Genomic DNA, 115986 nt, shown 5'->3' on the forward strand with positions numbered 1-115986 from the left:
CAAAAGAAAGTGTTAAACTTTTAAATACATATGAGAAAGCACTGGAAGGCAATGAAGAATGTGTGTATATTTTTATTATACCCGTTTGGCATAGTGCTGAAAGCGCTAATATATATTTTTTAAAAATTAACAGAATTTACTCACTGAATAAACACAAAGGTATGTTCTTTGTGTCTGTGTCAGTCAAAAGTCCGATGGAAGAAGTGTTCTTGAATTCTTCAAATGAAAGCTTCACAAAGCGAAATCAGATTCAAACCGCTTGATTCCACCGGATCCATCCACAGATCGGATGCAGAAGTTTCACTGAATCCATCTGGATGATTATCTCCATCCTGTCCAAAGGGTCCCATCTATGCTTGAATGTGCTCTGGATCTGAATTGAATGTACATCACAACAGCACATCTGATCCCAGTTCTATCTATCAGACTTGATCAAATCCATCAGATCGAATTTTTCAGAATGCTCAAATAAGTCTGTTTGAAAGGTGACATTCAATTTGAGTCATTCATTCAAAGCAACTAGAAACGCTAAAGTGGATTCTGGAAACAAAGGCAATGATATATAAACATAAATGAGCTATCTAAGCCAAAGAAATAAAATGAAGTCCCATTATCATAAAAAGGCAGCCTTTTTCTTTAGTTTACAAAGAAGTCTTCATGAAAATTTTTCATGGCAAACCATGACATTAACATAATGAGAGCTGAATTAACATCCATATTACACACTGAGTGAGAAATAACATAGTCAATCCGAACAAAGTTCTGTCCAAAACTCAGCCCTAAACTCAGCTGAAACTCCTGCTCTAAACCGTAATGTACCCAGAAGAAGCCCATTCAAAACCGTCTGGGGGGGGGGGGGGGGGGGGGGGGGAACCAAATCCTAAATTCTACGAGAAAACGCCCCAAAACATTCCGGGCAAAGTCGGCTGGTACCAGCATCACCAGCGCCATCGCAGTTCGTGTTACAGCAGTTCGACCAGCCGAGCTAACGGGAGAGAATCTATTCACCAGTTACAAAACCAACAAATAAGCTTGTTGGAAGAACAGAGGTAATATAAACCTCTGAATGATTCTAGTTCTAGTCACTGTTTCAATCAATCTACATTCAGCTCCTGAATAAATCACGATTTAATTTATTAGTTTTGACCATTTTTGCTGAGGATATCCCAAAATCCATTTTTGGTCAGTACCAGTTTTGATTTAAAATATAGCCCATGCTATAAATCTATAAATCAATTTAAATCATGTTTAATTTGGGTACATGGTTCCATTCTACTTGATTTACCAATTAGAATAATCAATTTCCAACCCATTCCATTTGATTGCATTTTTCACTGATTTCATCTGGTCCTGAATTTGATCTTGGGTCCTGGAACAGTTGAATTTTCCAATTCCGTTGAGTATCCACAAAGATAAATTCTAAACATTTTTCTGTGTCACATTTATCATAGAGATTTTGTTTTAAACCATGTATTGGTGGTCCTGTATCCCACACTGATTATTAAACGCTTTAAATAATAAATATTTTAAATTGCTATAACTATAAATCAGTTCAGTGTGTTCATGCCAGTTTCAATATAATAAATTGATTATCTTATTTGTTTGTCTGTTTACTGTCTGTCAAATGATGCAAATCATATTTTCTAATACCATATAACTGTGTCATTTTGTAGCACTGGCTGTTCTTCAGTCTGGCTTAAAATAGTCCTCATTGTATATATTTACCCTGCAAACCCATGTTATGCTTAAATAAAGCATGATGTTTTTACAAAATAGCCCATCAGTCAGCATTCCTTCCTTTCCTGCCTCCTTACCCTGACTTCAAATTCTGAATGTACTTAATACAACCCCACACATAAAAAAATAAATCACATTCTAATTGTCTGTGCCACAACGAACGTCCTTCATCCTCAATTAATCCAGAAATCTATCACATTTTCTGCCTTGGTAACCCCATGCACCAAAAACACAATTAGCAAAATTATTAAATGCACAGGTTCCTCCCAGTCCTCCCTACCCCACCCAGTAATAAGTCATTGCACCAAGCAAAATGAAAAAGAAATGAATAAACAAAAAAAAATAAATAAAAACCCTCTCATCTTTGTCACACTTTAAAAACCATCAAAAAAGTTTCAAAAGAATTCAATGAAACAAAAAAATAATAAAGACACAAAAAATAATTTAAAACTCCTCTCAATTTCCCTTAAATTTGCAGCTTTTCAACCAAAAATACTACAAAATGAAAAAAAATAAAATTAAAAAATAACAAAATCCTTCCCGGTCCTTCTCTTACCTCAATTTCAAAAGTCCGGCCATACTTTTCGTCCGGCAACTTACAAAATCAAAAAAAAAAAAAAATTTCTATTAAAAACAACTTGCCGTCCGGTTCTCCTTATCTGGCTACGACTCCATTTTAAAAAGTTCAGTCATAATTTTTGTCCGGAAACTTCAATAAAAAGAAAGAGATCATCAGACGATTGTACTACATCATAAGTCACGGGAAAATGTTTATTACATGACATTTTTTTGTGTATCATGCAGATATAATATTCATTATTTTAAATGAATATGTAATATTTAATATTAATGAAAGATCATCAATTTTAGATTTTTATCATGATGTGCAGCATTAAATAATGATAATTCAATATTTATCAAATTTATAATTTTTTTTATATTAGCGCACTAGTCATGATCTACGATTAGACATTGGTCAAATAGTGCACTAATTAAAACGTCACGCGTTACGCGTATTAAAGTTTAAAAAAGGATCATGATCATCTTTTTTTAAACTTTTCATTCTCTTTCATCCTTCCCCTATCGTCCTTCCTTTCCCCCTTCCATTCCTTATCTTCCTTTCCTTTCCTTTTGTCCCTCCCTCCCTTTCGTCCTTCCCTCCTTTTCTCACGCCTCTTTTTCTTGGAAGTAATGTAAGTTTCATTTCGAAACTTACATATTTTTTTTTAATTTATTTTTTTAATTTTCTTTTTTTTTTAATTTAAGAAACAACTTAACATTTCTTTTATTGTTATTTAAAAGTACACTATAGAGGACGCCGGCTTGAATACTACGAAACCAGACTTTAGGTAGTGAGAAATGGGAAAGGAGGGAGATTTTTGTTATTTTATTTTAAGAAACGAACTAACGTTTCTTTCATTATTTTTTTTTTGTAGAACGAGGACGCCGGCTTGAATACGAAACTGGACTTTGAGGTAAAAAACTGGGAAGGGGGGATTGGAGGATGGGGACTTGAACCAAGATCGTAAGAATCTTGGTTTTATTTATTTTTTTTTATTATTTTGAAACGGTTACTAATAACCGTTCTTTTCTTTTTAGATTTCGGGTGGACTTCTGATTTTCGGAAAAGGAGAAACCAAGATTCATAAGTACGTACGAATCTTGGTTTTTTATTTTTATTTTTTATTATTACGAACGGTTACTAATAACCGTTCTTTTTTTTTGTTTAGGTTCGGGTGGGCTTCTGAGTTCCGAAGAACGGAAGACCAAAGATTCGTAACGGTAAGTATAAATCTTTTTTTTTATTTTTTATTTTATGGAACGGTTTACTAACCGTTCCTTTCTTTTTTTTATAGGTTTGGTGAGCTTCTGATGAATGGAAACTAAGATTCGTAAGAATCTTGGTATTTTTTTATTTTATGGAACGGTTTACTAACCGTTCCTTTCTTTCTTTTATAGGTTTGGTGGGCTTCTGACGAACGGGGAACCAAGATTCGTAAGAATCTTGGTTTTTATTTATTTTTATTATTATTATGGAACGGTTTACTAACCATTCCTTTTTTATTTTTATAGGTTCAGTGTCTCGGAAGAATGGAAAAACCTAAAGATTCGTTGGTATTAGTACGAATCTTTTGGGGTTTTTTTTTATTTTTTTTAATATTACGAACGGTTACTAACCGTTCTTTTCTTTTATTTTTTTTTTATAGGATCGGGTGGTCTTCCAAGGAACGGAAAATAATAAACTGAGGTTAGTAAGTATTTTACTACAAACTTTAGGATTTTTTTAATATTACGAACAGTTTATTAACCGTTCTTTCTTTCTTTTTTTTAGAGGATCAGGTGGATTTCCGAAGATCAGAAAAAGGAGAACTAAGGTTCGTAAGTATTATATTACGAACCTTAGATTTATTTTTTTTTAATACTATGAACGGTTCTAACCGTTCTTTTTGTTTTATTTTTTAGGTTTCGGGTGGGCCTCCAATCTTCGGATAAAGTGGAACCAAGATTCGTGAGTACGAATCTTGGTTTGTTTATTATTTTTTTTTAAATATTATGGAACGGTTACTAACCGTTCTTTTTCTTTTTTTTAGGTCTCAGGTAAATTTCCGAAGAATGAAACAAGAAGATCAAGATTTGTAAGTATATACAAATCTTAACCGAACGGATTAGTAAGTTTCGAAGTTTTACTTCGAAACTTTTTTTAAAATTTTTTTTTAAATTAATTTTTTTATTAATACTTTTTTTATCTTTTTATTGTTAGGTTGTACTTCTTGGACAAGTTTCGAAGAATAACTGAACTTCAAACCTTTTTTTGTAGGTCCTGGAGTATTTAGTTAATTAATATAAAGATTGTAAGTTTCGTTGCGAAGCCTACTGTCTTTTTTTCATTTTCTTCATTTAACAGTTGTTACTTTTAATAATAGAAAAATTTAGCTAATATTATTGTTATAGTGTATTTAATAAAATAAATTCAATAATATTATAAATTTAATATGATGTTTATTATCTTTAAATAATGTACATCGTTAATAAACATTAAAATTAGGTGATGCACATCAAATATTGTGATATCGGTAGTACATTGCAGGGTCCGATGTTCAGCGTTTCTTTATAATGTACATCTGTGACCGATATACATTTGATGAACATTTTTCCCGTGACTTCCTGATGTACGCAATTCATCTGATAATCTGTGTCGGACTGGCGGACTATAATTGGCAAATCTGCAAATCCGCAAATGTTCTGCAATTTCGTAAAGTATCGCAATTGTACCACAATTGAATTGCGGTACTTCAGATTATTTGCAGAATTGCAGAATATTTGCGGAATTGCGAACAATTGCGAATTGCGGATTTGCGGATATTTAGACTTCAAAATCTGCAATGTTCCTCAATACCACAAATCGCAATTATTCCGCAATTATCTATTTGCGGCGTCATCCTTAGTTACAGGCTCGAGCTTTTTTGATTGCCTGACCCTTAATAACTGGCTTGAGTTTTCCTTGCCGCTGGCCGCAGCTACCCACCAAGCCAATTTAATCATGGCTTGGCTTAGCTCAGCTTGAAAAGCTTGAGCCAGCTCATGAGCCAGCTTGGCTCGTGTAGAGCACTACTTACAACACTTAATCAAGAAGCTTGTGATCCCTTTATCTTAAAATCCTCTGCATTATTGGACTATTCTCCAATTGAATATGAACAACATAATCTTCCTATTTCACATATTACATTTATGGATGATTCTACTTTGATTGCTTCATCTAAACGAGAAATTGAAGATCGTCTTTCCATTACTGCTGAATTTTATACTTTAAATAATACTCAAGCCAATTCAGCAAAATATATCCTTCTTTCTTCTGAACAATCTTCTCAAACTATAATGTTTGATCTTTTCCCATCTCCTTTAATCCCCATTTGTTCCCTTACTTTAAAGGCGTTAGCCTTATCCAAGTCTTTCCATTTTTTAGGTGTCTGGTTTTGCCTTTTGGCTTCCTCTCATTTTGTTCACGATCAATGTTCCTCCATGGTTAAAGACATGGCTATTTTACTTAGTCCTAAAAAACTTTTGGCACAACACGTGGCTTACCTTTATAATGTTGTTTTACTTCTGAGATTAGAATTTCGCCTACAAACCACATTATTTGTTGAATCTACCATTAATCGCATGGTTTCTCCAATGCTTTCTCTTATTCGACAGAAGGCTGGTTTTGCTTCAGTCACTCCTCTTTCTGCGCTCTTCACATTGTTATCATTCTCAATCCAACAAGCATTTGGTCGATTTTTATCATCCCATGTGGCTTCATGGCAAAGAATTTTTTCTCACCCTTTATATAAAACCTTTGCCAATTATATGATTACTTACCTCCAAGGTTTTCTGGATTGTGATGCCTGTCCTTCTACTATTGATTTAGAACCATGGTCTCATACCTTTTCCCTTCAAACACATTCTTTATTTAATTCTCTTCTCGATTAAATATCACGTGGTCTCTATTGTTCCGACCTCTGAGAAAAGATCTACATCCAGCGATTCCATTCCGGTTTATTTTACCAAAAGAATTATTTACTTCCATGAAAAATGTTTGGAAGAATTTCGGCACTTGTTTTCTTGTTCAATTGATTACTCCATGTGGCTCTCGACTCCTTTCATGGAAAGATTTACACTTTCTTAAACGAGTTTCGAACAAAGGATCTGTGCCTGCTTGGTTAACTTATTTATTTAATTTTGTTGTTATTTCTAATTCTTCTTCTTTTTTTGTTTTACCGCAATTTAGAATATCTAATTCCTATACTGTAGCTTCTATCCTTTCTATAGATATAAGTTGAAATTATTTGTTTAATCCACAATGGGCTATTTCTTTTAATCGCAATACTAACTCTTTTCTTGTTAGCCGTGTGATCATTACCTATCCTGCTCCGCAAAATGAAGCTCTTATTTCACATTGGATTGCGTCATCTGTTGATGACTTATTATCCGATTTTACTGCATGCCAAGGTTGTGCCTCTGCTATCCCGCGATCTTCTACTTCCAAGACATTGGTTAAACGATGTCCCTCTGAAAAGTGCTTTTCTTATGTGCCTTTATTCACTCTTATCCGTTACCCTACGAAACCTCGTACATATATACATGCGGACACTCGTTCAGTTTTACTTTCCGCCTCGTTAGGCTATGCCAAATCTCTATTGTTATTTCATCTTTTTGCTCCAGTTCGACCACTTCCTACGAGCAATCAAGTGTCTAGGATTTCCGATATCCAACTTCCTTCTTCAGTGTCTACACTCTATATCGATGGCTCTTTCCTTCCTCTTTCTAGTCCTTCGATATCTTCGATGGCTTATGCATGGACTGCTATCGATTCTGATGGATTTATTCTTGAATCTCATTATAACACCATTCCTTCTCTTTTTCCTTCTGCATTGCGTTCTGAAATTTTTGCTTTATTGCATGGATTGGACTCCTTCCCTCAAAATTCCAACGTTACTGTCGCCACTGACTGTGCTCAATTAATTTCCTTATGGTCTATGTATGTGGACGCTCCCTTCATTCCTAGAATGCTTAAAGAATCCAACCATCTTTTATGGTCTTCGGCATGAGCTATTATTTCACAAAAAAATCTGGAAGTTACTTTATTTAATTAAGGTTCCTGCTCATGCTAACGATTCTTTGAATAATCACGTTGATGTATTAGCAAAAGCTGCTCATACAGACTCGCGTCTTTCCTTTCAGTCGCCTGCACTTTTGGCTCCTTGCATTTTACAATTTAATTCTTTACCTGTGGATATGAATATTCAGAAATTCATTGGAGAAATTTTTAATGCCAAGAGCCTTTTGACTCTTGCTTTACTACCAAGATTCAATCTTAATTCCTCTACTTCAGACATCGATTGGGCTTGTACTAAATTTTGTTTTAATAATAAACAATTACAATTTTCCCATCGAAATGGCCGCTCTGAATTTTGTGCTTTCTGTATCAAGATTTTATTGGATATGCTTCTGACACTCACAACTCTTCAGAAACGAAAGCCTCATGATGTCTATGATTCAAGTTGGTTCTGTCCTCAGTGCAACTCTTCTCCTGAGACTTTAGACCACTTATGGACTTGTCTTTATATTTTACCTGAATTTAGTCCTTTTAATACCTTCAAAACCCTTTTACTGGACCTTCAAACTATTTATTTAGAAAATTTTCTTTCCGCGATTCCTTTGAAACCTTTACCGGACTCCTTTATTGCGGAATTTACAACTATTGATTGTTGGGAATGTAACCCTCCTTCAAATTCCTATTTACGTCTTGCACGTGAACTTATACCGATGTCCCTTACAAGTTTTCTTAGAACCTATTTTTCACTGCCAAATATTTGGTCTATCCTTGATACACCTTTATACAATTTTCATTTTGACCTTTATATCCAAATCTGGTTGTGCCGCTCTGTTTTCTTTCATCATTGGGAATCAGCTCAAGGCATTACTAATAAAATGAAATCGTCCGCTATTGGACCTTCTTCTATTTTTCATCCTTCCTCACAAATTTCTCTTGATTTTTTGACACCTTCCCTGGTGACAGTTTCCTTGGATTCCTGGGTTTCTTGGGTTTCCTCTTATGTAATCCGTGGGGGATCTTGGATTTCGCACTTGGATTTTTGGTGCCGCTTAACAGTTCAGCCTCTACTTAGAGTTTCTTTTTGGTAACGGATTGGATCTTAGGGCATGCTGGATAGTTGACTCACACTGGCTTTTGGGTAAAGTTGGGGTATGCGTTTCTGTAATAGTTTAGTTTTTCTTTACTTAATTTTATTTTGTTTAAATTTCTTTACTTGTATGAATCGTGAAGCTAGTTCATTTTATTTTTTATGTTTATTTTTATATATTTAAAATTTGTAATATTGTTCAATTTGTTTCTTGTACTTTTCGTTTAAAATTATAATAAAAGATAAAATCATAAGACTGTTTGCTCATAATCACCAAATATGGACTGTTCCAAATGTGTGACTATAAAGAGAGTTGACTGTACATGTCATGTATAGAGGCCTGTATAGTGATCAAAGTACAGTATGTATGGTCATTTTTACCATACTGTAGGGTGGATGATGTATACTGTAGGGTGATGTATACTGGACGTTGACCACTATACGTATATACATAGCATGACATGTTTTCTATATAATCTGATATCATGATGATTGATGATTATAAACCTGTCACTGATCATTACATGATCGTTATATAATATAACTTTTTTTTTTCATCTATTTATGGAAGAGAACAAGTACACCACAAAATTTTTACTTCAGTATTCACTTATTTGTGCAATATCTTCAAAATCTCAAACAGCCAGCCAGAATATTATTACCGGTAGTTTGAAAAATTAGAGGAGCTATGGATGAGAACGTTAATTGCAGATTTCATTTACCCTTTCAAGTATTTATTGATTTCTCTAGGTGTAAAAAAGTTATTTTGTTCTTTATTAAATGCAAAGTACATTATGTAGGTATCAAAAGATAGTAATTCCAAATGGCCCTACAGGGAAATTGGTGGACCTTCCAGGCTTTCGAACGACTTTAGTTATAACCGTCTGGAACGTCACATCGCTTCTCTGAACCTTTCACACTCAAAAAACTTTCGTGATATTAATAGACAAAGAGAAAATTACGTATCTTTCGAAAAGTCTGGAACAGCTAGCAAAGATCATAATGATGATAGAACCAATGGAAATGCACCACTCTCAAACTGTGAATCTAACATGAGAATGCTCTCAAGAAAGGGAAAAGATAATGAAATATATGTTCAGTGCTTTAATTTATTGCAGATTAGCACAAACACGGAAGAAAATGAAAACCAACAGTGTCTTGGCAATAAAATCAAGAAGGGAAAAGATGCAAATATTGCAGTGGGCTTCAGAAATTGTTCTAATTCTGGAAGAATTAATGAATTGCAGTCATCTTTTGGGGAATTGCGCAGAGTTGGTATCATGGGAAGTGTTACGTGGAGAAATGAACTTCCAAGAGAAGCCTGCCATCTTGTTCACGCATACCCTTGTCCTGTTAAAAATCAAGTATCTATGTGCCTGGCATCAGAAAGTGTTGAAAATGATGTCTTACAACAAGATTGCAAAAATATACTCATGGTAGTAGAGACATTTTCAAATAAACAAGTCTGCCGTCGAGTTGCATCTAGTTATGGCTATAAGCTTCCTGCTGATAGCTGCGATCCAAGAGAACTTGTTAGCTATATTAAGCAGGTTGCAGAATTTGGATTTAATCATATAATAATAATTGGAGAGCTTGATTATGGAATGGCTTTTATGGACTGTTTTGGACGCCTATTTCAATGGGATGATATGATGCTAATGCTATGGCCACTTTACAATTATTCTTCAAAGGAGGCGAACATCAAAAATAATAAGTTTGCATGGTTTGTAGAGAATGATAGAGTTGTATATGAAATGGCACCTCTAGGTACGTATAAAATCTTGTCAATATGTGCTGTATTGCTATTTTACTTAATTTTGTATCTATTTTATTTCAGATGTATGATTACAAAAAAAAAATGAATCTGAAGAATTCAGGGAATAATTATTAGTATGCATAAATTACTAGCTGTATTTATTCAGCATTAAAAAAACCAGCGAAATAACACTTAATATAATAAATAAGTAATATATAAAGCATTTTTGACTTTTAAAATTAAATTTTTACAATCTTGTGATATATTAATCTTGATCTTATGTTATTTTGATTAATTATTAGCAATATCTCCATCTTCTGAATCTTCATATTCAACATCATCATCAAATGCAGTATTTGGTTTAGTAAAATCTACAACCTTCACTTCATTAGAATTAGAATTACTTGGTTTTACATCTTTTATTATTACATTAATTGCAGGATATATAAAACTTATAGTTGTGTATTGGCTACCACCTAATAATTCAGTTGCATTAGAAAAGGTTCAAGAATTGGAATCAACTCACTTATTGCATTTCACTTATCTTCAGTAGATTGATATCTTTGAGCCATTTTCTATCTTTTTTTGTTTATTTATCTAAATCAATACAAAGTACTGTTATTATAATATTAATAAAATCCTTTATTACAATTAACTACTTTCAGGCAAGATATGACGAATTTCAACAAGTTTTCACATCAGTAATAACTCAAAAGTATTAATTATTTTCTTAAAGATTCTATTTAAATATAGATTTTTAATTAATTATAATAATTAAAAAAATTATCATTCAAATTAATTAATTAAATTATTTATTATTAATTACATTAGAAAATTTTTTAAGATGTAGAACTGCAGAGATCTGTAAAATTAGCAGATCTCCATATTTTTTATATAAATTTATGTGGAAGTCTGTGATTTTGCAGATTTTCACTTTTTATTTTTTACAAAATTATGCAATAATCTGCAATTTTGCATGTTTCTGATTTTTTATGTATGCATTTCTGCAGAAAGTCTGCAATTTTGCAGATTTTTGCTTTTTTTCATTAAAATATCAATTTGATCTGCAATTTCATCATTGATTTAATATTTAAACTTTGATTAACTTTAACTTGATTTAATACCTAAATGATTTTTTCTACAATACTCTTTAAAAAAAAAACTTTACAAGACTTTAAAAAAATTATTTTTTCTACAACACTTATTATTAAAAAAAAAAACTTTGTGAAATGATTTTTTCTACAACACCTTTTAGAAAATAATCTGTTAAAGATTCCAAAGAAAAAATATTTCTATTATTTTGTAAGCTTCGAAGCTTATCAGAGAAATTTTTTTTTTTAAAAAAAAATTTATTTGCAAAGTTCAGAATCTTTAAGGCAAATTCGTCCAATATTTGGCACATAATCTGCAATATGCAGGAGTTTTGGACTAAAAAGATGTCAGACTCTTTTATCTCCTTTCAAAAAATACATTTTACAGAATGTCAAATGTATTCTATTTCGAAGGTATTTATTACTTTGATATTAATATTATTTAATGAACATTAGAAAATGTTCGTTTTATTAGTTCAGAACATAAAAGGTACGTCCTGGACTCCATTTAAAAAAAAAAATTTAATGAAACATTAGCTAAAGTTCGTTTTATTTTTTTTTTGTAAGTCCAGAGCGCTGAAAGTACCAGTTCTGGACTCTATTTCAAAGGTAAAACTTCAAAACTAATATTTTTTATATACCAGACATTGTCCAATGTTCAGTTTTATTATTTTCTTATCCTGAATGCTAAAGAACGGATCTGGACTCTTATTTTGAAGGTAAAACCTTTACCTTTGAAATTTTTTTATATTTTTGTTTAACGAACGTCACTAATGTTCATTTTTCATGTTTTTAGGTTCTGGCATTAAAAAACAGCTCTGGACATTTATTTCGAAGATAAAGACATTTGAATAATTTTATTTATTTAACAAATTTATTTTTTATTTTTTTTTAAGTCCTAGACGCCAAAGTACAGCTCCAAACATTTATTTCAAAGGTAAAATTTACCTCCAAATTTTTTTTATTTTTATTTATACCTATGAACGTTAATTTATGTTCGTTTTTACATTTTATAAGTCCTGGATGCCAAAGAATGGCACCAGATTCTAATTTCAAAGGTAAAATTTACCTTCAAATTATTTTTTTTAATTTCATTTCAACAAACATTACTAAACGTTCATTTTTATATTTTGTAGATTCTGAACGTCAAAGAATGACTCTAGACGTTAATTTCAAAGATAAAACCTTTATCTTCAATTTTTTTTAATTATTATTTAACAAATGTTAATTAATGTTCGTTTTTATATTTTATAAGTCCTGGATGCCAAAAAATAGTTTCAGACATTAATTTTGAAGGTAAAATCTTTACCTTCAATTTTTTTTTATATTATTATCTAACGAACGTTAATTAATGTTCGGTTTTGTATTTTATAGGCTCTGGACATCAAAGAATGCTTTACTAAAAATGGCCAATTTTTTGAAATATTTTTATAGACCTAGATACAATAGCTTTCAAAACAATTGTGCAATTATTTTGTAAAATTTTTAAAATATATCAAGATATATTTGAGGTATTTTTGAGATTAAAATATTAAAATAATATCAAAGTTAAGGTATGATCTGCCTAAGAATGGCAGCAAACTACTATATAAATTCGGGGGAAAAATTTAAAACCAAAAAAAGGCATTATCTCATGATCCAGTGATTGGATTTTGATGATCCCTTTTCGAGTTTATAGCTTTCGATGCACTCTTCAAAACAAAAAAAAAAATTCGAAATTGGATTGGTATATCACAATATAATCACAAAAAATGATTTTTTCCAGGTAAATCTTCCGACGCCCCGATAAATCTTCTGTTGCCCAGAAAAAATTATATTTGCAATTATCTTGTGATATATTGGTCCAATTTTAAATATCTTTTTTTTATTTTAAAGAGTACATCAAAAGCTATAAACTCAAAAAGGGATTATCAAAATCCAATCACTGGATCACGAGATAATGCCTTTTTTTGGTTTTAATTTTTTCTCCTGAATTTATATAGTAGTTTGCTGCCGTTCTTAGGCGAATCATGCCTTAATTATATTATAATAATAAAATAATAAAAGTTTAGTTAATAAAACAAAAAAAAATTCTACAAAAAAAAAGTAACAGAAATATTTACCTGTGAAAAAAAAATATCAGTATTAACGTATATATCAGTTGCATTATCATGCCTTTCTTAATCTTCTATATTAAATATTAACACATTTGATATTTTTTGCAAGTTTGATATTTCTTGCAGCATTTCAATAAATATTTGGTTTTGTTTAAAGATTTTTTTTCATTTTCTCAGTTTGGTAGAAAAAAAAGAGAAGAGAAAAGTCATAAACAATAATATCAGAATCAAATGTTAATAATAAGCATGTAATGTAACCATACCTAATAGCAAAATTCATTTCCTTTTAAGGTAAGAAGTATAATTACACGTGATTTATGTATAGACATAAGTTGTATAATAAGAAATTTTCTATTAAATAATAAGTTATTTGTAAAAAACAATTTTTTATTTAAAATCCTATAGGTATATTTTATTATAATTATACTATTATTAGGTACTACAGAAAATTACTATATAAATTTAGAGAAAAAAATTAAAATCAAAAAAAAGCATTATTTCATAATCTAGTGATTGGATTTCAATTATTCTTTTTTTTTTACTGATTAGTAATTAGTGGTATTTTCTTCAAAATAAAAAAAAATATTTAAAATTGTACTAATATATCATAAAATAATTGTAACCTATAATTTTTTTTTTGGACAGTAAAAGATTTGTTTGGAATTTCAGAAAATTTAACTAAAAAAAAATCATTTTTTGTGATATACCAATGATCAGTCTAATTTTGAATATTTTTTTTTTGTTTTGAGAGTGTATTGAAAGCTATAAACTCAAAAAAGGATCATTAAAATTCAATCACCAGATTATAAGATACAGTACAGTAATGCCTTTTTTTGGTTTTAATTTTTTTCCTTAATATTTTAATTTGTTTTTTTTTTAATTGCAGTACGTTTATGAATTTATTAAAACAATTTTAAGTAATGTAAAATATAAAATGGAAATAACTATATAACTATTCTATAAATTATTTGTTATATTATTTAAATACTTCACATATATATATATGGTTAAATGATCCATTATACTTTATATATAAAATAAGTTTTTTTAGCCAGGAACTTTGTTTTTTGATTATATAATCTACAATATTTTAATTTAAATATATAATATTTAGAGAAAAAAATTAAAATCAAAAAAAAGCATTATTTCATAATCTAGTGATTGGATTTCAATTATTCTTTTTTTTTTACTAATTAGTAATTAGTGGTATTTTCTTCAAAATAAAAAAAAATATTTAAAATTGTACTAATATATCATAAAATAATTGTAACCTATAATTTTTTTTTTGGACAGTAAAAGATTTATTTGGAATTTCAGAAAATTTAACTAAAAAAAAATCATTTTTTGTGATATACCAATGATCAGTCTAATTTTGAATATTTTTTTTTTGTTTTGAGAGTGTATTGAAAGCTATAAACTCAAAAAAGGATCATTAAAATTCAATCACCAGATTATAAGATACAGTACAGTAATGCCTTTTTTTGGTTTTAATTTTTTTCCTTAATATTTTAATTTGTTTTTTTTTTAATTGCAGTACGTTTATGAATTTATTAAAACAATTTTAAGTAATGTAAAATATAAAATGTAAATAACTATATAACTATTCTATAAATTATTTGTTATATTATTTAAATACCTCACATATATATATATGGTTAAATGATCCATTATACTTTATATATAAAATAAGTTTTTTTAGCCAGGAACTCTGTTTTCTGATTATATGATCTACAATATTTTAATTTAAATAAAAATTAATATAAATATAAAATATTTAGGGTATTGTTAAATATTACCAGTAATGATAAAGTTAAAAAAACACATCGTAATTTTTTTTTATTTAAATAATAATAAAACACGGTTTTGGTTTTATTTTAAATTTATATAATAAAATTCCAATAATGAATAAAAGAATGATTTTTAAACATTTATTAAGTCTCTTGTGATTACTGTAATAAAATTACATAATCAATATACAATTAAAAATCTAGCATTAATTATAATAATATTTACATCAATCGTTATCTAAATAAAGCATATAATAATGAGTTAGTGTAATATGTTAATTTTTGTAATATATGTATTAAAATAATCCTATTTTTTAATTCGTTTTTGTACAATAGTATGTTGAGTAATATTTTTTTTTTTTAATGTAAAAAAAAAATAAAATAAAACGGGTAAATAAATAAAAACGAGAGCTAATCAACAATAATTTTTTTTTTAAGAATATGTAAAGATATAACCACAACAAACTAAATATTACAACTCATTTCCCAAAAAATAGTCCATTAGATGCCAATGCACCCTTTTTATTATTATTACTTTTTTTTAAAAAAAACTAACTCTCTTCATCTTCTTCCATAATCATTGCTGGCTGTCTCCGCGAACTTCTCGATGTTAAAGGACTACCACGCCGTGGATTTATCCCATTATTATGTAAGAACATCATCTGTGAAACATTAAATGGCATATTTGGTGGTGAAGGTGAAGAATCTCTTCTAAAACTAGATTCACTACGTCTACTACTAATTGGAATGTCTATACCATTGTTCATTGCTCCATTTGTATTACTACTACTATGATGATTATCTTCAATATTGTCTTCATTAACAATGTTCAATGATGAAGCTGTTGAAGGTAAAGAATGAGAGCGGGAATGTAATAATTTATTAAAAGGTTTTGACAAATGTGGTGATGAAGGTGTTGGTGAAGATGATCTCGGTGATTCTGGCGGTGTTGACATTAAATGATTCATTACAGATTTTGTAGTAGTTAGCGGTTTTTCAACAGGTGATACTTTCTCTTCTAATTGTTTACCTCTTCCAGATGATGTCTGTAATACATCGGAGTGAACTGGTGGATATGACGCTAGACGATTATGACTCTTTTTATTACGAAGTGGAATATCTACATCACAATCTGTTGGGGATAAAGGTGGTGAAACCGGACTTGTTGGGGATTGTGATAAATTTCTTGGTGGTGAAATACTTATCTGAATAGGTTGACGTGATGGTGGTGAAGGGAATGCAGGTGGGTTCATGGTGGTATCATCGGGTTTGATTACTGGTGAATCATTCGGAGATGATGAGGCTGAAGTTGACGGTGAGGGTGATGCTGTACGCGACCTTGGATTAGATGTAAAAGTGCTTGCAGCATCAACATATTCTGATTCGTCACCATCGTCACTTGATGCTAAAGTCTCTTCTGATATCTTGTGTGGAGATACATCAATTTTGTGTAATCCTATATATTCTTGTTTAGATATTTGAGATGGATTAGTTCTGATATTATTAGGTGGTGGTGTTGGTGGAGGTGAAGCTAATATTATTGTTTTAGATTTTGAAGATTCTACAACCATTAATTGTTCATCTATTGTGGATTTTTCTTTTATAATCTTGGATTCAAATCCATCAAGAATAATGTTTTCTATCGCTCTTTTCTCAAAAGTGTCCCTATTTTCCTGATTATTAATAATATTATTTTCAGATGAACCAGAACCGGAAGCAGCATTAAAATTGTCCACTAAAATATTTATTGAATTAGCTCCTATGCTTCGTCGTTTAACCTGCTTACGCCCCCAGGATGAACCTGGATATGCAAATGGATTTCGACGATTTTTAGTAAACAAAGTAGTTGTTCTAGGTCTCGCTGCCGGTGGTGTTCCGGGTATCGGTAACATACTTGTAGGTGAATTCTGTGAAAGCACAACAGAAGGTGTAACAGGAGATATCGTTATAGGTGCAGGTGTAGTACGTTTATTCCCTTTGCTTCCTTGTATTGAGCCTCTCTTCTTCTTTTTATCTCTCAATGAATTACGATTTATTGATGATCTTCTTGATAGGTTAATATTTGTACCATCATAACCTGGTGGTGTTTTATTACCACTTCTTCTGTTGAATCGCGATTTTGTATGTACTAAATCAGCTGGGACTACTACACCACTTTCCGCCCAATTTAGCATACTTTTCTTATATGCATTATTAGCGTCTTTTGGATTATTTGATCCGACCCACCATCCCTTGATCGTTGACAACGTTGACAAAAATCCTTTCTTCCGATGATTACTCTTCCCATTAGGTATAGGCATTGGCGCGGTATTACTAAGCGGTATTGGACTAACTGAACGTGAACTTATAGGGCTGGTAAATGAGGAATATTTTTTTGGTGATAAAGGAGGAGAAGCCATGGCAGTAATTGTGGTTAAAACGGGCTCAACAGCCTCTGGATGCGATAATATTAACGATTTACGCCTTTCACGTGAAGCAGGAGCTGCATGATAAGTTTTTGGTGGTGGTGTTGGCGGTATTATTTCTTCTGAGTTTTCCACCACTTTTTCTTCTTCTACGTGATATGTTCTATCAAGTTCAGCATTATTTATTGGTGAATCAACTTCATTTTCCTCTTCGGATTCTTCCTCTATATTTATTTCATCATCACTCGTACCAACAGCTACATCTACTGTTGTTACAGAACTCTGTGCTCCTTCAATTTTTTTCTTTTTTCTTAATTTAGTTAGCAAAAGCCACCAAAGTCCACTTGCGGAATCAACTTTACCTTCCAAAACACTATTTTTAATCCCTGCTATGTCAAATCCTAAGCTGTCTAGTTTTTCTAGTAATTCTTTTTCTTCGGGCGTTGTAAATAAAACTTTTTCATTAAAAGCCTTACTATCGATTGAAGATCTTCTAGATGTTTTTGACGTTGAAGGTCCCCAAGTTTTTTGCATCGATGAACTAGGTGCAGGTGTAAAGACTTTCATTCGACTTTTAAAAGCTGAGGGTGCAATGTCATTATTATTATACCGACCATATCGAGTATATGTCATCGGATAATTATTTTGAGATGAAGTGTTTTGTTTTGTTAAAAAAATTTCTTGTCGTTGTCGTTCAAGATGACTTGTTGCATCTAGATGACTATCTTTGGAATGTGAGATAACTGTTATTTCTTTTGTAGGTTCCTTCACACTATTTTCTTCTTCGATTGATGATATTGATTCGTCATCGGCTACTTCATCTGTAGCCCAATCATCATCATCATCATCGTTGTATTCTTCTTCCTCATCTTTTATTGTAAACCATGCATGTTGCAAAATCTGTTTTAATGTTGGTCGCTCCGATGGCTCCAATTGCAATATCGATCGTATGAGGTCTTTTGCTTCTGTAATTATAATTGTAATAAAAAATCAATTATACAAATTATCACACACTGTTCGCATAATTCGACTTTGCCTCTTTGCTTTTTTACTATAAATACTATAAATACCGTTTGATAAAAACTCTTCCATTTCATATTCGCCCTTTATTATTTTGTGTTTCATTTCATTTTCGTCATCGTCGTCAAAAGGAAGTGCTCCGCAAAGTAATGTGTAGAGAATGACACCGAGAGACCATATGTCAACCTCTATTTACGCAATGATAATGAGTACTAATTTAAACATACACTTGTAACTCGATATTTAAATTATTAAATTAATTTACCTAAACCAGAGTATTTTTTGGCAAGTAACATCTCTAAAGAAAAGAAAATTAAAGGTTATACGAATAAATTGAGTACAATAAACAATAGTATCTAGAGAAACTCAAAGTTCTTAAAGAAAAGTGAAAGTAAAAAATCTATGAAAAATAAATAGCACACTCTATTATATACCGAGTGTAGACTATCAGGAAAATGAGGAGAAAACTTTGAGAATTTATTAGTAACACTAATAAATTTCACCTTTTCAGATTACTTGAAATATTCGTTTACAGTAGTAAAATTTCCCTAAGCTTTGACTAATAGATTTCACTATCGAGACTCGTATGCTTGAAATTAAATCTCTAATATAATATCCTGCAAATTCCACTATTTTTTTTTCTTATTTTTTCTATAGAGAATATGCACGTACCTGGAGCAGAATACCCGGTAGAACCGCAAATTGTTTCCAATAATTTTTTGCTTTCACACTCTCGTGTGAAACCAAAATCACCCAACTTAATATTATTGTAAGCATCGAGGAGAATATTTTCGAGTTTCAGGTCCCTACATTACAAATTCGTTAAATCTACTATAAAGCATAATGATTTACAATTGTAAATCGAGCGTAATTCGTACCTATGAACTACTCTTCTGTCATGACAATATTTGACCGCCCTACATAATTGGCCAAACATTTTTCTCGCCAGATTTTCTCTTAGGCGCCCACGTTCAACTAAAAAATCATATAATTCGCCACCTTCGCAATATTCCAATACCATATAAATTTCGGTTTCTGTTGGTATAACTTCGAGTAAGGATATAATATTAGGATGATGCAAATAGCGGTGGTGATGTATTTCACGAGTGAGATTCTCAGCATGAAGTTTTGGTATTATTTTTATTGCGACCTGAACAAGAAACAGTGTCACGTTGTCAGAAAAATTCATATAAAAATGGAATAGTTAAATAATTAACAACTTTACTTTTTGACCGGTCAGTTTATGCGTTGCAAGTTTTACTTTTCCGTATGTTCCTAATTAAGTTGAATTGAAATTATGTTATTATAAAACATAAATTAATAATTGTATTGAAAAAAAATCATATTTTTACTTACCTTCACCCAGAGTATCCTCTAGGGCATAATTACCGACTGACCGTATATTTTTTGTTGAAAGTTCTTTTAATAATTCTTGGTAATCGGCGGCGAGCTAATTGTAAATCGTTAAATCGCATAAATGGAAATTGTTATGTGAAGTTTATAAGCAAAGTACAGCAATGAGAATAATAAATTTCTTATTTTTAATATTTATTGAACTTACTTTTGCTCTTTGATTTCTTGTATTCGGAACACCTGCCACACGCGTTTTCCCATAAGACATATGCATGTCGTCCAGCAACGTTTATTATGAAAAATGGGAGCGTTATATTTGCATATAAGTTATAAAAGGAGGTAAAATAATTTTAAAATAATAATAATATAATAATATAGTGGATAGTATTTATACACAAGCGGGACAAAGGGTTATATTGTTCTGTTCTATGCCACAAAAAACTCTATTTCTCCGACTTAATCCGCAGTCAGTAGTTTATTCGGTTTTGTGTTATATATAGTTCCAAAGCCACCTTGCCGGGCGGGCAAATTCTAATGCAAGGTCTCTAAGGTGATGAGACGAACGTATAGTGAAGAGTTAATAATATATAATAATATTAAAATATGTATAATATAAAAATTATATTGGTCAATAGGGAAAGACCACAGGTGTGGCGCCTCAAAGGACAAATTATGCGGTAAAAAATACAAAGGGATGAAGGAAAAAGATAATAGGAAGAGATATACAAAAGAGAAAAAGGTTAAGGAACGAAAATATAGTTGGGTTAATATGATGAAAAGGGAAAGGAAAATTAGAAGCGGGAAAGGTTAAAGGCTTGTTTATCCCGATTTTTTAGCAAACAGGGGCTCCTCTACGGGTGCCTGAATAATATTTCTTTTTTACTTTCTGCTCGTTGGGGGTAAAAGGAAGGGGGAACCGTAAAATTTGAGGGTCCGGTAAAAGTCTTTGGCCCTAATATGAATAGCTGGGCGAATGGGGACATCCCGTTTTGTGATGGTCATCAATTAAAATTATTATTATCTGTGACCATCCTACATACGTCTGTATGTGTCGACATTACCGACGTCCTTTGGTTGACCTTTCATATACTCTCATTTGTAGTACAAATGAAAAGAAAAAAAAAAATTCAAAATTACCAGCAACGAAAGAAGGATATTTTTCCTTTTGATAAGTGGTCTAATGTAAATTCTAAAACAATTTTAATAAATAGAAAGTTATGGAAAGTTTGTAAGATGGAAAAATTTAGAAATTGATGAACAAACTTTTATATATTTATTTATCGGCGAATTTTTTTTATACACTGCCACATTTGATGCCACGCGGAATGTGTCAAGTTGTCAATTAAATATTTTTTTCTTTCCAATCGTACAATGATTATAAAAAATCTGACTACTAATACAATCGAATAACGTATTTTTCTTATTATAAAAATTTTGTTTTGTTGGCACGATTCGCTTTTTATTATACAGACAAGATGGATAAAAAGAAATTTAAGAAAAGGGGAATTTTTTTTTTTTAAAAAAAAAGGACCTATTAACTTGAAAAGAAGGGTTAAAAATATTTTAATTAACAAAAAAAAAATTCCTCAAAAAGGTGGAAAGAACCAGTTTTCTTATATATTGCATGCAGACAATATTTCCTGCTTAAACTGAAAATTTGATTGTAGGACAATAATCATCAGAAAGATCTGTTATTTTCATATGAATTCCCGAAATTGTAAAGAACTACTAAAATGGACGAAGTATTTTCCCCAACCAAGTAGATCATAATACAATTTCAATTTGACGCATTTGGAACGCAAATCGCAAGTATTTAACTATTTTGGCATCATCTGCTTTTTAAGATGATTTTGACTGACAAATATCCGGATATTTTAATTCAAAAAAGTTCCTGCATGCAGTTTTATATGAGCCTACTTAGTTTTAATTTTTGTGTTATAGTGATATTATATTAAAATAAATTCCAGTAGAAACAATGTGTCGGATTGAAATTTGAAAGCGAGAGAACAACGAATTGAGATGTGAATACAAAATATTGTTTCTATAGTTTCTATAGAGGGATAAAATTGTAACAATCAGAGAACCCACGTGGATGTGCAGTGTACATCATTTCTTTTGCATTGGGGACCAAAATGTACATTTTAATGATAAACTTTGGGGTAAAAAATAGAGATTTTTTAAAATTGGGATTGATGCATAGTTGTTTTTAGAATATAAATATTTCATCAATTTTTACGAATAATCTTTGATTTTTTATTTAGCGCATATTTATAAACAGATTACGTAATTGAAAGACAAAAATGGTGAAAGGCGGTGATATGTGTGTTATTCAAATCCTGTATCATTTCTTGTCTGTTTCATCGTTTATAAATAATATTTCTTACCTATGATCTAATTTGATACCACATGAAAGGCAAAAATTCAAACAGTGTTACTTTTACTATTAGTATTCGGACAAAAAAATTGCCTTGGACAAAAATTTTTTTATCATTTTATTTATTAGTACAAAAAATTTATGACCGAATCGTTGCGTGTGTAACGTCATTAATCTTGCCTACAATTTACAATTTCGGCTGAAATAAAATCTTTATTACAAATTTCAATGTTTTCTTTTTATAAAAGGAGGAATTGAATTAAATTATTTCACTATTCATACCAAATAATCAAATTAATCACTCATATATATATATATATAAAATATCTAGTAATAGTTTACATACAAAGAATAAATATTATTATTACGCCGAAGAGAAAAAGAATTATCTATTAATATCAATATAAGGTATTATATTTACCAAATTAAGTGACCGCAATAGCAGTTACTTAATATAACATAATTCAACTTCTATACATAATACATGCTAAGAGAAAAAGAAAATATATAAATATATATATATATATAAAATAAAGCAGCAAATTTCGTTCCTTCCTTTTAACTAAAATTAAATTTATCAAATATCATTGTGAAGCAATTAATTATCAAAGAAAAAAAATATATATATACACACGCATAAATATGTAATATACTTCAAAAAAAAACTACGAACTATTATACCTTTAAAACAACCATATTTATTATCTCTTAATGCCCTTTGCCCAAGCTTCAACGTCTACTTTGGAATCTTTTGCAGCTGTAACATAGGAATGTTTCTGTTTTAAAAATATTCATTAATTAGTTAAGAAATGTGCCGTAAAAAAATATTTCCCCAAAAATTCTTACCAATAATTCATTGGGTGATGGCCGCTCACTTACTACCTTGATCAAACTAAATAAAAAATGAAATTAAATTAAAATCTATATCTATTAGAAACTAAGTTATTCAAACATTACTTCTAATCTAACATGGTTTATTATCATATCAACATACCATTGCTGAACAAAATCATCGAAGTCTTCCGGAAATTCTCCTGTAGGTAGCCTTGGAGCGGGCTCATTTACAATGTGTTGCAAAAGTTCTAATACAGTCAATTGACTACCATCTGGTGGAAAAGGAAACCTACCCATTGCCAATTCCATCAGAGTAATACCAACTGACCAAACATCAGAGCGAACACTATATGAAGCACCTTGAATACGTTCCGGCTAAAAGTTTTTTTTTAGAAAAAATCGAATCATTAACAAATATTTATCGAACGAATTCCAAATAATGTTAATATTACTACTAAAACTCACCGACATATAATTTGATGTTCCTACAAAAGTATCAGCGATAGAATTGATCAGTTGACCAGACACACCAAAATCACAGATCTTGATCTGTCCCTTTGAATTAACAAGAATATTAGAAGGCTTAACATCTTTATTATATTTAAAATAATAATAATAAAATTAGTATATTTAAGGAAGGAAAATTATTTACATAATATACAAAATATGAAAAAAAATTTTTAAAGAAATGACATTCAGATTACCTCTATGAATAATCCTATGATTTTCGTAGAGATAATTAAGGCCTTCTAAAACCTGTAAATAAAGAATGAATTAGTCATAAAAATAGTGTATAAATATCGGAAAGATTGGAAATAAAACATACTGCCAACGTGATTTTGCCGACAATTTCTAAAGGTACAGGTCCTTTCTTTTTATAGATGTTGTCGAGTGAACTAAATTGAAATAATATAATATTCGAAAAGTTTAATGAGTTATATATGGAGTCAAAAACGAAAGATCATGCTTAAAATATATCAAACTATGTATTATCTAACAGCACTTACCCAACATCCATATATTCCATACACATTGAAATGTCTGCATCAGACATAAATGCACCATAAAATGATACTATGTATTTTGAATTACAATCATGGAGAATTTGAAGTTCTCGAAGAATTTGTTTGCGAACACTTGGATTTGCGTCAATATGAATAATCTAAGAAAATGCATCGATTATAAGGAGAAAGATGAATTGATGTCAGAAATTACTTCAAGAAATTAAAGGGAAAAAGGGCATCAATGTTTGCGAATTTTCTTTTAGTTATTTTGGTTCGAAATAATTACCCCAAATATAATTAATTGACTAACGTGTGAAAATTAGCAAGAAATTTTTTTTTTTTTTTGGATTTGAATCACTACCAAAGGTTTTTCTTTTAGTATATTATACCTTTTTTGCCATCAAAGTCTTGGTGGTAATGTGCATAACTTGCGATACTGTACCACCGTTGCCTGCTCCAAGTTCTTTTAAATGCTTCAAATCTTCAGCTTTTAAATCCAATCTAAATTCCAGCCCAAACTCAAGGTCTGTAAGGCGTTGAGCTAATCCATCTTTTGAATCATCCGTACCATTCTTCGGTGACGAAACAACTGGAGAACTTTCAAGCTTTAGCTGTATATTTCGTTTTTTGCGTATGGATCTAGTAGTAGTATTAGGCAACATGTAGATCTCTGGTTTTTTTTGTTAGTTTATGGAATTCAAAAGGTATAAAAAAAGCGATTTGAAGAATGAATGAAAAATAACTATCAAATATAGTTAAATGAAAATTTTTATGGAATTATTTATGAAAAAAAAATTGAAATAAGAGAGAGAACAAGAATGCTGAATATAATGTAACTCCAAACAGTTTACTGTTGTGCAAGTAACTCAAAAAGGTCGACTTTTTTTTTGTGTGTTGAACTATAAAACTTGAAATTATCCAATAAAAGTAATAAGTATAAGGTATATCCCAAGATATTACGATTAGTGAAGAATTCTATTTGTTAAACATTTTACAGTATCAAAAAGCTTATTAATTGTTAATTTCAACTTGGCTTTTTTCCTCGATCTCTCTTTTTTTGTCTTTTTTTGGTTGAACAAGATCAATATTTGGACCACACATGAGTCAATCACTCATTTGATGTCTACTACATTCCCTTACATTGTAGTCGGATATTTTGACTTGATGATTTGGATCAACAAAGAGAAATGATGATATGATGACTATCTATGACATCATGACATCATCGAATGCACAGATGATGTATTAATGACAATTTTATTTCGTCAAATTTTAATGACGTTAACATGACATACCTGGCAATGGTTAACAATTATATAAACTAGCGTTTTCCCCTCGTTTTTTTTCAGTCAAAAATTCATCGATTCAAAAAAGTATTAATTAAACAATCAAAAAAATCAAATCACTAACAATGTCTGATCAACCAAGCAAAACTAATGCTAACGTCAACTATTACACTGGTTCTGCTAAAGAACAAGGTAAGGTGTTGTTTCGTAATTAAACTTCATTATTTAATAAAATTCTCATCTCACTTTTCTTGTGGTAGTTGGTAACTTAACTGGCAACGAAAGACTTCAAACTGAAGGTAAAATAGCACAAGACCGTAGTAATGCCGAATATGATGCAGCCGACAAAGCCCCTTCGAAAATTACCGGAAATTATAATGCTGCGGTCGGAGCTGTAAAAGAAATGGTTGGATCTACTCTTGGTTATACTGAACTTGAAAAATCTGGCGCCCAACAACGTCTTGATGGCAATGCTGAACTTGAAGCAGCTAAAGCTTCTGAATATGTATCAGGCGCTGGTGATAAAGTCAAAGGCGTCGTTAAGGAAAATGTTGGTAGTACCATTGGAGATGAAAAGATGGAAGCTCAAGGATACGCTACTAAATTAAAGGGAGAAAGTAAAATGGAGAGGAATGAGTAAAACCGTTAAAAATTTTAATCTAAAAAACATTTGTAACATTCATTAATAACATTCATTAATATATATATTTATTTTTATTTGTTATTTCATTAATTTTATATCGAAACCAGGTAGTCTTTAATACGTTTTATTTAAATAAAATATTTTTCACAAATAATCATTAAATAAAATTATTATTTCGTGCAAACATTTTTATATAATATTTGATTCATTTCTGTAAACCAATTTCAATTTTGTGTACTTTTGTCAATTAGTACCGTTACCTTTATCAAGTAGCGTAAATAAATAACCTTAAAAAAAATGCAAAAGCTTTATCACAATTTTTTTTTAACGATTTACTGGTCAGAGTACCTTGAACGTGAGCTTTATCTGATAAATCTATATAATTAAAAAAATTTGTAACGTTTAGATTACCTGTATAAATAAATTTCCGTATTTCCATTGGCCAGTTTATTACGTTGACGTTCAACAAATTCAAAAAAAATGAAATTTATATGATTATTATTACTCCATTCAGCCAATCCTGGTGCGAAGCAACGGGTTACAACTAGTTAAGATTATTTATAAAAAACAATAAATTTTACATTATAAAAATGCAAGTTTATGGCATAAAACAAACTGTTGATATAGAAGGCTGGGATCTTAATGAGTTTTAAGTGAATCATTTCATTTAATCTTGTACCAGCAAAACTGTTGGTCGGTTTGGTTGATCAAAAATTCCAATGAACAATTATGACTAAGGGTGCAAACTTAATGACGTGCGTAACTCCACGTCATAGACGTATAACTCTAAGAAAAGTATAATTATTTTATAATAAAATGTATAGACGTAATATTATATTAAGTTAAGTCACATCATAGACGTAACTGGGACGTAACCCTAAGGAAGAGTTAAGTTTGCATCTCTAATTATGACGCAAATGTATCTTTTTTATACGTGTACGACATAGTATCTTATACAACCTATATTATGTGACATATACTTCGTATAAGAACATAGCACCTGATCGTATAAAAACGATACATTTGCAATTATGACTCATAAAAATAGTTGATTTATTTATAACTATTAATTACTTTTTTTTGGAAATGGATCACTATAAAAGGTGACTCATTTTTTTTTTTGAACTGATGGATCCTTTCTTAAATTTTCAGCCAGAATTTGTCTGGACTACTAAAGCAAAAAAGCAAGCAGACGAATAGAACCAAGAATTATTGAAAACGTTTTACTTGCATATCAAAACAGTGATCCTACTACTCAACGGTGTAAGAGTAATAAATATCCTAACCAGAGAGCAGTTATTCAACAGGAAATTTTTGATTGAAAAATTCTTCGTGTGGTTGTAGACATAACAACTGATCCTTGGGTTATAATAACTTATTATTATAGCCAGAAAAGAAGATACTGGAACCAATATGTCTATTAAAGTTAGCTCTGAGAGAGATAACGCCACCACAATGCATGATCTAAAGAAATTGTCAGACAAGCGAGTACAAGTAAGCAGTTTTCGTCAAGATTCTGATCTATCCAGCTTGGACATAGATGTAAGTGTTTGGAATCTATTCCATGTTTTTTTTTGTGTACTTTTCTAACTTCTATTATAATTTTTAGGTTTTAGTAGAAGATTGGTAAAATAAATAGATATTTGAATTTTGCGTACCTATTTTTGGTTTACAACTTTTGTGTACTAATAATGCATGCCGGTTTGTTTTCATTTACTCCACAATGTGGTTATGCAAGGCCTGACATAGTTTTCAGATACTATGAGGATACTGATGATTTGGCAGTTTATTTCGTAAAAGCGTCCCCCGGTGTTATAGACTACTGCGAAGATACCTCTGATGACATTCTTGTATCTTATGACAGTAATGACAAGATTGTATCGGTTGACATAGATGGAATATCAAAAATATTACAGTGTCATATGTTTGATGTGAGAGAGGAAGTGGATGGAAAACCACCTCTTATGCTCAATTCTATTTATTATCGAGATTCAGATACTCTAAAAGTTTATTTTATTGATTTCATTCCGTCTGCAAGCACTGTATGTAAGAAAACTGATATTGAGGATATCGAAATAGAAGTAGATGACACTGGACGAATTGTTTGCATTTTATTTTGCAATGCTAATGAGAAAATAGCAAAACTAATAACTGAAGAAGAAAGGAAAAGCCTTGCATTAAAATGTGAAGAAGAAACAAAGGAACTTGAAAAGTGGTCAAATAGGATTGTTCGTGTATATAATGGAAAGTTTTAGTCTTAATTAGGGTAAACATATTATTATAAAGAAATTATAAATTTATCCAATTTATTTTATTTTTTACTATTACTTGCTATGCAAAAACTAGAATCCCATTCAATATTATTGCATTTTCTATCTGATTAATTTGTAATTATTTTTGGATAATAAAACAATCACATTGTTGAACTACTATATATATAATTTCTTATTGTACTATGCTATCATTTTTTCCGTGTTTTTCAAGTTTAGAATAGTATAATAAGTTCTTATCCTATTATATATAGAAAGATGGATAGTGATACTTTACTAAGATGTTGTAACGTTTGACAACTACTGACTAAAAAATACTAATGTCTGATACATAAGATGCATGTGAAATTTGCCAAGAAAAAATTTGGTTGGGCATAAATGATTGGTAAAAATGATAGCAAGTAAATTATGTAGCTTGCTTTCAAGAAAGGGAGTACGCGAGTCCCTGCGCCATATTAATTCGCATCACTACCATTACTACTATTATTATTATCCACAAAATTAACTCTCTTTTTTCCCTCCCTATTGACTCATGGAATTATTTTATCCATAAAAGGGGACTTTTGATGGCGATAGAAAGTTGCCAATGTCGCCAAACTAAAACCATTTCCTGAGATAATATATTATACATCTGTGTAGGAAAACGTATCATAACAAAACAATAAACAATCAATTGTGATACATGGCTTGTGATAGAAATCTGTTGGAGCCAGCTGTAAAAGAATAATATGCATGCATATTAGTCATAGGAAATCGATTGTCAAATACTTATAAGAACATACCTTGCGAAATAGCATCATTTCTCTTTCTCAGAAGTTTATTATTTAGTGCTAGAATTGATCTTTCTAGACCATTATTTCTTCTGGTCTGTTGTATGAATAAATTTTCCAAAAAAATGATTTTGATCATCTGGATATTATTTCATAGAATGTGATCACGATTGATATAAAACATAAAAATCCTGTCCATTAATTAGCCGATCTCTTAGTTTTTGATCAAATGCTAAATTACCCTATGGGCCCCTCCTCCCGGCACTATGCCCTAAAATAATTAGAAGCATTAATGCATATAAACCTGGACAACTAAGCATATTGGAAAAAGTTAATTTTTATTGACAAAATTTCTATTACGATCCATATTAGCCGTAGGCTAAGCAGGACCCCGGATATCTAATATAAAGGTCATAATGGACTTTTGGCCAAAAACACCCCTTTTTGCTGAAACTCAAAAAATCGTTTTTTGTAAATATCTCAGCATCCAGTAATTCAATTTTAATGAACTTTTTTTTATTTTGTAGCCCTCATTTAGCTCTACAATTTAAAAAAACGTTCATCAAAATTGGACTACTGGATGCCAAGATATTTACAAAAAACGATTTTTTGAGCCCCTGAAAAATGAGCCAATCTGCCGAAAGTGTGACTTATGACCTGTTTTGGAGATATCCGGAGTCCTGGCTAAGCCACTTACATGATTCGAAAAAAAAGTCCAGTACCTATGCGAATATGTGATTCGCTTTGATAATTCTAAGCAGTTACTGGAAAGATAATAGGACTCATCATTGGAGACCCTCTCCTTTCGTATCTTCTATCGCGATAATAATAACCTCTATCATATTCACCGCATTCATTATATCCACTATATCCATTATATCCATCATTATCTGAATCGTCTGGCATTTCATCTCCAGAATTACTATCAGGATCAGAGATATTATTACATGAATTAAAGTTACCATCGTGCGTATTAGCATCATTTATCTCATCAAAATACATATCATCGACCGAAGTGACAGTGTTCACTTTACTGGGATTCACCTCATTGAAAAACATATCTTTATCAAACCATTTTCCTTGGAATTATCAGAAAAATTGCTGTTAAGGCGCTTTGCAAAGATATAGGCTAATGGGATAGATGCAGTTGGAATGCTTACCTCAGCTGAACCGCTTTTGATACATTAACCTTTTAAAATCATTTATAATACTTTAGATCTGATTATTAGATAAACTCAAAATTGCACTTATACTACAAGTAATTACCTGAATTTTATCAATTCCTATTCCTATAAATAGCAAGTAAATTCTTTTGGCTCTAAATTTTTTCTAACGCAGGTTCACATCAGTAATATTGGGGAGAAGGACTTTGATCTCATTATACACCTTGATATTATTTACAGACTTGATATCCCTGACTTGATCTTCATATGCTTTATAGAAGCAATATAATACCAGCATATAATTTCCTTTTATCTGACTTTGATTGCTATTCTAAATAGATTAACTATATTTTGCACTGTAAATTTACTAGATTCTATTAGAATTGTTTCTAAGAAGACTTCAGAAATCTGAATATCAAATGTTTTATTTTCACTTTGTAAAGTGAATCCCTTACTTTTCATATAAGCAGGTAACTTGTATCTCAAATCTTGTTCTACTTTCTGTTTAACAGAATCCAAAAAAGTTACAACTGTTCCTGAATTCAGGTTCACTTTGTAAACAACTACCTCTAGTAACGAATCATTTTGAAGTTTCTTCTCTCGCTTTTTTTCCCTAATCTCATTATCAACCTTTTTCTTTTATATCACATTTAAGAATTCATCAGTTTTTTTATCCTCTTCGTAAATTGAAGAGTTGGCAGGCACAGTTACCTCTAGTACCACATTATTTACTTTACCATTAGGCCTACACTGCTTGAGCTGATTTATAACTGAAATGAGTAAGTTGGCAGGTTTTTTGGAAATCAATTCATCTATTTTCTTATCTGATACCTTTAGTATTTCTTTTAGTAACTGAATGTCAGCATTATTTTGCTGGTCCACCATGAAGTCAGATATATCAACAGCTGATACCAGATTATCTATAGATAACCGCACCTCTGCTTTCACTTTCTTATCATTTTGTGGCTATTCAGTTGCTTCAGTAATACCCTGTTCCAATATTGCGAGCTTGACTTCAAGTTTCCTGACTCTAAACTTGAGTTCAGTATTCTCAGCATTATACTTAGCATTTTTCTCCATAATTTGCTTTAGAAATTCAGCTTTCTCAGCCTTAAGCTTAGCATTCTTAGCTTTAAGCTCACTAATACATTGTTTTAATAATTCAAGCTCTAATGTCATGATTTAAAATAAAAAAATCACGTGCGTATTATAAATTATAATACTGATAAGGATGTTAACAGTTCAGTCCATCTGGTTTTTGGTCCAAAAACTGGTGGTTTGAGTACAAAACTGAACCGTTATAGGTTTAGAACTAGAGTTTGAACTGAAGTTTAGACCGAAGTTTAGACCGGATATTTATAGTATTTTATACAAAATTTTGTAATGCAGATCATAAACTTAAATATATTATATATCGTCAAAAAATTTTTTATTATAAGAAAAAAAATTACTAACAAAATTTCACATAATGTAAAAAAAAAGGAAAAAAAAAAGACATATTGCAAGTATTGATTCAATTTTCCATTCTTTCTCTTTCTGATATTCAAATAATTGCCCTTGCATTTCAGGATCTAACCTATTTCTAGTTTTTGAAATAGTTAATCCCAAAATTCCTTAGCTATTTGAGATAGTACTGGGTAATTTTTTTCATAAATTTTCCATCAAATTAAAGAACCTGTATTACTATTTACTGGAGAATTTAAGTATCGATCTAATTCATTATACGATACTTCTTGATGAATATTATTTGGATTAAGTAAATTAAGGAAATAATCACAAGATGATCGTGTTGATGCTGATAGTATGGTTTGATTATTTAAGGATAAATATGACAAATATAATTCTTGTAATTTACTTATAATTTCAGTTATAGTATCATTATGACTAAATAATGTGATTTTGTAGCATGGATCTAATATTGAAAAAGTAATGGAAGATTGATTCAAATATTTGTCCCAATAAGCTTTCAATTTATTATAAATTGCTGATGCTATTGCTCTTTGTGTATGGTGATTTCCTCTTTGATAATGATCTAATTTTTTAAACATTCCATTAAAAACCAATCTAATATCACCTTATGTAAGATTTTTTGATGATGATCGTAAATTGGTTGCTTTATACTGTAGGTTTTAATACTTTTGCTAATTCCTGTAAAAAAAAAATAATAATTAATAAATATATAATTATAAAATAAAATAAATAATAATTTATAAAATAAAAAATACCTTAATATGTCGCCATTCAGATATTGTTGGAATTAAATCTCCAAGTTCTTCAACATTTGTTGTTGCAAGTAATTCTGAAACACCCTTTTGTCTATTAATCATAAATATGTGGAATTCCAGCAAATGTCTATATCTAAAATTGGTTTAAGAAATTTAACTTTTTTAATTAGGGTACAAATTTCTGATAATTTATCCAAAAATAATGGTGAATTCTTGATTTTAACAACAAATTGATGAAGTTTTTTGATTTCATTTCCAACATGATTTATTCCTGCTTTTACTGCTAAATTTATAATATGTGCAGCACATCTGTAATGAGTAAAAGCCATATTATTAAACTCCTGATCTAATTCAGTTGCTAGTTGATATACATGCTGCCCAAATTATTTTGGGATGCCATAATTATAATTTGGGATGTCGTAATTCATTCAATTTATATATAATTTACTATGTAAAGTGCCAAAATAATTTGGGATATCATAATTGAATTTGGGATTTTACTTATAATTACGGCAGCCCAAAATAATTTGGGTGGCATGTATACTAGTTGATTACCACATGCTATTAATCCTATCATGTTGCTTCTATTGTCTGTAGTTAATGCAAGAATATTATTACTGATACTAAACTCTTCAAGAATTTGTAAAAGCTTGCTAGTAATTAACCCAGCTATATGAGAACCATTTACAGGAATTAAATCAAGTAAAAGATTTTTTAATTCCCAATTGTTGTTAATATAATGCATTGTTACTCCAAGATAACAATCTTTTGAGATTTTTGAAGTCCAAATATCAGTAGTAAGAGATATTTTTGAATTAACTTGTGAGACTTCATTAATTAACATATTTTTTCTCATTTTATAATTTTCTATGAATTTTTTCTTTAAGGTTTGTCTGCAAGGTAAAATATAGCGGGAATTCAATTTATTAATTAATAATTTGAATTCAGGATTTTCAACAATAGTAAAAGGTTGCAAATCAGTTGTAACAAAATCAACCAAAGAATCTGTGATAGGTTTAGATTTTGATGGAGAGTAAGGTTTAAAACGTAAAGTAATTTGGCGGGTTTCAGGTTTTTTATAATGTGATGAATGTTTTTTAATTAAATGACATCGAAGTGTAAATGTTAGATTACTAGATGAATAAAGTTTTGCACACAAAATACACTTATAGTTTGTAATTAACCAACTTTCCTCATCTTGAATTTTTTGAAAAAACTCCCAAACATCTGGTGACAATTTTTTATTTATAATTCTTTCATCATCAGATGCTAAGGAATCATCTGATAAATTATTATCGTCATTTTTAAAAACTCCCAACATAGTTGTAATAATACAAGAAAATGTAAAAATGTAAAATCCGTTATTCTTTTATTGTAAAAAGTTACGTGTGCAGATACACATAACCGTTAATTGAACTGATCTAAAACTGGTTCACTAAACTAGTTTCTATTAGTTCGATCTCAGTTTAGTTTGACATTTAAACTGAACCAAAACTGGTCCTATGATCAAACTACAGTTCGAATCATCCAATTATAAATTGTTAACATCCTTAAATACCGATTATTCTACCAAGAAAATTTTTTTATTGATACATGCAAAAAATAAATACAAATATTTGTGATGTAACTCAGGATACATTATTTTTTGATAATTTTTTTGATTCTAATCCTCTTGCTAGCTGAGGAGTTATTTACACTAACACAATCTTTTAACAGCCCAACAATTATACAAATAACTTTTTTCACATTATTTCAGTAGAATTAATGTTATTCGATGCGGTGATTTCAAAAGATTAATCTGGTACTTACTTTCACTTGTACAGTAAATACCATCTGAAGTATATATTATAAAATGCCATTCTGTTTCCATAGTCATAATACCATAAAGATAGTCAAAATAATCTTCATTAAATGCTTGATCTACAATTCATTTTTTCTTATTTATTTGGAATGCACTTTCAAATTGAGTCAGATTTTAAGATATAAATACATTATTCTTTAGTCTTCTTATTTCAAAGCCAATAGACTGATAAGATGAACAGACTTACTTGAGTATATCCAATTTTAATGTTGCATGATTTCCTTTCAGTAATATAAAGAAGCTCTTCCAGACTTTTGATTGTATAATCTATTTGACCTATTGTATCCTTACTGAATATATCTTTTTGTAAAACTATAAATATATCTCAGAATATACATGCTGCCCAAATTATTTTGGGATGCCATGATTATAATTTGGGATGCCATAATTCATTCGGTTTATATATAATTTACTATGTAAAGTACCAAAATAATTTGGGATGCCATAATTGAATTTGGGATTTTACTTATAATTACGGCAGTCAAAATAATTTGGGTGGCATGTATATCTCAGAAAATGTTTTTTGGCTATTAGCAAGAATGGATGTATTTGAAGCAACTTGATGAAATAATTCATAGCATGTTATCTCATTGGTATCAATCATGATTTTCACATTTGAAAATTTTAAGATTATATCCTTCATACAGTAATCAAAAGCCTTATTATCATTATTAATCTTCTTAAAGGCTGTGAAGAAAAAAAAAAATAAATGTTTATTACTATATTTATAATGGACTATTTTAGAGCAGTGTAAAATAAAAATAATCACTTGTTAAAAGTAAATTGCTTGATGCTTATTATGTCTTCCCTATTGATCTTATTTCTACATAACATTTTCTTTAAGTCATCAAGAATTTTAAGCAGTTAACAGTTTCATAATTTCTGGCTGAGACTCCAATAAATTCATCTGCTTCACCTATCTCAATAATAAGTTAAATCTTTACTGTAAGTACGTATCAATCGTTATTAAGGATTTTAATACAGAGAAGCTTATTAAATATTTGAAAAAGAAAAACTTGAAACTTGATGATGATGATATCAAATTCTTCATAGGGAAAAAATTTCTGGCCTTACCTTTCTAGAAATAATAGATTTTTTTGTATTGATTCATAATGCTTTTGTCCAATATATATGCAATTAAAATGTAGTATAGAATTATTAGGCGATTATATTACAGTCAAAGCTCGTTATAGTGAACTTTCAGTTCTATCCAATTTTGTTTACTGTAACAAATATTCACAAAAACGGGAGATTTCTTTATAGTGAATTTTATATGAATAAAAAAAAAGTTTCTTATAACGCGAATTTTTTAAACTTTATTATTTTCTTGAATATTTAACATTGCATAAAACTATCTAATGTGGTTTGTTTTATGTTATCTTGAATTTGCTTGTTAATTTTTGATTTTAAAGCATTAAGAGTTTTTAACTCTGTATAATCAACTAAAATATTATCAGGTGGATTTTAAAATACTGAACCACTTTCTCTAAACTACTCAAAGCTTCTTTATTAGAAATACTACTAATATTTGTTTCTAATTCATCGTCCTCTTCTATGTCATCATTTTCAGGTCTTGAAATTATTGCAGCAATAATTTCTTCATCAAATAATAGCTCTATTGGTATTTCATCATCAATATGAATAAATCTTTCAGCTGTAATAGGATCTTGTAAATTTAATTTATCAATCATTTCTTGTAATTCTAAAGTAATTCTATTAATATCATCATTAATATCTTAATTCCAATCGGAATCATTTTCTTCAGGATTATTTCCTTCAAAATCAGGTAAAATACCTGTTTTTTCCTAACAGTGTTCATTGTACTTGATTTTACGATGTTTCATGCTTCATTAACAAATGTTATAGCGTCAAGAATATCAACTAGTGTTATATTAGAACCACTTTCTTAAGCTAAATCGTACATTTCTATTCTATTTGCAATTAATAATTTTCTATATTGAGCCTAAAATTATAAATATATGAATAAATGTTAAAGAAAATTTAAATTATAAGTAACAAAATATTAATAAAAAAAATTCAATAATTGGGTTTACCTTAAAGCTATTGATAATACCGGCATCTAATGGTTGTAAATGGGCAGTTGTATTAGGAGGAAGAAAATATACTTTAATATTTGATAATTGAATAGTTTCGTCTAATAAATGTGTAGGCGCATTATCTGCTAATAATAATATTTTATGATTTTGCCATTTTATTAATTGGTTAAATTTATTTAAATAATCACGCTACACTGATACTTGCATCCATGCAGTACGATTCCAATAGTACCAAATAGGAAGATCATCTTTTTTAATTCCTTTTAAAACACGTGGAGTTTACCACTTATATATTACTAATGCAGATAATTTATGGCTACCATTGGCATTACAAATTAAAACAACTGTAATACGATTCTTTAATTTTTTAGTACCAGAAATATAATGATCTGAAAGCGTTTTGATAGTTCTAAATTCCAAAATAAAGCTGATGTATGTACGTAAAATTAGTTAATAAAATTATAAATTTACACTAAAATTTAACCTATTTTTACCTGTTTCATCAACATTATAAACATCACAAGGATCATATTGTTCAATAATTTCTTGCAAAATTTTGCACTCTTCTTCCAGTGTTTCTAAAGGTGCACTATTCGCTTCACCAGCTCTATTAATTTGCCTTACATTATATCATTTTTTAAATTTTGTTAACCATCCATCTGAAGCGGTAAAAGATGTTATTTGTAGCCTAGTTGCAAAATTCAAAGCTTTAGATTTTAATACATCTCCTGTAATAGTTAGATTTGATGCTAACGCTTGCTGCATTCACAAATACAATGCAGATTCAATTTCTGGATACTTAGCACCTCTATCCCATTTTTGATCTTTAAATTCCTTATTTGAAATATCGATGGATATCTATTTATCTTTTCTTTTAATATTTTACAAACTTGTGGCTTTGATATGCCAAATTTTTTAACAAGATTTTCCTGATTATATGATGGATTATCTATTTTTCACTCGCATAATTCTTTTTTTTCTGCAAAAGATAAACTTTTCTTTTTACTGGTTCCTTCCGCTACTTTTCTTTTCCCTTTTTTATCGGGTGGCATTTTGAAAACAAAGAAAAAAAAGTGTTAATGTGTTACAATGGATGGGCGTTTAAATTAACTAAAAATGATGTTGTATTACAGAACAAATATTAATATCATGTGATATTTACTATAACAAGTATAAATTTATAATATATGTTCTATATTTAAATTTTTATTAAATTTACTATATTTAATATCGAGATTTAATTAAGAAATTCACTATAACAGATATAATTTTATATAGAATGAACTGGGGAAATAAAAAAAGTTCACTATAAGCCAAATTTACTATAACGGGATTCACTATAACGAGCTTTGACTGTACTCCTTTTAAAGGTAATTTTAAAAAAAATTTACTTTACTATCATTAGATATATTTCAATAAAAGAAATCTATTAATGAATATTTTTTTATAATTACAGAATCTTTAAATATTTTAAATTTTAAAAATTTTTAATATTAATTTTAATTTTTACTATTTAAGAAATAATTATATTTACTAATTATATTATTGATTTAAATATTATTAAAATTTTAAAATATATTAGTTAATTATTTTAATATTTTTATTTTTTTTATTTAATTTAGATTTAAGTATAATTCAATTTTTTAGTAAATGAAGTAAATTAATATTATAGACTTAAATATTTTATTATTTATAGTATAATAATTTTATTATTTAATTGCATTTTTATATTTAATTTTAAAAATTAAAGGTTAATTTAATAAATTATTTTTTAATTGTTTAAGTTATGGTAAAATAATTACTTTTAATTTAAAAAATCTAATATTATTTCTTTATTTTAAGTGGTAAAAAACTTACAAGAAAGATTTGTGCTCATCTTTTAAAACAAAAAGCTGGATTTTTTGATGAAAATAAAAATAATACTGAAGCTCTGATATCACAATTGTCTATTTAGTGATATATCAAATAGTTGTATATAAAATGTTAAACTACTGTTAAATCAGTTTTTTTTTTACAAAATCATTGCTTAACTACATTAGTTTTATATGCAAAAAAAGAATTCAATATTAAAAAGTGTAAATATTTGTTTAAAAAATAATTTTAAGATTGGCTATATATAGTAATACAATATTCTTATGATAAAATACTTTACCATCCAATATATCTTGCATCTTATAAAATACTTACAGGTATAATTAATTTTTAAATTGCTGAAATTAATATAAATCTAAAGTATTTTAGATAATACTATATGGTATATTTTACATTTAATGATAAATATATGATTTTTTTAAAACTGGTATAATGTTTTTTTCTTATAAAATATAAATTTTTGTTATTTTTATTTTTTAATTTATTGTATACTTTTTTTATATTCTTTTTTTTTAAATAATATTTTTTTATACTTTATTTTCTATTATTTACTCAAAATAAATCAGAAAAATCATAAGAGAAATCAAATATTAAATTAGAAAAATTATACAGTAAAATTAAAATTATTGATTATAATATTTATTATTTTAATAGTCATCCTAAAAATTTTTTATAATATTTATATTTTTTATCTAAATTTTATGGTTAGAAAACTATATAAGAAATTAGGTATAGGTTAGAAGAATTACAGTATATAAAAATTATAATAAAAGTCAAATAATAGACCTTCAAAAATGCAAATAAGATACAAATTTTTTTAATAAAAATAGTAAAAGCATAATATTGAATGTTAAAGTGGCTAAGTATTTTTACAATTCTACTACTTTATAATTTAAAGAATTGACAATTTATTTGCAATATTAAAGTGATAATATTGATATAGTTGTGAAATAGGGTTCTCAAAATAAAAAACAGGGACTCAATATTATATCATTTGAATCTCAGATTACGTTATTAGGCCATCTGATTTTTGGCGTCATTATCAATTAATGGCGAATAAGAAATTGTTCCGGGACATTATATGATAATTTGATGACACTTAATTTGTCGTAAGTATTAAACTCCGCAGTTTAATATAAATAATTACAATTTTTGTTTCGCTTTTTTCTTCTTTTTTAAATACATTCGGATGAGATAAGGATAAAACTATTATATAAAACGACATGTATGTATGTTTTTAAATGATGGTTGATAATGAAAATCAACAATATTATATCGAACACGATAATTTTACAACTTTTAATGATAAATCACGTCTAAATATTACAACCAAGAATGATGACAAGAAAAAAGTTCCACCCGGGTTTGAGAATATTGTTAGAAGGAATATTAATGTTCTTGATAATCGAAGATTATCTTGGTATATTGCCGATTTTTTCTTATTTTTAAAAGTTTACATGTCATAGTGATCGAAAAAAGTATTTTCTAATAGGGATACCACTAAAGACAAAATTGTGAATGGACCTTCAAGATTTCTTGATGAAAACAGACGGATTGTTAGGAAAGAGATAAAACAAAAGAACAAAAAAACAATCAATTCTTACTATGAGCTGTTTAATAACAACAATTTACTTAGAGTTGAAGAAATGTAAGAATAATCAATTATGCCTATAACTTCAGTAAAAGGTTCTTTACATATTGCCTTTTAAAAAAACTAGGTATAATGATGAGCGGAAAAAGTTTTTGCCAGACTTCACGTTTGAAGACTTATTTGATTACAACATTGAAAATATTCCGATAATAATGATTGAAGGCTATGCTTATGAAAATAATTATACCCATATCACAACAGAATATAACTTTTTTTTGCCCAAACAATTTAAGAAAGAAAGAGAAGGTCATAAGCTAATTCGTGAAATCTTCTATAAAGAGGAAAAAAAGGTAAGTGTGTTTGTTTAATTAACATTTTTTGCAAGAAAAAATTAATCAAAGATCTTTATAATTTAGTGGTTTAAAAACTTATGGAAAAAAGCTGTCCCTTTTCTATATTGCGATTAAAATGTTTATTGAAATTTTTTCATTTTTTTTGTTAATAATAATAATTATTCATTAAATGAAGCTTATGTAACCAAATTAATTACCTAATTACCTGAAGATAATATGTGATATACCATCAAATTACTCGTTTTTAAACAAGTTATTGCGGAGATGATTACTATAAAAGTGCCAAATAATTAACAAACATCTATTTAAAGATATCATCCTGTCTTACAAAGACAACGCGAAATGTTTTTTTTTTATTATTTACATATAAAGAATGATCTTAATTTCTTAAATAAATAAATATATTTTATTTATTTATATATCATATAATATCATATAATATTTCACTAAAAAAAAAAATACGAATTAAACGTATTTAATATATTAATAATATACAAAATACATATAAAGATATAAATTAATATGATAATCATAATATACTGTACAATAAAGAATATCATTCATAGTCGCGAGTACTTCTTAATTTTTTTTGGTTATTTAAAGTTTTAGGTTTACCATGATGATGTTTATCCCACACATTTAAAATGGATCGTAATTTTATTCCATTTTTACCTTTAGCTTTCATAGCCGGAGTTTGATGTTCGTCTTTTGAAAGATTATCATCATCATAATAGTGAGCGTTTATTTCCAATCTCATCTTAGTTGAACCATTGTATTTCTTCGTTCCAAATGAGAGAAATTTAGGTAAATGATGGTGATGATGTTGATGATGATGTTGTTTCTCTTCCTCATTATATAATTCAAACGTAATTTCATGGTCATGATTTTTCTCGGAATTCTTTTGATCAATTTCACAAACGAGTTCTTCATATTGCTTTAACCAATCAAAAATTTCATCTTTTGTTCCAAAGACTATGAATTTCGACCTTAAAAGGGTAAATTTAATTTTTTCAAATTCATGAGGAGGTGCAATAAGTTGATTTAGATTTATATTATCATCTAAAATAATAAAAAATTATTATTCACTTATCAACTAATTGATGATGCAATAAGAAAGGATCTCTCTATACAATACCTATTAAGTATCCGCACCTGATCATCTTATAAATTTTTTATTCTTTCAATTAGTGATTCTCAAAAGGTTTGAAAATTTCAGAAAAGTAGATTTTATGAGAAATAAAAAATAAAAGAAATAAGAAATTTTTTTGTACCTGGAAAAAAAGAATTTGCTGCTTTTATATGAAGCTCACGATATGCATCCTAGAAACAGAATATGATCGATAAAGAACTTTTGTCCTATCGATTCAACACGTTTTTAATTCTAACTGAAAACCATCTATCAATTAAACTTAATAAGGACCGCGTGATAACATTTGAATAGAATATTAATTGATAGTTAGATACGCATACCTTATACGTATGCAATTTTTTCTTGAAATAAAAAAACAAATTTTTAAAGTGGTATTACGGTAACAAATTCCCTAGTTAAAATTTGTCCGAACTGCAATTAGATAGTTCAAATATGAGCGTGAAACCTGACTTTAAGAATTGGTTACTTTAACAGTGACTGGGATTTACAAACTAAAAAAAATTTTGTTTTTTTTCTTTTAATTAGTCAATAAACATATTTCTTAAAATTTCTCGCTGACTAAATTGTAAATTGTATCATATGAAATAATAATAATTTTTTAATCAAAAATTTGCCAAGAGTTGAAAGGGATAAAAGGTTTAACCAAAAGATCAATCCCGACGGATAATAAACCATTTTTTAAGTTCTTTGATGATAATCCCTTTCAAATTTGTAAACCGCGAATAAAATATAAGAGGAATTTTCATGTGCAAAATCGATTCGATTTCGCAGAAAGGAAAGCAATTTGAAATTAATAGTTTCACGGGTTTAGGGATTGACCTATTAGAATAAATCTTTTGAGATTAAAAGGATATATTATTTTTTATGGATATAAAATCCGTGAAATAATAATCCTGTCATTTCCGTTAGTTGGATCTTCACGTGTTGTACTTATATAGTTATGTAATTATTCCTCTCTTGATACGTTTTTTTTCCTTTTCATTATACATTTATGTAATTGTCTTCCAACTTTTTAGTTTTTTAAAGAAATTGTGCCACAAAAAAATAGTGACAGTTCAATTGTGTTACTCAGATCTTCCCAATTGCATCTCTATTTGGAAGTATTCGATTATATGGTAAACGCCAGCAGTGATTAAGCAAGAATAAATTGGAATAATTGTTCGTTTAGTAATAGTTTTCTAACCTTAAAAGTTGCTGTAATTGTATAATTTTTGTTTTTTAGGAACCTCAACTTTAATTAAACGTTCCTAAAATAATTGGCTTAACTGGTTTCTATAGAAGTGTTTCTTAAAGTTTTAAGCTCCAAAAATTTTCTTATTAAATTACTTTTACGATTCTCTTTTATAAATAAATTGGATAGATTTCCTGCAATCAGATATAAAAGGGTAGTGTTTATTGAATTTTAAAAGAAAAAATCTTTGCCAATACTACTATATTTAGACGCGTTTTAATATATATTGTAATGATATGAAATTATTCAATATAGATTTTATTTATTTAACTGCGCAAATTTTGATTAATTATAAAAGTAATTACAAGATTACAAATTATCCCTAAGTGCGAGATGAAGAAGAGATTCTTTTTGAATATTATAATCTTTCAAAGTACGTCCATTTTCGAGCTACGATGATTTTAAAATATAAGGTTAAGATTTCTAATAAAATTAATACACGTTACAATAGGACAAAAAAAAAAATATCGCGTACATGTTGATCGTCATATATTAATTCTTGTTGATCAGGAGAAACCACCTTATCTTGGGTCTTTGCCTTGACTTGATCAATAGTATCAGAAGATTCAACTTCGAGAGTGATAGTCTTTCCAGCGAGAGTTTTTACAAAAATCTGCATACCACCTCTTAGACGGAGCACGAGATGAAGAGTTGATTTATCCCTAATATTATAATGTGTCAAAGTATGTTTATCTTCCAGTTGTTTACCAGCAAAGATCAAACGTTGCTGATTTGGAGGAGTGCCTTCTTTATCTTGAATTATGTTTTTCACTTCTTTAACTGTATCAGAGGCATCAACTTCAATGGCAATTGTTTTGCCACTTACAGTTTTAACAAAAATTTGTATAATCCTTTTTTCACGGTGTACAGACTTAGAGTTACCCATCTTTCTCTATTTTACAAAAAAAAACAAGCAAGAAATTTAGCAAAAAATGTAAGAATTTTTTTTTTTTGATAAATATTTATAATATTTATAAAATCATAATGTTTAATTATGACTCAATAAGTAACTGAACAATTACATACTTTATTATTGTAGATATTAGCATATCATATTGACTATTATTTTAATAATAAATAACAATTTGACACAAAGATATTATTAATAGGTTAGACTATGATAGCAAATATAGAAAGCTTTATTTGATATATTATATTTCTTTAAATAAGTATAATCAATATATTTTTTTTTTTGAAATTATCCTCAAAGGGATCAGATCATTTTTATTTAAATTTACTGGTAAGTAAACTACAATAAATTTAACCCCTATCTACTTAAATGTAATGGCAAATATACCATGAGTATACACCAATGAAATCTATAAATAAAAAGTTAGTAAAAATTAAAGAAAATTCAACTAGAGAAAATTTTTAACTAACTAAAAAATTCCGAAAAAAACTATATGAAAATTAAAAACCAAAAATTTCTAAATTAAAAAAAAATTAACTTCTAAATAAATAAACTGTTCAGCTTTTTAAATGTTATATTCTGTCCATTAATTTCTTTAGCATCTCCTTCAATTCTATTACTTCCTTATAAAGTTTTTGCTTGGAGATTCTAAAACCCTTCTTTTTCTTGTTTTTCTGCTATTAAAGTTGAGATTTGCAGCAGTTCTAATAATTGAAAGATTCTTGTTTGCTATTTTTTTTATTAGTTTCTCGATCTTATCACTTTTGAATATTGATGAAATCTAATTAGTACCTATAACTTTATTCTTTAGGTAGGGAATTGAGTTGATCAAATTAAAATTGATTTAGTCAAGTGACTCAACTAATAATTTTATGTATTGAATACTATAATCAATCACTAAATATAATCAATTAAATAAATATTAAATAATATAATTAGTTAAATAAATGTGATTAAATCTTAGTAAGTAAACTAGTTTAGTACTTTATAAAAAAAAGGTTCTTTTTTTTATGCTTCTCTATAGAGATTCTGGATGAAACTGAAATATTTAGTCATTTAACTAAACTGAAATAGTTTAGACATTTAAAATTAAAAGACAAAATGCTGAAATTCAATATTCTATAGTATTTCCATGGATTTTTAATTATAATAATTACTTATAAAAAAAAAAATAATAAATTTATATTAAAATATAATATTTTTTAAAGAAATTTATAAAACTATTATATGTATAATATAATTTCATATATTTTTATAATAAAACTATAAATTTATATAATTAAAATTCAAACTTAAAAATTATTACTATATAGTTTAGTCAATGACGAAACTGAAACTAGTTGGTGATGAAACTGAAATTTTTGGTAAAAAGAGTTTAGCCAGATATCACTACTTCTCTACTTAAAGTATTAAACTCTTTTAACATTAACATACCTCCAAAATGTATAAATAGTTCTATCTATTAAATTTTTACATATATAAAAACACAGATGAATAAAAGTTACAAATTACTATATCATTTTTCTCAGCAGTCATTTTAGTTAATTTACTATAAAGTACTATAATCAATTAATTGTTTGATTAATTATTCAATTGAGTATACTTAATCGAATTTTAATTGATTACTGCTTATTAGTCAATTTTAATTGATTTTGCCATAAAATTTTTAACCAATTAATTAAACAATAATTTTTAACGTCAACTCAATTCCTTATCTTTAGGTTAGGATTCTTCTGAGAATTTATAAAGTCTTTGAATTTGTTCATTATTTTTATTTTATCTTTAGATTATCTAATAAAATAAGAAAAAGCATGATATCAATTATTTAATTTTGTAATTTCACTTTATAAAATTATTAAAATCTTTCTTTTGAATTAAAAATCTTCAAATAATTTTAATTTAATTCTAATCTCAAATTTAGTTATAATTTATTATATTTGTAAATGTGTGATTTTTTACTATCTAGTGATCCTATAAAAATGAATTATAGCTTTCTTTGGAATCTTCTGGATAGAGTAATTGAATAACAGTAATTTTATATTTCTATAATTGATATATATCACAATAATTATGTATTATTTAATATTAACATATTATTAATTAATTATATATCAATGATAAATATATGAAATTATTACCATTCAATTCACTATGATGAAAGAATTTCAAAGAGCTACAATTTATTCTTATAGGATTACTAGATAGTACATTTACAAAAATAGCAAATTATAATTAAATTTGAGATTAAAATTGAGCTAAAATTATTTGAAGATTTTTAATCTAAAAGTAATATAAATGATGGTTTAAAATTACAAAAATTTAAATATAACAATATTTTTGTTATAGTACCATTAATTAAAAACTTTTTTCTTTAGTAACGTCAAATTTTAATCCATAACACTTAAAAATATATAAATAGTAAATTTACTTAGAAATATAATAGTTACAAAACTATATTAAAATTATTATATTTTTTAAATATTTTAAATATTTTTATTTAAAAAAAATTTATATGAAAAAATTATTTAAGAAATAATTGATTTACTATAATAATTTCTGATATGTATTAGAGGACCCCGGATATCACATATATAACTCATAACTGATCTGCATAAATTTAAGTACTTTTTGCTCCTGCTAAAATAGACCTAATTTGCTAAAAATCAAATTATCACATTTCAAATCTATACTAATTTGCTAAAACTCAAAATATGAGTTAATAATCTTTTTTTTATTATCAATAAAAAAATAAATGATTAATATAAATTAAACTGCCAATTTTTATAATTAAAATATATAGATTATAGATAAAATAATAATAAATAATTATTAAAAAATAAAATGTTGCGAAACTAAACAGACGGTTTTTGGCCCGCATTATGCTTAATTTTGGCCAGAATTATACTTAATTTTGGCCAAAATATGACCTGAACCCTGAAACTAATATTTTTAAAAATATTATTTATAAAGTTAAAAACAAAAAATAAGTTAAATTTAAAAAAAAGTACCAATTTGCTCAAATATAAAATATGACTTTGTAAAATCAATACAATTTGCTAAAACTCATAATTACTATGACTACTTTACTGAAACTTGGAGTTTACAATCGATATTGATTAGATATTGCAATGATATCATTACGATATCATTACGATATTTTGATAAAAAATAGATTCGACGTCGTTAAGTTAGTCGTAACTATATTTATTCGACATTGATTAGTTCGATATCTCTGCGATATCGCAGCGATCATTATGCGATGTAAATATTATCACGTAATCACATCGTAGTGATGTCGTATTAACATTGAATTAATATTACAAAAATATTTGACATTTATTTGATATCGTAACCATGTCGTATTAACATTGAATTAATATTACAAAATATTTGACATTTTATTTGATATCGTAACCACATCGTAGTGATATCATATTAACATCGAATTAATATTGCAAAAATATTTTACATCTATTTGATATCGTAACCACATCGTAGTGATGTCGTATTAACATTGAATTAATATTACAAAATATTTGACATTTTATTTGATATCGTAATCACATCGTATTGATATCATATTAACATCGAATTAATATTCAAAAAATATTTTATCTATTTGATATCGTAACCACATCGTAGTGATGTCGTATTAATATTGAATTAATATTACAAAATATTTGACATTTTATTTGATATCGTAACCACATCGTAGTGATATCATATTAACATCGAATTAATATTGCAAAATATTTGACATTTTATTTGATATCGTAACCACATCGTAGCCATATCGTAGTGATATCATATTAACATCGAATTAATATTGCAAAAATATTAAAAATATTTTACATCTATTTGATATCGTAGCCACATCGTAGTGATGTCGTATTAACATTGAATTAATATTACAATTTTATTTGATATCGTAACTACATCATAATAATATCATATTAATATCGAATTAATATTACAAAAAATGTTTTACATTTATTTAATATCGTAACTACATCGTAATGATATTATATTAACACCGAATTAACATCACAAAAATATTTTTATTGTAATATATGTTTATTATTTATTATACATTAATAATAATAATTTTTTATTAGTGGATTATTATGGGTGAGTGGAGTACGTTTCTTTTCTTCCTTTTTTTTATTCTTTTCTTCTCTTTTTTATTCTTTTCTTCTCGTATGTGAGTGGATGGATACGTCATTTTCAATTTTAAAATATATATATATATATATATAAAAAATAAAAAAAACAATCATGATTAATAAAATGTACTCTTTGTAAAATATATTTAAAATTTAATACATAACCTTGGGATAATAGTTAGAGCAGGTAATTCCGGGATTTTGTAAAGAATAATAAAAATGATAATATTTTTAAGTTAGTTCTTTCTTTAAATTTTTTTGAAAGTGTTTTGTTTCTTAAAATCATAATATTGTAAAAAAATGCTGGTTGCTACGACTGACGGACAACGACAAATTGTCAGGCTACCCCCGGACAAAGTAATTGGAAGGCGGAAAATGCCATAAATATCCAGCCCTATTTTACAACATTTTCTTCCAGGCTAAAGCAAATATTACAAAAGAAATTGCAAATATATTTAACAAGCAATAGATACATGGCCGTTGAAAAATATATTCACACTTCATATTGTAATACCACAGTCTAACAAAGAAATTGCAAATATATTTAACAAGCAATGAGATACATGGCCGTTGAAAAATATATTCACATTTATACCACAGTCTAACAAAAAATACTCAAACCACAACATATTGTAAAAAAAATATGAAAAATACGCGTATATCCTATTTTCATACCTTGCTTAACAGCTCCACTATTTATTTAAAAAACGGCTTTTTTCTCTTTTAGATGCGTAGGTAGGGATACATTTTTCCTTTCTTTTATTCTTTTCTTTCGTATGTGAGTGGCGGGTACATTTTCTTTTCTTTATTCTTGCTTTTATTCTTGCTTTTCGTATGTGGGTGTCTTACTATGTTGAATATATAAACTAAAGTGTCCCCAAAGTATTGTTAATATTGTAAAAAGATAATTAAAGTATACTTTAAAAAGAAAAAAGAAGAGACGAACTAAAATACCGTAAAGTATTAATATAAAAGACAAGAGAAAAGCGTATTTTTGAAAATAAACAAAAAAAATCTCATTAATAAACGCGAATTTTAGCTATTTTTAGATATCACATGCATGATATCACATGCATGTAATTAAAGTGATTTTAATTGGTTAATTTTAATTTATTATTACATCATGCATATGATTTTATTGGTTAAAATTTTATACGATACAAATTAAAATAATTATTTTATTATATTTATATAATTAATATAATTATATGGCTGTAAAATAAAAATTATTTTTTATCCAAATTCTATTTGTAGTATCACGATTTGGTAGTTGGCACCTTTCTGAATTACAATTATGAATAAAATGTACTTTTTGAACATTATCTATTACAGTAATTGGAAAAATACGTCTCCATTTATCTCCTGTTGCTTGGAGACGGTAAAGTGGACATTTTAATACTGAATGTTCAACCATAGTATCTTCAAACCAATCTACAACAATAAATGCATAATATTTGTTATTGTTACCCTTATGTTGAAAGATACCTTTGATTATTGCATAAGATTCTTCATGATCTTCTTCATAAATTGTGATAAAATCATCGAGATGTAGGTGAACTTTTGAAAGGATACCATTTTCTTCTTCAATCATATATGATGCAAATTTGTACCAACTAATTGAAGAGTTTATAAGTGCCGCCTCAAACTTCATATCCACATAAGATAAAAACAATTCAGTTTTAAAATTATGTAAAGTTAAAAGAAGTTTATCACGTTCCTGCTTTGGCATTCTTTTTTTTAATGAAATATTGGAAATAAAGTTTACTGGAGATATAACTAAATTAAAAGATTAGTAAATATAAATATCAAACATGTACTATTATATGCAATAAAATACTTACTTTTTGTATCATCATCATCGTCTTGAACTTGTTCAGTTGCTTCAGTTGAATATTTATCTTCTGTAACATACCAATTTAAAAATAATTGTCCAAAATTTGAATTTGTAAATCCAGTACAAGATCTATTAAATCTTGGATCAATACCACCATCTGCTAAATGTCGAATTGCAAATAAAGTATTGTAACGCTTTAATAAATCTAAATCTATGTTTTTGCAATTAGTTTTTGGTACCATCCCCTTAAAAATACGATGGACCATTTCTTTTATACCAACTTGGGTATTAATACCGTATTTTATCGAAAATAAGCACCCCATTTTTGCAAGGATTCTGGACGAAAAATTTGGGGGGTGTTTATTTTCAAGACTTTTTTTTAAAATACGATTATCTATTAATCAAGGGGTTTTATCACTCTGGAAATTTTTTTTACTAATTCGGGAATTTCACCATGTGAATTAGGGGTATTATTTCGCGTTCGTGACTTTATAACTTTCGCGTAACCTCGTAACTTTCACGAAACTTTTATACGACCTTCATAACTTTCATACAACTTTTATAACTTTCACAATTTCATACAATTTCAAACCTGTTTTAATACTATGCCACAAGTTTCAAAACGCCAACGTAGTTCGTATTCTATTGAGCAAAAAAAAATTGTCGTTGCTTATGCTAAGGAACGTGGCAGAAATGAAGCTTCTAGGCACTTTGAACTTGATGCTAGTATGGTTGGAAGGTGGGTCAAAGCAAGTTTAAACTGGAAAGATGAAACAAAAGCAACAAACATGAGTGTAGGTTCTGGCCGAAAAGCATTTTATCCTGAAGCAGAAGTGGAGTTATACAAATGGGTTATGGAACAAAGAAAAATGGCATTAGCTATAACCACAGTGAATTTACGAATTTCAATGTTTGAAATTTTAGACCGGCCAGAAATGATCTCTCTCTATGGTAATTCAATAGAAACATTTAAGGCAACATCTAGTTGGTTATCTGCATTTATGAAAAGGTATAAATTGGCTTTACGGCGGCGTACAAAAGTGTCACAAAAACTACCTGAACAAACAGAAGAATTATTGGAAAAATTTCGCAGATTTGTCATTCGAATTAGGGTCAGAAAATCTTTTGAATTGTGTAATATTTTTAATATGGACGAAACGCCTGTCTGGTTTGACATGGCTGGAAATTTTACCATTCATACGAAAGGTGATAAGACAATTCATATTCGTGGAACAGGAAATGAAAAAAACAGATTTACAGTAGTTTTAACATGTGCCGCAGGTAAGATTTACATTAAATTTATGGTTTTTATTAGTTTTTAAATAAAATAACAATTTTTTTTATTTATAATAGATGGAACTAAATTTCCGGCAATTTGTATTTTCAAAGGAAAACAAATGCCACGCGGAGAACAAGCACCTTCTGGTGTGATTGTTTGGTTCCAAGAGAGTGGATGGATGAATACAGACTTAATGAAACGGTATGTTGATTATCTCAAACGTTCAAGAATAATGACAAACGGTCAATCCAGCTCTCCTGCATTGATGGTGTATGATTCTTTTAGAGGACATTTAGAAGAATCTGTTAAAAACGCATTTCATGATACTAATGTTGATTTGGCAGTAATTCCGGGTGGTTTGACTAGCATTTGTCAACCACTTGATGTTGCAATCAACAAGCCATTTAAAGACAACCTCCGTAAAGAATGGCACCACTGGATGTCTAATGGTGGTGCTGGGTATACTACTTCAGGAAACCTTCGACGTGCTAAAATAAGTGATGTTTGTAAATGGGTTAAGCGTGCATGGGAGAATATTTCGGATGATATTATTATCCGTTCTTTTAAAAAATGTGGTATATCTAATGATTTAGATGGATCGGAAGATGATCTTGTTTATGAAGAAATTGATGAACTTCTTAAAGAACTTCAAGATGAAAATGAGGAAATGGATGAAATTGATTTTATCGATACAAATTAATAATATTTGTTTAAATTTTATTTTTTTTCTAAGTCAATAAAATCAATATAGTTAAAAATTATTTTTTTTTCTATTGTCAATAAAATTAATAAAATACCGGGGGATGCTGATTTTTGAAGGTGCTTATTTTTGATTTTTGCATGAAATCGCACAAAATAAGGGGAGGTGCTTATTTTTGATAGGTGCTTATTTTCGATAAAATACGGTAAGTGTTCCAAAGGTTTTAGCATGCATCAAAAGATGCATATTAACGTGTATGTTTGGTAAATTAACAAAATTTACAAAAACCTATAAAAAGTAAAATATTGTTAATTATTTGAAATTATTCCACATTTCAATATCAAATTTGTAACTATACCTTTGGAAGGATTGAAAACTCTTCTTCAAGACATTGTTGCAATTCCTCATAGCTATCTGATGTAAATTTCTTGTTAAAAACCGCTTTCATAGTTTTTGCAACATGTATCCAACAAGATATAATAATTTTTGGAACTGAACTAACTCGAAATGCATCAATTCTTTGTTGAATCATGGCTGTTTCATTACGTTTGATACTTGATTCTTTTAAAAACTGGTTTAACAAAAATGGCATAATCATAGCTAATCTAAGTAAATCCGACATCATAAAACTATTGTAGTGAGTAATCGGATTTGGTAAGCGAGACCATCTTTTTGGAATTTCAAAATTTTTCCAAATTTCGATAAAATTATCTTCTCCTTCTCGTGAAAATAATTCACAAGTTAATTTTAGTAGCCGCCCAATCTTTCCTGCAGTCGCATGATAAACATCCTGCGGCGTCTGTAAATGTCTTTCCCTTTTTAATTTATCTAAAATACTAGGTAATGATCGTAAACCATATTCCGTACAAAGTTGATCTCTTCTTGACATTATAGTCTCATGAGAAATTTTTAAGATTTCTTCGTCTGTAATATGATGATAACGTAATGTTGTTACGATATCCTGATTGTGAGCACTCAATGATTCTTTAGTAGTTTTACAAGTACGACAACCCTTATTTGCATTATGTCTAAATTTATTTTTTAAACAATTTTAATAGTTGTCATAAAATTATATTATTATATTATTAACTAAGTTGAAAAAATACCTTAGTACTCCTGTCATATCGTTACCTTGAGGTAAATCTGCCGTAACAACGCCTAAACCAGCAATTATCCATGCATCTTGTCCTTGGACAGTCATCACCTTTCCTTTCTCTAATTCCTTCATTTCGAAATGAATGGTATCATAAATTGGTCAAATTTTCCTCCAAATGGGATAAACCCAATAACAAAATGGTTCTTTATTAGCTTTCTTTGATGTGCTGGCATATTTCCAAACTGTACATAAACACCACCTAGAGAATGGTATACATTTCTAAATGTACCAAAATCATCATAATAAAGATCTAAAAACAGCTTATAGATTGGCATAGATGATGATGGTGGATTTCTAATAGAAATGTAATCAGATGGATGTAGGTATGAAAGCTTTACATTACGAACGTGCCAACGGTCATTACATTTATAAATTATTTCACTAATCCGCAATGAACCATCAGGGAATATTTTGATGTTCAAACATCATCAATATAGTTACTTTTTCTAAAATTTGAGAAGTCATTATAATTAAAAATGGTTCGTCTTGTAACCATACTTCACCGTAATAGAACGACGTTGTCTTGGTAACCCTTTTAAATTTCCGGGTAAATCACTATATTCCAAAATTTTTTGAATTCGTAACTGATAATATCCATCATGATTTTTTAAAATTGATCTTAATCTTCCAAGTTTTTTTTGACCATTATCATCACGATAGTAAACAAAATCACCAGATCGGTACAATACTATTTATTAAAAATAAATAACTTTAATAAATATTATCAATGATAATAAATTATAATTGTATCAAAGTGTATTAATTTATAACCTTCTGATATTAATATTTCGTGTTGTCCAAAAAGTGGGGATTCACCCCCCCCCCCCCCATAAATTTCCATGCCAAAATTCTGATTTTTCTTCAGAATTAATGCCGGGTCCAAAATACATATGCTTCATTAGCATCGGATTATTAAGAACACGCCATATAATTTCACTAATTGAGAGTTGATACGAAAGTTTTGATCCTCGTGAGGTTGATGGAGTTTTTTTTGGTGAAATTTTAATAGACTTTGTTATTATTGGTAGGAGAGGAAGACGTTTTCTCCATGATTGGAATCTTCGGATATTTTTTACCACATGGGTAGGTTCAAATTGAGAATTGTGAATGATATCGACAAGATCTTCATATGCTTTCGTAGAAACATTATGTTTCTGAAGCCAGCAAAATAATGCCGTAGTTGTATAATTATCAAAGTACGGTGCAAATTGACCATTGCAGAACGGTATCTTGTCTTCATCTAACGCTTCAACGATTTGATGTATTTCTTCCTCTTCGTTATTACGTTCCTCTTCATCGTTATTACGTTCCTCTTCATCGTTATTACGTTCCTCTTCATCGTAATTACGTTCCTCTTCATCGTTATTACGTTCCTCTTCCACTTGATTATTATTATCATCATTATTACCTTCATCCTCCTCCTCTTCGTCATTGTTTTCATTATTATCTTCCTCCTCTTCCTCCTCTTCATAATTGTATTCGTTATCACTTTCTTCTTCCTCTTCAGTATCAGATGAATTGACATTATCTTGCGAAAATATCATCTCATCATTGTAGTCTTGAGGATTAATTGATCCATATGCATTATCGTCATCATTAATGTCTTGAAAACTTAAATCATCTTTATGATCATACTGAAAGTCCATGTCATCGTTATCATTATCAGGTGAACGTACAGGCGAACGAATTGCCACTCTCTCGTCAGAATCTGTTGTCTCATTAGGTTTGCTGTAAGAAAACCGATTTCGAATTCGAATTGGCTCTATTGGCTTGTTGTGACTATATCGTCTTCTCATCTTTATAACAATTTAAAATAATTCAAATTTAATTAGAACATAATTACCAGTGGTACCACTACCACAGTATCTGTTATAAATTCAATTAGAACTAAATTTATTAAATACTATTAGTGTGTCGGCAAAAAAAAATGCAATTAAGTAATCAATTCGGTTAAATTACTGCCGATTTGGCTACACAAAATTTAGGGTCAATTATACCGGTTAATGACAATTGGTATGACAAATAATATTATCGAAAATAGTCATTTATTGAATCAGAAAATAAAATAAAATATATAATAATATAAAACATAATAATAATTAAATAAAATAAAACATATAATAAAATAAAACATATAATAATAAAATAAAATAAAACATAATAATAAAATAAAATAAAATATATTAAAATAATAAAATAAAAAATAAAAAATCAATGACGTCGGTGAGAGCGCCCGCGCTCTCGGTGGTAGGGAGATCGAGAACGAGAGCGCCTGCGCTCTCGGTGGTGAGGAGATCGAGAACGAGAGCGCCTGCGCTCTCGGTGGTAGTAGGGGGATCGGGAGCGAGAGCGCCTGCGCTCTCTATACTCGTATGTCCTACGATCCATCCTATTTCTCCGGGCGGCCCGGACTAATGCTTAAAACAAAGCAAGTATTAATATAAATGCAATGAATTAATGAAAAAATCAGTTAAATAATAAATACTTACGCTCCACTCTCCAAAACTCGTCAGAGAGTTCCTGGTGGAATCTCTCGTCATGCAAAGTCGGGGTACGAGTGGGATATCCTTCAGGATTTCTGTTTATTAATCTCTCTAAATTCTCGTACCCCGACTTTAGCGCATTCCATTTCTCTCTACATTGTTTTCTAGTTGGCCTGAATATGTGGTTGTTTCGTATATCACGAGCAATTCCACGCCATAATTGGTTTTGGTTATGTAACCTCGTTGTGGTGAATAAGGGCTGATAGGCCCGACGACGCTGAATTAAGGTCAAAGCAGCGTCATCGGGCCATTGAATGTATACTGGAAGATTTGCGTTTAAGTTTAATGCTGCCATTATTAAATATTATTAGTTTGATGGGGAAAATGTCAAGAAAAGGCTCTATATTTATAATAAATTTATTATGATTTCTTTGAGTTTATTTTTACGATCTTGTCTAAATTTTTTAGTTCTAATGCAATCATCCTTAATTAATTTATTTAACATTGAATACACACATAATTTTTTTTGATTTCTTTGAGTTTATTTTTACGATCTTGTCTAAATTTTTTAGTTCTAATGCAATCATCCTTAATTAATTTATTTAACAATGAATACACACATAATTTTTTTTTGATTTCTTTGAGTTTATTTTTACGATCTTGTCTAGTTCTAATGCAATCATCTTTAATTAATTTATTTAACATTGAATACACACATATTTTTTTTGATTTCTTTGAGTTTATTTTTACGATCTTGCCTAAATTTTTTAGTTCTAATGCAATCATCTTTAATTAATTTATTTAACATTGAATACACTCAATTTTTTGATTTATCAATTTATTTTAAAAATATAATTATAGTAATACTGCATTAATTAATATATATAAATAAAAATAAATAAACAAATTCTATTAATAAAAAATGAGTTAAAATGTTATCTTTATACTTTATAATTATAAAATATAATATTTTAAATCACGCATGTCCTTCCTTGATTATATTTCATATTACACTGCGATGATATATTACAATTATACTGAATTTTAAGCTAACCTTAATTTACACCGTAACGAACTTAATTCGATCTTAATTTACTCCGTTTTAGGAATATTATCGAACAATTAAACAAATGATTAGTTGCACATGACTTGTATTATTTGAATAGTTGATACTTTATATACCGATATTTGATTACACCAATATGTATTAAAACTCTTTCCTATCAGTAATTTCACAATTTCAATCAATATATCGGTATTTTTCAAATATCGTTGTAAGTCTACTACTGTAGATCCCATCTATTTTTTATGTAATCAATCCAGAGGCTTACACTAAATAGATATGGCTTAGTTAGATAGGATCATCACATGGTTCATTGGCTCAGTTATTTTTCCGTCAAGAGTACCAGGATCTTATAAATTTTTTTTCTTGCATGTCATCGTATCACACATAAAAATGGAAATTCAAAACGTAATATTCCATTAATTTCTTCTCACTCCTTTTCTTCTACCGATCATTTTTCTTCTCACTCCTTTTCTTCTACCGATCATTTTTCTTCTCACTCCTTTTCTTCTACCGATCATTTTTCTTCTCACTCCTTTTCTTCTACCGATCATTTTTCTTCTCACCTTTCCATTATTTTTCTTCTCATTCCACGTATAGCCTGAAAAATATAATAAATTTGAAACCGTAAAATCGATTTGAGGTAATCTTCCATGTAAAAAAAAAATTTCACTGAATGAAATTCGATATTGTAATAATTTATTTATATTAATTAAATTTAATTTTCGATCTTCTAGAAATCATAATTTTTAGTTTTCCCATCTCCTGATATTTTTAACTGATCCTGCATTCTACACGATACACAATGATATTAAGATCATGTATATTTTCCAATTAAATACTACAATCATAATTACAATAGCTAAAATCTCAAAATTATATCATGATAACCTCGCCCTTTTTTTTGTTCATTCAATATTTATCATCTACTTTTTTGAGCAAGAAAGTTGCTCTACATTTTTTATTCATTCATATTTTCTCGATAAATATCACCTACTTTTAAACAAAAAGGTTGTTCCACTTTTTTTCGCTCATATTTTTTTTTATATTATGACGACTAAACGTAAATTACCTAATAAATCGTCTGATGATAATCAAGAAATGGAAGTTGAAGGAGGTATGTAGATATAACTCTTTTGTAAATTTATAGTAAGTTTTGCTTATATAGTTATATGTAAGAAGAATAATTAATAAATACCAAAAATATGTATAATAGGATCGAAAAGAAAACAAATTACGAAAAAAAGAAGAGATATTGACATTGAGAAAGCCAATCAGTTGATGAAAAAAAGTAAAAATAGTAATAAAGAAGCTGCCGAATCTGCTGATAAAGAAGTTATAGTAGTAAATGAAAAAAGAAGTAATGATGATGATGATGATGATGATGATGATGATGATGATGATGATAATGATGATGATGATAATGATGATGATGATGAGAGTAAGACGGAAGATCATAAAAAACCCGAAGTATTTCAATCAAAGTCAAATTTAGAAATAGTTGCTTGGCTCGTCGACCATCCGGAAATTTTAAGATTGGCACTAGAAATGAACAATACGGATGTTGCTATCTCATCATCCAGTAAAATTACGGACGTAAGTATTAAATTAACATGATTTTATTATGTCTAAATCTTTTAAATAATGTATTTTTAATATTTTAGGATAAAATTCGTCTATGGGACGAAAGTGTCAAGTGTCTTTTTTTACGTGCAAGAAGTCCGCGTGGTGAAGTTTTTGATGAGTTGATAACAAAAATTTTCAAAATAAAAATACATTCGAACGAAGCTAAAAGCTACCTCGAAAAAACCCGAAAATTTTTTATCGATTTCAGAAATAAGTTTAACCAAATTATTTTAACTTCTGTAGAAGAATTTAAAGAAATAAGAAAAAACAGGTATTTATTTAATTGTTTCGTAGCTAACCAAATAGTGCTGTTTGTATTAATTATTAATTTAATTATAGAGCATCTACTGGAAGTTTATCTCAAAAGGAACTTATAGATTACGTTGATGAAGAATTTGTCCAAAAGATTTTAAGCCGACAGCTTGTAGCTGTTAATATTTCAGAATTAACAAGAAATGGAGGATTCAATACCTTGGTTGATTTCGTAAGAGAAACCTTTAAGGTTTCGTGGAACGGAAAAAATTTGTCCGCCGTTAAAGAATTAGATAATATGACCAAAAAATTAACGATCCCTTCTAGGAGCGGAAATAAGATCGTTGATTCTTTATCGGTAAGTTATTTTATTTATACTGTACTGATACTTCATATCCTTTAATCATAGTTATTAATAATAATATTAAATTATACATAGTTATAAATCTTAGCAAACGCTCTAATTTTTTTATAAAATTATGCATTTTATAACGATATTACATTGAATAAATTTAGTAAATTTTACAAGCAAATGATAATATGAAACATCATTATTCTAAACATTATACCATAATGTCGAGTGATAATAATATAAAATAAAATGGATGTATAAAACTATAAAATGTTTGTCTAAGATATAACATTTTCAAGTTTAAAAAGTAATTGTTGTTTTGTTAAAAATGGAATGGTTATTATATGACGTTTCTTCTTTAGTATATACGGCCTAAATATCTCTATATATTTGACGTTCTTATACAGATCAAAAAGAATACATTTGCGTAACATTTGCGTAAAGTAAGAACTTTAAAGTTTAAGCCAATTCTGACTGGTAATTTACAAAATAACAAACACATTTCTTAAAAAAAATTCTGAATCAGAATACTTTTCCGGTTTCCATCTTCGATTCTGCAAAAAATTGAAAAGTTCAGGTGATAATTTAAGAAATATCCACCTATAAAGAGACTAAACAATTATCAGGTTGATCAAGTTCGTGTAATACCAAATTTAATAAATTGTCTGATTAAATGATCGCGTATATTAAATGATCGCGTATATTATAAGGCTATAAGGCCTATTAATTCCTAAAAAGTCAATTTAACCACTATTTTATTTAACCGCTATTTATTTGTACGTTTTTTTTTTTGAAAAAAAAAACTTTCTTTCTGAAAGTAGAGTCTTCCTCCTATACCGTTTGCCGTCGTGCATAGTGTGTTATAGGAAAAGGCGGACTTGAATTATATAGGTGTAAGCTTATGTTATATAGGCGTAAAGCTTATATAATTAACGCAACGAAAATCCTTTAATCAAAGGTTAAAATAGGCATGATGGGATATTCTCATATATCATGAGCTCTGTCTGTTCGAAGTGTCGTTTTATATATAATTAAGTAGGCTTAAGTCGTAAGTAACTTTTTTATAACATTGATTATTGGAGAATTAAGTGGCAAAAATAATTTTTAGTTTGTAAGACTTTTAACTCCATACCAACTTGTGTGTGTTTGGCGTGTAATTAATTCCCTAACCCTTAGACCCACTCGTGGGTTAGGTAGGTTGCTTTGCACTTCTTGCAGCCTACCTTATAATGGGTTTTAGGTCCACGTTTGCCCATTTAAAATTTATTAAACAGGATGTCATTCGTCCAAACACATTGCAACGTTTGTTGATGAAGCTATAGTTGTCTAATAAAAGTTCGCTTTGCCAGGCAATTTATGGTGGATTCAATGGATCAAATTACAAACAACAATAATGCAGTCATATGAGAATTCCAGGTCAAAGAATAAGGGTGAATTGTCAAAGTTGAGAATATATTTGTATTTTTTTTTTAAAGCCGTCATTCTCATGAACTTTTTCATTGTATCCCTAAATTCAATGATTTTGGTAATGATGAAACTGCAGTTGTTTATAGGGGTTTCCCGCCAAACTTCTGAGGTGAATTTATGTCTGGTGTTTTCGAATATACTTATCCTTTTTGCAATAGAGTCGTAGCGAGTCTTCTTAAAGCGTACCTGTGACACCCCATCCAACTTGGGCAGTGTCGCTGAATCTAAAGCAAGGTACCCGGTTAATCCTCAACTTTGGGTTGATGAGTTATGATTCTGGAGTATTAAGGCATAATGTTTTGACTTACATCACCAATTTAACTCATAATTCTAATTTATTGAATTAGTTTATTATAGATTTATTGATATTTTTTTTATCTGTTATATAATATTTAAACTAATGTATACTTTATCTGTAATTAAAATTGTTATTGTAATAAATAACCGGTAACTTAAATCTATTGAAATTAACTTTTAAATTAGATTACAAATTATTAAAATATTATAAAACGATATTTGATTGATTTGATATTTTTATAGATAATATCATTTTGATATTATTTTGATACTGAATTAATATTAAAATAATATTATATTGATATTGCATTTATTAAAAAAAAATCATTATTGTTATAACAATATCAAAATGATATCGTTTCGTTATTTGTCAATATCGATTAGATAATTATAAAGTGATATCTTTACGATATCATATTGATATTGAATTAATGTTAGAACGATATCATATTAATATCGTATTTACTTTCTATTTTTCATTATTGTTATAACAATATCGAAATATCGATATGATATCGATTTGATGTTTCGTCAATATCGTTATGACGTCGATTAGATAATTATAAAGTGATATCTTTACGATATCATATTGATATTGAATTAATGTTGGAACGATATCATATTAATATCGTATTTACTTTCTATTTTTCATTATTGTTATAACAATATCGAAATATCGATATGATATCGATTTGATGTTTCGTCAATATCGTTATGATGTCGATTAGATAATTATAAAGTGATATCTTTACGATATCATATTGATATTGAATTAATGTTGGAACGATATCATATTAATATCGTATTTACTTCCCATTTTTCAAAAAATTCATTGTTGTTATAACAATATCGAAATGATATCGATCTGATATTTTTTCAAACAAATATCTTTACGATATCATTTCGATATATTGAATTAATATTGAAATGATATCATTGCGATATCATAATGATATCATTTGCAAATCGATATCGCCACGATATTTATTTAACATCATTATTATATCAATTCGGTATTGTTTAAAAATTCAAGGTTTCTGTAAAGTATTAATTAATTTTCAATCAATTTGCTCTTTCTAAAATTATAAGTTTAACCTAATTTTGATTGAATTTGCTAAAACTCAAATGTGAATTATATATGTGATGTCTGGGGTCCTTGTATTAGTACCTTTTACTGGTTCTGAAGTGGATCACAAATTAAATATAAATTATAAATCATATGATATGAAGATCTATTACCACTATAAAAAAAGTTTTTGTCAAATAAATAAAATAAGATTTTTTTTATATTTAGTTTCTTTGCTTTATGTTACATAAAATTATCAATAAAAACTTTTAAAATATTTAATATTGATCAAATAACTTAATTGATTACTAGTCATTTAATTCATTATTCATTTCAAGTCATTTACCAAACACTGTCTTATACTATTGGCAATTTAATACCATTTATATGATTATATAAATGTAGTTATATTTGTAATAAGATGACATAAAGTTATAATTCAGTTTTTGCTATTTTTGATCTGGCTGCCTTGATTTTTATTTTAAATTCAAAAATTTTTAACTAATAAAATTTAACTATTCTAATTTATAATAATTTTTATATATTAAAAGTTTTAGGTTAAATAATATATAATTTATAATGAATCCATAATATAATGAACTCTTAACTTATCGAACATTTTTTAAAAAAAATTTTAATATATCAAATATCATACAAAATTTTATATAATGTATATTAAATTTTTATTGAGTAACTGTTTATAATAAAACATAATAAAAAAAAATTTTAATATATTAAACTGATCATATAATTAGAGCACTGTCAGATATTACCTAATATCACTTTAATATAAGAGCTTACCTTCCCTTCTAGGTAAGATATGTTTAGTGTTCCATGCAAATCGATTTGTGACACAGTATGATCCTGATTGCTCCTGAATAATAAAAACATATTTTGCGAATAACTTTTAATCTAGCAGTTTGATTTTAACGATTTTTTTTTATTTTGATCAGGGCAATAAAACTTATCAATTAAAAAAAAGATCATTAAAATTGGATCACTAGATCCTGAAATAATAATTTTTAGAGATCAAATCAAGTCCAAATTTAGTCCAAATCGAATTAAATTTCAGAGGAGAAATTTGATTCATGGAGAACACTAGATATGTTATATATATAATTCCTTATATAGTATTATATGTAACCTAAGATCTATAATTATCCCTCTCCTTCTAAAATATTAAGTAATATCTGATAGCATCCTTAGTAAAATTGGTGTTATAAAATTATAGATTATAATTAAGGGAAGTGACAACTATGATGTAATTATTAGAGGGGGGGAGGGGGATAATTAAAATCTGACGTTACACTTATTCTATTTATATAAATTGTATAATTAAATTTAATTGATTATTAAATCTGACAAGGTAGAATTCATAGTAAAATGAATATAATGTAATATGTGTCATTTCCCTAAACAATTTAATCTATAGAATAGCTTAAGAGAGGTTATTGGTCAAATTTTTAAATTTATCATGACAAGTCACCTTTGATCTCAAGATGACAGATCAGTCTTTTCCTTCAGAAGGAGCAGTATATTGATAATATTTAAAATTAATTTAGAATACTTTATTTTATTTTACTTTTGTAAATATATTGTATTACTTTAATATAATTATCAATAAACATGATTGTATCACGCCTTTATAAAGAAAAAAAAAATTAAACAATTTGATCAGATTTTTTTTTACCATATTATAAAATAAAAAAGAAAAAATGTAAATAATGAAGTAACATTAAAAAAAAGAAAGAATTATGTTTGCTTCATTAAGAAAATCTATTATTATTATAGGAAGAAATAGAGAAAAAATTTGGTGTAAAAAAAAATACAGTTTGTTGATATTTTAAAAAGTAAAGACAAATAATTAAATATGGAATTTAATAGTTTTAATACAGCTAAATAAAAAAAAATCACCAAAATTTCTTAAACTAGAAGAAGCTTTAGCAATTTAAATCTCAAATATTTAATAGCTAATAAAACTATAATAGGAGAAATTATTACAGAACCCCAAATAATACTAATATAACTCACAAGTAAACTTTAAGTACTGAAGTAAAAATACATTTTATGACATAACTCTGTCAATATTGAAGCTAGGAGTTCGATTTTACTATCATTAGAATCCTCTCATCGAGACGAATCCAATGATATAAATTTTATTAAAATCAAATTACTGGTTATATTAAAAACATGGGTATGTAGGATAACAAAATTTTGAAAATACCCCTATAAGGCCAAAGAAATAAAATTATTTGTTTCTCATGAAAAAAAATTGCTAAATTTGACCCAGCCGCCCGGAAAAAAAATTTATTTTCAAAAAAAAATTTAGCCGATTCCTAGAAGATGATTGGTTGATTTAATAAATTTTTTGCCTGGGTTACCAGGTGAAAAAAAAATTATTTTTTTATGATTATGATTGGTTAAAACCAAATCACATGACCAAATAAAATAAATTTTTTTATCTTTTCGCAATATTTACATGACCCGTCTGGTTATGAGAAACAAATAAATTTATTTACTTGGCCTAATACGCAACTTTTGAAAAATTTTAATATAAACTCTACGCAAACTCAAATGTGAGTTGTAAGGATTTTTGTAACTCTTTCCCCGTTCCCCTTCTGGAGTTAAATAATTAAAACAAATTTAAATATTTTTCTTTGTCTCTATAGGGTTTCTTAGCGGTTACTTGAGACAATTTTTCCCTTTTATTAACTTTGTTTAATATTATTTTATTTGATAATATTGAGTGGTTATGCGTAGGGTTAGGAAAATATGGTGTACGAGGTAAAATTTCAGTACAGTACAGTACAGTACAGTACAGTACAGTTAGTACATTGTACTTAAAATTTTAAATACCATATATTTAATAAAGTTACTTCAAATGCTAACTCTGTCAATATTGATTCATTTATGATAAAATAAATACTATTAAATTCCTCTCATTGAGACGAATCTAATGAGCTTAATTTTATTGAAATCTAATCACTGGACCACTTAAAACCAAGGTATATATGATTGAAAATACCTCTGTAATTTATATAAAAAAATGTACTTGTACTAAAAAAACTCAGTACAGTACATTTCCCAACCCTGGTTATGCGTTTTAACAAAGGTTTACACGAAGAAGATTTTGACGATGACAAGGATGACCCTTGTCTTAACCTCCAGCTTATTTCTCTTCAAGTTCAATATAATAATGACCTTCCTTATGTCAGAAAATATCTTTTATTTCATAGAGTTCGTTACGAGCCCTTTATTAACACTCCTTTTTGGAATACTTTACCGTTACCTACTCAGAATTTTATTTATAAGGCATATACGGAAAAAAAGGATATTCAGTTTACTCCCTATGAAAGATTGACTTCTGATTATCCTGTTACACCAATCAGCCCATCTACAGATCTTTTTATTGATGACTCATTTGAGAATCCCCTTCCTACTGATCTGAGTTCCCATGATGTAGATCATTTGGATAATTCCTTTGAAAATATGGGGTTTTCAGATAATTTTCTTGGTAATATTATTTCTCCAGCTATTAATTGGAATAATTACCTCGATCCTAATGTTGATGAAGATAAATTAATTGAAGATGATCTAAAAATAGATGAATTTATGGACAAAATGTATGCTGCATGTGATCTTTCTCCAGTTTCATCAACTGTTTCTCATCCTTCTTCTCCCGTTTTGGCCACTTACGATAATATGAGTTTAATATTTTTATCCGATTTGGATAATGAATTTTCAGATTCTGATGATGAATCCTCCTTCCTGCCTTTTGATAATGAAACTTTAACGTATTATAAAACTGAATGGATAGAGTTATTTTGCCGTTCGGTTTGTTTTTCCTTTATTCCGTTTTATATACGGCCTCCTTCCTTTGCTTTAAATTTGACTGAGATCTCTTCAAAACAATTTCCTGCTCCTTTGTCTCCACTCTTCTTTCTTGACTTAAGGGTCACTCATGTACATCGATCATTTTAGAAACTTTCTGTACGATTTTTGGATTTTGAAGTGGTCTTAGCTCATCCTTCCTTTTCGTCTGCGGATTTCAAATTTTATGATAGACTGTATCGTCTTCATTCTTCTATTTATGATCAAATAATTCACTTTGCGTGTTTATTTGAAATATATGCTGGACTTCTTGTATTTACTCGCAGAATATTGGGTTTTCTGCATTGTATTTATATAGTGTCATTTTCTAAAAAATTTCTTTTTATAGCTATTATGCATTACTCTTCCTCAGCCGATGTGCTTTCTTCCTCGCTACAAACTTGCGACCCAGTCTTTCTGGGATTTTATTATCTGCTGAGGTCATCGGAGTAGTTGAACAATCCTCGTCTGAACTTATATATTAGCCTTCATTGTTGTGGATTGAAATTGTTTAAACCTGGGTAGTTGACCTGAAATTTTGCTATTTGTGGTTTAAAGTTGGGATATACAAATTTGGCTTTTATAGATTAGCTTTTTCTCTATATGTACTTTTTCATGTGACTATCACAGGTCGAAAAGTGAAAAATCAGGCATCAATCAGTCACCAATCAGGCAGTTTGCTAACTTTTAATCCAGTGATCAGAAAAGAATGAAATATAGTAGCTTATTGGAATCGTCTCAGCAAGACGAATCTAATGGTAATAAAATCGCATTTCTAGGATTAATAGTTAATAAAAAATTAAATAAAATATAAATGATACATTTTTATTTTTATATTTTACTTAATTTCTCATCAAGTATTAATTCTAGAAATGAGATTTTACTACCATTAAATTCGTCATGTTGAGACGATTCCAATGAGCTATATTTCATTCTTTTCTGATCACTGGATCAAAAGTTAGCAAACTGCCTGATTGGTGACGGTATTTGGCGAAAATGCCAATCAGGTACCAATCAGTCACCAATCAGGCACCAATCAGCTACCTGATTGGTGCCCGATTGGTGCCTGATTTTTCACTTTTCAACCTGTGTATTTCATTTTTGTTTTTTCTTATGTTTGTTATCTTTTCTATATATTCTGAGTGCACATAAAAATTAATAAAGTTTGACTATTAGTACTTCAAATGTGAGTTGTATCAGTATTGTTCGGAATCCTATTATTACAACAAAAGTTGCTGATTTTGTAAAATTAATAAATATTAAAAGTTTTATCAGGTTAGCAGGATAGTTTATAAATTAAGCAATATAATAAATATAGTGAGGCTCAAAGTAGATCAAATGAAAAAAAATTATTTAAAGAAAGAAAAAAGTTATAGGAATTACTAATTAGTAATTTTGATCTTAAAGATGTATTTAACTGCTATGATGAAACTAGTAAAATTTTTATAAAGTTTAGATTTTAAAAATAATAAATATAATTTTAAATTATAAAAATATTTTATTTATTTAGGATTGTATTAGAAATTAGAATTTTTTAAAATATTATTTACCAGTTCTCTTTTCAGAACAAAAAAATTGAAAAATAGAGTTACATTTTTATTAATGTTTAATACAACTGGTTTAATTAAACTTATTAATAAATCAAAGTTTTTTGTGAATTATTATTAGAATAAAAATGTCTGGATGCAAATGTTTATTTGGAATAATTATTTAGAACTTTTAAATCAAAAAATGAAAAAGCAAAATAGAAAGGTCCTTCTCTTGGTAGATAATGCACTAGTTCATTTATTCTGTTAGTAATTTAGAGCTATTAACAAATATTACAATTTATTATTTACCTTCCAATATTATAGCATATTTGCAACTTGCTGATATTGGCATTATTAATTCATTCAAGGTTTATATATTATTTATTATAAATTAGATTATAAAATTAATAGTATATATTCTAATACTTTATTGATCTTAGATACAATATTGTAAAAGATTTATAAAAGATAAAATAATTGAGATTTATGATAATGAAATGGAATTAAATGTACCAGTTTCTAAATTGAAGATAAGTGACTCTATTTTACTTTGTGTAAAAGTTCAGGAAGCTGTACAAGTAAAAATGGTTATCAGTTCAGGCTGAACTTATAGTGCTGGCTAGAATTACAAGAAAGTGTAATATAAAAAAATTTGTATTACAATGGTAGAACTAGTAAAAAATTTTTTGCCCAATAGCTAAACCATTTATCTAGAATTACGTGATTGCCATATTTAGTAATTCTAACTGACACTATATATTTGGCCAGGATTAGTCCAGAACCAAAAGACCGCAATTTTACGTAAGATAGACTAGTCCATTTTTTGGAGTGTAAAACCAATAAGACCGCAGTCTTTTAAGACTGGTGATTATTCTTATATACAAGTGAAACTATTTGTAATTATTAATCAAAAACTAGAATTTTGCCAATTTTACTTTTACCTTTACCTTTACCTTCTGATGAAGAATAAAATAATGATAATTTGAATGAAATAGAAGAGATCTAAAAATTATTAGATCAATATAATAATTTATTTCTAGTAGATTAATAAGTGCCAAGAAATTTATCTTATTAATTGATGATAATAATAATTATGAGAGAGAAGAAATTACAGATGAAGAAATTGTAAATATGGTAAAATCAAATGAAATAGATCTTGAAGAAGAAGAATTAGTTCTATAACCCCAAAATATCTACTTCAAAAGCATTAGCATCATTGGACGAAGTATTATCTTTTCTTGATAATCCACCTAATACTTTTATTATAAAATTCAATAACAGAAATATATTATATAATTTTAAAAAACAAATTATTCAATTGGTATTAAACAGTTGGTTAAACATATGATGAATCATATGTGACTTAATATTATAATAATTAATAATATAATTTCTTTTTTAAATATTTATTGGTAATATAATTAGTAATACGATATGAACATTTACATTTTATTAGCAATATAATTTTAAATTTGATTTACCGAACACCTTTCATATATTAAACTTTTATCCTTGAACCAAAAATTCAGTAATTATTAAATTTTTGGTGTGAGAAATTAATTAATAAAATAAATAATTCATTTATCAATTATCAGAATGAAAATTTTCTTCTGTAGTTATCATATGATATTATAAAATATAAACTATTTTTATTAGCCAATTATCTTAATATAAAAAAAAATAAAAATTTTGGATTTGTGATTTACCAACCTGACTGAAATATGAAAATTGAATTTATAACTTAAATTTATGTGTATTTAATATATAAATTGTTTATGTTGCCAGATGCTAAATTCTCTACTATCAATAGATTGGAAAATATCTTTTCTTCTTGTATGTTCATTTGAAATAGTATCTCCATTAATATATCTTTTCAAGTGGTCAGTTATTTCAATAGTGATTCTCAAAAAAAACCATTTGCAAATGAAAAAACTAAGGAGTCACATATATTGCAATATATATAATTGGTTGGATGACTATTATGAATCCTATCATCTTCATATAACTTTCCATACATTGTAATATATCCATTCTTAGAAAGGATTCTTAGATTCTCTTTAAGTATTTTCTTAAATAAATTACGGATACGAAAATACCACATTTCTGGTATTTTATGATTACATTTTTTTGTTAAAGGTCATATTATATCAATTATTCTTCTATATTTTTCAAAGTTTTCATCACCATAGTTTACTAGATGTAACTTAGAAATTAGAATAGGTTTTACTATCTAAATCCATATTAACGTTTTGGTAGATTATAACAGAATATAACAATTTTATTGATTTATACTGTTTTTAGCAATTTTAGCTGATTTAACAATATTATACTTTAATAAATATCAGATTTATTTTATTTGATTGTTCAGGTGAAAACTGATTCAGCTAAATTAGACCCAATCACCATGTTCAGCTAAACTATGCATAACGCCTTGTTCAAAGAATGTCTCTAGTCTAACTAAATCATGAGATGATTAGCCAACCAAATTTCAGATTTTTTTTCTGAATTTGGGAAAATAGTAAAAAAAAAAGTGGTAATTTTATATTCATATGCATATAGATTAGTTTGTGGATCCTTCATGATTGCATGTATCATTTTTATTTATTTGATAAGTGTTCATTTAGTATTTAGAATAAAAAAAAAAAGAAAGGCCTTATATGGCAAAACTTTATTTATTTAATTGTTTTAATTGCATTATGCATTCATGCTTTACAATACCACATATGCAAAACTACATTTGAAGACTAAATAAAAATCAAAATATAAGTGTTGAGAATGTCCTAGTGCTGGAACAGTATCATGTGATTGTGGCATAATAATAACCACTATTCCTTAAAATTTTTTATGATATATGTGACCTCACTTCTTATTAGATCCAAAAAACTATATACAGTAAAAGACTTAATATGAAGAATCTTATCTTTCCCTATCATGCTAAAGATATTATAAATTTTTCTGGCTGTATCTGTTCTCTTGTGCATCATACCATTATTTGCATTCTTTGGAAGTTTTTCCTTAACTTCTTTGTTCAGCTTTGTATGTGCCATTTGCGAAGGATTGCTTTGCAAAAGTATAGCTAATCATCCTGATAAGGTTTTTCCAAATCAAAAATAGAAACAAACTAAATCTTTATTAATCTGATCCCATTTTTTTCTGCATCATCAATCTCATAATATAATTTATGGAATTGATTCAAAACTTTTCTCATGTCAGAATCTTCGGGAGGTGCATCAATTGATACTTTACTAGCTGGGTAGATAGATAGCTCACGAATTATGGTTTGTGCTTTTGTATCCTTACTAGATTTACGTGAATCATCTTTCCTCTTCCTTTTCTTGGATGCTTTATCGAAAGTAGGTGAAATATAATATCCTTCTTTTTCAAAATCATCAATTGACGGGCATTTAGGACACAGCTTACTCTTATTACTAATACATTCAAAATGTGTCTTATGTCTGCATAGTAGTAGTATGACTGGTTTAGAAACAGAAGCATTAAGCCTTAATAGAGGCACTTTAGAGATTACTTCAGAATACTTATTACAAGCTTCCTTAAACAGATCATCATCATCAAATTCAAGATCCTCTGAAAGCAATAATGGATCGCTATCTTCCTCCATGCCATATAAGCAATATAATGTTCCTTTCTTATCAATTCCTCTCGCAAAAGTCCGATGGATCATATCACCACAAACATTTAAAATGAGCGATCTAGGTGGGTCTTCTGTCAAAATGGGGATATCACATTCCATACATGGCCCATAATCTGGGATAGCTTCATCAGATTTAATCAACAAAAAATCTGGCTCTTCACGAAGAATATCCTCTGGGAGGTGTTTCAATATATGTAATGCGAGTAATTTTAGGGCTTTATTGTGTTTTGGTTGTACTCCGTAAATATCTCTGCTTTGGGTAGAGGTGTTTATGATACCCTCCATTCCCTCAATATCCTCTGTATTGATATCGTCAGCAGTGATCTCTGTCACATCAAATGGAACTTCTGTATTAGCTGAGCTCTCTTGGCTCTCTTGGTTCTCCATGGTATCATTTTCCAAAAAATAACTATGTAATTCCTCATACAAGACCCTGTTTTTATAGCACCAGGCAAATGTCCAGGAAAAACATTCACCGGATTTTCACCTGCAATTACGCACTGCATTTCGTCATTCATTAACCCCTTGCAAATCGATAAAAAAAAGACGAAGGATTAGTATATACACTTCCCCATAACCCCATCATGCGAAATAATGATTGTCAAAAATTAATTATATTCGAATGTTGTTTTGTTAGTATGATACTAGCGTGAACCAGGAAGAGACATGACGCAAAAAACAAATGCAATCAACTCAATGCGAAAAATATATATATATGCAAATCTTACGTCGCCGGCAAGAATTTTCCCGATATCTTCTGCGCATTTCAGGTGACTTAATATTCAATATACTGTAACACAAATTACGAGAAAAAATCCACAGCACAAAAAATGAAAATCTTTATTATTTAAACTTGCAGATTAAACAAAATACAATAATTTGTCTTGAATATTTCATAATTACTAATCATTTGTTTACGCGAATAATATTAATAGCAGACATAAAAACATAAATCGAAATTGAGAAATCATTAAACACAACATAGAAACCAGATCAATGCTGTTTCTTTTTTGAGTGCTTTTTTTTCGAATTCTTTTTCTTCTTTGCAACAGTGGCGGGTATGTCAAAGGTTGGTTTATCCAGTGAATCTAGGAGAGAAGAAACTAATTATATAAATTATGACAAAAAAGAATGAATAAAATCTTGACATACCAACTTCAGCGACTTCAAATTCAACAACAGTCCCATCGGACTCATAATCCCACATTACGCGGTGAGTCAGAGATACCTTTGGTGCTTCATTCAAATAATCTCCAAGTGGCCACAAAACACCGCACGTTGAGTTGTCCCATTCGAATACACGACCGTAACAATCCAGAAAAAGAAGTCCAGCGTAACGTTCCCCGATGATAATAATATGATCAAAACCATACTGCTTAATATATTCCATATAACATATACAAGTAGAAGGATCTCCTCCTTCGAGATCACAGTTAAGATATTTTGCGACACGTTTACGATCTTTTTTATTTGCAATCATTTCGACTATCATAAGCGGATTATTTGGAGTAGCTTTTGGATTGTTGCAATCTTCTCGAGATTCATCTTTCTTTTCACTTGTCGGCACATGGAACATGGGTTCTGGAACTCTTGCTTGTTCATATTGAAAGTTTGGGACCACAAGACGACACGGTGTTTTCGGCTCTTCTTTCGTCCATACATTGCCAGCCAAGGTACCAATTCGGCGCAGTTGCCCCAACGGTAGTTGCAACATTTGATTTGGGCAAAGTTCGAACACCATTCTACTATCGGAAAGTCTCTCGCCCTCAATTTTGCTATTTTGCCATTGTTCACGTACAACATCGCTTTTGTTATCGATTCTGTTTTTATTCCGCTCCGAATCGATGCCCCATACATAAATTTGATCTTCCCGTTTTCCATTGACACCGTTACATTTACTGCCGTTGGGCGACCCAACGCATTCGTTTCCATCATCGTAATTTTTTTTGTCAAGATAATTAACATTCCGGAAAGATATTTTTTCTTGTCTTGAAACTCCATTCCCTTGATAGAATCCATTCTCATTATGTGGATCGTCCAAAGTAGGGCTACTGCATCCCATACTGTTACTATTGGAATTGGCCGACAGAAGGGTGGTTCTACTAGTTTCCCCACGACGCCAAACGGAATATAAATTTAATGATTCCTATATAAAAAATTTTTCGTTGGCTATTCCTATAATTTCGAAATAGTGTAAAGAATAAAATGCCTGAAAGGTTCTATAAATTCCCTTATCAAATTTCTCGCCCATTTTCCTTTAAGATTATCTAGCCAGGACCAAGCTTCGTTGTCTTCGTATGGACTAGCGAGGACTAGAAAAAATATAAATGAGTACAAAAAAGTGGAAATTACACAGTGAAAATCGATAAACCGGATCTATCGGTTCCACTAAAAATATCCGGTTTATCGGGATATCCGGTATAACGAAAAAATTTTGATATATTGAAAATCTATTATATTTATTGGTTAACGATCACGTGATCCGGTTTATCGAATTTCACAGTGTACTTGTTTTAACCTACATTCGGATAATTGTTATCCATTAGAGTGAGTCAGTCACAAATTGACAATTGCTTAGGTACAATATGATAACTTACACTAACACGTGATATATTATATATATTACATCATTTTTTTGCTTGTCACACAAAAGGCTTCTCCGTTCGAAATACGAAAACAAGTCTTTTTGAAACTTTTTTGCATATATAAAAACTATTGTAAGAAAATTTTTTTCTCACTTTTTTTTAATTGTTTTTTTTTTTTAGTTTATTGCTGTTTTCTAATTACTGTGATCTAGCATTATTTAATAAAAAAAAAAATTTTGAGAAAAACATGTGAAAATAAAAATTTTATTGCATTTTCAAATAAAGAAGGTATGATTATAAGCTAAAAATTATAATTTTAAGAAAAAATTTTCAATTTTTAAATAAGTTTACTTATAAGTAACTTTTTAAATTTTGTGTAACAAATCGTTTTTAAAAAAGTTATTTATAAGCAAACTTATTTAAAGATTGAAAATTTTTTCTTAAAATTATAATTTTTAACTTATAATCATATCTCCTTTATTTAAAAATGCAATAAAATTTTTATTTTCACATGTTTTCTCAAAAAATTTTTTTTTTTTATTAAAAAATGCTAGATCACAGTAATTAGAAAACAGCAATAATACTGTATTATTGTATATTATAAATAATTAAAAAGATAATTTCTTATTATACACTAGTGTGCGAAACACACTAGTACGAATAGCAATTTCTTAATTTATTTACATCATTATGAGATCATTGCTACGCAAATTAGCACGTTCGTATTGTGTGCCAGGTTAATGGCACGACCGCAACGCCACAATCACGTGATTTATTAATCAGAAAAATTGTGTCGCACCGATAAACAAATCCCCCATATCGCGCTGGATTTCTTTGCTTTTTTTTATAAATTTTAATTTCGAGTTTTTAATAATAAAATATAATAATTAATAACATTAAAAATGTGAAAAATTAAATTTATTTGTTAAAAAAATATTTTAATTATAAGATGTATAAACCCTTATAATTGATAAAAATAAATGCTATCGCATATAAATGTGTAATTATTATTATAAAATATAAGTTAAATATGCTTAAAAAAAATGTATTATAAAACGTATAAAACGTTGAATTCTATTGTAATAATACCTTGTTTCAATTAAGCTGGTTTTTTAATACATTCTTGCTCAGATTATGTTCCTTTTTGCCAATTTTCTTTGTTTTTCGACCTGGAATGATCTGAGGGTCCGAGTTTTCCAGATTTTCCTTATTATTAGTAATGGAAAATAGTTTTCGCTTACGTCCAGATCCTTCTGTTTTTCGTCATTTTACAGATTCAACTTGCACGCGAATCATAGATCCACTTCTGATATTAACTGCTGGGTCCAACTCGCGATTAATATCATAAAGAAAGGACACTAACCGCGGGATAGATTTCAATTTTGCTGTTTTATAATGTTCTGCAAATTTGTTTAGTGCAGTATGTAATTGTGCGCATCCATTTGAATAGTCTTCCTTGATTTCTTCCAAAAAATTGATAAATATGGTAATATCATCCTTGACATTTTTATTTGATTCACTACAAAATAAAGTGTTTAAATAAGAATTTGTAATTTTATACCAAATTATTAAGGAAGAATTTACCTATACTCGATAGTTAAATTGCTATTTGGCATTGTTGTTTCCATTTGTAAACCTTCTCGGTCTTGTGAAATAAATTCTGCATGTAATGATACGTAAAAGGAACTGTCCTCTGCAGTATAACCTAAAGGAAAAAAATTAAAATTAATGTGGAATCACAAAATTTACTTTTTAATTTTTTTCTTACCGATTGCAATGTAAGCATAAATCATACGGTCATTAGAAGTCAAAGATGGTATAAAGTTAAACATTGATATATGAAATTTTACCGAAATTGCACCTTGATGCTTACAAGGTGCACCGGTCATCCCAATTCGACAAGTACAGGTTCCAATCTCACTATTTACGGTATAGAAATGACCGGAGTTATTCACACTTTTCACAAAGAATTCATTTTCTATGCTATGCTTTTTGATAGAATCCATGTTCACAGTATCCCATCCTGAACATAGAAAGCGTTTTGCTATTCGCAAGTATCCTGGACGTCTATGTGCAAAATTTAACAACCGAAGTGAATAGAACCTCTCCATGTTTTGAGTAATGAATTGAAAAACTTGTACACAATTATACGCTTGTGTTCTTGCAAATACTATATCTTTTATTATTCCGAAACTTCTTTCAATATAATTATTCGTGTTGTTTCCTCGAATATGAAATTCAGAACGAAATGATAGAGCCCATATACTACGACGCTCCCACATGAGTTCAAAGTGTTTGTGTAATTGAGGATATTGACCATAAAATCTTTGCTTGAATTCACAGTAATACTTATGCATTTCCAAATCTGAAGGTGCATAAAGAATTTCCTTCATCTTTTGCATGATAGGTTCACGATCTGCTTTATTGATATAATGCTTCGAATTGTGCAACCACCTCCAAAACGCTTGCAAGACATGAAAAGTGCAGAGAAGGCGAATACCTTTCAAATTACAATAAAAAATTAATTTATAAAAAAAATCATTAATTTCAATCGTTTAATTTATTAAATAAATAACATTTGAATAAATAATTAATAAAAAAAATATTTGATTAAATAAAATTATAAAAAAAAAATATTAAATTAAATAATTAATAAAACTAATAAAAAAAATCATTATTCTATTGTTCAAAAAAACATTAAATTAAATAATTGATTTAAAATCATTCATTGGTATTAAATAATTAATTTAAAATCATTATCGGTATATATTAACAATAAATCAAAATGGAATCATTACTTTCTGGCCAACATAATTCTAATGCATTCCGCTCCGCGCTTGAATCATCTGTGAGGAAAATCTTTGGGCCGAGTTGTGCTCCACGTCCATAGAAAGCATGTTGTGGAAGAATTGACTTTAATAGGTTTAATGCTTTCTCTAACGTTATTTCAAGCTCATCAGAAGTAATAAACAATCCAAGAGGGAGGGCTCCGACTGCATAACTTGTGTAAAGTAAAGTTATTGATGTGTTTAAAGGTTCAAAAGATGCAGAAGCATCCATATAACAAATTTCACTGGATTGTAAGATCTTTTCGTGAACTCTGCTCATTAAGCCAGTAACCACACATAAGATAAATGCTTTTCCACTACGTGAATCATATTCTTGTAAGATTACTCGCCCTTTACCAGAATTATTATAATCATTTACAACTTCTGCTAAACGTCTAAACATCGCACTACCATTACGATCACCAAGTGAATCCTGACGATATTGCCGAAACAGATTAAAAATATAGTCATAATCCAGATTACTTGCTCGATCAGCAAGTAACAACAAAAGCTCCTGTTCATCAGCTGCACTAAGATAAAGTTCATCTTCATGTGTGTACATAGCAGATGCTGGGGAGTGACCATCCTTAAATAACTCCAGAAATCTTTCGCGAACCTTTTCATTGACACGTCGAAAACTTAATGACTCTGCCGAAATAATTACATGGTTATGTATAAATTTAATGTTGACTTCCAGGGGATGACTTAATTCAATACGCCAACGTTCCAGTCGAAGGTGTATGGTCGAAGTACAATTTGTATTTCGTAACTGAGATGATTGTTGGCGTTTTATTTCTCGACTACCTTGTTTTTTTTAACCTTATCACTATGAATACAATGCCTCATCTCGCGAAAAAGTATATATTTTCCTTTGAACTCATAACGTTTGGTTTCCGGCATTGTCATTTTTGATTTAGATTCAAACGCCATAAACCATTCGCGTGCTTTTTCTTCATTATCAATATCTACAAAGACATCGAGCTCAAATTGTGGAATAATAAAGTTTTCTGTGGTTCGATATGATGGAAGTTCATTGAAATTTTCAATTAAATACGAATAATTTTGAGGTAAGATTGATTTTAGAACTTCAGAAAGAGAATTCCAAGAAAAGACCTAAAAATGAATATGAAAATTTTTAAATTTTAATAAAGATAAATGATAAACAAATGCGTAATTAGTGAAAATCATTGCTATTTAATATAAATCGATATTATATTAAACAAAAAAAAGAAAAAAAATTTAAATAAACTACATGCTACATATAACATAAAATGATAAAAACCAACTAACAGCTAAATAAACACCCGCATAATACATTATAAATTGAAAATATGTATTACTATACGCTGATATTTTTTGTTTATAATTTTCATTCACGTATATTATACGCTAAAGTCTAAACTTCGATAAAATAAAAATCGTGTAAAATTAACTACTTTACTAAAAATGGCCAATTTTTTGAAATATTTTTATAGACCTAGATACAATGGCTTTCAAAACAATTGTGCAATTATTTTGTAAAATTTTTAAAATATATCAAGATATATTTAAGGTATTTTTGAGATTAAAATATTAAAATAATATCAAAGTTAATTATATTATAATAATAAAATAATAACAAAAACATTAAAAAATTATTGTGATATTATTTTGAGTTATTTTTATAGACCTAGATACAATACAATTACAAAATAATAGCAAAAATATAATAAAAACATTTTGATGTATTAAATGTATTTTTGTAGTATTTTAAAATTATTACAAAATCATTTCAAAAAATTGGCCATTTTTAGTAAAGTAATCTGCAAGTTATTTTGTGAAGTATTTCCTGTATTGTTCATCCTTTACTATTATTGAAGTTATTGTTTAACGAATCACAACTTGAGTTGTGTAACTTATTTATTTATAATAAATATTTTTAATAATTAGATTAGTTTGGCAAAATAAACTCAATTAAAGAGTATTTAAAAGTAGTTATCGTACTTCTGTAAAATTAAAAAAAAAGAATGAGAAAACATTGCTCATTCGAACGAAAGTAGAGTGTGTGAGAAAAAAAGCAAAGAAATCCAGCGCGATATGGGGGATTTGTTTATCAGTGCGATACAATTTTTCTGATTAATAAATCACGTGATTGTGGCTGTGGCGCTACGGCTGCACCATTAACCTGGCACACAATACGGACATGCCGCAAATTGATATATTTGTTATACTTTTTACTCCTGAAAATAAACTTTTCTTCTTCTAAAGTTTCGTTCTAAACTAAAAAATGATGCAAGACATATCAAACCTATTAGTATTTGATATTGATAATGATAACAATACAAACTATATAGATACTTTTTTCCCTCAAGTATTTCGTTTTATTTTATATTTTTTCCTTTTTTAGTACCACCATTTCTCCTTTGTTTAACTTATTTGTTAGTTTTCTATTCAAGATTTGTGCGACTTTCTTAATAATGATGACGATCAGCTTAACAGTCAAATAAATTATTCAAAAGACCTGGAGTCAACAATAATTAATAAAGATCAAGAAAACTATGATGATAAAATGTCAATATCAATGCTTACTCTTACTTTAATTAACCATGTTTAATTTTTTTAAACTAATCTTTACATTCCATTATGGTGTATTAGTCTTCTGTTCGATCTTCATATAACTTCAGTTCTAGTGACGAATTTAGAAATGATCATTATCAGCATCATGATGTTACCGCTCAGCATTCTTTTGATGATATTGAATTACCTGATAGTTCAGAAGAAACAGAACAATATTTGGAGTTAAAGATTGGGCTTACCTTTAAAATTGGGCGGAATTCAATATCTGGATTGATGATTTTGCTAAAAAAAAAAGGATTCAACTATAAGGTTAGAACTAATTTATACATGCTGCCCAAATTATTTTGGGATGCCATAATTATAATTTGGGATGTCGTAATTCATTCAATTTATATATAATTTACTATGTAAAGTGCCAAAATAATTTGGGATGTCATAATTGAATTTGGGATTTTACTTATAATTACGGCAGCCCAAAATAATTTGGGTGGCATGTATAGATTAATTAAAAGGATGGAGAAATAATGCATCGTATTTCTTACGAATATTCAAGATCGGGCAATCACAATCCACAAGTATCTTCCGATCTAACTAAGAGACGAAATGCAACTTCACAACATACACAATGTCCATGAAAACTTAATGTTGCTTGTTCTAAGACAAGTAATGTTGTTAAAATTAATTCATTTGTTGATAATCATAACTATATTCTTACTTCAAATATACAAGAAATGGCTCCAAGATTTCAAAAATTAACTCCAGAAATATTATCTGACATAAAAAAATATGTCATTCAAGGACGAATGGATTCTGTATCTATTTACCCATTACTTATACATGACTATCCTGGATATACTATCTTTAAAAAAGATTTATATAATGCAGTATATCAATTTCAGCTTCAAAATAACCCAGGTGATTCAGATGCATCTCAAATGTTACAAATGTTATTGAAAAAGAGTATTCTGATCCATTATGGATTGTTAAATCACAATTGGAACTTTTATCCAGAAAGTTATCATTTGTTGTGGATGTTATCACAACAACAGGCTTTATATGAAAGTTTTCATGATATTGTATTCTTGGACACCACATCAAACACAAATCAGTTTCAGATGATGCTTTGTGTTGTTGTTGTCATTGATAACCATTTCAAGTCAAGAATCGTAGCTTCTGCAATTATAGAAAATGAAACATTAGATACCTTTCGATGGATTTTAATGACATTATTTGAAGAAACAGATATTAATCCTAGGATTATATTTACCGATTCAGATCCATCTTTAATTAGTGCAATCAAGGAAATATATTCCAATACCGACCATTTATTATGTATTTTCCATATTGATTTAAATCTTCGTAAAAAACTTAAGGGTAAATTAGGAGCTTGCTTTGAAGAATTTTGTCACAAATTTTATACTTGCCAAAATTCTTTATATATAGAATTATTTGAATCACGATGGGTACAATTAATTTCTCAATATCCTGAATCAGTCAAATATACTATATGTCTGATACTCTTTATATTAATAAAGAGTTGTGGGCCATCTCTTGGATATATAATCAATTTATATGTGATGTACAGAGTACCCAAAGAATAGAATTCATTAATAAGCAAATACATGATAAAGTTGATCAGTCTATCTCTTTATGTGATTTGGTGATTACTAATATAAATGATTATGTCAAGTGCAAAGAACATTTTGAAAAAATTTAATGCTTTACCAACTGTTGGATTACCAATATTATATAATAGGTTTTTTGGTCGGGTAGATGATAATATCAAACAATACTTTTAACTTACTTATTAAAGTAGCAATTACAAATGAATTAATCGGTATGTTATAATTTAAACCATATTATGAATTGGCAACAATTATTAGAGGTACATTAGGACCCCGAACAATACTAATATAACTCACAAATGATCAGCATGCGTTTACTATTAACTCTACGCAACTTTTTTTTCATAGTAATGCTACGCAAACTCAAATCTTAGTTAAAAAAAAAAATTTTTTTTTATAGCCAATTTAACATTTTTTTATATTTTAATTTTAATTACTGTTATATCGTATGCAATTAAATAATAAAATGTATTATTTTTAACATATTTATTTGCAGAAATTACAATTTATAGTTTTTATTATCAATAAAAATTTTCTTTTATTTATATTCGAAATTCTGTTTCTACTAGTATAATATTAAGTTCCAACTCCAAGCTCCAGTCTAAAATTTAAGAAAAGAGATAATAAAAAATGTTAGTAAAATAGCAAACATTCTTGTATAAGAACCAAATCCCGCTTCTTTCTTCCAAACATTTACCTATAAAAAAAGATGTTAAAGAATGTTAGCTATATAAAAAAAAATCTAAAGTCCACTTTCTTCTTCCTTTAAAAACATTTACCTGTCTTGAATTCCAAGTTTCAGTCCGAAACCTATAAAAGAAAAGCCAAAAAAACATTAGTAATGGTCTTATATATAAAAAAAAAAATTTAGCACACTTTTTTTTTTAAAAACACTACCCACCTGTCTTTAATATTAAGTTCCAGTCCAAAACCTACAAAAGTAAGAATGTTAGTGAACGTTTTTATACAAGAAAAATTAATTAAAATCAATTCTCTCCTCTTTTAAAACTGACTTACCTATCTTAAAATTCCAAGTTTCAGTCCGAAACCTACAAAGTAAAGAATGTTAGTAGCATTCTTACATATTTATCATAACCTACTCACCCACTCACCATTTATAAACACTTACTGTTTCACTTTCAAGTTACAGTCTGACTGGAATCTCTAAAGTTAAAAAAAATGGGTTTTTAAAAAGTAAAAAAATGTTTTTAAAACTGAAAAAAAAATAAAAAAAATAAAATCAGTTTTAAAAACTGAAAAAAAAGTAAAAAAAATAAATCGGTTTTAAAAAACCAAAAAAGAAATAAAAAATAAAATAAAATCGGTTTTAAAAACCGAAAAAGAAATAAAATAAAAATAAATTCTGGTTTAAAAAACCGAAAAAAAATAAAAAAAAAATTATATTTCGGTTTTAGAAACTGAAAAAAATATAAAAAAAAATTAACATTCGGTTTAAAAAACCAAAAAAAATAAATAAAAAAAATAAATTTCGGTTTTAGAAACTGAAAAAAAATAGAAAAATAAAATAAAATAAAAACAAATAATAAATTTCGGTATAAATTTTCAAAAAAAAAGATCGATAAATGATAATTCGATCTAATTTGATCACCCGTCACATACAATAGATTTTTATTGAAATCGTAATTAAAAAAAATTATAAAATTCCGGTATATAATAATTATTTATTTTTTAAAAGATAAATCTCACATATTTATAAACTCTACGCAAACGTAATATGTGAGTTGCCCAAAAATTGACCGATCTATGCAAACTCAATTTATGGGTTTAAAATACGTTCTCATATAAACTCTACGCAAATCCAAATGTGAGTTGTATCATAGATATTCGGGGTCCTGGTACATTGTGTTCCTTGTTAATTACAGTGACACCTCTATAAGTGCACCCTCTATAAGTGCATGTACTATATAAATTCTCTTTAAGTGCACGGTTCTATGAAATTTTTCAAGAGGGGTACTATGCATAGGGGGGTACTATGGCCTGCAATATATGGTATATATCAAAAATTAAATTATTATGTTTTGTAATGATTATACTTTACAATACTAAAATTTTAAATAATTTGAATTATTTTATAGAATTATACATTTTTTAAATTGTAAATTCTATTTGAAATCTAAATATAATTCAAATAATAAGTTATCTGAATTTAATTATCTGTTTGAAAAAACTCTAATAATAATCAATTTTAATTTTAAATATTTAAAATTATATTAACTTTTTTTTATTATTATTAATTAAAATATTTCATTTTAAAATTTTTGTTATATAAAATCTGAATTATTTTAATTTTATAAATAACCAATCTGATAAGAAAAATATTAATTAATATCTAAAAAAAAAAAATTTTGATAGATGTTATTAAATTTAAATCTAAGTTTTTATACTTATTTTTAAAAATTTTATTTTATTATATGTATTATATGTAAAATTTTACATTATTTTAATAATTTTAGATTGGATTTTTTAATTTTAAAATTATAATTCATTTATACTAATACTATATATTTAAATTCATTTTTAGCTTTTTTTCAGCCAATTAAAAAATCCATTTTTACTGCAATATCCATTTTTATATTGCAGTACCATTTGTTCCAATTAGCATTAAGTCTGCATTATAATAATATAGTTTATTATCAGAAAAAAAAAAAGAAAAGCAATCCAATTTGATTTGATTTCAAATAATTCAATAACTGAATGTAGTGAACCATGCATCCCATGCATCTTGGCATGTATTAGTTAATCAGTGATCAAATGCCTGAATATCCAATTGTTGATTTCAGATTTTTGCTAAAAAAAAGTACTTTTTATTTCTCTTGTGCTTATTTTATAATCAACTATTAATCTATTATTATATTCATCTAAATCTAATAGGTACGCATTAAGTCGAGAATTTAGAAATACTTTAGGTTAATTTCAAATTGCTTAGAGTGTTTTTTTTTCAACATTAATAAAGTGCATCACAATCTGAACATGTGTGAGTACCAAATGCGAAAACATGAATTATGTACTATCATGCCATCACGACTCATATTCCCTTTAAGATATTGGTTTAACTTCCTTGATCTAATAATTGATTTCAAAAAGAAAAATTATTATAAATCAATATTTACATAAATATTTAAAATTTTGCCAATTATACCGATTATACACATTCATCATCATCTATCTCTTGTTCTTATGCATTGTAAAATGAAGTCATATCATAGTTCCCCCTATTCTCAACACATTTACATTCAATTTTGAATATATATATATATATATCAAGACTTATTGGAAAAAACACAAATTGTTATTTTTTCATAAACAAGTATTAATGAATGATTTTTGTTAATGAACTGCACGTACCTAACCGATTTTCTTCAGGATAACACAAAAATTCAGGAGAATTTAGAAGACCAGTATCTTTTACAAGGGTAATTATAAAGTTAACATTTGTTTAAAACTGTATGGGTTTTCATTCTTAAACAAGTAAAGTATGTGTAGAGTTTGTCGCGCAAGAAAAAATGGTTCAAAATGACCAACATGTAAAAAAATAACCTGGCCTGCAGAAATAAGTGTCGTAAGCCGTAACGTGTTATTTACTTTTGCACATACGTTTGACTTTTGTACGTAAATAAAACGCGAGATAAAAGGCCGATTTATATATGACGATCACTACTTTATATACGGATCGCGAATAATTCTTTCCGATTAAAAAGTGTGAAAAAACTATTAACAAAAAGATTTCTGATAAGCATATGTTAATAAGTTGATTATTCCAAAATCAGAATATGTTAAATCTTTTAAGAAACAAATTTTCTAATACGATTCTGGATGAAATTTTAATTGTAGAAAATTATTATTAGGTGCAAAAACGAGCCCAAGATAACTAAATTTTAAACGATCAAAGGAGAATTAGGAAGAATTACTCATCTTCGAATTCGTAAATGATATACTGGAGAAAATATTAATTAAAAATTAACATGTTAATAAAATAACATATCGTTAGATTTCTGTAAAATACTGATTTTGCGATATATTTGATTTGTGATATATTTGAACAATTTTATCGATTCATATTTCAATTACGTACTTTTTTTCTTGAACAAATAATAATTATCTTGGAGAGAAATTAATCAACAATCCTTTATTATAATTAAATCGCGAATTATTCCAAAATGGTATTTTTATATAGTTTCGAAGTTAATTCAACATCCTAATACATACGAAATTAAACCAATCAACTTAGATATTAAGTTGGAATAATAATTTTTCGTGTAATCCTATATCAAATATCATTCGATAAGGAAACATATTGAAATATTTGAAATATAATTATTATGGTCAATATTGTCGTTTCACAACAAATTTCGAATATATACATATGCATATTATAAAATCAACGGGGTAAAAAAAAAAATGATAAATTTTAATATCGAGAATATTACTCGATCAATAATACTAAATATATCAAAGTCGTAATAATTTGTGGGTCTTTAATAGATTTAAGAAAAGAAACATGCAACATTGACGTGTGGTAACAGCTAATTATTCTGAATTTACAACTAATATTGAACTCTGGTCGTGACTTTTCCTTCAAATAGTTCAGTAAGGATTGTCAGAGTATTATTAATCATTTCGAATCAATAATTTATTACAATTCTATGGTTTCGAAAAATTTTACAATTTGAATAGGAACGGGAAATATCATCCATTGGGAAAGTACAAAATTTTGATGAAAAGTTCCTAAAAGAAAGCGTTAAAAATAAATTTTTAATGGAAGAACTACTATTGAGCAACTCAAGAAATCTTTATTTTCTTTATACGAAAATTTTTTATTGCAGATGAAACGTTCGATCATCTATGTGAAAGAAATAATATAATTAATATGACGGAGATGATGATAAAATTATTTGACACATTTGATCCGATCTTTGGAATGATTATAAGAAATTGATTTGATTAAAGACACTTATTCATATGATCTATAAAATGATCGGTGGTGTGTTATTTTTAGAATAGGTGGGATCAAACTTAGTTTTACTTTTCCACTAGTTATAATAGTACTATTATTTACGATATTAAATTTGACTTTTATATTTCTGGTTAATAAAAAAAAAATCTAACAAGTAAAAAATTGGGATGTATAATAAAAAAATATAAAATCATCTTATTATTACGACAACAGCAGGATTTGAACCTGCGCGGGCAGAGCCCATCAGATTTCGAGTCTGACGCCTTAACCACTCGGCCATGTTGTCCAAGATACTATGTGCTACATTCTCGAAAATTTAAATAAAGAATAATGAAACATTTAATAAATAAATAAATATATTCTTTTTAAATAAATGTAAAACAATATATAATCATTTAGTTACAAATATATACACCTTTAACCTTTCATTCAAAGAAAACTTTTCGGTTCTTATTTTTTTAAAAAATTTCAATTAAGCTTATTATGAAAACATAATATCCAAAATGGAATTCATTGAGTTCTTTTAATATTACTAAATTTGAACATCATTGAAGATTACATCATCAATCGAAAAAGAATTACTAAAGAATTATTCGTGGAAATAATAATTCGGTAAAAGGGATTAATTGAATGAAACCAAATAAGTAATAATTAATGAATGTATAGAAAGAATAGAAGATTCTATTGTTTATAGAGTTATAAATGGAATGTTTCATTTGTTCTTCAAAAGAACGAAAGTGGGCAACAGTAGAGAAGTAAATAGAGGATAATAATGATGAAAGTGGTTAAAATGGATAATGCGGGTAAAGTAATTAAAAGTGGTTAAACGTGGTATAGTTTCTTTTTATTTTCAAAGATTACCCGTTGATAATCCTGATCCACTCGAATAGTAGAGGATAAACCTATTGTTTGTACGCTAAAATGTAGGGATTGTTGTGTGAAAAATTGTATGAAAGAATGTGAAAATGCGTGCGATATGTGTGTTGCTCACGTATTTGAAGTACAGCATTCAATTGAGTTACCTTTGATTTGATTAAGAAAAATTTGGTCGATTTTTCTAAATTTGTAACACTAGAAAGAGCGGAAAAACAATCCGATTAATAAAAGACAACAGAATGAAGACACGTAAGGGAAATTATGAAAGAGAGAGAGAGAAAAAAAAAATCCAACAAATAAAAAATAATTTAAAATAATTTAAATGTATCGCGATTATATTTTACCCATTTACAAAAGTTTGCAGCCAATCGGTCATCAATTGCCAACTGAAACCAAACGAAAAAGCAGATCCTGCGAATCGGGGATTATCCAGAATTGTAAGAAGATCTTAACTAATTATTGAAATAACTTTTTTTTTCAACTTAAAAAGTCAAATGAATAGATTCGAAGAACCTTTGACAATTTGGGACATTGATTTTTTTTTACAGGTTCCTTTGTTACAGGTAACTTCTGAAAATACTAAAATTTACTTTATTTCTTTTATTAGTAAAATTTATAATGGATAGATCACAAGAATTTTTCATTCATTTATTACTCCATTCATTCATTCATTCATTCATTCAATTATTTTATTTATTTTTGTTTTTTTTTTAAAAAAAAAAAAAAATAATTAAAATAATTGAAAAACTAGAAATAGTTCATTATTATACATTATTATATATTTAGACATTATTAAAAAAAAAGTAGACATTATTAAAAACTAGACATTATTAAAAAGACATTATGAAAAAAAATTAGTCATTATATTCATTATTATAATTCATACATAGTTTGTATAACATTTAAATAACCAATCTAAGTTTTGTACGTGTTTTGTTAAATATTCGCGCGCTTTTTTCTTTTTAAGTTAATTGACATTAACGAAAATAGTAATATGATAGATTTTTCTTTTTAATCACCGAATATTTAATAATAATCACCTTTTTTTTTTAATAGCGAAAAGTTTTAGATCAAAAAGAAAATTTGGGCTAAAAAAAAAGAGATCAAAATATTTTGATCTTTTGATCAAAATTCATCTGCGGGTTAATCACAAGTTGCGCCAAAAACTTTATTTATGTCATTATAATTAATATAAAATTTTGGGTCGCCTGATCCGTTAAAAGTTGAACGCACGTGTATAACTTGGAAGAAAATATTTGTTTATGTGATATTTAACAAAACGAAAATAGCTTACAAGAAGAAGTAAATATCGAAAGAAATATAAGTAAAAAATTGCATGAATGAATTATTAAATAAACTAAACCTTTCGAAGATGAATTCATGTATTCGGGAGAATGCCGGGTGATTAATTAGTAATAATTGTTCATTGGATGATTAAGTTGATGAATGATGGATGAGTCATATAAAATACCTATCATATAACGGATTTATACCTATTTTTTTTTTCTATTTTTCCTTTAAATAGATTTCTTAATAATGGATTGGAATTTCTCTTTTCGTTTTATTATAACAAATAAAATTTGCAGTTACATTTTTCTTTGTTTCACTAGTCAAATTCCGAGGACAGGGCGTGAATCCTTTTGTAATATTTTTTTAGTTAAGCGTGTTTTTTTTTATTATTACATTTATTTTTTTTATTTTATTTTTATTTTTATTTTTATTTTTATTTTTTTTTTGTTGTGGTCCGTCATTCCATAATTTGCGTATTTGGCATGCTTTTTTGTTTGTTATTTGGTATAAACAATGAGGAAAGGGAATTATAATTAATTATATATGTAATAAAATTTATAAATGATAAAAATGTATACTGTAATGTATGCATGCCACAAACTTTGACACGACAGAATTTATTATAAAATTATGTTTCGTAAAAGAAAAAAAATAAAAAAATAAAAATAAAAAATAAAATAAATAAAAAAAAAATATTTGAAATTTCTATTCGAAAAAAAAATGGATCAAAGAAAATAAGAAAAAAGAAAAAGAAAAAAAAAAAATTTTTTTTTTTGTTTATATAAAATTTTTAATTGAACATTTTTTTATTGGAAGCTTTTTTTATGCCGAATTTGAAATCAAATCAGATGACCTTTTCATTCGGGCAAATATTTATCCTGATTACACAAAATAGAAATATGATTTTTTCAATTTCAAGTAACTTATCAAAGAAGAAGGAAAAAAAAAAAAAAAAAGTCATTATATATATGTACCGTATATAATAATATTTATTTATTTATTATTTATTACAAAAAACATTCATTATATCATATCGCATGTCACTAATTTTTTTTTGTTTTGCGGACCTTTTTTATTCTCTCAAATTATCCAAATTCAAAAGAGGGACATGTATCATGCGATCTTTGTGTTTTGCGAACTTTTTTTTTTTTTCGCCTGAGTTATATAAATCGTTTTTTAAAGAAAAAATCAATAAATAGATAAATAGTTCATTTTTGGTTATTTGTAATCCAATTCAGGGCTGTGGCTGGGTACTATGAATTAATGATAATTATGATAATTATAGGATAATTAGTAAGTAAAAGTAGGACACAAACCATCAATCACATACATCATCGTTCATCATCATCACAATTATAACATTGGCTTATTTTATGATACACCAATGATATATATAAGGAAAATACAATTAATTTCTGTTGACAATTTCTGTTGGATTTTTTCTGCGTTGAATAAAAAAGAAAAAGTGAAAGAAAAGAAAAAAAAAAATAGATCAAAAAATCCAAAATAATAATAATAAAAAATGGATCGATTGTCATTTTATATTTAATTCATTATCTGGTCTCACCGCATATTCAAACAATTATTATAAAAAAAAAATCGGTCAGAAATTTTTTGAAAGAAATTGTTTTTAAATGAATTTATTGTGGGTCCGTACATTCCGTACATTCCATACATTCCATACATTTTGATACATTTTGTACATTTTATTACATTCCGTAATTCCGTATTCCTTTTAAGGCTGATTAATGATTATGCAACGTTCAGGGTTTATTTTTTTTAAAAAAAAAATGTAAAAATCGTAATTGTAATTGTTAATTTTATTACATTTTTGATTTTGATCTGGTTTTGTATTTTTCTTTTTAATCTTAAAGAAGATTAAAACTTGAATTATAACCTGATTTTACTTGAATAATCTCATTTTTGATTAACTATTATTATGCTGTGTTATCTTTTTTTTTACAAAGAAAAATTTACAAGTTTTACTTTTTTCATTAGTATTATAGTGTTTCATGATATAATATATAATACATATACATATATACATATATATACATATATGTATAAATTCGGTAAAATAAATATTTGTCATTATCAATTGTAAATGCAACTTAGCGTCACCCGAATTTTTTATTACTTTATCAAGTTTCGAGAATTATTTAAAAATATCACAATAGTAATTACAAAAAAGTAATATACTATACCTAGAAGGTTGGAAAAATCTTTGGTAAACTGTTTACATTTATATATAAATGTATATATTTACTTTTTATATATAATATATGCGACGCAAAGTAAATCAAAAAAAAATTTTTTTTATATTAATATAATATTTAATATATTTTAATATGCTTGTTGATAGTTTATGATTGTCAAGTCGCATGAAACAAAACTACTCAATTATAAAATGTTTAAAAAAAATCCTCCGTGTATCCGAGATATTTTGCTTTTGCATCAAAATATATAAATCCATTATAACATTGATAGGAACCACTCAAAAATTTTTTTAAAAAAAAAAATTATTATTTTTGGAACACTACTTTTTATAAAAAAAAAAAAAAACCTCCTCCCCACCCCTTACTCTTTGTAACCAATATTATTATTATTTTTTCCTCTTCAAAGAAAGTTTTCTTCGTATCAAAGTAAGCTATTTTCACTTTTTTGAACTTTTTTTTTTTTTAATAAAAAGAAAGAAAAAAATAATAATAAAGAATTAAAGAATAAAAAGAAAAAAAGAAAAAGAAAAAAAGTTCATAAATGTCTCTAACACCTGAAAATAATTTTGAAGGGCCTCATTTTTCAAACGGACCTACAAGTAGAACTGTATGTAAACTTTAAGATCAAAAAAAAAAATCTAAATACTTTTACATGTAAAGTGTTTATTAACATATTTGTATTTCTTTAGACAATAGGACAATTTTCAAGAATGAATATTCATGAGCAATTTGAATCGTTAATTCAAAATGCTGTTCAAGTAAGTTATAAATCAACAAAACCAATTTTTGTTCCCCATGTTATTATTCACCGTGTGTATTCATAGTATTTATTGAAAATTATCACTCTTTTAGGAAAAGGATAAAGAAATAAAAACTTTAAAAGAACAAATCGACAAATTAAGAGAAGAAAATGAAAAATTATCAAAACAAGTGCGTCACTCATTTCCTTTCAATGATTTCAATTTTTTTCTAATATTATGAACATCAAATTAAATTTTCTCTGTTTTCAAATTTACCCCTACCCCCCTTGATTTGGTAATATTAGATCGGTCATGGTGGTCATGGTGATATTAAGAATAAAGCCGAAACTTTGAAAAAAGCACTTGATGACTTTTTGGAGGTATATTTTGTATACTTTTAATTTTATTATTTTTATAGATCAAAAAATAAATGAATTGGGTATTAACATTATTTTGTTATTTCTTTGATAAATAGCATCCAAATTCAAATAGACACCCGACCTTTAGTAGTAGATTACAACAAGCTTCCCACATTCCTCCTTCTGTTTCAATCCCAAATTCCAATATTGATGGTATAGTTAATATAAGATTGGATTTATGTAAAATAAAAAATACTTTTTTATATTAAAATTTCTTATTTATCATAGTTAAACCATCAACTTCTACTCGACCAGATGAACTTTCAGTGAATAGTCAGAGATTTAATCCAAATCGTAATTTCAATTCCCACAATTCTCACAATTCTCATGAAGATTTTAGCGTATGTATCTATACGTATATTTTGCTTTGTTTCCCATAAAAAAATAATATATATATATTTTTTTTTTTAAAAAAAATATTTATATTCTATTTTTTTTTTCTTCTTTTTTTTTCTATTTTTTTTCTTTAGTCTAATCAAGGATTTAGAACAGTAACTGACACAGATATTGTAAATCAGGCAAATCCAGATCATCACTTTCATCCTAGTCATAATAGTCACTTACAGACCACCTTGCCGACCACATATAATGTTCAAAAAAGATTCCAAAATGGATATCCGAATGGAATGAACAATAATAATAACAATAGAAACAACCGTAACAACAACAATAATAATATGGGTCCTAAGGTGAGAAATTAAAATTGGAGTTAATTTTGAGAGAGAATTAAATAAAAAATTGACGACTATTTAACACTATTCTTTCAACAATATTATTAGTATACTATTTTCGTATCATGGCCTGGTTCTGCGACAAAAGAACAATTACAAGAGTTATTTGAGAGTGAGGATATTGACGTATGTATATAATACATATATATATATATATATATTTTTTAGAAATAAGATTATTTTAACTTTTATTATTGTATATAGGTTGCAGATATCCGTTATACAGCTCAAAAACAATTTGCCCATGTTGATTTAAAAACAGAACTTGCACAAACTAAGGCTATTAGTCTTAACGGGGTGACAAAGAACGAGAAGCAAGGCACGTTAAGAGTTGAAGTTGGCAAACCTCGTTCTAGTAACCCTAACCCCACTGGTAAATATTTTAAAAGGCTTTTTTATATATATATATATATATATATTTTCACAATTTATTTATATTCTTCTCCTTTTCAGAAAATGGGCAACGACCTCAAAATCAAAATAAAAATTATACTCGACCAAATAACAAAAACCCCAATGGCTATAATAACACAAGTTTACCACAAAAACAAAATAAGTACCCTAACTACAACCCCAATCATAATAATTACAACAATCACAACAATCACAACAATCACAATCACAATGGGGGATTTCCACCTAGTTTTGTCCCTGCTGATTCAGAAAAAGATACTAATAATAATTTGAGTTGGCAAAACATTGAAGTTGCTAAACAACAAGAATCTAGTTAATTTTGTGTGGTTATTTATTTTATGATACATGTATTAGTAAACACTTTATTACTTCATTTATAATTTTTGCATTTTCCCCCCTCTCTCGCCTTATGGAATTATTTAATTTATAGCATTTTATTACTTTTTTAGAATTACTCAGATATATATTATTATTTACAAAAAATTATCTTTATAATATCAGAACATTATATATTACATTACTTTAGCATCTTTTTTCTGGATTTCCTTTTTTTTTTTTGGAATACTTTTTTACTTTCGATTTATTTAGTAGCGCACGTTAGCTATAATTTATCAGAATCTTTCAAGTTTCATCTATTTATATAAAAAAAAAAAAAAATATAATTTTTTTTTGTATTTATTATTACTATTTATAATACCGAAAAAAAGAGACATACAATAAAATCGATTATCATAGAAATTGCGTGTCAATTGTTAGGTGTTAATTTTATTTATATTCAAAATTATTTTCGACGATTTTTTTTTTTTAGAAAAAAAAAATTTATTTACAAAATACATTAATTTTTCTTTTCATATAATAGGAAATATCTGATATAGGAAAACAAAAATAGTATATAATAAAGTATATAATAATAATAAACTAATAAATCCCTGAAAATTCCTGAAAATTTAAAACTTTTGACTTTAATTAATTAATTATAGATTTAAATGTTTTACGACATTTTGCGTGAAATTCTTATTTCAAATTACAAAAGAACCCTGAATAAAACTAACTATATAAAGGCACGTTTTTTATTTAATTTGATCTTCTGCCTATTTTTAATTATAAATTTACAAGTTTTATTATTCTGTTATTTATTATTCTGTTATTTATTATTCTGTTATTTTATTATTCTGTTATTTTATTATTCTGTTATTTTATTATTCTGTTATTTTATTATTCTGTTATTTTATTATTCTGTTATTTTATTATTGTTGGTTGTACATCTCCTGTACTTCCCAAAGAAGATCGATTCACATAGTTGTATTTAGGGGTTGATAATTGTTTATTGCTGTTGTTGTCTAATAGTTTTTTATTTTTACTGATATTATTTATTATTCATTATAAGAAAATTTTTTTTATATGTTTTACTAGTCATTTGTTCGGTTCTTGTTTCTGAAGTTTTTTTTTATTATTGAAATTATTGAAATTCGATTTTATTCGTACTCACATTCTCGACGGCTAATCTTTCGTGCGATCTCCCATACGATTTCCCATTCCCCATACGTTCTTCCCGCCGATTTAAACAAATTTTCTACTTTTTACTAACTTCTTTTTCCATTGTTATTATTATTAATAACAAAATGAGAGAGGAGACATCTGATCATCATTTAATAATTTTTACGATTTTTTTTATCGTAGTGCTTTAAAAAAAAAAAATATTCTATTTTCTTCCTAGAAAATCGTTCATCAGATTAGAAATATCTCACTGGTTGAAGGCCAAAGTCAAGAATTTTTTTTTTTTAAAAGGTGGAAAAGGTTCTAAAAAAAATTTCCTATATATACAATTTGAAAAAAAAAATTCTTGCTATGGATTCCAATTCCTTACAAATCACTACCTTAATATTGTTTTCGAAGAGAAAAAAGGGTGAAAATATGAATTAACTATATACAGTATGTTATTATTAAAATTACGATGGTCCGTGCGTTAGACTAAATAATTTTCACCCCCACGTGCACGTCCGCACTGACCAATTTGGCGCAGTCATATTATTTTTTTCCTGAGAGCTTTTTTGTATTATTTTTTTTAGATTCCGAATGGAAATTTCGAGTGTTTCATTATGTTATTCTCAAAGCCAACCCCATTTCAATTATAAAATGTATGAATGTTCCCCACTACACTTTTTTTTAAAAAAAAGTATTTAAAGTATTTTTAAAAGGAAATAAAGATCTATTAATAGTTGAATATAAAAAGAGGTTTAATTACAAAATGTTTGATTATTCTTTTTATATTAAAAAAAAATAAAAATAAAAAATATTTACCTTTTATCGTAATGCTTTGCTCGTTTCGTTTCTTTTTTCTTTTCTCACTTATAAGAGAGAAACTCAATAAAATCTATTATTATTAGTCTTCTATTAAAAAATTGGGCTTTGTCGGTTAAAAAAAAAATAGTTATATATTATAATAAAAAAAAAAGGAAAAAAAAGTGAACGGTATACTATTATTTTATCATTACACGTATAAGGTGCATACGGGTTCAAAAAAAAAAAATTGATCAAAAAAGTACACCGTAAGAAATATATAAACAAAAAAAAAACAGTAATATATGTATATATATAAAAAAAGATATGTATAAAAATTATTTATAATGATTATTCTTTCTTTGAATGGATTAATAATGTGTATAAATACGTTCGTTGTTTAATTGACGGAGTGGTATTGTGGTGGGTATTATAGTGTAGTGTAGTGGGGTTACTGAATATTTGACATATACTTTACGAAGGCTAAGATGATATTCTGGAGTCTAGACGAAGGAAGAATACTCTAATTTAGAAGAGAGAATTCTCCTATTCTTTATTCCGAAGGTTCGAACCAGATGAGTAGGTTTTTAACGGGGAATCTTTCTTTTCTCTTAATTTTTAAAAAAAAGATCCTGGACGAGTTTTACGAACCAGGAAAGTAAAGGACGCGCAATATAATTAAAAAAAAATTTTTTTTTTTTTTGTCAATTAAACAACCAAAGATAACTAAATGTGTGAGTGATTCTGAAAACAGTCCAAGATTTTCCACATGGAATGTTGTATGGTAAATGAATTTTATTTCTCCTTTTGTCTGTCATGTTGTTGAATGGTGAGTGAATTTTAATTTCTCCTTTTGTCTGTTATCTTTGGAACGTAAATATACACTAAATCTATATGATAACCAAAACTACGCGCATTTGAAGGGTTGGCTTCTTGAAAATTTTCGATACTGGATTTGAAATTTTCGATCTTGTGGAGAGGCTTTAGTACGATCACGTAATGGCACCGTAGTGCAGGTTGAAACTAAAAAAAGGAGAGTTGGAAAGTTTTAATGGATAAGAACGTAATAAAAGTTCTTTTACTTAACAGAAGGGTTAGGGAATTACTTACCGGCTCTATTTTGAGTTCTATAAACAGATGGGTTTAACTATGAACCAGATATTTTGTGAGTGCAAGTTACGTAGCAACCCAAAAATTGTCAGACTTCTTATATATAGAACCCGTTTAATGAAGAATATAGAGTGAGTATTAATTTCGTATGAAACTGCTAACAACTGTAGCAATTCATTTTTAAAGGAAAGAATAAAGTTAATTGGCGAAAAATGTATGAAAAAAAGGGATTTATCGGATTTATTAGAAAAATGAAGTATGATTAAAAAAAAAAAGAAAGAAAAAAAAGAGAAAATAATCGGGTATCTTTATATATAAAAAAAAAAATCAGTTTTGAAAAAAATTTTTTTTATCAAAAAAAAAATTCTCACACCCCTTACGATCAAATGTCTTTACATGCTTATTGTTTACTGATTAAAATAAAAAAAAAAGTTCTCGCGGTCATTATGTTTATGTTTCGGTTTTTTTAATAAATCTAAATTTGTAGGTTTTTTGGTCAGCAGATTCTTGAAAATCAATCCATATCAAAAAAATCAGCCACTTATATTGCATTATAACTTGTAAGTAAACCAGTTTTCAAAAAAAAAAAGGTCACAAAGTTGTTTGATCATATGTTTATGACGTTTATTACACAATGTACATTTCTTTTTTTCGCAATTACAGTAATTACAGCCACCCTCTAATCACGCTGCCTCTTCTTCCCATACCAAAGTAAACTTGTTCATTACCAAATTGGTCTCTTCCTTCAACAAATAATACTCTATCATCGTCAAGAGCTTCTTGATATGTAGGCGGAGGCGGTGGAGGAGGAATATTTGAAAGAAAAGATGGAAAAAAATGTATTCTATCATTAGTAACAGATTGTTGATCTATTATTGATTGACGATTTTCCGAGATATTTATAGTTGTATTATGAGTTATATTAGAAAAGTTAGAGGAAATATAAAATGAATTATATGATAAAGAGTAAGCCGGTGGAGGCGATGTAAGGGATAGATTTTCATTTAACAAACCAATTGAAGTTGTAGAATCATCAATTGAAATTGTAGAATCTTCATTTAACGAACCAATTGAAGTTGTAGAATCATCAATTGAAATTGTAGAATTTTCACTTAACAAAGTGGTAGAATTATCAATTGAAGTTGTAGAATCAATTGTAAAATTTTCAATTAAAGAATTATTACTCGAATGAGATGAAAAACGAGACGATATATTATAATAAAAATATAAATTATCTACTATATCAATCGTCAAATATTCCTATTTTTTTTAAAAAAATTGAAAACTTTTTAATTATTTACGATTAAATAAAAATACAAAAGTATATATAGTTTTAGTCATATCTTTACCTCGTATTTAGATAAAAATACTACGGGGAAAGTGGTTTTAGGATTATCACGCTCTCTAATTATTCTCCAATGCACGTGACGTGCATAATCGTATTCATTAAATGTAGTAATTAAAAATTTAATCTCCCGTTTGATCTAAAGAAGGAAAATTCCTTAGCGGCTTAGCCCCATTTCATTAATTTACCCCTCTTCTTTTTATATATATATATTATATTATATATATTTTTTACTTACCGTTTCTTTAAATTTAGTATTAAAAATACGATACCAAATAATGCAACCGATAAAAATTAGAGGTAATATCACACCAATTAATCCAATAAGATATCGTCCATGAATACGATTTATAATGAAAATAGGTAATATTATTATAATATAAAATATTGGCAAAAAAAATGGTAAAAATATATAATGAACATATTTTTCTTGATGCGTTTTATAAATTAGATTAAAAGATTTTATTCGAGATGTAAGCTCCTCTTTTGTAAACTAGGGGTGGAGGAAAGGAAAAAAACAGGTAAAATAAGGAATGAAAAAGGGTTAAAAATTAAAATTATTATAATAATAATAACAATAAATTATTTAAATTTAATTATACGTACATAACCGTTTAATAAATTATTATAAAAATTGGCATTTATTTTACCCTTTATTATCGGAATTTTTACGATTTGAATCATTCCTTTATTATTATTATTATTATTTAATATAATATCTGATTCGCATAAAATTTCTCCACTTTTTAAATAATTTTTTTTTTTTCTTCTTCTTTTTAAATTTATATATATATATATAACTTAATGTTCATTGTTATGATAAAATAGAAATCAGAATATCTTACTGGTGTTTGTGCTTTTTATGCATTAAAACTTGAGAAAAATTCCAAGATTAAAATTGTTACGAAAGTTTATATTACAAATATTTGTGACCAGTAATCTCATCGGGTCACGATGCTCAAATTTTTTTATCGAATGCATTTTTACTAAAATAGGAATGAACAAATTTAGAGAATAATTTATGATTCTTCTTATTAACGTGTTTTTTTTGATGATGTTTTTTAATGATTGGTTACAGTAATTATATTGAAAAAAATTTTAGTATTTTTGTAATCAAAAAAAAACAAATCAAAAAAATAAAAAAAACAAAATGGTTTATGAAAAAAATATAAATTTTCAAATAAATACGTAAAAAAGATTTATCGATAACTAATAATAGCTTTTTTTTTTAAAAAAAAAATTTTGATCTGGGTGAATCAGGTAAATACTATAATATACTATAATATATAAATATATTAAATATATAGAATTGTTTCTATTTTTTTTTTATCTATTGATAATTGTTATAAATTTTTAAATTATTATTATTATTATTATTTTTAATAAGTAATAACGGAAAAAAAAAAAATATTTGTATTATTTGTATCTAAAAATTTAGTAACTATTCCACCTAGAAGCTTATTATTATAAGGATCGCATAAATAAATCTATTTTAAACCTATTCCAGATAATAAATTATTTATTTGAATTTGCGTATGATAAAAAGATATACTCAATGATATTTACTAGAAGATTGGAAGTATATTATTCATCAAATTCAGTTGCCACCTCTCCATTTACAATAAAAATTTTAATATATACAAATAAACGATTATATATATAGTAGTCTGTTTACGTACACATTTGTCCCATATTTATAGAAGTTGCTTTAAAATTTCCTGATTATGTGATATATATATATATTATATATGTTTTTTTTTGATAATATGGTCTTATAATTATATATACTAGGTAAATGGAAACCATCGCTTAGTACATAGCAAAATCTCGTTTAAACTTTAAAGTGTTACAAATTAAATGATGTGTCCCATGTGTCACAAACAAAGAAATAAGCAGGGGTAGTATAAAAATTATAGTGACGTAGATGGAAGGAAGAAATGAAGGAAAAATACATGGTGCCGTACCATAAATAGTCCCTCGCCAATTAGCTTATAAATTTTAGCTTCAACTCTGGAATTATACAGTTATGTCATCATAATATGCATTATAATTCTTCCTGCTTGTTCATTACCTACTAATAAATCACTAGTAATAAGTAATAATATCCAATTCACCAATAACCCATACGCGTTGATTATTAATTTCTAATTCATATCCATGCCCAAGTTCTTGAATATCCTTAATAATTGGTTGAAGTACTTGAAAAATCAATTTAATAATATCTTTATTTTGTTAAATTTAACCAGCAAAAAAAAATATATTGTACTTTTGCAAAATGGCCTGCAAATTGAATCTCTTATAAATAATATTTTTTATAGTAAATATACAGTTGCGTACAAAAAGTAATAGCAATACTTATATTAAAACAAATTCAGTTGAAATGTTAAATTAAAAATTTTGTAAATTTAATAATATGTTTATATAATAAAATAAAATGGTTTAGTTTGATTCAACTTATCAACTTACAATATGAATATACAAATTTATATATCAGATTAACTGGTTTACCCCATGAAAATTATTCAAATATTATTGTTAAAGTAATAATTTTTAGCTAAAAATAAGCATAACTAAAATATAAATAAAAAAAGATTTAAACCAACCTGAAATAGTCTATTTGCCATCTATATAAAATTATAAATCCCTTTATTATCTATTATTTTGATAAATATATGCTATTTTTTTTTATATTTTTATTACAACACTTTTAAAAAACTAATAATAATTTATAAACTAAAAGTTTGTGTAATGCATTTAAATTGAAAATCAAATAAAAATATATATACAGTTCACCCTTTATAAGTCAGAAATTAAAATTTATTATAATGAGAAATTCACTATATTAAAAGTTATTTTATTATATATAAAAAAAATCTGTACTTATCTACCTAAACTTTTCTTTATTGTAGCAAATTATTCACTATATAAAAATTCACTATAGAGAAAGTAAACTGTATTTTAATTTACTAGTTACTTTTTATGAAAATAGAAAGAGATTAAAGATAAAAGAAATTATTAAAATTATACCTTCTTCGTAATCTAATTGAAAATCCAGTTTATTAACTGAAAATTCAACTGATTTTAATACAATTTCGTCAGATTGGTGATAAACTCCTCTGATATCATTATTAAAACTAGCCAGCACTTTTGATGCAATTTTTTTTGCACGTTTTTCAAGCGTTGATGAAGTACAATTAATGGCTGGTTTAATTAAATTGCCTCTTTTCCTGGATTCACATGCTTTTTTTACACTTTTTAATTGTAATCCAAACACAAGAGGACCTGAAAGAGTAGCTTTTGTTTCTGGTTTTAAAGCCTGAAAAATGCAAGGAATAATACCTGCAATTAATTAATAATTAGTATTATATAGTAAAAAATTTATATAGTACATACCCTCTCATAATTATATGCTGCATCAGATGGAGATTTGCTTGAAAAAACAACATATTGAAAGTTGGAGCCATATTTAATACGAAATTGTGGTATTTCATTAATATAATCAATTTCACAACGAATAGTCTTCTTTTTGGATGCACGTCCCCAAGTTGTTTCTACAATATAACCATGTGGAATCTTATATTGTTGAACTGGTCTTTTTTTTCGTTTGTTATTGCTGGTACTACTACAAATTACTGAATCTTGTAGACTCTTTGGTCCAGTTTGAGTTCCATTAGGATAAACACCTTCTTTTATAATTACATAGTTGAAGCTACGTTTAGTGACTTTATTTACACGTTCACGATACAAAATATTATTGTTTATTGGATAAGTGGAAACTTTTTCAATTTGAAATTTGTCAATATTTTCTTGGTCAGTAATATTTTCTCTATCAGACATTATTTCCATTGTTGAAAATAAGATTTTTTTCAATTATTAGTGATAATCTTCACGTGTTTATTTATATGGTTTACGTGTTTAATTTTCCAAATTATAAACCTGGTACTGATCGTCATTAGATGACCATATATATGGTGCATTCCTTCCATTCCGCAGATCGGTGGATATGTTTTCCTGTTTTTCAAGTTATATATGCTATTCTCCTTTTGCAACATTAAAATTCTATCATATATAATGCATTGATGTGTTAATTATATATGAAGTCGAAATTAAAGCCCAAAAGTAGAAATATTTCGACTTAGGAAGGTTAAAAGTCGAAATTAAAGTCGAAATGATCAAAATTACATCATAGTCATGTGATTTTTATAATTATAATTTAATATAAAATTTTAAACGTGAATAACTCTGTCAATATTGATGCTACAGATATAAAATACATATCATTGGAATCCTCTCGATAAGCTAAATCCAACCGTATAAAGATCATAAAAATCGAATCACTAGATGCGGAGTTCGTTAACTTTGAATTTTAATATTATTGTTTACTATAAAATCATATGACTACAGTGCATACAACTTAGTCCCAGCAATTAAATTTGATGAAATTTAAATCACTACTATTCATTCAAAAAAAAAAAGATAAATATAAAGTATAAACATACAATGATAAACCAGATTAAATTTAATAAAACTATGTTTTTAAATTTCCTATAAAGTATTTTTTAATAAAGTAGTAGCAATTCAAAGTTGGAATATTTTACTATTAAATTAATTATTTGGCCATTTTATTCTAACCAGAATTACATGTAAATCTGGCCAAAATTACTTTTGTTTAATTATTAATTATATAAATTTAGCTAGAATTAAGAATTATAACTTAAATTAAATAAATTTGACCAATAAAATTACAGGATTAAGTATTATATAATGTAAAAAATTTGGCCGCTTAAAAATTTTTTTGTTGGGACTAGGTTGTATGCACTGTATGACGTAATTTTGACCATTTCAACTTTTGAAGGAGTTCAAGTCGAAATCATTTCGACTATTTTGACCATTTCAGAGGTCAAAATTAACCAATTTCATATAGTGTTAATGATCTTTTCCTTAAGTCTTATTTTTTTATTCTTTTAATATGTTCTCATTCTACTACTACTTTATAGTATAATTGCCAAATAATACTGTAAAATTCATTAAGAAATGTTTCTAAGAAAAGGGTTGCTATAGTTAATGCTATTCTTTTTAATTTAACAATAATCCTGAATTTTCTATATTTACTTTTTAGAAAGTAGCTTCTTAACATTAAGTGTATATAAGAAATAGAAAATCAAAATTAATACCAGTTGTATAGGTAAAAAAATTTTTATTTTATAAAAGTAATTGATATATATTTTTCCGACTTATTTTTTTATAATTATATACTTTATTAAAATACAATTTACTTTACCTTAAAAAAATATTAATTATTAAGAATTCATCACTTAATACACTTAATAGTAATAATAATTTACATACTATATATATATAAATAGTTATAAAAATATGACAAAATATTATAAAATATGTTGCTAAAAATAAAGCGTTACAAAAATGTAATACAAAATTAAAAGAAATAAGTAGGAGCTAAATTATAATAACATAAATAAAAGAAAGGAAAATACATGAATTAAATCAGTACTATAAATTTATTTAGTTTTATACAATAAATAGACTTTTGCAGTACTTTTGCTATACTTTAGATAATTAGCAATTAATAATGATAATTAAAAGTTGACTCAATAAATAGAACAATATATTAAAATTATAAAACAATTTAATAATTTTTTAATTCAGGTCAATTAATCCTAATCTATTTATTAATAATCATATTAAATGTAAACTTATCAAAAATGCAAAAATCAAATTAATTATAGAAGTACTAAAAAAACAGTTAGTAAAATAAAATAAAATAAAGAAATCTCTGATTATAATCCTCACTTTTATAATAATTGTAATAATACTTTTCATAAAATTTATATAACTTTGGTATAAATAAATTAATAAAATACATTTGACTATATGTGAAATTTTAAATCTTTTTTATTTATAATACTATTTTATATTAATAACTTTTTATTTTTTAAGATTTTTTATGATAAATATTTATTACTTCCATTAATTATATGATAGTAATAAATAGCTATTTATTACTACTATATTAATATAGTAATATTGTGATAAATAACTATTTATTACTATATAGTATTAATAAATATTAAAATTGTTATTTTATTTATTTGATAATTATAATAATTTTTTACTATTAATAAAGATTTTTTTAATTTTTTTTTTAGATATTAAGGGAATTTACAGATATTATATAATTATTAAAGAAGAAGAGAAGTGCAATCAAAATCTTACATTATATTTAATAAAATTATATGATTTATAAATATTATAATTTGATTAATTATTAAATTTAATAAGAGAAAAAGAAGAAATAAGTTTATTTTAAACTAAATATTATATAATACAGTTAACCCTTATTATAAAGAAATGAGTATTTGAGTTAATCAAGCCTTCATTATAAAAAAATCTGGTAACATTATAGCAGGATTTCAGATATTTCTTATATATATCAGAAAATTTGTTTAGGCGTAATTTAGTGTAATATTTCAGAGGTGGTGTAAAATTTTGAAATATTACACTAAAAACGTAATATTACAAAAGTTTACGTTCTTAAATTTGAATAATTATAGTAATTTAAGAATATCTCGCTATCTACTGATCCAATCAAGACGATCTATAGCTTATTGGAATCAGCTCATCAAGACGAATCGAATGGTAGTAAAATCATATCTTTATATTTGATAGATGACTTTCTATTAATTCAAAACTTTATTGCATACTATAGAGCGTTCTATCAACTGTAGAAATGCGAATTTACTACCATTCGATTCGTCTTGATGAGCTGATTCTAATGAGCTATAGATCGTCTTGATTGAATTAGTAGATAGCGAGATATTCTTAAATTACTATAATTATTCAAATTTAAGAGCGTAAACTTTGTAAGGGCAGTGACATTTATTACATAATATTTTAGGGGGTGGGAGGGTATTTAAAGGTTATATAACATATAAGTGTAATGTAAGATTTTTCATATTACATGGGGGTGGGGGAGTATGGACTTATAGTAAATGGATATTACGTAATGAATGTCACTGCCCTAATATTACATTTTTAGTGTAATATTTTGAAATTTTACACCACCTCCGAAATATTACACTAAATTATGCTTAAACAAATTTCCTGATGTAAGTCATAACTGACTTTTTGTCAAAAAAGGCCCAATTTGCTCTTTTTTTATTTTCAGTTTTTTGTGAATATTTTGACATTTAGTGATTCGGTTCATGCAGATTTTTTTTATTTTATAAAGCTTGATAAGAGTTATAAAACAAAAAAAAAATTACATAAATTGGACTACTAGATGCCAAGATAATCACAAAAAATCCATTTTTTTTTTCTGAAATTTAGGGTTAATTTGTGAAAAGTCAACCTCTGAGTTATATATGTAATGTCTGGGATCCTACAGGATCCCGAAAAATACATAGTCACATGTAAGTTTGCTTAACCATATTAGTAAAATTTCCAAAAGTCATAAAATTTTATTTGCATAGATTTTGAGATTTTTTAAAAGGTTATATATATAGTTTGCGTAATAACAATCATTTTTATATATGTCATATATTTTAATTTGCGTAATCAACGGTATTTTTTAATAAAAAATATATATATATATAATTCCAGCAGTCTTATACTAATTAGCAGCATAACGCCTTGGAATTTCAGCAATTTTCTACTAATTAGCAGCATAACGCCTTGGAATTCTAACGATTTTCTACTAATTAGCAGCATAACACCTTGGAATTCTAGCGATTTTCTACTAATTAGCAGCATAACGCCTTGGAATTCCTTAATAAGCAGCATTATACATAATATAATACATAAATTTTTGAAAATACATAATTGACGGCTAATCTGATTGATAATAAATAATTTTGTTTTCAATTTTTTGACTTTTAACAGACCGTTTTATTGAAAGAAAAAAATAAAATAATTTTTTTTGGTCTGTAACAAACCGTTTTATTCAATAAAAATTTTTTTTTGGCTTTTACTGTTATATTTTTTTAACAATAGGCCATTTTATTAAAAAAAAATATTTGGTTTAGAATGTTATTAATATTCCTTTTTATTATTTTTCTTTAAAAGTAACTTCTTAAATCTAAAATTTATTATTTTAGATACCAATATCTTGGAAAAATATGAGTTAAGAGAAAAGTATAGTCAATTTTTTTGGGAATATTACCATACTAATATTCCTTTTACTTTTTTCTTAGGAACTTGGAATTCAGACTAGAACTCCAATGCTCATTGTAAGTAAAGAATTTTTTAGCTTTATTTTGTTTATTTTATTAACATTTCTATTGTTTTTTCTATTAGAAATGATTTTTAGATTAAAACTAAACTGAAATTTTTAGTAAGTTGAGAATAGGGTAGAATTTTTTTTGTTTTATATGTGAAAGTAGTATTACCGTATAATCCTGAAATTAAGCACCCCCCGAAATTAAGCACCCCACATTATATATATATACTAAAAATAAGCATCCCCAAAAAATTGAAGTTTTTTATTATTTAAACATTATAAATGTTATAATTACAAATCGATTAACTTTATTAACTTTATTAAATGATACAAAATTATTACTTTATCTATTCATTTATACTAATGCCTGAATCATCACAGCTTATGTCATCCTCCAAATTGTCATCACTAACATCGTGTTCCAAATTATCGTCCTCCAGATCATCATTACTAATATCAATAATTTCATTATCAAAATCCTCTACTTCGTCCAAAGCATTTGAGATACCACAAGTTTTAAAAGAATCAATGATGATCTCATCAGAAATTCCATCCCAAGAACATTTCACCCATGCGCACACATCACTGAATTTGGCACGTCGAAGGTTACCTTTATTTGTTTGTCCAGCACCACCAGCAGCCATCCACAGTATATATACTGCCCAAATTATTTTGGGATGCCATAATTATAATTTGGGATGTCATAATTCATTCGGTTTATATATAATTTACTATGTAAAGTGCCAAAATAATTTGGGATGCCATAATTGAATTTGGGATTTTACTTATAATTATGGCAGTCCAAAATAATTTGGGTGGCATGTATAATCCACAGGTGCCATTCCTTACGTAAGTTTGCTTTAAATGGTTTATTTATCGCAACATCAAGCGGCTGACATAAACTTGTTAAGCTACACGGAATAACGCCTAAATCAAATCCATAATCACGGAACTTCTCTTTTACTGATTTTTCTAAGTGTTCTCGAAAAGAATCATAAACCATTAACTTGGAGCTCTGGCTCCAGTTCTCTTGTTAATTTTGTCACCTAGATAATCAATATACCGGTTCATCAATTCGCTATCCATCCAACCTTTATCTTGAAACCATACTACTACTCCAGGAGGTATTTTTTCACCTTTTGATAATCGCTTACCCTTAAAGATACAAATCGGAGGAAGCTTGGTTCCATCTGTAAATTGGAATCATGAATTTTTTGTAAAATTTAAAAGTTTCTTATCATAAAATTGAAAAAAAAAAGATACTATCCGCAGCACATGTCAAAACTACTGTAAATCGGTTTTTGTCATTGCCAGTACTGCGAATCTGAACAGTTTTTTCCCCTTTTTGATCAATAGTAAAATTACCCACCATATTGAACCACACTGGGGGTTTGTCCATATTGAAAATATTGCATAAGTCAAAAGATTTTCTGGTTCTCAAGTTATTAATAAATTGATGAAATTTAGCCAAAGTTTCTTCTGTTTGACGTGGTAGCTTCTGGGAAATCTTTGTGCGTCGTCTCCAGGATAGCTTATATCTTTTCATGAAGGAGGATATCCACTGACATGAAGTTTTAAATTCTTTTGCTGAACCACCATATAAAGTTATCATTTCACGCTCCTTCAGGATATTTTGCATTTTAATTCGTAGGATTGTATAAGTAACAGCCAATCCTTGCTTTCTTTTGTTCAATAAGCCAAGTATACAGCTTTTCTTCAGCCTCAGGATAAAAGGCTTTTTGGCCTGAGCCAATTCGTTTACTGTTTTGGTTAAGTTCAGAATCCCAGCCTTTCGCTTGCCGTAACCCAACGTCCTACCATATTGGCGTTAAGATCAAAGTGTCTTGCCGCTTTATTTCATCCGTGTAGCTTAGCGTAAGTGATAACCTGTTTCTTCTGATAAACAGAATATGAGAAACGCTTTTGCTTATTGCGCAAAGCCTTCGGCATTTTTTGTGAGAATTTTAAACAGGTTACGAAACGTGTTTTGCGTAAGTTCTGTGTTTATAAAAATCATTCGGTTGTACAAATTATCGATCGTAGTACTATCGTAGTATGAATTAGCAGTCTAAATCTCAATTTTGCGATGCAATTTTCGAAAATTTTTAAAGAGAAAAAAATCACCTGAAATTAAGCACCCCTATAGTAAAAAAAGGGTGCTTAATTTCAGGATTATACGGTAATATTTTTTTTCTTTAGAAATAGGATCTTCTTTTAGAAATGATTTTATAAATTATATTCTAAGTTTTTGTTATAATTTATAAAAAAATAATGAACAATCTTTTTGTTTTAGTGTTAATACTTGAATTATCAAATAATTAAATATAGTAGTATAAATACGTCAGTACAAATTAATTTATGCAATTTGGCATTATGCTAGCATAGCGGACATCTTTACTTTATCACAATTTTGTCGATCATTTGTCAATCATTTATTCAATTTTATCACTTCGTTATAATTACTTTGGTTGAAAATCCTACATAATAATAATTTTACAGACAATTTAACATTCATTTAAATTTATTGCATATTAAATTTATCAAAAAAAATTCTTTAAACAGTTAATAAAGTTTTACAAATTTTGTCTATATGTGTATTTTAATAATATTCATAAACATTTGCTCAATGATAACTTTTTGATTACCTAAAATTCTACATGATTATTTTGGCCATTAATTCTTGAATACCTAAATAATATATTTTGAAAATTTCAAGTTTCGCCCTAAACAGAATGTGGCTTCGCCCGAAGCTCTAAAGTCAAATTAGCAGATGATCGGCAAATAAAGGCAAATATCAAATTATTGAAAATTTCGGTTTAAGGTTAACTTTAACAATATAATTTTTTTTATTTTTCATAAATTATACTACTAAAAAGACATTAGTATAGTTTGGCTAAGAATTTTATGGCTTTAACCATAGCTTCAAAATTAATGTGACATGATATATTATATGATCAACAAATGATCGGTAAAGTGATAAAAGCATGTCTGCTATGCTCATTATGCTAGCAATTGAAAATCAATTATACTGGAAGTATATTCTAAATACAACTAATTAAATTAAAAAAAAAGCCATGATTTCATTTTTTTAATATACAAATGTCATAAAAAAAATTTGCTTATTCTAATATAAATTATAAAGTCAGAAGTCAACTTTGCGTATTGATCTTAGTAAAAACATTTGCTTGTTTTAAGGCAAAATTTTACCGATCATCTCTGACTTTTATATGTATTTTTCGGTTAATTATATTAGGATAGTTTTAGTTTGTTATATATTTTATCTTAATAAAGATTTATTTGTACTGTAGCAAAAAAAAAAACTATTAAAGTTAGTTTGTCTTGCAGATAAAAAACGTTATTTTAAAGCTTCTTTTTTTAGTTTTTAATAAATTTTGATTATATTAAAATAATCCTCATATTACTCCAAATATAAAATTACTTTTTCACATAATTCAATAATTTCATTATAAATAATGAATAATAGAAAATCTAAAAGCTCTTATATTTTCTTTTTTTAATTATTATTAGGAAGGATAGCATTTAAAATTTTTTTATTAAAATACACTTCTATTGTAATTTCACTATTATTACAATAAATAAATTCTTCAGCATTAATTTGATTTTCAAAATTAAGTTTTCAATTAAATACTTAAACTTTTTTTAATTCTTATATATGTATAAAATAAATTTGTATATTAGTATTTATATCAATCTTGTTTTCGTTATCTTTAAGCAAAATATCTGCCTTCAACTAGCAATTTTGATTGTACTTTATGTAATATTATCTTATGCACATGCAATATATTTAATGTATTTTTTAATATCAATTTTAATAGAATTAATTTTATATTCATTATATTTATTAAAAACCTTAATTTTATTATATAAAAATAACTTTTAATATTATACCTAAATTTAAAAAAAAAATGAAATGCAATTTAAAAAATACTTTGTTATTTATTTTAAAACTATTAATAATCTTTTAATCATAAGATTATAAATGTGCAGTAGTATTTAAAAGCAAATACTCGATTATAATATTAGTAAGATGCATTATTTTATATAAAGTATAAGTTAAAGCATTATCAATAAAAAGAAAAATATTTTGACTTTGTCATTTTATTTTAATATCAAATTTCTAAATTGATATCTGCATTCAATTTTTAGGATTTTAATAATAATTAACTGTATACATGCTGTTTAAATTATTTTGGAATGCCATTTGGAATGCTATAATTCATTTAGTTTATATATAATTTACTATGTAAAATGCCAAAATAATTTGAAATGCTATAATTGAATTTGAGATTTTATTATAATTACAGCTAAGATTGCTTGTCTAAACCTCTTCAAAATTCTACGATTAGTTTCGTCAAAATTTTACTATAGATTTATTATAGTTTCATCAGAGTTTCAGCAGTTTCAGCATTTATAATAAGTTTTGGCAGTTTCGTCTTTTTCCAAAATTTCGCCAGTTTTTTTAATATAACTTTAATATAGTTTTGGCAAAATTTCACTTTTTGGCAAAACGCCATCTTGCTTAAACCCCTAGATTTTGGTAAGCAACCTTAATTACAGAAGCCTAAAATAATTTGGGCAACATATATAATTAACTGAAAGAGTTTTTTATTAACATTTTTAAGAGTTTACAAATTTTCAAATTTATAAATAAATAATAGGTATAATTTTTCAGTTTCAGTTGCATTGCAGATAAACAGGACTATTACACAATCTTTTGATTATTTGGTTTCAGATATTAGACCATTAGATATTGTGTGATTAGGTAGGACCCTGGATATCTCTTATAGAACTCACAACTGACTTTTTGCCAAAAAAGACCCACATATCCGCCAATCTGCAGAATTAACAAAATTCGTCTAAATTAAGGAATTTGACAATAATTTAATAAAAATTAGGTAAATTAAGTTTTGCAAAAATGATCAAACTTGTGCTACATGATCATATAATAAATATTAAGTAATTACTTCAACAAAAAATAGTGTTAAAAAAAATTTTTTCTTTTGTAAACTTCCTATTAAACTTCCCATTAACTCCCCCATCAACTTTTTAAATAGTTTTTACATCAAGTAGTAAGTTGAAAATTTTTGCAAGTATATTTGTAATTATTTTATATTAGATATAACTTGGAGCTGTTTTTTTATTTTTTTTTTTATAGTTTATAGAAAAAATTTATTTAGAAAGCAAAATTATTCAAAAAAAATTTTTTCAATAAATAAATAACTCTAAATATTAATAATGATGTTTTAGAAAATTTAGATTATGTATTAATTAGTTGTTTAATTAAAATCTATTTGATTGATATTTATTATTAATTATTTTTCAGTTAATTTTTTTTCGTTAAATCATTAAATATTCTGAATTTTGTAAAGTTTTTCTTTTATTTTTTTTAATAAACTAACTTTATAATATTTTTTTCCTTTTTTTTCTAGAAACTCCTTCTACTGGCTTTAGGTTAAAAAAATAAATATTTTGGGAGAGGTCTTAAAAGTTTTTTTATATATTTTTTGATATTTTTTCTTACGTAGGAACACGTTTTGATCGATTTTAATCAGTACTGTGTTATATAACTGATGATCAGCAAATTCTGCAAATTGGCAGATATGAATTTACTAAAGCTCTGAACGGTTCAGACTAAACCGGGGAACTGATCTGAAACCGGCTCAAAATTCGGTTCAGTTCGGTTCGGGTATTAGAACCGAAAAACTGGCGGTTCAGTTCGGTTTAATCTGATTTTTTATAAAAATGCGAAAAATCGAATAGCCGGCCATCTAGTGATCGTACAAAGTCGAGCCATATATCATTGGATTCCTCTCGACGAGACGCGTCGAATGGTGGTAAGACCATGTCTCTAGCATCGATAAATCACACGTTAACCCACGCTAAATGATTTATAAATAATTGGAATTAGCAAACTATCTATCAGTGCTAGAGATATGATCTTAGCACCATTCGACGCGTCTCAGTGAGACGAATCCAATGAATATAAATTCGTTCGTGTACGACCACTGGATAGCGAATAATATCAAGTTTCGCATTTTTTTAAAAATTTTGAGCGTTAAAAATTAAAAATTCCGATACATGAATTTATTCGTCGTCCAATGGTCGTACAAATATGAATTAGGACTCATTGCATTCGTCTCGATGAGACGAGTCGAATGGTGGTAAGATCACGTCTCTAGCATTGATAGATAGCTTGCTAATGCCAATTTTTTATAAATTATTTAGCATGAATTAACTTACGATCTATTAATGCTAGAGACATGATCTCACCACCATTCGACTCATCTCATCGAGACGAATCCAATGAGTCCTAATTCATATTTGTACAACCATTGGACGACGAATAAATTCATGTATCGGAATTTTTAATTTTTAATGCTCGAAAATTTTAAAAAAATGCGAAACTTGATATTATTCGCTATCTAGTGGTCGTACATGAACGAATTTATATTCATTGGATTCGTCTCACTGAGACGCGTCGAATGGTGCTAAGATCATGTCTCTAGCACCGATAGATAGCTTGCTAATTCCAATTATTGATAAATCATTTAGCGTGGGTTAACGTGTGGTCTATCGATGCTAGAGATATGATCTTACCACCATTCGACGCGTCTCGTCGAGACGAATCCAATGATATATGGCTCGACTTTATACGATCACTAGATGGCCGGCTATTCGATTTTTCGCATTTTTATAAAAATCAGATTAAACCGAACCGAACCACCAGTTTTTCGGTTCGGTTCTTACGGATTTCGGCTCTAATCTGAACCGTCTATAATCCGGATCAAACCGACCCGTTCAGAGCTTTAGAATTTACTTTTTTTTATTTTCCATTTTTTGTAATTATCTCGGTATCCAGTGATCTGATTCATGCAGAATTTTTTTATTTTGTAGAGCTCGATGAAAGCTACAAAACAAAAAAAAGTTAGTACAAATTAAACCATTAAATGCCAAGATAATCGCAAAAAACTGATTTTTTTTTGTGAAATTTAGCTCAATTTGCGAAAAAGTTGCCACTGAGTTGTATATGTAATATCTGAAATTCTGATTAGGTTGCATTTTCCAAAAAAAGATTTATTTTATTACAATTAAAAATATCCTTAATATCATAATTTTTTAAAATTTCGTAAATATTTTCATGCATCATTTTAAGATCTCGAAATGACATACTTATTTCTTTTCCATAAATGTTGTATTGCCTTAAACTGTGACGCTTTTTAAAATTATTTATTCATTCATATGATCACTTAAATTTATCTTTTTTATATAAAAAAGTGAATTTTAAAGTCTTATTAGAAAGAATACTATTACTAATAATAAGATCAACTTGAAGTACCTTTTCTATCCAAAAGGTTAATACTTCTTTAATAATAGAAAAAGATATTTTTTTCTTATATCACAAACTAGCTAAATGTGAATTAAAGTCTATAGTAATCTATTGATCTTTTTCCTTAAAATATTACTAATCATTTTTTCATTAATATCATATTTTTTGGTTAAGTCTTTTTATTTTAAAGGTATTAATATTTTCTTTAAACAAATTTTTTTCTTTTGTACAGTGATAAGAGTCTTTCATTTTTTAGGAATTTCATTTTGTTTTTGAAAAACTTCATTAAGTCATTTTTTGAAATTTACTTTTAGCATAATGTAGTTAACTAATTTATACAGTTATACTAAAAATACAAAAGAACAAAGATAAAGAAATAAATCACAAAATATAAACTATTTATACTAATCATTTATAATGTAAAATTATTTGAAAAGAAATTTTATGTAAGATAATAATTTATTGTCTTTTATATATACAGTCAGAACTTAATATAATAATTCGTGATAAACCGATTTTGGCTTATAACAAACTTTTTTTTCAAACTAAAACCACCTATAATTAATTTTATTACTATATAACAATTTTATTATAAATTTTACCATATTATATATAACGAAGTCTAATTGTAAACCACTAATATGTATTTGTTCATGATTAGCTGATACTGATTTTTTTCTCAATTTACCAATTATCATTATAAAAAAAAGATTTTTACTTTATTTAATGATTATCAATATAAAAATAAAATATTTTTTCTATATAACAGATTATTCTTAATATAGTAATATAACAAGTATTAATTGATTAAATTATAAATATTTATTACTGTAGATCAAAAAAAATAACATTTCTTTCAATCATACTTCACTATGTTTTTTGAAAAAAAAGTATTACATTATCTATAGGACAAAAGAAAGAGCTTTGTTTTAAAAAAGCTGATAATTTATTCATATCAAATACCAAACTTGCTAAATATTACAATATCAAGCCTAATATGGTTAGTGATATTTTAAAAAGAAAATCTGAATATTTATCTATCTCCAGTCCTGAACAGAATAGAAAAAGGTTTTGAAAGCCAATGTATAAAGAAATAAATGAGGCAGTTAGTACACTAGTCAAAAACTAATATATCGGATAGCAGATATGTATCAGATATCAGATATGTACCTGATATGTGTAGTATTAATGCTGAAAATCGGGTACCCGATATGTATAAGATATGTGTAAATATATATATTGTCTACATATTATTTACATATCATATACATATCAGTACCCAATATATATATGATATATATATTTACACATATCTTATACATATCGGGTACCCAATTTTCAGCATTAATACTACACATATCAGATACATATTTGATACATATATATCTGCTACCCGATATATTAGTTTTTGACCAGTGGTATTTAGATGTCTTAATTTTTATTTATAAATCGAACGTTACATGGAGATATATTACAACAAAAGGCCAAATTGTTTGTAAATAAATTTGGCATTACAGGATTTAATGCATCTGCAAATTGATTAACTAATTTTAAAAAAAGAAATAATCTTCAATTATATATTAAATCAGATGAGGCTGCTAATGCATCTGATATTAATAAACTTAATGAATACCAGGCAACAATTGCTGAAAAATTATCTGAATATTGTGATGAAACAGGTAATCTAAACCAATTAATCTTAAAAAAAAAACTTTTTTATATTAAAGCTTTTATTATTTTTTATCCAGCTCTTTTTTGGTAATTAGAATCTTCAAAAATACTTGCATAAGGTTTTGTAGTTGGAATTAAAAAATCTAAAAATAGAGTTATTATTTTACTAACATGCAATGCTAAAAGTGAAGATAAACTTAAGCCATTATTTATACATAAGTATAAAAATCCTTGACTTCTTTGTGGTATATCCGTCAAAGATAGTGTAGATTATTATTGGAATAAGACTGCATGAATGCAACAGTCAATTTGGTTAGACTATTTAAAAAATTTAAATAGTTTAATATGCGTTCAGATAAAAAACATTCTTTTATTAATAAATAACACTCCTACTCATGGAAAAGAAGATGAAATTTCTTCTTTTAGTAATATTGAATTATATTATTATTTACCACCAAACACCAACGTACATCTACAACCCTTAGACACTAAAATTATTAACTCATTTAAAGCCAAATATTAAAAACTCTTGGTAGAAAACAGAGTTGAAGCATATGATCTTACACAAGAGCTAAATAACCTAGTAGTACTAGTTATAATTTGTAATGCAATTGATTTTGTTGTAAAAGTGTGAAATCAAGTTGAATCAACTATAATTAAAAACTGCTGGATGAAAACTGGAATTCTACCATCTAAAGACGATGAATCAGATGAGAAAGATAATGGTGAGGAAGATGCTATTATTATTAAGTTGATTGACATTAGATTATATAAATGCTGATAAAATTAACAGCGATAATTGCTTTTTATTAGATGATGAAATTGTTGAAACAGTAAGACCAAACTCAAGTGCAGATGATTTGCAAGATGAAGAAGAAATTATTCCTATTATTTTCTTGACAGAAGTACTAATTAATGTAGAAAACTTGATTAATTTACATAATTTCCCATTAGAAAATTTTAAGTAACCAATGAAGAACTGAGAATTTTAAAAGGTATTAGGTGTAAGGTGTTGAGATATAAATCAGAATCTTCAATTCAATTAAGTATGGATGAATTTATCAATTTTAATTAGAAATTTTTTTTTTTTTGAAAATAACTTACAATAATGGAACTTTATGGAAATATTTTATAAGTGAAATGTAGGAATAATAAATAATATAATACAAAATAAACAAATAAAATTTTTTTTAATAATTTTTCTGTATAGTAAATTTTTACATTATTTACTATTTAAATCGGTATATCAAAAAAAGATCATTTATTCAAATCTTCATTATAACGAACTAAAACTATCAAACTGGAGGGTTCGTTATATTAAGTTCTGACTGTAGTAAAAATTTATATTACAAAAATTTTGCTATATTAAAAATAAAGTTTGTTATAAAAAAAAATTCAGTATAAAAGGAATTATTTATATATGTGAATTTATATATTTTTCTTTATTAAACGTTATACTATGTTTAGTTAGTAGAATTCAGTATAACAATTTTTTTTTCATATAATAAAATCTGTATTATATTAAAGATTCGTTATATTGTAAAATTTATTATATCAAAATTCACTATAAAAAGAGTTAACTATAGTTAAAGTTTCCGCGAATCAGTGGTCCGGATTATAGATGGTTCGGATTAGAGCCAAAATCCGTAAGAACCGAACTGAAAAACTGGCAGTTCGGTTCAGTTTAATACGATTTTTATAAAAATGCGAAAAATCAAATAGCCGGCCATCTACAAAGTCGAGCCATATATCATTCGGATTCATTCTGACAAGACGCGCCGAATGGGCGGTAAGATCACGTTCTAGCATCGATGATACTGCATAACGCCAATTTTTTATAAACCATTTAGCATGAATTAACTTACAATCTATTGATGCTAGAGACATGATCTCACCACCATTCGACTCATCTCATTAAGACGAATCCAATGAGTCTTATTTCATATTTGTATGACTATTGGACGATGAATAAATTCATGTATCAGAATTTTTAATTTTTAACGCTCAAAAATTTTAAAAAAATGCGAAACTTGATATTATTCGCCATCTAGTGGTCATACACGAACGAATTCATATTCATTGGATTCGTCTCACTGACGCGTCGAATGAATGGCGCCAAGATCACGTCTCTAGCACCAATAGATAGCTTACTAATTCCAATTATTTATAAATCATTTATGCGTAACGTTAATGTGCGATCTATTGATGCTAGAAATATGATCTTACCGCCATTCGACGTGTCTTGTCGAGATGAATCCAATGATATATGGCTCGACTTTGTACGATCACTAGATGTCCGACTATTCGATTTTTCACATTTTTATAAAAAATCAGATTAAACTGAACCAAACTGCCAGTTTTTCGGTTCTAATACCTGAACCAAACTGAACCAAATTTTGAGCCGGTTTCGGATTGGTTCTCCGGTTTAGC

General features: G+C 27.3%; 22 protein-coding genes across 25 annotated transcripts; 7 read left to right on the plus strand and 15 right to left on the minus strand.

Moving 5' to 3' along the window:
* Positions 1-1297: 1297 nt before the first annotated feature.
* On the minus strand, positions 1298-1666 carry OCT59_021827 (uncharacterized protein; the record flags this gene model as incomplete). The annotated part of the gene is made up of 2 exons (XM_066146772.1): positions 1298-1494; positions 1615-1666. 2 exons carry the CDS (start codon positions 1664-1666, stop codon positions 1298-1300), a joined length of 249 nt encoding a protein of 82 aa, XP_066005878.1.
* A 7442-nt stretch (positions 1667-9108) lies between these two features.
* Positions 9109-10265, plus strand: OCT59_021828 (uncharacterized protein; the record flags this gene model as incomplete). The annotated part of the gene is made up of 3 exons (XM_066146773.1): positions 9109-9150; positions 9221-10187; positions 10258-10265. The coding sequence occupies 3 exons, from the start codon at positions 9109-9111 to the stop codon at positions 10263-10265; spliced, it is 1017 nt and encodes a 338-aa protein (XP_066005879.1).
* A 4993-nt stretch (positions 10266-15258) lies between these two features.
* OCT59_021829 (uncharacterized protein) lies at positions 15259-20202 on the minus strand (the record flags this gene model as incomplete). Its single annotated transcript, XM_066146774.1, has 8 exons — positions 15259-18520; positions 18626-18763; positions 18841-18873; positions 19248-19381; positions 19454-19725; positions 19801-19850; positions 19932-20025; positions 20137-20202. 8 exons carry the CDS (start codon positions 20200-20202, stop codon positions 15702-15704), a joined length of 3606 nt encoding a protein of 1201 aa, XP_066005880.1. The 3' UTR covers positions 15259-15701.
* Positions 20203-22491: 2289 nt separating this feature from the next.
* On the minus strand, positions 22492-24802 carry OCT59_021830 (uncharacterized protein; the record flags this gene model as incomplete). The annotated part of the gene is made up of 8 exons (XM_025322839.2): positions 22492-23078; positions 23149-23194; positions 23297-23511; positions 23602-23726; positions 23841-23892; positions 23963-24032; positions 24144-24298; positions 24530-24802. The coding sequence occupies 8 exons, from the start codon at positions 24800-24802 to the stop codon at positions 23004-23006; spliced, it is 1011 nt and encodes a 336-aa protein (XP_025165236.1). The 3' UTR covers positions 22492-23003.
* Positions 24803-25487: 685 nt separating this feature from the next.
* Positions 25488-26471, plus strand: OCT59_021831 (uncharacterized protein). Its single transcript, XM_025322840.2, has 2 exons — positions 25488-25618; positions 25687-26471. Exons 1-2 carry the CDS (start codon positions 25552-25554, stop codon positions 26064-26066), a joined length of 447 nt encoding a protein of 148 aa, XP_025165237.1. The 5' UTR covers positions 25488-25551; the 3' UTR covers positions 26067-26471.
* A 679-nt stretch (positions 26472-27150) lies between these two features.
* OCT59_021832 (uncharacterized protein) lies at positions 27151-28505 on the plus strand. Of its 2 annotated transcripts, XM_025322841.2 has the most exons (3): positions 27151-27611; positions 27679-27695; positions 27808-28505. In XM_025322841.2, exons 1-3 carry the CDS (start codon positions 27483-27485, stop codon positions 28322-28324), a joined length of 663 nt encoding a protein of 220 aa, XP_025165238.1. In that variant the 5' UTR covers positions 27151-27482; the 3' UTR covers positions 28325-28505. The 2 variants fall into 2 exon arrangements, with proteins under 2 accessions (XP_025165238.1, XP_066005881.1); XM_066146775.1 differs by having other exon boundaries at positions 27679-28503.
* A 1357-nt stretch (positions 28506-29862) lies between these two features.
* Positions 29863-30168, minus strand: OCT59_021833 (uncharacterized protein; the record flags this gene model as incomplete). Its single annotated transcript, XM_025312110.2, has 1 exon — positions 29863-30168. The coding sequence occupies one exon, from the start codon at positions 30166-30168 to the stop codon at positions 29863-29865; it is 306 nt and encodes a 101-aa protein (XP_025165239.2).
* A 5525-nt stretch (positions 30169-35693) lies between these two features.
* OCT59_021834 (uncharacterized protein) lies at positions 35694-36049 on the minus strand (the record flags this gene model as incomplete). The annotated part of the gene is made up of 2 exons (XM_066146776.1): positions 35694-35788; positions 35854-36049. 2 exons carry the CDS (start codon positions 36047-36049, stop codon positions 35694-35696), a joined length of 291 nt encoding a protein of 96 aa, XP_066005882.1.
* Positions 36050-39531: 3482 nt separating this feature from the next.
* On the plus strand, positions 39532-40345 carry OCT59_021835 (uncharacterized protein; the record flags this gene model as incomplete). Its single annotated transcript, XM_025332925.2, has 4 exons — positions 39532-39707; positions 39780-39935; positions 40006-40228; positions 40295-40345. 4 exons carry the CDS (start codon positions 39532-39534, stop codon positions 40343-40345), a joined length of 606 nt encoding a protein of 201 aa, XP_025165240.2.
* Positions 40346-40787: 442 nt separating this feature from the next.
* On the minus strand, positions 40788-41391 carry OCT59_021836 (uncharacterized protein; the record flags this gene model as incomplete). The annotated part of the gene is made up of 2 exons (XM_066146777.1): positions 40788-41290; positions 41367-41391. The coding sequence occupies 2 exons, from the start codon at positions 41389-41391 to the stop codon at positions 40788-40790; spliced, it is 528 nt and encodes a 175-aa protein (XP_066005883.1).
* Positions 41392-42921: 1530 nt separating this feature from the next.
* On the minus strand, positions 42922-43498 carry OCT59_021837 (uncharacterized protein; the record flags this gene model as incomplete). The annotated part of the gene is made up of 2 exons (XM_025323680.2): positions 42922-43002; positions 43088-43498. 2 exons carry the CDS (start codon positions 43496-43498, stop codon positions 42922-42924), a joined length of 492 nt encoding a protein of 163 aa, XP_025165241.1.
* An 8186-nt stretch (positions 43499-51684) lies between these two features.
* On the minus strand, positions 51685-52726 carry OCT59_021838 (uncharacterized protein; the record flags this gene model as incomplete). The annotated part of the gene is made up of 3 exons (XM_066146778.1): positions 51685-51786; positions 51857-52526; positions 52605-52726. 3 exons carry the CDS (start codon positions 52724-52726, stop codon positions 51685-51687), a joined length of 894 nt encoding a protein of 297 aa, XP_066005884.1.
* Positions 52727-53124: 398 nt separating this feature from the next.
* Positions 53125-54450, minus strand: OCT59_021839 (uncharacterized protein; the record flags this gene model as incomplete). Its single annotated transcript, XM_066146779.1, has 2 exons — positions 53125-53342; positions 53694-54450. The coding sequence occupies 2 exons, from the start codon at positions 54448-54450 to the stop codon at positions 53125-53127; spliced, it is 975 nt and encodes a 324-aa protein (XP_066005885.1).
* Positions 54451-55120: 670 nt separating this feature from the next.
* On the minus strand, positions 55121-55492 carry OCT59_021840 (uncharacterized protein; the record flags this gene model as incomplete). The annotated part of the gene is made up of 1 exon (XM_066146781.1): positions 55121-55492. The coding sequence occupies one exon, from the start codon at positions 55490-55492 to the stop codon at positions 55121-55123; it is 372 nt and encodes a 123-aa protein (XP_066005886.1).
* Positions 55493-56569: 1077 nt separating this feature from the next.
* OCT59_021841 (uncharacterized protein) lies at positions 56570-58610 on the plus strand. Its single transcript, XM_066146782.1, has 6 exons — positions 56570-56843; positions 56938-57317; positions 57417-57796; positions 57865-58097; positions 58166-58436; positions 58518-58610. Exons 2-6 carry the CDS (start codon positions 57020-57022, stop codon positions 58521-58523), a joined length of 1188 nt encoding a protein of 395 aa, XP_066005887.1. The 5' UTR covers positions 56570-56843; positions 56938-57019; the 3' UTR covers positions 58524-58610.
* Positions 58611-64356: 5746 nt separating this feature from the next.
* On the plus strand, positions 64357-65241 carry OCT59_021842 (uncharacterized protein; the record flags this gene model as incomplete). Its single annotated transcript, XM_025329510.2, has 1 exon — positions 64357-65241. The coding sequence occupies one exon, from the start codon at positions 64357-64359 to the stop codon at positions 65239-65241; it is 885 nt and encodes a 294-aa protein (XP_025167910.1).
* A 4055-nt stretch (positions 65242-69296) lies between these two features.
* On the minus strand, positions 69297-70983 carry OCT59_021843 (uncharacterized protein). The gene has a single exon (XM_025321784.2). The coding sequence runs from the start codon at positions 70696-70698 to the stop codon at positions 69781-69783; it is 918 nt and encodes a 305-aa protein (XP_025167911.1). The 5' UTR covers positions 70699-70983; the 3' UTR covers positions 69297-69780.
* Positions 70984-71127: 144 nt separating this feature from the next.
* On the minus strand, positions 71128-72625 carry OCT59_021844 (uncharacterized protein). The gene is made up of 2 exons (XM_066146783.1): positions 71464-72625; positions 71128-71399 (listed from the first exon to the last, which is right to left on the minus strand). Exons 1-2 carry the CDS (start codon positions 72371-72373, stop codon positions 71305-71307), a joined length of 1005 nt encoding a protein of 334 aa, XP_066005888.1. The 5' UTR covers positions 72374-72625; the 3' UTR covers positions 71128-71304.
* Positions 72626-74159: 1534 nt separating this feature from the next.
* On the minus strand, positions 74160-77041 carry OCT59_021845 (uncharacterized protein; the record flags this gene model as incomplete). Its single annotated transcript, XM_066146784.1, has 6 exons — positions 74160-74415; positions 74481-74601; positions 74665-75396; positions 75695-76528; positions 76609-76837; positions 77015-77041. The coding sequence occupies 6 exons, from the start codon at positions 77039-77041 to the stop codon at positions 74160-74162; spliced, it is 2199 nt and encodes a 732-aa protein (XP_066005889.1).
* A 12287-nt stretch (positions 77042-89328) lies between these two features.
* On the plus strand, positions 89329-92313 carry OCT59_021846 (uncharacterized protein; the record flags this gene model as incomplete). Of its 3 annotated transcripts, XM_066146787.1 has the most annotated exons (12): positions 89329-89340; positions 89673-89688; positions 89835-89869; positions 89952-90020; positions 90115-90192; positions 90308-90382; positions 90478-90574; positions 90650-90762; positions 90940-91110; positions 91201-91278; positions 91357-91525; positions 91606-92286. In XM_066146787.1, 12 exons carry the CDS (start codon positions 89329-89331, stop codon positions 91881-91883), a joined length of 1191 nt encoding a protein of 396 aa, XP_066005892.1. In that variant the 3' UTR covers positions 91884-92286. The 3 variants fall into 3 exon arrangements, with proteins under 3 accessions (XP_066005892.1, XP_066005891.1, XP_066005890.1); XM_066146785.1 differs by lacking the exon at positions 89329-89340 and having other exon boundaries at positions 89482-89688; positions 90892-91110; positions 91606-92313; XM_066146786.1 differs by lacking the exon at positions 89329-89340 and having other exon boundaries at positions 89407-89869; positions 90892-91110.
* OCT59_021847 (uncharacterized protein) lies at positions 92308-96297 on the minus strand (the record flags this gene model as incomplete). Its single annotated transcript, XM_066146788.1, has 6 exons — positions 92308-93775; positions 93868-93914; positions 94797-94869; positions 94957-94993; positions 95644-96194; positions 96258-96297. 6 exons carry the CDS (start codon positions 96295-96297, stop codon positions 93747-93749), a joined length of 777 nt encoding a protein of 258 aa, XP_066005893.1. The 3' UTR covers positions 92308-93746.
* Positions 96298-99214: 2917 nt separating this feature from the next.
* Positions 99215-100147, minus strand: OCT59_021848 (uncharacterized protein; the record flags this gene model as incomplete). Its single annotated transcript, XM_066146789.1, has 3 exons — positions 99215-99252; positions 99329-99617; positions 99695-100147. The coding sequence occupies 3 exons, from the start codon at positions 100145-100147 to the stop codon at positions 99215-99217; spliced, it is 780 nt and encodes a 259-aa protein (XP_066005894.1).
* Between the last annotated feature and the right edge of the window lie 15839 nt (positions 100148-115986).

Source organism: Rhizophagus irregularis, chromosome 30 (genome assembly GCF_026210795.1).
Source record: "Rhizophagus irregularis chromosome 30, complete sequence".
In the NCBI taxonomy this organism is placed as follows: Eukaryota; Fungi; Glomeromycota; class Glomeromycetes; order Glomerales; family Glomeraceae; genus Rhizophagus; species Rhizophagus irregularis.

Excerpts from the sequence above, each read along its gene's own strand:
- OCT59_021844 (XM_066146783.1), bottom strand. The coding sequence starts at position 72,373 with ATGGGATGCAGTAGCCCTACTTTGGACGATCCACATAATGAGAATGGA. Across the intron at positions 71,400-71,463 it reads ATTTGAAGTCGCTGAAGTTG|ATTCACTGGATAAACCAACC; the intron begins GTATGTCAAGAT and ends CTTCTCTCCTAG.
- OCT59_021843 (XM_025321784.2), bottom strand. The coding sequence starts at position 70,698 with ATGGAGAACCAAGAGAGCCAAGAGAGCTCAGCTAATACAGAAGTTCCA.
- OCT59_021841 (XM_066146782.1), top strand. The coding sequence starts at position 57,020 with ATGTATATTTTCCAATTAAATACTACAATCATAATTACAATAGCTAAA. Across the intron at positions 57,318-57,416 it reads AGAAATGGAAGTTGAAGGAG|GATCGAAAAGAAAACAAATT; the intron begins GTATGTAGATAT and ends TATGTATAATAG. Across the intron at positions 57,797-57,864 it reads CATCCAGTAAAATTACGGAC|GATAAAATTCGTCTATGGGA; the intron begins GTAAGTATTAAA and ends TTAATATTTTAG.
- OCT59_021831 (XM_025322840.2), top strand. The coding sequence starts at position 25,552 with ATGTCTGATCAACCAAGCAAAACTAATGCTAACGTCAACTATTACACT. Across the intron at positions 25,619-25,686 it reads TGGTTCTGCTAAAGAACAAG|TTGGTAACTTAACTGGCAAC; the intron begins GTAAGGTGTTGT and ends TTCTTGTGGTAG.
- OCT59_021832 (XM_025322841.2), top strand. The coding sequence starts at position 27,483 with ATGTCTATTAAAGTTAGCTCTGAGAGAGATAACGCCACCACAATGCAT.